This window comes from Sturnira hondurensis, unplaced genomic scaffold (genome assembly GCF_014824575.4).
Source record: "Sturnira hondurensis isolate 20B ecotype Veracruz unplaced genomic scaffold, ASM1482457v3 Scaffold0017436, whole genome shotgun sequence".
NCBI lineage: Eukaryota > Metazoa > Chordata > Mammalia > Chiroptera > Phyllostomidae > Sturnira > Sturnira hondurensis.
In genome coordinates this window covers 8,854,376-8,984,022 of record NW_028090067.1, presented here as the reverse complement: position 1 = coordinate 8,984,022, position 129,647 = coordinate 8,854,376, and the positions used below count along the sequence as shown (strand labels likewise).

Here is a 129,647-nt window from a genome sequence, read left to right as displayed (position 1 = left end):
GGTATGTCTGGGCATATTTTCTGATTATTCCCTTAAAAGGGACTTCCAGATTAGCAACTCCGTGGTAAAGACACACCTTCCGGTTCAGATCACCTCTCAGAAACGTGGTAGGAGTGTGCACTTAACACCGGCAGCAGGACCGTCCTGTCCGCCCGCATCCCTCACCAACCCCCGCTCTTGTCCTTATTCCAAATCATTGCCAATCCAGCTGGAAAATATAGGAACTTCTGGAGTTGAACTTGCATTGTATCAGTGGGATGGCTTCTCTAAATTTTGTTGTTGCTTCGCCACACACACGTCAGATTTGAATATTTGCAGGGTATAAGTATATTCTCTAATGGTATGCCCTTGGGAGTCTATGTAGGTCTTTTTCTACCGTAAGATTATCTAACCATTTCCTTGTTTTCTTCAAGTCCTTTTATAGTTTGGTTTTTCAGGGTTTAAATATTTACTTAGATCTGGGGTGTATTTTCCTTTAAGAACTAATAGAGTTCTAACCTCACTTTTCCCCAAATGGTCAGCCCATTTTTTCAGCACCATCAATGCAACTTTTCCACATTGATTTGAATGCAGTCTTTAGCTTATACTAAATTCTAATAAATACCTGGGTATATTAAAATATATTTAATATTTTCATTAATTTCATTTATCTATTACTGGTTCTGTATGGACTATATTATTTTAATTATTATAGCTTTAAAAAACATATTTATTATCTGAAGGTAAAGCCCTATTCAGAACACTTTTCCTCAAAATGCATGGGCTATTTTCTCAGGTGACTAAGTTTTTTTGTTTTGTTTTGACTGTGGTTTTAATTAGAACGATATTAAGATTTTTAATTATCCAGGGAGAAGTGACATTTTTATAAGCCCCCTCTCTCCATTTATTCTTCTCTTAAACTTCTGGGTAAATTTTTGGCACTTACGTCCTTTTAAAGTTTATTAGCATTTTCTTTTGAGTCTTTTAAAAGTTTGAAGTATTCTATTGACACAATATATATTCTAGGTATTCCATTTTAGCACTCTGACAAACGCAATCTCATTTTCTATAAAGCTATTCCCAGGATACAGACGTGCCGAGGGTCCCCGACGCCACCCTGAAGCTCAATGATTCACTGACTCGAAGGACTCGGAAGTCATTATACTCAGGTTTAGTTGATTACAGTGAAAGGCTAAACGAAGAGCAGAAGTAACAGAAATGAAAAGCACATGGAGCCCAGCCCAGAGGACAGGATCTACCTTTCGGACGCCCCCGCCCAGTGGAGTAACCTGGGACACAATTTCTTCAGTAACAATGAGTGAAAACATACGCAGCTTGAGTGTCCATGGGTTTTTTAATTGGGGTTTTTCAGGTAGGCACACAGCACTTGCATAACACACCTCAGCTATTCAAGCTCCAGAGTCCAGAAAGAAAGCAGGTATTTAGCTAAATCACACTGTTAGCAAAAACTATCTGGACAAACTGGTACAGCACAAGGCCTGAGGCGTGAAAAAACATTCTGAGAAATTATTAGAGAAAACATTCCAAGAAGTCAGCTCCCAGGAGCTAGGCAAGGCCAATCCTGAAAATGGGCTTTTCTTAGGAATAGGCAAGGCTTGAGCAACTCAGACCTTGCTGAGTTAACTCTTTCCTGCGTAACATAAGAGCTAATGATTTTGTATATTGACACTGGCCTTATCATAATGAACATATTGGTTTTCAATTCTTTTGTGTCGACTTTTGTACTTTCTAGCTAGACAGTCATATCATCGGTGAACAATGGCAATTTTGTTTCCTCCATTTTGGTAAACACAAGAATGCATTGTTTCTTGTTATTAATGCATTTCTTCAAATTTCCAGAACAATGATGAATAATAGTGATGACAATGGGCATCAAGCCTTGTTCTTCATAACAGTGCACCCGTTTCAGGGTTAATTATTTTATTGGTGGTGGTTTATGACATAGGTCCTTTTTCACGTTATTGCTAATTTATTGAGAATATTTTTCACGAACAGCTGTGGAATTCAATCAAATACTTTGATTAAATAAGCTACTTGATAAAATGAAGTGTGAGCTAAGAATTTTATACCCAGCAAAATTTCTCGTCAATGATAAAGAGAACAAGTGAGGAATAACATGCAAAAACTCCTGGAGTATTCTTCCAGGGAGTCTTTACTAAGGAATCTATCAGAGAGTTACCCTTATACAATCAAAACGACTAGACAGACATCAACACAAGTCTAGTAACGAGAGGTAGATAATAGTTACTTATAAAACATAATAAATGAGTTGTAAAGTGGCAGAATACAGTAAGTATTATATGCTCAGCTGATGATCTACTCTTGTAAAACACCAAAATAGGAAGTTGGGCATATGCAAAAAATAGCATCTTCTTTAACTCTCCTCAGTAATTGTATCAGTAGTAAAAGTATTAGCAGTAGATTAATATTTTAAGAGTGTTATATATGTAATTTAGGGTAAAATACATGAGCAAGTATTATATTCTAACATCCTCTCTGTTTTGGGGAATTAGGATTTTTGGTGGGAGAGAAGAGGAAGATATGACTATAATACAGAAGAGACTAAGTTAAAGATCCCTACAGTTGAATATGAACTGGAAGTATCAGTATGAATTCATCAGATATATTATTTAATGCATCATTTTTTTTTGCTCTATCCAAGTGAAGAGGCTTGGAAAAAATGACCAGCCCAGTAGTAATGAGCACTCTTCCACACATATTGTGTCACTGAAATTCTATTTCTCACTGCAAGACTTCTTGAAAAAGTAACACATTCCAAGTTTAGGGAAATTAATGTACATGAACCTGGAACACCGTGTCATACCTGATAGCAAGGAAGCCATCAAAGATTCAGAAGCCCAGGCAGAGTAGCTTCCACTGGCCAAAGATGAGACAATCTGAGCTCACAGCTGGATGAAGATCTCAATTAACTGAAAATTAGCAGAAGTGTTTAAATCTGTGAGTTCATAATGAAACTCAGAGAAAAGTAGATGATCATCTTTTGAGAATGAGAGGTAACCAATTCGTTATTTTGAACACTGTAAATAAAGTAAAAGAATCAAGCATTTATGTTACATTTCTTATACATACTGTACCTCTAGTTAACAAAATATTAGATAAAGGATGCATCTCCTATAAAAGTATTCTAAATAATAAATAAAAAATATAAAATTTGAATATCACCTTTCTTGAACCCCCAATTGAACATTATCACCTGATACCAATGCAAATAATTGTGTTTCTTGATTTAAAAAATAAAATTAAATTAAAAAATACTTTACACTCTTGTCAAAGGGATCAAACATGAGTCTTATTAAGTCTCTGGATCTTACTATTAATTTTCATGAAATAAGAAGGGCAAATAAATATGATGAACTTCAATATGACTACATCATCAGCAGAATTCTGACTGCGGGAAGCTCTACAGGTCAAAAATCTTGGGCTAATCAACAGATAAACTGTAAGAAAAAAAGAAGATGGAGGGGAATCCTATTATTTTAAGAGACTTAAAGGACATCAATTTTTTTAAGAGCAAGAGTGAATTACAGTGCCTACTCATGTATACTTGACTATTCAAAGTATATAGAAATTCAATAAACTAGTTACTATAAAAATGATAATAGCTACCTTTGTGTGGTAACAGAGGGAATTGAGATTGAGACCGAGCACACAGGGACTCATGGAGTGTATGGAAAAGTTCTATTTCTTTAACTAGATGGTGGTCATTTTATCTAATAATAACTCATAAAGCTATATATTTGTGTGTTTTTTCTGTATTTGCATTAGTTTACAATAAAATGGCAAAACATTTCACTAAATGTTTATGTGCATGCATTTCATTGATCAAATATGAATTGCCTTATTAAAATAGGTATATAGGAAATGTTGCTGTTTTCTTTTAAAATGAGGAAACTGAACTACATGAAGAAACAAGTCCAGTTTGCATGATGATACCCCGCATCCAATAGCATTAATCACCCACACTACTGTAACATTATCCTACATCAGCATGGAATCCACATGAAAGACTTCTGCCAATGAAAGATGGGTAGGTATGATTCATTTTCATAAGATTTATTGGGTGCCTACTATGTGCTTGATTTTTCTTTCTCAAATTAACACTTTGGGTCACAGGAAATATTTAACTACCTACAGCAAAAAAAATTTTTTTAATGAATAAATTTTTTTCCTTTTTTAAAAATTTAATTATTTTTCAAGTACAGTTTTCTATTACTCCCATCCCATCCCACCCCCCACCCTCCCCCCTCCCTCCCATTTCCACCCTTCTCAGTTGTTGTCCATGTATCCTTTATATATGTTCCTCTAAATCCCTCCCTATTTCCCCTGAAATTCCCTCCCCTCTCCCCTCTGGTCACTGTCAGCCTGTTCTCTATTTCAGTGTCTTTGGTTATATTTTGCTTGCTTGTTTGTTTTCTTGCTTAGCTTCCTGTTAAAGGTGAGATCATATGGTATTTGTTCTTCAACACCTGGCTTATTTCACTCAGCATAATGCTTTCCAGTTCCATCCATGATGTTGCAAAAGATGGGAGCTCCTTCTTTCTTTCTGCAGCATAAAAGTCCATTGTGTATATGTACCATAGTTATTTGATCTATTCACTTACTGACGGGCATCTAGGTTGCTTCCAACTCTTGGCTATTGTAAATTGTGCTGCTATGAACATTGGGGTGCATATGTTCTTTGGGATTGGTGTTTTAGGGTTCTTAGGAAATATTTTATTATATTAACTAGTGTTTTCCTTCATAAAAGTAGAAAGTGTGTGTTCTTAGCTTTCCATTTAGCCACATTTGAAGTCACATTCATAAAGAGCTGGCTCAGCAGCAATATCACACTCTTAAAACAGCGGTTCTTCCGCTTGCCCACCATCCACCAATAATAATCACTGCTAGGCTGTGGGCAAGGGTGTAAACTTCCAACACGTATCCATACTCCTGAGTTTCCTTACTAATAGATTTTCAATACTATTTGTGGTGCCAGCTGGATCTAACTAAAAATTACTTCCTAGCTTCCCTCTAATAAGGAGTGACTATGTGAGAGTAAACAGACACACTTTGTTGGGCTTTCAATTTTCAAATCACATGTGCCATTGCTTATCCCCCTCCACCTCCTTCCACCCAAGAACAAAGATGTGAAGGCTGAAGTTGCAGCAAGTACCATGATGACCTTGGGGATGAAATCCAATACTAAGTATGGCCGAGGCGAAAGAAAGAACCTACTTTCTAGTGACACTGTGGAGCCACCACACTGGCCCTATCCTAATTGTTCCCAACTCTTCTTGGCAAAGAAAAAGTAAATCCTCTGATTTATTTAAGTGCCTGTGTTGTGATGTTACTCAGCTAATTATTCGCTAATACAACAATCCTTCTAATTATTAGTATGCATCAATGCATAATGCACAGTGCATCAATGGTGTCAGTGTCCAACAATAAAAGGCACACACAGATATATCGCTTTAGAGAAGTCTAAATGAAGCAAAAATCAATAAAAAGAAAATAATTCTCAGAGGTAGAAATTACACTTCATACCATCTTCTGTATTTTAAAAAAATAGTTGCTAGGACTTAACAGCATGAAAAAGACTTGAAGATTTGAGGGGGAAAATGAAATTAAAATGCTAAGCAATGGTTAAGTGCCAATCTTCATGGCTTATCCTCTAGAACTTTCTATGGAATGTCACTGGCAACATAAGCAGCATCACCACCAAATGTGTTTATTGGGTAGGCAACTATATAACTGCAAATCATACAGAGGTAAGTAAGTACTGTTGAGATGAATTAGCACAATTCCGGCTTCCTAGGGAAGATTCATGTATGCACATCTCACAGCATATGAAGAGCTTCACATGTTGCCATCAACACAGTGATTGCCATCAACAAGAAAAAATATACTTTTTGGCAACTGCCAAGACACATCGTTTCTTTCCATCACTGGCAAGACCTTGGCTGGAATTCTTCTGGATCAGCTACTGTTCAATAACAGCCACTGTGTACTCCCAGAATAACTGTGGCTTTCAACCACAGGGCAACTGACATAATCTTGGCTCCACAGCAGAAATAAGAAAAATAGAGAAAACAGCCTGAATATTACTAAATGTATTGATTGCAATGAAACATTTTGATGTTGTCTGTAAACCTGGACTATAAAGTACTACGTAGCTATTTGTGCGTCCACTTTGTCAGGATCTAAAGAGCTGGTGGGACAGCACTTTAGTTAATCAATGGTCATTTAAACAGCTACTGTGAACCCAGCACTATGAAGACTATAGTTATTTACGTGATGGTCTATTTAATGGTTATCTTCCCCATTAGAATATAAGCTTCCTCTGGGACTACTGAATCCCAGTGCCTAGCAGTTCCTGGCACGTATTATTAGATGCACAACGACCATTTGCTGAATGAATAAAGGTACAAGAGAGTGACAGGACATAATACTTACATTTCCCCACAGGGTGACAAATCATAAAATAATTATATCTTATTACCTAGACTAACCCTCCCAGTTCCCACCGTCTAGGGCAATGCTCTCCCACAGAACTCTCCTGATGAAAATGGTCTGTAACGGCCCTGTCCGATATGATAGCCGGCAGCTCTCCACGGCGACCGAAACTGCAGCCAGTGCAACTGCAGTATATGGCTCTGTCCTCATCTCATGCTGCATAGCCTCATTTGGTTCTTATTAAAAGTTCAGTTAAGAATTTCTTGGACTTTGAAGTAGGGAATGGGGAATCCTAACTTAAGATTTTCCATTAAAGTGTTGTTTTCCCCCCTTCCATTGCCCAAAAAAATAATACACAACTAAAAGAAATCCAAGAAAGATGGTTAATAGGTTGTTTGCCTAGGAATTCCACTTTCTCAAGTTATAGTTGGAAAAAAAAGGTAGAGGAAAGTTACCTATCCTTAACTATTATAAATAATAGCATTTCAAGGACACAATATTAAAAGTTAAGATTATAAAAATCAAACATTTATAATACAAATAAGTCCACAGAAATAATATCTCCATAACAGTGTTAGGAAGGCAAACCCTACCCCAGCCCAAGCAGTGCTGGATGGCTATATTCGAGCAGTGCCATACTCAGAACATTCGTTCACTGTTCAACATGCATTTACTGAGTGCTTACTGTATGCCAAATAAAGCACTAAGGAAACAGCAATGAACAGACTGATAAAATCCCTGTCCTCGTGGAGTCTACATTTCGGTAGAGAGAGACAGTCAACAAAGAACTAAGTACAAGTACAGCACGTCAGGTGGCAGGACAGACTGGGAGGGAAAGGGCCGGCTAGGGAAGAGCTTACCAAGAGGATGACATTTAAGATGAGACTTGGAGAAAAAGGAGCAAGCTGGCAGTTACCTAAGGAAAGACAGTTTCAGGCAAAGAAACAGCAGGTTCAAGAAACAGCAAACAGGCCAATGTGCCTGGGGCTGAGAGCTAGTTTAGGAGTGTACAAGAAACCAGGAAAGTCAAGACGAACCTTGGAGACCACTATAAGGACCTTAACTGTGATTCCAGGAATAACAGGAAATCTCCATGGCATTTTGAATCAACACGTGAAATGATGAGACTTTCACTTTCAAAGGTCTACTTTGGATGCTATGTCGAAGAGAGACTGTTGGGGAAGGGGGAGAAGTGTGGGGCGGTCAGGAACAAAACAGACAAAACACCCTGCAGTCGGCTTGCATTCTAACAACTAGGAGCAGGTGCTTCTTAATCTCACAAAGGACTTTCTAAAAAATGTATTTATGTAATTGTATAATTAAATAACTTGTCATAAATATACAGCTTGTTAAAAGCCGATCTTAGGGATACCTGCCACAACAGAGAAGCAGCACCTCCAGGGGACATAGGTCAAGTACACTCTGCAATGACCAAGAGAGAAACAGGAAGAGGCTAGCAACTGATTCTCACATACTTGCATGATGTAACATCTCATTCATTAAAGCAAGTCACCCGCCTGAGGTCAGAGTCAAGGAATGAGCAGGTCACCCTGCCCACAGTGGGAAGGCAAGTTAGATGGATGGCATGGATCCGGGGAGCAATGAACAGGTGAAGGCAACAGGGCAGACTTCTGCAGGTCTATACGACCTTGATAAACTGACAAACACAAGAAAAATCATTTTATCAATAGGATGATAATATATTAGACATATTATAGTTTAGAAAAGGGGATTTGACTATAATACTCAGAGGAAGCTGCAAAGGGAAGGTTCTTAAAAGATATCCTAGACTGAGATGGGTGGAGGGACAGATGAGGGAATTTTAAGAGAAGAAAGTAGCATGAACAAAGTTATGATGGCAGAAAAGAGCACTGTATAGAGACGGAGTGAAACATGAAAAAACTGGCCTGTATACCAATAGCAAGGTGTTTCCATCTGAGCCAGTCTCTATCAGAAAACGAAGTAGAACAAGTGTATCTCATCTTTATCCTGGATGGTAAAAACCACCGCATTTCAAAGGTTCCGAGCCTGGAGTTCTCAGTGTGATAAGGAGGAATGCCTGGGGGCTGAGAACAGCCACGAGAGCACAAACACAAGATTCCAAACATGTGCAACAGTGGAGACTCGGTGCAGCACTTAACATAACGGTGACGAAACCTAAATTACAAATCCATGTATAAAATATAACAATCTTCTTCTGTAACCCAGTGCTGAAAACTGTCATCAGATTGTTATTCGGGAAGCAAGCTATCAGATAAGTCCAAAATTGCTAGAAATCAAAACAAAATCCAAGAATCATCTTTGCAAGACAATGGAAAGTTCTGGTCCCAGATACAATCTCAAGGATATCCAAGCCCCTCTTTGATGTTAGTATAACCTGATTTGTGGCATCAAGATTTTAAGGCAATTCCCCAGATATTAGTCTAACCTCTAAAACTCAGTGATTCACACTGGAACTGTCTCTTCATTTGGCTCTTGAAATAACTTTATTAATTCTGCTTATATAATACAAATGGCAATATATTGTCCAGTAATGAGACTCAGGAAAATAACCAATCCACTAGCGTTCATGGAAGTGAATTCAAATCTTTATGCAATTAACTAAAAAGAGGAAACCATATACAAGGCAGACCCATTGATTCCAATACATAGTGTAACAATATAAATATTTAAATCCAAAAGTAGAACAAAGCTTGAGAATAACAATATTCTTACTCATCTGGTTTCATATTCACTGGACTGATTCCAGCGCAGCATCACCCAACTTTCCCCAAATCTCCCACCCACTGTCTCAAAACCCCCTGAAGATACCATCCCCATCCCCATTGTGGGAGCAAAACTGAAAAGCTTGTATGGCCTCCATGGCTCTCAGATGGGCCCCATATCCCTGAAGAATCTCTAAGCATTCCCTACAAGCTGGGTACTGGAAACCTTGACCCTCATCTAGGCCCTCGAATTGAAGATAATACCAGCTGATTTTCCCCCACACAGACTACAGTCAATTCCTCAACCAGATTGAAATTATCTCAGAAGTCTAACCTCGTAACTCCACTGCTGAAGTCTGATTGGCCTAAATACCCACCAAAAGCTCCCCATCCCTGCCATCCACACAAACAGCTCACACACAAACACTGCTTCTTCCAAGGGAGTTCCAGGACTAATTCTCTTCCCAGCCAAACCCACCTCACCGTGCACCATCAAAACCTGAGCACTCTAGTCACGTCTCCCCCACAGGCTCATCTCCAAACAGCTCTGTGCTTTGCCTCTCCTCCTTTTTCAGTCTTTGTCCTATGCCTTCTGGGCACACCCTCAGAGCATTCCCCATTTCACTGACCTTTATACCACTGCACGTACTGAAGAATTTAGAAGGGGAATGAATGTCGTTTTTATTCCATACTGTCACAGCATGCAAAACCTTGTGATCTGACCCCACAAATTGAGCAACGCTATTTCTTTCCCTTCATTATTACCCTGCTGTGATATCTTCCATCTTCAAATAGGAATCTTCCCTCGGTCCCACACCCTCTTCTGTTTTTGCACTCCTCGGCAGAAACTGTTGGCATGTTTGTATTTGCCACCTCCCCATTCTTTCCCGTTCCCTCTTAAATACTCTCCTACAGGGAGGGGATCCGTCTCCTCAATGTCACTGAAACTTCAGCGGGGTCACCAATGACTACCACACTGCCAGATCAAGGATAACCTGTCACTTCTTCCCTTGCTCGCCCAGTTGCATTTGACACTGCTGATCATACAGCATCTCTGCATTTGCTGAGATGATCGTGTTTTTCCCCCTTTAGTCGTTTCATATGGTGAATTTCATTAATTTTTTGAAAGTTAAACTATCTTACATTCCTGAACCAATCTTCACCTGGTCATGAAATATGATTCTTTCCATATAACTGGATTCTGTTTGATATATTTTGTTTACAGTTTTTCCACCTGTGTTCATGAAGAAGATGGCCCTACAATTTTCCCTTCCTTTAATATTCTTGTCAGGTTTTGATACCAAGTTTATACTCCATTCATTAAAGAAAGAGTTGGGAAATGTATCGAAATGCAATCAAAGAAGTAGAAGCATTCACATATATACAGACATAAACACATACGTGATCTGTTACAGGGATTTGATCACTGGCAGTTGTGGAAGCCAATTAAAGAGCCTCCCTAAGATTGTTCCATCTGACGCTGGAGTCCCTGGAGTCAGGGAGCTGGGAAGTAGATGTGGATGTAAAGTACGAAGCGTGAGGACAGCTGGAATGCACAAGCACCAGTTGAAACCAATGAGGACAAACTCATCACCCATCTGCTGCACCTGACGACACTGATGGTGTGGGTGTCCTGCAGGACAGTGAATTCCCTTTGTCAGAGAACTACACACGCTCATGCCCTTGGAGTGCGAGAACCTGAAAGTGGATCCAGGAGAAAGTAGGGCAGGTGCAGGCCTGACTGCTGCCCTGAAGCAAGCAGGGAAGCCAGCCAATAAGCCATATCACGTGTGAGCTACAAAATGGAGGCGCTGTGGTTCCACACATCTGTCCTCTAATCTCAGCCGAGAATGTTTCCCAGGAGAGCATTCCAACTAGAAACACACAGATACAGAGAAGGAGATTTCAGGAAATGTAATTCAGCCTAGGCACGTTGATATATTTTATTACAAAGGTATTGTCGAAACGGTTTCCTCTTTTTCTATTTTCTGATAAGAGTTTTTGTAAGATTGGCATCAGTGCCTGGAAGAAATTACCAATGAAGCCAGTTGGGCCTTGAGGTTTTTTGTGTGTGTGTGACAAAGGGTTTTAACTTACAGATTCAATTTCTTCGATAGACATAAAAATGTTTAGATCTCCTATGACTTCCTGTGCTAGTCTTCCTGTGGTTTTTCTTCTATAGCATTTGTCTGTCTCAGGGGTCAACAAACTATGGATCTCAGGCTGTCCATATTTGTAAGTAGTTTTATTGGGATAGAACCATACCCAATCAATATACAGAGCTCAGCACGGATAATGCCCCTTCTTATTACAAAATATTTTATTACAGAATCATAAGCACGTAACTCTGTAACATAAAATTATTACACTCAAATATACCTTATGACATTTTAGGTGAAAGGCTCAAATTGAAACTATAAATTATTACACGCATATTATTACCCCACCAACCGCACACGAGCAGGCCTTAATCCCGCCGGACCCTGTACATGGTGCGTGGCTGCCATTGTGCTGCGAAGGCAGAGCTGAATAGCTGAGACTGAGTGATCCACGAGCCTAAGTCATTTATTCTCTGGCCCTTTACAGAAAAGGTTTGCCAATTCCTGATCCATCTCATCTGAATTGTCAGATGTACTGACAAAAAGTTATTCGAAATACTCATTATATTCTAACGTCTGTATCTACAGCAATGACCCCTTTTTATATTCCTGGTATTAGTAACTTCTGTTTTTTGGCCTTTGTTTCTTGATCAGTCTTACTATAAGTTGCCAATTTATTGATCTTTTGGCTTTGTAAAATTGTTTTTATTGCATGGTTTCTTTCTACTTATTCTAACTCTCCCCTCATATTTAGTAATTCCCCCCTTCTATTTTCTTTGGGTTCACTTTGCTATTCTTATACTACTTCCTTACAATACAAGCAAGAACACTGATTTTTCAATTTTTTTAATTCTAAAATATGCCTTTCACAGCCATATAATTCCCTATGAGCACAACACTAAATCTCATAAGTTATGTCATGTTTTCATTATCTTCACTTCAAAATATCTTCTAATTTCTATTGTGACTGTTTTCTTCAATCACATATTATTCAAAAGTGTGTTGCTTAATTCCTAAACAGTTGTCATAGTCTCACCTATTTTTCTATTAACTTCTAGTTTAATTCTCATGTGGAAGAAAATATACTCTATGATTTCAAACATGAAGTTTGTTGAGATAGAGTACCCAAAGCGGTCATGACAATGAACTAAATTGAGCCATTTACACTCTTAACTACAACATTATTATAAAACGGATCAAGAGAGTGCGGTACTGAGATACGAATCAACAATTGGATTAGCGAACAGATCAGAGAGCACAAAGGTAGGTCACTTAATTTTTGACAGAGGCACCAAAGCTAACACTGAGGGAAAGAGAGTCCTTTCAGGATACATAAAGAATTCTTATGACCTAATAATAAAAAGAAACAACCATTCCCCACACAGAGCAAAGGATTTAAACAGACACTTCACAAAAGAAGATATATGATAGCTAATAAGCACAGGAAAGAGTGTTCAATATCATTAGTTCTCAGAGACATGCGCATTAAAACCACGATGAAATATCACCAGTCATTGATCAAAATGGCTAGAATTAGGAAGACCTGACATGAAATGTGGGTGAGGAGGACACAGAACAGCCGGAGCTCTGACACATTCTTGGTGGAAGCGTAACATGGTATAGTCACTTTGAACAATAACCTGGCAACTTCTTATAGAACTGAAGATACGTCTACCCTATGACTCTGCAATTTCATTCCTAGGGATTTACCGAAGGGCAGTAAAGACACAGGCCCACAAAAAGACTTGTACAAAGATGTTCATAGCAGCCTTATTCATAACAGCAAAAAACTGGATGCAACTCAAGTCCATCAATAGGAGAATTTGATAAACCAGTTGTGATATATTTATAAAATGGCAAAAAAAAAGATAGAAACTACTGATTCACACAACATCCCAGCTGACTGTCAAACATGTTGAGTGGAAGAAGCCTTACACTAAAACACTGCAGACTGCATGACTCCAGAACAGGCAACACTAATTCACAGCGGAAAAAAATCAGAAGAGGGACTACCTCAGAGCAGAGGGTTGGGGTGAGGGCTGGAGGTGGGAAGTGATGAAACTTCACTATGAAGGGGCAAAAGATAACTCTCTAGCCCTGGCTGGTGTAGCTCAGTGGATTGAACGCGGGCCTGCGAACCAGAGTATCGTGGTTCGATTCCTAGTCAGAGCACATGCCTAGGTTGTGGGCCAGTTCCCAGCTGAAGACGCATGAGAGGTAACCATACATTGATACTTCTCTCCTTCTCTTCTTCCCTTCCCCTCTAAAGAAAAATAAATAAAAATTTTTAAAAAGATAACTCTCTAGAGCAATGGCAATGTCTGATCTTAAAAAAAATCTGGGTGACATAGGTGTATATGTTGATCAAAACTTAGCACATGTACACTCAATGATTTGTACATTTTTAAAATAAATTTTACTGTAAAAGTTATAAACAAATATTAAATTCTGGTTAATTACATGTTTGTTGAAGTAGTTAGTGGAAAGTGTACTGATGTACATAATATATTTTTAAATGTATTTAAAGAATATGATTAAGGGAAGGACAGAAAGATGAGTAGATAATAAAAACAAGTGTAGAAAAATAAAAAGTAGAATCTAGGTAAAGGTATATGGGTTAGTCACTATATAAATTAGGGAAGGAGTTCTAAATTCTCCTATATCTTTTGGTAGATAATATAAGTGAACAATCATGGATTTTAGACTCATAAAGTTAGCCATTAAGAAATTTAGGGTTCTCTGGCTGGTATAGCTCAGTGGATTGAGCACGGGCCTATGAACCAGAGGATCGAGGTTCGATTCCCAGTCAGGGCACATGCCTGGGTTGCAGGCCAGTTCCCGGCAGGGGACACACGATACATTGTGTGTCCTCAGGAGAGGCAACCATACATTGATATTTCTCTCCCTCTCTCCTTCCCTTCCCCTCTAAAGATAAATAAATAAAATATTAAAAAAAAACATGTAACAGTACATTTAAAGAAATTTAGGGCTCTCAGTAAAACAATGACCAATCCTATTTGATTTGCACTGAATTTACTGGTATCACACTGCAAAGATACATTATTTGGAGGAAAGAACTTCAATTTAGTTATTTACAAATATGTGGTGTTAGTAGTAGGTCTTCAGAAAATAATGATCGCCTCCATATAAACCTTTGGCCTTTCCAAGGTTTTCTGGACCACCCAAGCCCATCTGGCAACAGTTTTTCTTCTTCAGAGTTCCTTTCTTACACTTGGGGACACAATTTTCAGCATCAATAAAAGAAATCTATGCTCTACTGCACATCAGAGTAACTAGCATTAAAAAAAAGTTATCATTAAGAAAAACTGAAAAATATCTCCAAAATTAAATATTATGGGAAAACCTCCTAATGTTCAGAGTCTCTGACAATTTAAGCAAAATAATAATTTTTTAAAAAATTAGCTAACTTTTCTAAACTGTCAAACTGATTTGGATTTGGTCCAAATTTGGGGTGAAAATCAGCCAAACTAATTCATCCAGTGGAAATTTAAAACAAAATACATAATTATTGATATTTATTACACTTTCAGAACAGCAGCTAAGAAAAAAAGTTACCATTGACAATGACTTTTGTAAATTAGTCTCTGTTTTTGTAAAACAGCCACCTCCAAAGCAGGCTCAAACCCTGGAAACACACCAGTGCACAACTAAAATATTAAAAGGGTTTTTAAAAAGCCCTAAGTAAGAACAAAGAAGTCAGAGAGTTTCAAAGTCTTACAAGTTACATTCTCAGAAAACATAGGCCTAATAAGATTTAAATAGTCCCCAAGAGAATCAACAGCTAACTACGCCCATCTCTAAAAAGAAATCAGAATATTAAACCACCATTTCAGGATTTAAAATATAGCCCTATAATATGAATTAAAAAGGAAATACTGTAATATGCAACACATACACATTTTGTGCAAATGGATTGGAATTCCCTTACAGAGAGAATTTCCCACTAAAGAATGAATTGAGACTTCCGCCAAGACGGAGGCATAGGTGGAAACACTGTGCCTTCTCCCACAACCAAGTTCCAACACAACAAAGGTTTGGAGAAACAAAGACAAAGCCAAAGAATAGAAAATTGAATTATACGGAAGTCCAACTACAACTAACCGTTCAACGGGGACGGTAAGAGGGGCAGAGCCAGAAACGAGCAGGGTCGGCAGGACAGGTCCCCCGACCTAGGCGCACAGGCAGCCCGGAACCAGTCGGGGTGCAGGGCAGACTGACCGTGGTCGCACATTTGCACACAGTGAGACGGACCACGCAGGCCCCAGGGGGCGAGGGCTGACGGCGGTGTCACACTCGCGTGCAGTGGGACTAAACGCGTGGGCCCGGTGATGGCAGTAGCTGCGGCACCGGTGAGAGCCGAGGCGGCAGGCGGCAGGCGGCAGACAGCAAACAGGACGCCATAGTCCCTTTTTGACCCCGCCCCCACATACTGCGTCACAACCCAGCGACTGAGTTACCCTGGTCTGGTGAACACCTTAGGGGTCCGATCCTGCTACATAACAGGCACGAACAGCCCAAAAGATGGCGCAAGAAGAACTCAAAGTCCCAGAGCCAATAACTCTAAGTGACCGAGATATTGCCAGCCTCTCAGAAGCACAATTCAAAACACTGTTTATCAGGATGCTCACAGAACTGGTTGATTATAGTCACAAATTAGAGGAACATATGAAGGCTAAACTAATTGAAATGAAGGGAGATGTCCAGGAATCCAATAGCGATGGAAAGGAAACTGGGACTCAAATCAATGGAATGGACCAGAAGGAAGAACGAAACATCCAACCAGAAAGGAATGAAGAAATGAGAATTCAAAAAAATGAGGAGAGGCTTAGGAAACTCCAGGACATCTTTAAACGTTCCAACATCCGGATTATAGCGGTACCAGAAGGGGGAAAGAAACAGCCACCAGTGGAAAACTTATTTGAACAAATAATAAAGGAGAACTTCCCCAGTCTGGCAAAGGAAATAGACTTCCAGGAAATCCAGGAAGCTCAGAGAGTCCCAAAGAAGTTGGACCCAAGAAGGAACACACCAAGGCACATCATAATTACATTAGCCAAGACTAAAATGAAGGAGAGAATCCTAGAAGCAGCAAGAGATAAGGGGACAGTCACCTACAAAGGAGTACCCATCAGACTGTCAGCGGATTTCTCAAAAGAGACCTTACAGGCAAGAAGGGGCTGGAAAGAAGTATTCCAAGTCATGAAATCCAAAGACCTACAGCCAAGATTGCTTTATCCAGCAAAACTTTCATTTAGAATGGAAGGACAGATAAAGTGCTTCTCAGATAAGGTCAAGTTCAAGGAGTTCATCATCACCAAGCCCTTATTATATGAAATGCTAAAGGGACTTATATAAGAAAAAGAAGATGAAAAATATGAACAGTGAAAGGACAGCAAACTCACAGTTATTAACAACCACACCTAAAACAAAAGCAAACCAAGAAGACAGCTAGATCAGGAGTGGAACCATAGAAATGAAGAACACATGGAGGGTTAGCAACAGGGGGGTGGGAGGAGGAGAAGGGGGGAGAAGGTACAGAAAATAGCATAGACAGTAGGTAGAAAATAGATAGGGGGAGGGCAAGAATAGTGGGGGAAATATAGAATCTAAAGAACTTGAGACACGTGGTTATAAACTAAGGGGGGAGAAGGGTGGGGGGGAGTGTGCCGGGGGAGGGGAATGAAGAGGGGGGAATAGAACAACTGTAATGGTATAATCAATAAAATATATTTTTTTTAAAAAAGAATGAATTGAGATGTCCATTTCCAGCAACATGGTCGACTAGGTGTGCAGGGAACGCTTCTCAGTAAAAAACCACTTTAAACGCTAGATGAAAACATCTCTCACAGAGTGTATGGCTGAACTGGTGGTAAAATGAAACCACAGGAGGCCAGAAAAGAGAAAGTAGGATATTTCACAGGGGTTAACTAGGATTAGAAATGGCATGTGCTATTTCTATGAATTCCTGGTGACCTAGTGCCTGGTTTTAAGGACCCACATGTGCTGGGACAAAAGGGAAAGTTTAGGACCTATGTAAAATGAGAAATCAGATTAGAATCTCTTACATAAAGCTAGGAACCCCCATAAGGAAGTAAACTAGAAAACATCCAGGTAGTTGGTTGAAACATGGCTGTGTTGAACTGGCTCAGGGAAAAAGAGGGAGAGAGGGAAGAGAAACATACACTTCACTGAACTGAAAAGTCCTAATGACTAAACCACACTTACATAGTCTGCTTTTTGCACTAATTGTGGCATGAAAGGCCGCAAGTACAAATGTTAGTTTAAAGCAGCCCGGAGTGGTCACGCTCCAGGTGCCTGGCTGAAACAAACACAGGCATTTTAAGACTTCGTTTGGATACACTAATGTACCTCCTGATAGTACATTAGTGAACTGGAACGTAATTCTGAAGAAATAATTTTAAAATACAGCACGGAAAGAGAGAGAGAAAATAGAAAAGAGAGGCTATAAGACAATGGAGACTAGAGTGAGCAGGCAGGCCCACTACATATGTATTGGGAATTCCAGAAGGAGTAGAACAGGAAAGAGGCAATAATCTTATATTAAAAGAAATCCAGACACATCATGTGAAACATCAAAGCAGAAACATCAAAGGCAAAGAAAGATTTTAAAAGCAGCTAGATAGAAGACAGCAACTACCTATGAAGGAATCACTATTAAAACTGACGGCTGAATTCTCAGCAGTAACAATAAAAACCAGAAGAAATCAAAATAATAATAAAGTACTAAAGAGAAAGTAATTGTCAACTGAATAATTGTATAGACACTAAAACAATTTTCCAACAGCAACAAAATACATTTAATTAAAACAAAACAAACCTTAGGTCACCACTAACAGACTTTCACTAAGTTAGCTTCTGACTTAGTATACTTCAGAAAGATGTACCTCAGAAAGTAGATAAATGGCTGTTAAAGAAAGATCTCAAATGTAAAAAAAATGAGAACAAAATAGTAAACCTGTAGGTCAATTTTTAAAAAGGTAACTATCAAAGAAAATAATCTCTAACTTGTTTAATTAAACAACCAAGATAGAACTTAAATCTTAGAAAATAACAGCATGTGAGTTAGAAATTCCAGGTGACTGGAATTAAGGATTCCAAGATCTTCACATTATTTGGGAGGAAGACAAAAATACTGATTAAATGTAAATAACTAAAGATGATATTAAAATGTTTAGGCACCCTTTAAAACAATGAAAAGTAGATTAAATGTAAACCAGAAGGTAAGAAAAGAAGGGAGGAGGGAATATATCAGAACAAATAAAATTCACAAAATAAGACAGTAGTACTGAATCTCAGTAATTCAGTAAAGAGAATAAATATAAATGGACTAAACTCTTCAAGATAGATTATCAGACTAAAAATTCCAAATTTAGCTATATAATATTTATACTAGACACACCTAAAACATAAAGATACAGAAAAGGTGATAGTAATAGATACATTATTAAATAGAAAGAATAAACAAAGTAACAAACAACAAGTGTTAGAGGGGTTGGGGAGAAAAGGGAACCCTAGTGCACTGTTGGTGGGAATGCAGACTGGCACAACCACTATAGAAAGAAAACATATGGAATTTTCTCAGAAAACTAAAAATGGATCTGCCTTTTGACCTGGCAATTCCACTGCTGGGATTATACCCTAAGAACCCTGAAACACCAATCCAAAAGAAACTATGCATCCCAATGTTCATAGCAGCACAATTTACAATAAATAGCCAAGTGTTGGGAGCAACCTAAGTGCCCATCAATAAATGAATGGATCAAAAAACTATGGTACATTTACACAATGAAATTCTATGCAGCAGAAAGAAAGGAGGAACTCCTATCCTTTGCAACAACATGGATGGAACTGGAGAGCACTATGTTAAGTGAAATAAGCCAGGCGGTAAAAGAAAAATATCATTATGATTTCATCTTTAACTGGAACCTAATCAACAAAACAAACAAGGAAGCAAAATATAAACAAAGACATGGAAATTAAGAACAAACTAACAGTAACAGGAGGGGAGAGGGGAGGGGATAATGGGAGGAATGGGGTGAAGGGTTTACAGGAAGAACTATAAAGGACACATAGACAAAAACAAGAGCGGGTGGAAACAGGGGAAGGAGGTGGGGATGACTGGGGTGGTGGGGAGGGGTTGAGAGGAAAAGGCAGAAAACGGTACTTGAATGAAATTCAAAAGTATTTAATAAAAAAAAGGGAAGTCTGGCCTGGCTGGTGTAGCTCAGTGAACTGAGCGCGGGACTGCGAACCACATGATCACAGTTCAATTCCCAGTCAGGACACATGCCTGGGTTGCAGGACAGTTCCCAGCAGGGGACTCACGAGAGGCAACCATACATTGATATTTCTCTCCTTCTCTCGTTCCCTTCCCCTCTAAAGATAAAAAAATAAATATTTTTTTAAAAAAAAGATAACTTTAAAAAAAAGAAAAAGAGAAGTCATGATAGACAGTTTGGTTTATGTGGAATCTAAAATAATTTCCGATATGAATATCCTAATAACATAAGCTCAAAATAAATAATGCAAAAATTGCAAATTATACAAAGGTTTTAAACCATGATCATAGTGAAAGATATGCAAATATCTCTCTCAGTAATTGATAGTTCACAAGATAAGAAATCAATGACATAATACTTGAATAACATATTAGTATGTTTCATTAAGTACACATACAGAACCCTGCTCTCAACAATAATGTATTCATATTTTTTCAAAAATACATAGAACTTTTTATGAAAAGTTAAGTTATTATAGGCTTCAAGGTAAGTTTCTATATGCTGAAGCATAGAAAATTGCTATTTATAAATCAAAAACAGTGAAAACCACCAATTACATACTATTCAATCTAATACAGATTTCAAATACTTTATAGATTAAGATTTCTCACAACAATCCAATTTAATGGGAACTCAGTACCCTCTCCCACAAAATTTCAATCCCTATATATTTGAAATGTTAAAAATACCTCTCTAAGTAACTGAAAGGTCAAAGAAATTACAGTGAAAACTGTAAAACTTAGAAATAAAAGTTGACTATTCTACCTATCAAAACTGTGGGATCTAGCAAAATTGATGTGTAAAAGAAAGAAAACATACAGCCTTAAATGCTAATTTGTAAAAAAGTCTAAATACTAACGACTTACCTCTCCAATTTGAGTAGTTAGAAAGATAGCAAAATTAGCCTCAAAAAGTAAAGAAATAATGAAAAAGCAGAAAGTGGTGAAATAGAAAAATTATACAGTGAAGAATAGCAAAGCCGAAAGTTACTAGTTTTTGACAAACCTGATAAACCAGTAGGCAAACCTGATCAAAAGACAGATGCAGTGCCCTGGCTGGGTGGTTCAGTAGGTTGCAGCATCGTCTGATACACCGAGATTGCAGGTTTGATCCCTGGTCAGGCAATCCATCGATATTTGTCTCCCACTGATGTGTGTGTCTCTCTCTCTCCCTGCTTCCTTTCTCTCCAAACACAATAAACATATCCTTGGGTGAGGATTAAAAAAATAAAGACAGAAGTAGAACGAGAGAGAAAGAGAGAGATGAAGAGGTCGCAGATACATATAATTAGAATGAAATACAACTACAGATACAGTAAGGCCTAAAAGATTTAGAAGACAATATTATTAATAACTTTACACAGACAAATTGGAAAGCAAGTGAAATGAACAAATTCTAGAAAATTTAAATTCTTTAAACAAACTAAAATAAACAAACAAGCCCAAGAACAACAACAATCCCCCAGAAGCTGAACATTTCTACAGCTACTGAAGAAAATGAATTAACCATTTGGGAAAAAAATCTCACCGAGAAAACACCCAGCCCAAATAGTTGTACAGGAGAGAAAAGGAACGAACCTTGATCCCCAGTTCATTCTGTGAAGCTAGTACAACCTTAATGCCAAAGCCGACAAAGGCAATACAAGAAAGGGAAATTACAGATCAATGTCACTCACGATCATAAATACAAAATGTACCATATCACATAATACCATACGGAATCCAGTAACATTTTTAAAGGTTTCTGTCGTAAACACATGGTTAGTTTAACATGAGAGAAATCTGTTCATTTGATTTACTAAATTAAAGTGTAAAAGAGAAAAATGGTACAATCCTCTCAATAGATGGAGAAAAAGTATTCAATAACACTCAACAACTCATGAGAAAAACCAGTAATACGCCAGAAATAGAAGAGAACATCCTGTAAAATATAAAGAGTGCCTACAAAAACCCTAGAGCCAGCATCACGCTCAATGGTGACACAGTAAAAGCACTCTCTATGAAATCAGGAAGTCTGCAAAGCTGTTGCCTCCGTTTCCAACGCTCATTGGAAGTTTGGTCAGTTTGTTATGAGCACAGGGACAGACACACAGAAACACACACATGGGTATGTAGGACTTGCAGGAAGGAAGTAAAATTCCATTACTCTATTATTTATATCAATTGTCTTCATGGAAAACCTCAAAGAATCAATACATTTATAAACTACTTGGAATTAAAAAGAGTTTAGAAAGGTTTTTTTTAATATTTGCTAACACAAAAGCCAACTACATTTGTGCAAACCAGCAATAATGTTAGAAAAAGTACATTTTTTAAAAAGATACCATTTACAACCCTGGCTGGTGTGGCTCAGTTTGTTCAAACACTGTCCCATAAACTGAAAAGTAGGGGGTTCGATCCCCAGTCAGGGCACAATACCAGGGTTGTGGGTTCAGTCTCAGGTTGAGTGTTCAGCGGAGGCAACCAATCAACGCTTCTCTCTCACACTGAAGTTTCTCTTTCCCCTCCCCTCCCCCTAAAATCAGTAAGTTTGTCCTCGGGTGAGGATAAAAACAAGATACCACTTAAGGTAACTAAAAATAAGTTTAATTATAATTAAATAATAAAAAATTATAATACTTGCAACAAAAGATATATAAGACCTTTATGAAAAATAGTATTTCATTAAAAGATTCAAGACCTAAATAAATATGGAAAAGTTCCATGTTTACGGTTGAGAAAATTATCTTAAGGGCATCAGTTCCCCTCCAGATTCAATCTATTGAACCGATATAATTCCCTTCACAATCCCATCAAGGTTTCTCAAAGAACTCGAAAAGCTGATACTAATATTTATATGGAAAAGAAATGGACAATGGCCAAGTTACTGCTGTAGAAGAAAAACGATGGATGAGTAGGGGGCTGAGAAACTCGTCCTACCAGATATCAAAATTATTCTAAAGTTATAATTATTAAGACCACAGATTCGGCATTGGAATAGTTTGGAAAGAAATCCACACATGTACAGAAAACTGATATAGAAACGGCATTATAGAGACTAGTGGGGATGGGATAAATTGTTCAAGAAATGTAAGGACTTTTAGAGAATATAAAATTGTATATTGTGTGTCATATACAAAATTCCAGATAAATTAATATTTTAAATGTGAAAGTAAAAAAAATGTAAACTTCTAGAATATGTTGAAATATATTAATGATCTCAGGATATATATAACTAACAAAGAATTAATATCCAGGATATATATATAAGGAACTCCCATGAATCAATAAGAAAAATACAAACCACCCAATAGAAAATGGACAAGTATTTTTTTAAAGGCATCTTACATAAGAGAAAAGAAATGGCTCATAAGACACTCACCCCCTTTGGTAATTAGGAAAATACAAATTAAAAGGAAAATAAGATACCCATGTGTTGGCTAGCACATGGAGCAATGGGAACTCCCATAGCCTGCTGGTGGAAGCTTATTGGTTGCTACTATTCTGTAAACATGGTGCCGTCAGTAAAGCTGAACATGCCCACGCTCCATGACCTGGCAACTCAATACCTAGAAATAGACCCTAGAGAAACTCTTGCACATATGTACCAGAAGACATGTACAAGAATGTATTCCCTTACTTGGTCAAAATTAGAAGTTAACTATGAAATGTTTAATTAAGAATCACACAATATATTCATCACCCCAAATTAATATCTAAGGGGCACATAAACATTCTTTTCATGAACTTCTTATTCATAAATTGCTAAGTTCATTAATTAATACCAGTAATATCCTTTTGTAAATGCAGAGATGAAACATTCCCGGCAGGCCAATTTTAGGTATAGCATGAACGACTTTGTTCACACTGACAGGTCTATGCACTTGAATCACCAAAGACTGTAGCAAGCATCTATGAGAGAAAATCCATTTGGAAGATTATTTCAATTTAACCAGGATTAAAAGTAAGCAAAACTTCTATCCTTGTAATTACTGAGTGAAGTACCTTTGATTTTAACACCTTACTCAATCAGAAAATATAGGAAGGGAGATAATGAGTGTGGGGGAGCCTGATGTCCTGTGGTCGTCCTTAATAACCACCCACTTTCAAGAGCCTATAATCTGCTCCGTGGGAAGCATTCTACCAAGGACCTTAATCAGATTCTGAGAAAATTCACAGTCAAAATAAACAATATGCCATAAAGCCAAAACAATGGAGGTATTAGCAGCCATACAAAATGTTAGCTCTACCTGATGAGTCACTTCTAAAGTGATTAAAGTCTGTCTTTGAAGTGGTTTCTATTCAAGCTGAAAATATATAAAGGTAGGAATCATTTACAAAGCAGCTTGAGAAATTTTCTTCCTTTTATACATCCTGGTTTGACTCTATGCAAACATCGGACTAATGGCAAAAATGAGTCTCTCTTCCTACATGTTAATACTAACTTTTTCTTTGCTTTCTCAAGGCATTAAACTTTCAGCATCCAAGTCCATAAGAAATTTAGAAGATGACATGGTATTTAATACACTGAGGCTGGAGAAAGCCTTTCAGAAGGAAGATACTGCAGAAAAATCAGTCGTTGCTCCTTCCCTGGAACAATACAAAAATGAGGAGAGCAGTTTCATGAACGACGAGGAAAACAAAAATTCAAAGGTAAGTGGCAATAGGATTTGTCTTTTATTTCAATGGATATTCGAATGATTTTTATGAATATTTTGAAAGTTGATACTTTATTATACAAACAGAAGCACATGCAAATAGTCACAATATGCATTCGGACAACTGATGAAATTTTATACATACCAGACTGTTCTTTCATCCTGAACAACTCTTATCCAAAAGGTTTATTTCCATAAAACCTTGCATCTAAGATACTTCGTCTTTGAATTAACCAATAAGAATAGTATGTAATATGTATCACATTACCACTCCCAATAAGACAGCTAAAAACACAAATCAACCTTCTCTTTACAGAACTCAGGCTCCAAACATAATTTCTTAAATCGTGGTCTGCCACTGAATCTGGCTATAAAACCTTATCTTGCACTAAAAGGATCTGCAGCTTTTCCCCCTGAGCATGGGGTTCAGAGTGCTGAGTCAACGCCAGAAAAGAGAGAGATTGGGGATGAAGAAAACGCAGCTAAATTTCCTATAGGAAGGAGAGATTTTGACAGTGAGTAGTCCTTTAAAATTCGATTACTATATCTTACTACCATTAAATAGAACTCTAAGTTTAACTAAACTTAGATCCAATCATACCAAAATTAAATAAGACCATGGTTCAATTACATATGACATTAAGTGACCCCTGCAAAATACATGGGATTAAAAAGCACTTAATTAGTTATTACAGTTTTGAATTACATGGAATTAGCTATACTAGAGCCAATGTTTTCATTTCTAATAAATTGTGTGTGATGATAGTAGTCCTGCAAATAATTTAAACTTTTTTTTCTTTCAGTGCTCAGGTGCATGCTGGGAAGAGTCTATCGACCATGTTGGCAAGTCTAATACCTGTTGGGCCACATCATCTTCTCAGAAGAAAACAGAACCATTTAATTGCCTGTGGACGAAAAGCCCTTAATGTCACTGTGACTTATATTATTTTAAATGTCTGCTTTAAAAGAAAGTAGTATTAAGAGATATATGTGGCCTACATGATATGCTTTAACTGTGCATTAAACTTTGTGAATATTCTGCATTATTAAGACTTAGTAGTATTTTTTAAACAATGTTTCACATACTAACCTCACATACACTCCACACCAAAATAAATAAAGCATCATAATGTACACCCTTAAAAACGAAGTAAGTGTCTTTGAATGGTTTTATGTATACATAAATCTAAAGCACATAAAAGACGGATTCATAGTCTAAAAAACTGAGTTAACTTTGTCTGGCCAGTGATCAATTTGTCTTTGGCAGTACACTTGTTGCGTTTTGCTACTCTGGCTAGTTTGCCATCCAATTTATTCTGCAAATCGTTTGATGTCTTAGGTATCTTAACATTTTTATGTGGGGGTGATTCATTTCCATTATCACAGAGAATGTTTTCATCATCTAAATCCACCTGTTTCCTTTTTGAGCTTTTATTTCCCATCTGACTATTTGCTTTTCTCTCTACTTTTGCATTTTTACTTCTGTCCAGATGAACATTTCCAGAACTTGTTCCAATTGTTGGTCTTCCAACAGATGAATTTACACTTTCTGTTATTCAAGATGAAAAAAGAAAAAGAATTATATAATACTTAGTATTATTAGATATGAGAATTTTATAATAAACTTTAAAAATGGCTAAAGAATATTCAAAAATTTATGATTTGCAATGACATACTGCTATAAATTACACAATTAACAAATACAATTATAGTCCTGGCTGGTGTGGCTCAGTAGATTGAGTGCCGGCCTGTGAACCAAAGGATCACAGGTTCGATTCCCAGTCAGGGTGCATGCCTGGGTTGCGGGCCAGGTCCCCAGTAGGGGGTGCATGAGAGGCAACCACAAACTGATGGGTCTCTCCCTCTGTCTCTTTCTCCCTCCCTGCCCCCACTCTTTAAAAATAAACAAACAAACAAACAAATAAATACATATTTTTTAAAAACAAACACAACTATATTATCATATCACTTTTCATTTTACCATTTCATTTTTCATCCCTACAAATATCCGCTTTGCTTTAATGCATGACACATAATCCTGAAATGCTAAAGTTACTCTTTAAATACATTTAGTCAAATCAAACTGTCCTATTCCTATCTATAAATTTGTACTTAGATTTCATTTCTTAAACAAATCTGTCTTTAAAAATATACACCATTGTGTTTCACATTTTACACTTTGCAAAACAAAAATCTAGTTTTACTTAAGTTAAAACCAATTCATACACTGGGATTAAAGTGTTATTTAATTGCTCAAATGAAGTCACCTACCAGAAAGGTCACTTTCCATGTGAAGGACAGGGGATGGCTTTGATGCTGAGGTTACATTAGTCCATGCATTCCTGCTTATCAGGCCGTCGTCTTTGTAAGTGCAAGAAAACTGGGATCTAATTAAGGTTTGCTTCATCTGGTAATGGAAAGAAGAAAATAAGCGATTTATTCTTTATTTTTATTAGTTTTTTCACCTAGATTGAAATATACTTAATAGTAATCATAATCAAGGATCATAAATTTTCCCTTAAAAATTCTATGACTCACAGAACTTTTAACACTTGATGTTTCATAGTTTGCAAATTCATTCATTGTTACAACTAGCATTTTTACACATTTTAGTAATACCAGTTTTACATATATTTTTCATAGTTTTGTAACAGGTTAGAAAGATTAATTTTAGACTCTTCTGAGGCTTTTCTTAGAAATTCCTGTGTCCAAACTGCTTTGGAAAGTAAGTTTTATGATCAGTGTAATAACAATATACATGATAAACATATTCCTAGAAAAATAAAAGTTCTTGATCCTAAGAATTACTGAGTACAACTCCTTTAGGAAAAAAACAGCATATGTAATTCAATAAATTGAGAAACTGAGGAAGGGAGAAATGGTCAGTAAAAAAGCAAACTAAGAAAGTGAAAGATACATAGAAAACTAAAAAAGAAATGAACTGAAAACAAGAAGGTGACTGAAAGACATTATTTCTTGATTAAAAACTTGAATATTTAAGAAAGTAAGAAAGATGACTCAAATACATTATTCTAGGAAAATCTGACCAAGTCATTTAAATGGCTGAATATTCAAAATACACTCTTGCATTTATCTTCAAACATCATAAATGAGAAAATTAGAAAGCTAAATTTAATTCTTAGTCACAAAAAAAGGATGCCAGGAAACTAATTTTGGAAATGTATTCTGCAAACATAAAACCAGTGGCTTTGTTAGGCATAGAAATTAATTACAGTACAAAGTCATCTATACAGATAATGCAAATTTCAACAATTACATCTGATGTATAATGCCATTCAGTTATGATGAGATTTCTCCAAACCTGAAATCATCCCCACTCCTTTTCAGAAATAAACAAAGTTTAAATTTCAAATAAATGATTAAATAAAGAAGACTGCACTTTGAAGCGTAACTACATTATGCTGCAGATTACTTACAGAACATTTATTGATACAGTTCTTAAAGTCTAAAACAGTACAACTTTATTTTATATATTCAGTAGTCACATAGCTTGTTATATATTCAGAGAGATCACTGAACTAACCCACTCAGATCTTTGTGAAGACAATGGCGGTGAAATCCACGGACTGCGGTTTCAGAGAAGTCAGAACGGTGTCCAGTCCAGCTGCTTTACAAGATCACATTTTCTCACGGCGACAAATGTTATATCTTTCTAACTAATGGCATCTTTGAGAGCCTACAGCTTCCAGATTACTAAAAATTATATTTAATTAAGATTTAGACCATTGGAATCTATCTTCCACTTAAGCACAAAAACATATAAAATTTTGAAAAATGTGAAAATGTAAAAGGTCAAAACTATTTTTTAAAGTTACATAGAAATAATAGAACTACAAACCATATTTCATGAATCCACATGAATGCAACTACCATTATATAGTTTCCCCCATGAGATGCCCTAAAATAGTAGTAAAGGTTTTAACTAGCCCTTTCTGGACTTCATTAATTCCATAATACAGAATTAAAGCAATTGACAACACTATTAAATGAATTTTGTTAATAAAATAAACTATATTATATTACATCACATCATTATTACAGCACCGTTATCTAAAAACTTAATTCTATCTGCAAAATTAGTACCGTTGACATTATCTTTGTACGCAACTTTCCTTTCCTCTTACCAGCTATTGCTTATAAAGAATTATAAACTTACTGCTTATAGAGAGTGACAGAATACCGTAAGCCCCTGAAGGGGAATGAGTGCTAACTAAGTGGCCGCCTAGGCCGCCCCACAGCACCCAGATAGCGCAGGCGGCTCAGGGGCTGGAGCCTCACACCCCAAAGCTTCATCAGCACCATCCATGGCACATTCCTAACAAAAACACAAGGATATTATTTACTACCACTGATATTATTTACTACCACTACTACCAATCTCACATTTAGCACAAATAAAAATACCTTTAGAATGCTATGTTGTTTTACTTCTAACATACATCAAAGTAAAGAACCTATCTTTGTTATGTAAACACAGTCACAAAAGAAGTGTCATGTCCCCCCCACCCCCCCTTATTATAACTAGATTTCCTCTCACCAGGCCCCCTCCTGAGAGATTCTTGAGCCCATAGTGACATCAGGGAAATTTCGGAAAACTAGACTTGCAAGGCGATAGATTTTTAAAATCCTGAGAATGGGTTCAAGTATGAAAGGAAAACAGTTAACCCCTCTTTCTGCAATGAAAAATATTTTTTATAAATGTAACATAAGAGAGAACCACTTATGGAACTTCTTATGGAACCATAGAACCAATAATTCTATGGTAATCCTGGAATACTCATGTTCAAAAGAAATAACCCAGAGAAAAATCTTGAGGGCCATATTTTCTTTTTATAAAAGATTACATATAGGTTTTCTTTTCCCAATCCTATACAAAAAAATCTCTTTTATTTAATTACCATTTATTAAGTTCCAACTATAGGCACATTGTATATTAAAAGAATACTGGGATGGCTTCTATAATCACAGACATTCTACTTACAAAACTTGCTGTTGACACACAGCTGGAAGGAATAACAAATAAATTGGATAACAAAATCAAGATTGAAAAGATCTCAAACGACTAGAACCATAAGTAGAAAATAATAAGATGAAAATGAATGAGGATAAACAAAGTTCTGTATTTAAGTTCAAAATATCAATTGCAGATGTACGGGATGAGGAGAGCTTAACTTAAAAACAACATATGAAAAAGATCTAGAAATTTTAATTGATCATGAACTTGATTGGAGCCAACAATGTTAAGGTCCAGCTAAGAAATCAGCACGAAAAGCAATGATGTGATGGGAAAGGCACCAGCTTTGCAGTCAAAACACCTGGCTTTTAATACTGGCTCCATCACTTATTAACTAGAGGATGTTGGATAAACAAAACTTCTCACTCATCCACATATGTATCTCACAAAACTGTCAGGATTAAATGATGTTAAAAATATGAAAGGGCTATATAAACTCAAGAGGTCTATGTAGATACTATGCAGTTATTGCTATACTATCATACATGAAGACAGTATTTCTACAGAGTGAGAAATCTGTTGAATTCCATTTCTCAAGACCAGGCCAACTCCAAAATGATTCTAGGAATGCAGCTCAAAAAATGAGCTTGCAATCAGCGTCTTCATTTTAGTTATTAAAACAATACAAGCTACATTAGCTTGTATTTATAACTTAAAAGAGAATGCCTTCCCTTTGTTCATAAAAGTTGAGTTTTTCTGCACAAGATTAGTGGCTACATAGAATTGAGATTACTTCCCGTTGCAAATCTTCCAAATCTCCCTGTGTATTTGATTTGGAATCACAAATAAGCAAAACAATTCCCTCTTGGAAGTGCTTTTGAAGTACTAAACAACTAAGAATAATGTCCAGATTCATACATGGCTGTTAAAACCATTTTATGTTCAAGTCACATGAGAGAAAAGGATTGCAAGTTTTCCTTTGTAGAGTGATTTCCCCCCTTTGGAAAGATTTCTATCCACAGTAAAATTGCAATGAACTTCAAACTTGCCAAGAATTGGAGAAGTCCTTTTGCCACAAGCTCTTTTTAAATTGAAATTATTAGTAGGTTCCCAGTTTGAGGAAAATAGTACTTCACATAGGAAAGCCTGACTCCAGTTGAAACGCATGAGTCAAAATATTGAAAAGTTGCAGACACTCTCAGAGTATTATTAAGAAAAGTAAAGTTCTAAGCCATTATACCGATAAGTAGATCAACAAATTTGAAAAAGGAAATTATTCTTAATGTACCCTTTAAATACGTAACTAAAAATAAATACTCTAAATATATCTTTTTGTTCTTACCACATTTTCAAAACAACAAATTTGTTACCCTTATGGCATATGAATTTATAAATACAGAGAATGATCCATTGTTTCTTCAGTGAAATTTCATTTACTTTGCTAAATAGAAGAAAGATAATATTTGCAACCTAAGTAGAAGCATTGTCTTTTCATGACTCCTCATTATAATTACTATACCTTATTTACTCTTCAGGAACAGCATAAACTTTGAAGTCTTATGCCTGAATACAAACCCTTGCTCTGTTACTTACTGGCTGTATGGTCTGGAGAATGATAACTTCCAGAGTTGCGCAAGGATTAATTAGGACGAAGGATACAAAATGTCTAGTATAACACCTGACACTTAGTAGATATTCAAGGAATCCCAAGCTCATTACTCCAGCCAAAACAAATTCAATTTCTAATTGAATTTCTGGTTCAGTCTAATACAAAAATCCATGCTGATGAAAAATGCTCCTCACTCCCTTAAATCTTTGCCTAATGTCGCCGTCTCAAAGGGACCTGTACTGATCATCCCATTTAAAACCAAACCATATACAAAGGAACGTGGTCTCCTTATTCTCTTCCCCAGCTTTATTTGACCCCATAACACTGATAACCTCCTAACATCCTATACAAGTACCGTATTTTTCAGACCATAAGACGCACCTAGGTTTTACAGGAGGAAAATGGGGGGAAAATTTTTGAAGCAAAAAATGTGGTACAATATTTAATAACAATAATATTTCATAAATGTAAATGTAAACAGAACTCAACAGCAGCATTAACAACCATTATTCCTCCCAAATTTGGGAGATGTGGGGGTGTCTTACAGTCTGAAAAATACAGGTAGTTTGCTTCTTTTGTTTATTGCCTGACTCTCCCAACTAAAATGCAAAGCTCCATGAACAAAACCCTTAGTTTGGCAATTAACTGGTGGCCCACTCTGGCCCTCCTGTGGCCCTCCCCTCCGTACAGCCAAAGGAGTCAATGGGGCCTCAGATATGCCCACCAGGGGACCATGACTCCCCTTTTAGATCCTGTTGCAAGTAGCTGGGACCCCAGAATTCCCTGCTCAAGTTGTCCTAGGCACTGGGCTGCAACTGGCCTCCTCCTCTAGGCTCAAGGGCTGCCTGTTTATGGCAAAGGTGATGCGGATTGGGGTGCATGCCCCTCTTGGTGGAGTGTCCCTAAGAATATAGAATAGGACCAAGGTTGAAGGGGTATAGGCATAGCCCAGGGGCTTCCATTTAGATTCTGGCACTCCAGACCCACAGACATCTGTGGAAAACCCATCCATGGGTTGTTTTTTTTTTCCGTTTTTTTTCACTGAAGTATCCTCAGTGTCTAGGACAGAGCCTGGTACCCAGGAAGCATTTAGTACATGCTTGTTAAATGAATTAAATAAAATTATAACAGACTGTAACAGGTGTATGCAAGAAAAAGGTGTGAGGAGACAGAAACATCACTAAACAAATGCTTGGAGGTACAAAAAGATGAACAGAACAGACTCTACTCTTTAAAAGAGAGTAAGGAGACCACATGATAGAGAAATGAGAGAAGCAGACTGGCAAAGAACAGCCAAATCACCCTAAAAACAAAAGCTTTGAGATACAAAAATATGTACTGAGTAAACTCTCCTCTGCTCAGTAAAGTAATGAAACCACTTAGTACAGAAACAAGGGAGAAGTAACATGCAGAGAAAAGCTAACACATTTCAGCACAGAGAACTGTGCAGCTGAAGTCCTTAAGTTCCATTCTATCAACCAGTCCTTCCAAGTTCTTAAAACATTCTACCTTTCTGTGGTTCTCATGCACATATCCTTACAGTAAGCCCTACAAAAAAAATAACTTCCTTAAAGCCACAAAAGCCACACTCTCCTTAACCTTGTCCCGCATTATTTACTCACGTATTTTGTACAACTACACAATACACAGTCACTTGATACCTGAAGGCCATCAAATGCTTTCATCAGGTTGTTTGCTCAGCCTGAAATGCTTTTCTATTCTCTCTGCCTGTTTAAATCCTACTTATTCTAATTTCCCATGGTCAGAGCACCATTTCCTCTACTTACTATGGGCTTCTAGTTACTGCAATTCATAGGCATCTCTAATCTACTAGAACTGCAATTGTTTTAACATGCCAGCAACATGTATTCCATTAATTTACATAAAATTAAAAATCCAGTTCCTCTAGCCCTATTGCAAACGCTTAGTAGGCGAATGTGGCCACCACCTACAGTGTAGCACAAACACAGAACCTTTCCACAGGAAATGGAATGTCTATGGGAAAGCATTGCTCTGGAAAAAAAATTCTGCACTCTACATCCTGTGGCCCTTTCATGTGCTACAAATGAATTCTCAGGGGACTCTGGGACATGTTCGCTTGTGGGTCCATAACATTAGAACCCATCTGTAACTCCGTCTTAGTAAAGGAAACCTTACATGTCTTGTAACTACCACCTGATGTGAAACGAATTATGCTTTGGGAAAAATTACAATAACTATATCTTCAAATATTGTTTCCATTTTCTCTTCTTCTGGAGTTCCACATAGACAAATGTTAGACTTTTTCTCTATGCCCTGCTCTTCTCTTTTGTTTTTTTAATTCTGTATTTTCTCTTCACTTTAGTTTGAAGATTTTTCTAATGACCTCTCTTTAAATCCATTTATGCTACCTAATGGTATGTCCAATCTACTATTAAACTCATCTAATGAGTTCCTCATTTCAGATGTTTTTACAGTTCTGAAATGACTATTTGAATTCTGTTTTATAGATTTTAATTTTCTGCTAGAATTCTCCAACTTTTCAACCATTTTATTTGTTTTACATGTTGAAAATTTTTTCATTCCTTGTCTGTTAATTCTAATATCTGGATCATTTGTTAGTTTTTCCTTTTAACTAATGGACAAACCTTCCTTCCTCTTTTCATGTCCAGCATATTTCATTTCAGCTGGATACATTTATAAAGGAACTGTATGGGCTCCAGGTGAAGTCCTCCTCTACGGAGAAGGGTTTCCCTGGTATCTGCTGGTGGACACACTGAAGGACTGACAACCTCCGTGCAGTCAGGGCTGAGCTGCGTTCCAGCTCTGGCGCTCATGTCTTCCTCAGGAATGTCCCTCCCAGGCTTTCATCTGAGAGCCTGTGTGTCTCTGTGACCTCTGACCTGAAAGTTTGGAGGATTCAGTCTGTCCTTCAGAGGTATTTTACATGTGTTCTTTGGCCCTCCACCTCACTCCATGTCTAAATATCTTGAGGACACAGCCGCGTGTTTCAGACAGGCTCCGCTCTTCCGGCAGAGCGTTGTGTTCTGGCCACCCGAAGGCCACAGCTGAGGGCAGGAACTGGACTGAGGCTCCTCAGCCTCACTCTCAGCTCCAAAAATTTGGTGTATGTGTGTTAGGTAAAAATAAGTATGCACCTAGGGCCCCTGAAGTTCCCAAACTGTTGCCGACCTCTTTTGTTTTGTTGCTTCCTCTTTTCCACTAGAGTTCCTTCGAAGGGGCCAACACCAACCCTCAGGCCACCCCCAAACCTGGCAAAGAATCCCAGGGAAGAAATAGCTGATAACAGCCAGCTCACCTCGGAAGACCTTTACTCTCCCCAGATTTTTAGTTTATTTAAACCGCTTTGATTACATAGCTTTCCTATGTCTTTAAACCCTATTTCCCCATTTTCTGCCATTTATTTCGTTATTGCAGCAGAAATGGCATCCTGCTATGGCCTGCTATATCCGCACTAGAAACAGAAGCCTTCCAGTCTGTGAGTGATGTCTTGATTCTGTTCCCTCCTTCTTTGAGAGCATTTTATTTTCTCCTCTGTTATATTTTGATGCCACATAACTTGTTATCCCTCATTTTTCTGTAGCCTGAGGAATGATGGAGGCACGAGTAGGGTTCAGCTAAGAAGATTACACAATTGAAGACAATTTCTGGGTTCTGCACTCTCTTCTAAGGGTTTATTACCCATTACGTGTATTCTAAGGTCTGCTCTCCCCGCTCAGGGAAGAGAATACATTACGTGTATTCCTCTTTCAGATGAAAGGGGAACCTTTGGATATCCTCCCCAACTCTGTATGTCACACTGGGGGGTAAGTGTGGGAGTCCCAGGGTTCATTTTCCACATTTTATCCACTTTACTATTCCATGGTTACCACTTCTACCACTTCTCTGACAGAAAAGGAAACCAAAACAAGGCAAGAGCACACAAACGCAGGTGGCCCCTCAGATGTGGACATATTCGTGACAATTCTCAGGATTCTGCCAACTCACGTGAACGATATTTGGGTACTGAAGCCAGATGGAGTCACTAAGTCACGCCACGCTTCTTCACTCTGAAGTCTTCAGTTTCTTTCCTTGGCCATAGCTTTTGAAGTTTATTATATCTAATTACATTATTCTTTGTTGTTTGCTGTTGGTGAACATTTTCGCTAGGTTTTACTATTCTTTTACTCATTTTAAGTGTCGTTGTAAGGGGAGGGAAATTCTATGAGTTGACCTAAGTTCACCATTTTAATTTGGACATGCTCAGACTTTTCTAACACCCTAAAGATTAAACTCGGATATGTAATTAAGGATTTCCTAACATCATGAGCATTGGCTTGCCTGGCAGCTTGAGAGTACCAGTTGCAGCGGTCAAATTTTTCACACTACCTAAGTCCAAATTTTCACTCCTGTGATCACTCCATGGTATGTAAAGATCCAGTATTTCCCTGACCAGCTCACTTAAGTTATTAAGCCAGCTAACACTGATGATTATTTTGACGTACATATACTATAGGGGGATAAGGAAAAGACCTTTCAATTGTGCCTGATGTGCAAAAACTTCCAAACTCAGCTGGAAGGAATGAAATGAATTTCTTGGAGACATAAGGGGGTAAGTATCTCCCCGAAAAGTCTTTTAATAAAAAGGTATAAAGGTTCTTGTATAAATTGCTTGGAAATTGGGGGTAAAAATAGGGAGAAAACACTTTCTAACAATTTCTATCAAAACCATGAAGATTCTGGAAGAACCTTCTGATTCCCTTCACAGGAAAACTTACTTGACCATAATAGACAAATTTTCTAATAAGCTACAGTAAGACATAAAACTTGAGAACTTAAAGTGAGTAGTTTAATAAATACTTTCCATGATGGTTTCATAGGATTTTGTGTTCAGGAGTATCCATTTCTATTTATGAATAAGGAAACAAAAATCTAAAAAAAGTTAATTTGCCCCCTATAATGACATGAATATTTCATAATCAAGTATTCACTACAACATCATCATTCTAAGTTCCTTAATACTTTCTACGTTCACAGTGCTCTTTCCAAGACCCTATTTCAAGTATAGATCATATATTCTTGCCATGACTAAAAAAAAAAAAAAATTGTATGCCAAAAGAGCAAAAGTAACAGGATAACAGGGTAATTAGCTGTTAAACTACTTTTCCATAGTTACTTAGTTGCAATTATTAGCAATAATTTTTTATTATTCCAACAAGTACTCTACCTGGCTATGGTTCAGCTATATACCTGGCTGGATCAAGCATTTTCACACTTTCCTTTTATAAAGAATACTGTACTATAAAAATATAATCATAAACACCAATTCTTTCAGGTCTTTATTGCCATTTAGAGCTATGTAGACTAAGCCAGCTCCACTGTTAAGTAACAAAAGCAATGTAGCCATATATTCTCATTGATAGCGAACCATGGCTTTGCACGCTGGCATAAAATATTTCATGACAGTTATAAGATCTTGGATATGTGATTTCTCAGAATTTTGGTCTCCTATCTATAAATGATACTGGATTAGACAATCTCTCTTCTGCTTTCCAAAACTTTCTAAATTTCTCTACATATTAAATTTGTCTACACTATACGTTTTGTAGTGATTAGTTGACTCATAAATTTCTGAAAAAAATCCCTTCTCATTCTTCAGATAGGTATTTTCACTTTCATGTACTTAGTTCTAATATAATACCTCAGTAATCTTTAAATGAAAATATTGAAGTCTATCAGTATCAATAGCAAGAAAAAAATTTAAAAATTTACATGTTACATTTCTGTCTCTAATCAAGTCTAAAGAATAGATGTTTTCTTAAAAAATTGCATGCCTTAACTACAAGTACTAACAGTTAATAGCAAAGTGTTGACATTTTATCCTCAGAAAAATTGTATAAAACCCAATGAGGTATTCCACAGCTATCAGTTATTAGCAACTACTAATAATCAATAGAAAGATAAGACTTACTAATACACATAAAAAAACTAAACGGGGTTAGGAAATGTAGGTGACATAGATGATAACTAAAAGGTTTGTTACTTGTAACTACTTTCCAAATGGGAACATAAAGAACATACAAATTAAAGTTCTCAAAGTTGTATCAAGATGAATACAATTACTACATAACTTAACAGACAATTTTAGAATCACTGTGAATTTTACATGAACCTCTTGTTAAACAAATAAACGAATTCCCCACCACAGAAGAGTATCTGGCACAGAGTGGGTAATAAATACATGTTGAATAAATGAATGAGCTAAGATCAAGCTTCATTTTGAAAAATGAAACCCCCAAAATAAACTTAAACATTGAAAACCACATTATTAACTACTATAGGCACACGTGTTTCAAGTGAGAACAGGAAAACTTCGTCTAAACCAAATGAAAATATGAAGAGTAGTTCTAGTCAATGGACAATGTCAAATGTTCTCCTGATCTCAATCTACAAATAATTATATTCTGCCATTATATCTTTAGAAGGAAACAAAACTGAAATTATGCAGTCTCTCGAGATTCGGTTTAAGATATAGAAATGTAAATGAGAAAACATGCTTCTTTATGTTCCCCTTCATTCACTGAACAGATATTTCTTGAACATTTATAGCAGGGGCTTATTCCTTTTCTTTTTAGATCCAGCGCAGTGAATAAGCTAGAGACAGATTAGCCAAGATTATATAAAAGAAAAATTTCTGCATGTCAACTGTCATAATTCATTTTCCATTTAATTCCTATTGTTCCATGCACAATTTATATTTACCATACCCAGCTCTGTTTTATGTATTTCTTCAAAAAATAAATCAATTTCTACCATTTTCATGACAATACATTATACTGCACCTTAATTTTTTTCTCTTCCATTGATTTGTGGATGCGTTCTCTTAGTGGTTTCACCAATGAATTATCCACTTGTATGGGAGATCTATGTCCAAATAAAGCAAAAATTTATAAACCAAAGTAGCTTTTCAAGCCTAGTTTTTACTCTTCCCCAACTCAAAAGCAGTTATAGAATAAAAGACAACTGAATCTAGTTGTTTATAATACCATATAAAAATATCAGTATCCCTATGCTGACAGTTCTCAATATTAATAATTTGCTTAATTAATCCAGTCACTAGATATTTGAGCTTCCACCATATATAAGGAAAGCACTGTATAACATGATGTGGAGAACAAAAAGTTCATGCATTCACTGGCCCTGAATTCGGGCATCATGACGTCTATGTAAAAAAAGTAAGATATCTACTTAACTAAAATTCAAAATAAAAAAGGACAAGTGCCATAGCAGAGGAATTCAAAAGAGAAACACATAGTTTCTAAATAGAAAAGTTAGAGAAGGCGCAATCAAGAAGGCAACTCTGAAGTTGTGGACCCAGACAAATGTGGATTCCTCAGGAAATTCCTTTTTTGGCTCCAGAGCCAGAGTCATAACCCCTTGGATTCAAAAGACCCTTATGTAAGAATAAAGGAAAGTCTATTCTAAGAAATACTATCTTATAACCTTATATTGACTTATATTCACATATCACAGTGTCCTTAATTTTATCATTTCAATGAAGACCATTAAGAATTTACTTTATCATGGACAAGTACCTGTCTGCACAATGGCGATTGGAAGTGCCAAGGTAACTATAAACAATTAAAATGTGTTTTGTCATGTGATTCAACACAGAAAAATATCTCTCTAAAATGGATGTGGGGATTAATTTTGGCTTAAAAATATTCTATTAACACAAAGTAATTTTCTCTAAGAAAACGGGAGAATTAAATGAGAGAATATTGAAACCATTCATATTTCTACCTAAAAAGTAAACTTCGTTAAACAGAAGGTAATAGAAGAAAATAACAAAGATTTATTTTCTTTATGCTCATTTCTGGGATTCTAGCACAAGGTGTAAGTAAATCATTGATAAAATAAATTTCCACTGTTAGGAAATCGGGGCATTTTTAAGGTAGAATGTGAAAGAATTATATTATGCCCAGACATAAAAGAATAAACATGGGAAGCTGGTTAAGAAAATAAGATTTAAAGAAACTACAGGATAAAACTGAATTATAGATCATTAACGTTTCTCTTTAAAGAGAAAAGACAGCGAAGCATAGGAGAGAGACTATGTGAAGCAATCACACCTGGCTGTGTCTGAACAATTTTAGACTAAAATTAGATTTCTAAAAAGTAGCTCGAGCAGAAAATAAAAAAGATCAAATGGTAGGAAGACTTTGTAAAAATTCTCCACAATGTACTAAATACAATTTAAATGTTCTAAAATTTTTGATGTTTCTATAAATGAATGCTCATTAATTAAAAATATCACCACACTATCCAATTTTGACCCAACCGTTGTTAAAACTGGAAAATATCAATGTTCTGCATGGAATACCAATGTTAATTTAGTATTTTTGTTCATAATGTGAGGAAGAAGCAGCAAATGTCAATTCCAATGGAAGCTCAGTGTTACGCTCTCTCCTTTTCTCAGGCACTGTCCTTGGAATAGAGACCTCAGGCTTTAGAGGAAGACACATCTGCTGCTTGCAAACTTAGCTCTCTTAGACACACTACCAAATACCTCTCTAAAACCACTGATTCTTCACCTAAGAAGTGAGGATACTATCGCTCTGGCCAGTGCGGCTCAGTTGGTTGCAGCATGGGCCTGTAACCAAAGGGTTGCTGGTCCGACTTCTGGTTGGGGCACATATCTAGGTTAAGGGTTCAAGTCCTGGTCTGGGGTGCATACAGAAGGCAACCAATTGATGTTTCTCTCTTTCCTTTCCTGTCTGTCTAAAACCAATGGAAAAAATGTCCTTGGGTGAGGATAAAAACAAATAAACAAAGTGAGGATACTACTAAAATAGGTTGCTATGTGGGCTGAGACAATACTAGTAAAAGTACTTAGCAAAGTTCTTGACACACATAGCAAAGCAAACACAGTAAATATTTCCAAAGTGAAAATAAAAACAAGAACAAAAAAAAAACCAAAATAAAGAAACCTGTTTCTCACACTCTCACAAAACACTACCTTTTTATACATAACTCCCTCACACCGAAGTGTTCAATCTCCTTTTAACTAATTTTTGTTTTCTCTCTTCCTACTTTGCTATAGTCTCCAGGTTTCCTTACTGCAGTAGACCACAGTAGGAGTTTAGTGGTTACTATAATAGGAGACTATAAAAAACAACACGTTTTTGTTTTATAATCAATGAAGTGCTTTTTCCCTTTATAGACTAGAGCTAACATTCACACACATACAACTTCCGCATGACTTACCTAAAAAGTGTAAGAATTGAATTTCCACTCTGATGAATGGTGTTTTCATCGTCATATAAAAGCTCTGCTTTGTTTCTGGTAGGAGCACTGGCTGCTTCTTCATCCAAAAGAGCTAGTAGAACTTTCACAGTATCTCTGCCGCAGTAGGCAGTGCCATGATTTATGGCATAAGATTTTGGCTAGAATATAAAACAATTCTAAGTAAATGTTACAGTCACCCCAGCTGGGCCAATCAGCCACTCTTTTCCATTCCATGCGCCACTGTTCTCCTTCTTCCTCTGTTGTCTGAAACAAGACCAGCCATGAGTAGTGGCTTTCAGGCCTGTGAGTATTTCTCACTCCAGCCATACTAAAATCAATCTTATCAAAACTTCCAGAAGCACAAAAGAATACAAAACATAGTATCATAAAACAGGAAGACATTGGGTTCTGGTCAAAATAAGCGGAGGCTTTAAGTCAGAAAATTTCACTACTTCCTAGCTTATGTGACCTCAGCCTCGTGACTTAACTCTCTGAGTATTTTTTCTCTCACACCAAAGAGAGATGGGATTCTGGTGATCTAACTACCAACCCCACAGATGTCTGTAAAGATCTACTCAAAAGCAAAAATGAAAAACTAGTTGACATTTATTCATTCAGTAATCATTGATAACTACGTACTAAGACCACCCAGGTAAAAACCACTGCCCCAAGGAACCCACAGTCTCCTTGATAAAACAAGTAAGTGAGCAATAATTGCATCGCACAGACTCAGTGCTATTTCTAACATAATGTATACACGGTGCAGTGGGAGCTCACAAAAGGTAGTGATCAATTTACCCTGGAATCAAGGATGGCTTCATGGAGGAGGAGACACACAAGAATAGGAGACAGCAAGGCACTTTCAGGGACCAGGTAGTATGATATGGGCAAAGAACAGGTTGACAGATAGGGAGTTATGTGAGATGAGCCTGGGAAAGCTTTTGTATATCAGGCAGAGGTTATAAGTCAGTCTGTTAGAAAGTTTAAAAATCTCTTGGTTTATTAAGCAAAGAGATAATACTATTTCAACTTTAGAAAAATGATAGCAATGTGTAAAATATATTCCATGGTAAGAGTGTTATAAATCCGAAGACAGAATGACAAATTTAGAGACTGTAATGGTCCAGATTAGAACTGAAGAAGATGGTAGCAGTGAAGATTAGGAAAAAGCAGATTAAAAGAGGAGGCCAGGAAAAATTTAGTGACTAGATAGACAAATAAGCAATATATAATGATAAAAATATATACAGATACATGTAAGCACAAACTCTGAAGACATTTTGGCCTAACTTTGATACCAAGTTACCAGTTATATGTGCTGTAGAAATCTGGGAAAGTTGTTTAACCTCAATGTGCTTCAATTAAATCCTGGTAAAATACTGCCTAACCAATAGGGTAATTATAATGCCTAACCAATAGGGTTGTTGGACATTGTGCCTAGGAATCAAAGTTGCCCTATCTGGGACATTCCTCAGCTTTCACCTACATGGTCTTGGACTCCTTTCCCTACTTGGCTAACTGAGGCTCAGGCCACCAGCAAACTATAATGTATGCCTACAATGGAATTTTAGCCAATTAACTATCACAATCCAGTGCTTAACCTATATATTTTTCATTAGAACCAGGTAAGTCCCTATTGTTTAATATTAACTTTACTGAGAATTATTGAATTACTACATAGCAGAAAGAAAGAAGGAACCCCTATACTTCTAGACAGCATGGATGGAAGTGGAGAGCATTTATGCTAAGTGAAATAAGCCAGATGGTGAAAGACAAATACCATATGATCTCGTCTATAAGTGGAACCCAATCAACAAAACAAACAAATGAGCAAAACAGAACAAGAGACATGGAATAAAGAACAAACTGACAGTGACCAGAAGGGGAGGGGGAGGGGGATAACAGGGAAAGAAAGGGAAGGGCAAAAAAGGAACATGAATAGAGGACTCATAGGCATGGACAACAGAGGGGATGGACGGTGGGAGCGGGGGCGATGGGGCAGGGGAGAGCAATGGGGAAAAAGGCAGGACAACTGTAACTGAAAAACAATAAAAAAGAAAAGAGCCAGGTTGTCTGCACTTTTATTTCTTGTGACTGCAAATGGAAGTGACTGATGCTCTTAGTTATCTGAGCTGTGAAATTCCTTATTTGTACTGACAGTAATAACCTGGCTGTCACTTGAGCCAAGTTAGCCACAGAAAGTGTTTATACATATGGGATACATGGGGAACAACCCAGAATCTCCCCCATTAATCTAAAAACACGCATTGTTCTTGAAAAATATCTAAAAAGAGTCCCCAAGCAGTGTGAATAAATAAGTGATAAAAATTAAGCAAATCTTTCTTCATACACTGGCTGTCACCATCATATCTAATGAAAAAGGGCTTTTGTTACCCGCAACAAGTGGATATTAACACATACTTCAAAACTGTGTTTTAGAGGTAAAAACATGGTATTCAACTTTTCCTATAATAGTAATAATGTTCAAAAATCTACGTAAAAATAAAAGAGAGGTAAATGTTCAGGAAATACATAGTTAAAAGATTTATAAATATAGAAGAACTCCCTATGTTCACAGTAGGCTGACAATAAAGGCAGAAAATAAGAAATCATGAAGATGGAAAAATTCTACAGAAGAAAAATAAACTGCTGAAGAAAAACCATTCCCGTTGCTGTTATAGTGTGCCTAGCACTGAGGTCAAACCAGAGGAAACAAGTTCTTATTTTACATCTGAGTAAATGGGAAAATGTTTCATAAAAATAACTATTGAAAAATATGACAAAACACCTTAGTACCCATCAAAAATTATAAATTTCTAGTGATCCAAGGGATACCAAAGATTATCCTATGCCTTTACTTTAGCAAATACAGATAATTTTGTCCAAAGATGTTATGATTTACTCAAATTGAACATAATCCTACATAATCCTATTGAGAAACTTGAATTTTCAATAACATGACACAGGAAACACATTCTTCTGACTTAAATAGCAACAGCAAACCATTTCTACAACAAAGAGAAGAGAAAACATTTTATATAAAAAGATAATAAGAAATAAGGAGGTCATTACCCGTGCAGGACTGATGTCAGTGGTGCCGACAGCTCCATCTCCTTGTTGAGAATTGATAATATTTTTAATCCTCAACTCCAAACCCCGAGCAACTTCCTCTACTGCTTGATGAAAAGGGTCCCTGCCGCTCTGGCCTTTGGTCAGCTGCGTCTTTATCACTGAAAGTATCCGACCCCCTGCAATGCTGAAAATAGAAATAAGATTGCCTTTATAATAGTATCAGAAATGACAATATGCTCATGAGCTGGAAAATACAATCCTCAGAGTTAAACACTTTTCAGAGAATATGGCTTTGATCTTGAAAATCAGATAGTAACACATTTAAGAAAAGTATGAAAACTGTTAGAAGCAAAATTAAAAAGTTTTTCTAAAAGCCAGTCATTTCAACCAGGTAAGTTACTTCTTCCTTGACTTGAAAGCTCAAGGGAAACAATTCAGTTATACATGAAAACAGACTCAGGTGCAGTTATATGCATACAATATACTTAAAACATGTACCTTTAGAGACAACTAAGGTAACAAAAGCTACAGCTTATTGAACACCTAGAATCCCACATGGTTTTAATCTTAAAACCAATTCTGTATTATTACCCTTAAATCACGATGAGAAAATTGGGTCTCAAATAGCTTATCTAAGAACACATACTGCTCTGGCTGGGAAGAAGGTGGTGAGGAAGGAGACTGCTCTGAAACACATGGTATTGCACTATAATATGAGAAGAGTTATTATATGAAAGAGGAAAGTAAGCTGGTTGATACTGATCTAAAGCAAACCAGAGACTAGACCAACTATGACCCATAGACATGTGTTTTTAAAAACCTAGACTCAACTGTTTCTTTATACTAAGCCTGAACCTGAGTGAATTGGGGATATAGTTCCTACTCTAGAAAGCACACCTGAAACCAATATAAGAACATATAGAGGGAAGGACTTTGGTCCTTTACAAGAAATTAGAGGTGTGCAACAATACGAGCGGGCCTTTCTGAGCTCAGATCTCCATCCCTGGTGGAAAGGCTGCACTGTGCCAAATGAGAAGGAGCGTGGTCTGAGTGCAGAGTCAGCTGCCTGGGCAAAAATCACCGCTCAAATCACAGCCCTCCAACCTTCTACACTGGGTGTGCAAGTTAACCTCTCTGTGAATTTCACAGCGCCAGAAAGGAAGTGATGAATTGAAGTTTTATCCTCGCGGCCCCACTGCCAGACTTTATGTTTTAGGGAACAAGCCAGATTTCCTAACGATGACTGGAAATAGAATTGTTCACATTTAAATAGCTGGTCCAAATAGAGAGGGAAAGTTAAAAGGAAAAATGCAGAGAGACTTAACGTATAACAGTGCACTAGACAGTGTCTCTCAAATTCACCTGATCATCAGAATCATACTCGGCATTAGCTCAAAAGATCAACATGAGATCCCACCCTATTGAATCACAATCTCCAAAGAAGGACATTAAATAGCTGCATTGTTTTTGAACTGCCACAGGTAATTCTTAGGATTAGACAAGCTTGGGAAACATTTCAGGAAAAAAATTAGCTCCTTGAGAAAGGATTATATTTAACTAGTCTTCACATTACCAGTTTACACTTGGCACACAGAAATACTTGATATGTTTGTTGAGTAAATTGACCACCAGCACACACAATAATCTTAAGTTTTTAATACTTAAGACAAAAGATATATATTTTACTATGATCCATATTATTTATTATTATTTGCAATGCAAAAGCATTTAAGGGGTATCCTCTGGATACTAGGTACTCTAGGGGAACATATTACTGAGCTTGGCAGGTAATCCTACAGGGAGAAATCTCAAAGTATAACCCAATCTCTCCCCCAAAAAGGAATAAACAAGAGCTGGAGTGGAAGGTTGGAAGCCATGAGCGGGAAGCAGGATGAATGGGGTTTTCACGAGGACGAAAATCTCTAGTAGCGCCACCATCAGGACACAAAGCCCTGGCTGACTTTCAAATCGCATCTGAACCTTCCAAGGGGAAGAAAGCACATGTGGCTTTTATTAGATTTACTCTATGTACTTTATAGCTTTGATGCTTTTTAACATTTTCTAATTGTTTTTTGTTTATTGACCTTGTGCCCAGCAACACCGATAAACTCTACTATTAATTTCTATACTTCTTCTTTTGATTCTCAGAGTTTCCTATATATACATAATCATACCATCATCAATTAGGGTTGTACTTTCTCCTTTTCAATTGTTTTATCTCCTATTTCTTTTTCTTGCCCTACTACAGTGAATTGGACATCTAACACTATGCTGAAAAGAAATGATGAGAGCAAGAACTCTTGTTCTAAATCTCAAATAGAATGCTAAGCACTTTACCATTTAAGTAGGTTTTCAGAGAAATCCCTATTCAAGTTAAAACTCTTATTCTTGATTCATTTTATAGCAAGGGGGTGGCCTTGCAAGGTAGGTATATCTTAACAGGCTCCTCACCTCAGGCAGCCCTTGGGCTTTGTCATCCGTCCCCTCCAACTTTGCTGTCTATAAGAAGAGACTCTCAAAATTACCAAATCCAGCAAATACTCTCAAAATAAAAGCTCGTTTCCCTTCTTAACTTCCCTTTCTGGCTTTCTTCCTTCCCCTAATTTCTGTTGGTATTTTCATTGCTTTTGCCTGTTCATCAATATAGTTAAAAAGCTTTTAAAAGATATGTTATCCAGCATTACTAATTATTTTGAAAGGAAGGGTCAATCAGCCAACCTAGTCTGCCATGCATCCATACTCAGTAGATGCTAAGAATTCGTTTATGTATACAGGCACTTTCTTTTTCAGCTAACTTTTTAATTTGTAATTAAAAGCATATTAAGTAATTGGATAAAATAGAGCCAAAATGAGAACACAATTAGCATTATGTGTTATTTCTGGGAATTCATCTCTAATGGAAAATTTTTGGAAAAGATCCAAAAGGATAATAAAATATGAAAGAGTATCTTAGGCAATTACAAGAACCCCCCCTACAAAGTCACCTTTGCCTCCCTCTTCTCAAATCTTATAGATAATATAATTCACTGACTATATTTTATTGTTTATAAAATAATTTATAAGACTTTTACAATATCTAAGAGATTTTTCAACGTCAATATTTCGACCCCTGGCGAGATACTCCAAGCACCGGTATTATGACTAGTCTGCTGCTACACATTCACTATGGACTAGCCAACCATTAACTCTTCAACTATCTGCTTAGCAACACAGTGGTTTGATCCAAACACTTGCTAATAAGGCCTAGAAATTCCTGAAGTTTTAACTCAAATGACACCAAGACATTTGTGCTAAGTGCTGGAAATACAAAGTGAATAAACCTTTCTCTTTAAAAGGTCACAATTCATCACATGATACAGTGAGATCCTGAGGGTACAGAGTTTGAGTGGGGAGGGAAGAGAACAAGAAGGTATTCAGCAAGACCTCCCAGAAGATATAATATGACTATGCTGGATACACATTAATAGAAGAATTTAGGTGAGAAAGGTACATTGCAATTGCTGACTACTAAATGGCTACATGAGAGCCCTGTAGCAGAAAGAGAAAACTGCCGCTAGTGAGGAAAACACAATTAATCGCCAAGCTTGTATCAAATACACTGACTGAAAGAGAAGAGTAAGCAACAATAAAGACAAATGGTTGGTAATACTTTAATGTAATTGCCAATGATCTTTACCATACAGAACAACTGGCATTTCCTCACCATCTTTCATGAAGTTGATAACTACTTGTTAAAATAAGTTATATCTCACCCTGGCTAGTGCAGCTCAGTGGACTGAATGCCAGCCTGTGAACCAAAGGGCTGCCGGTTCAATTCCCAGTCAGGGCACATGCCTGGGGTGTGGGCCAGGTCCCCAGTAGGAGGCACATGAGAAACAACCACACATCGATGTTTCTCTCCCTCTCATTCACCTTCCCTTTCCCTCTGTCTAAAAATAAATAAACTTTTTGAAAAATAAAATAAGTTATATCTCTAATAATTAACTATAATTAAAGGTGCTACATAAAATGTATCAATGCTTCTGACATATTTTTAAATGAGAAAAATGTAACATTACAATTCCGGACTGGATAATTTCAACCAGATTCAATATTTTATAAATGCATAATATTTAGTCCAATATATACAATTCAGGTATGCCCTTAAAGAGTTGTTGTGTAATAAACTTGAAATACAGAATTGTAAACATCTGAACAACAGAGAATTATGTAACCTGTGACCCCCACCCCAAACCAAAAGTACAGTATGCATTTTACGATGGCACCTACTGGCAAAGGGTAGAAATGACGCCAGACAATAGCTAGGAGGGCCAACTGAAAATCTGGCAGCGGGGAGTTAAGTGTGAGAATGGATTCTTTGATTTCTTCCCTGTCAGTCTATTTTCCATCTTTCTTTGGACTCAGAGATTATTGTGATTCCCTATCACCATCATCCTACCATAAGACAAGAAATACAAACATCCTCAGTTACAAGAGTTAAATACTCTTAACTCCATTAAGAGTAAATATTTTTAACTGTTTTTTTTAAGATTGTATTTATTTATTTTTAGAGAGGAGAAGGGAGGGAGAAAGAGGGATTGAAACATCAATGTATGGTTGCCTCTTGCATGCCCCCTACTGGGGACATGGCCCACAACCCAGGCATGTGCCCTGACTGGGAATTGAACCAGTGACCCTTTGGTTTCCAGGCCAGCACTCAGTCCACTGAGCCTCTCCAACCAGAGATAACTCTAAGTTTTAACACTGACAGACAGGAGTTAGTGCTTAGAATTTGTATACCATACTGAAATATCTGGAGTTTTATCCTTCACCTTACATGGACTCTTTCAAGGGTGTTACTCATGGGAGTAAGCTTTGCTGTTTCAGAAAGATCACCGGAGGCAGTGAGGGCAACGGGGTAGAGCAATGAGGTAGAGCAACTCAAGAATGGAGGCAGAATGAACAACTCAGAAATGCGTGAAGAAAAAAAAAACAGGCAAGAAAGAATGAAGATCAAGGCAGTGTAAAGAATGGAAATAAGATAGTGGTTATGGGAACTGAGGGAAGAAAGAATATAAAAAACGTTGAGTAAGAAGGATTGATGGCTCTTGCTGACTGAAGGGATAAAGAAAGAAGGAAAAGGAGTTTAAACGAGGCTCCAGGTTCTGCTTGGCTGACTAGAGAGAGAGAAGCTGCATCGAACCAGACGGAGAAGCAGGTTTTCAAGAAAAAATGAAGATTTAACACGGGACACGTTAAGTTTGAGCTGTCTTTGAAGTAACAGCATATAGGTAAAGATCGTTTTGAAATTCAAGAAAGAGGTTTGAATTTCACTGAAATATAGGTGTAGAATTGGCATATATGAAGTCAGAGAGGTAGGTGGAAAATAAAAGAATGGAATCTAAGAAGTTATGGGGGAAAGAGAGAAAATGAACAGATTTGAGGACTCAAAAGAGACCTAAGACTCTAACAACTTGAAGATCAAAAGTGATCTTTGCACAATTAACTTCAACAGAGTGGAAAAGTGTGAAACTGCTAAGTACAGACACATTAATAAGTATGGAATGTCTGCTCTTTGCCAGAAACTGTGCTAGGGCTTGGGAATGTTAGTGAAGGAAACCGATAAAGCTCCCAGAGTTTACAGTTTAGTGACAAATGTACAATAAACAATGAGGGGTTGGGAAGTAGAATAAAGGGTGTTTTTTTCCCAAGAATTTTAGCTATAGAAGGAAGGAGAAGGAACTGAGGAAGTTGATGGTTTGAGAAGATGGTTTGGTTTTTTTTCCTCAAAATCTTTATAGCCTCTGGCTAAAGTATGAGTAAAAGAGGAAGTTGAAACTATAAGACAAAATGAATGAGCAACGAAACAATGTCCTAACTGGTTACCCTGATGGTGCCCACTTCTTCACTGTCTTCCTAGAACATAAAGTAGTTACCGATTATGACCAGAGGGAATATTCAAAATAACTGGCTGCTAAGTTACTGAAGAATTTAAGAATTTATAAGAAGACCTTAAGTCTCTCTCTCACCCTATATGCCTCTAAAATGTACTTCCAGCCTTTCACACAAATGTACATTACAAATGAACGTCTACCTTGTTGATAACTTACCCCAGACAGAAATTCCTCCTTTCAGAATTACAGGAAAATACATTAATGAATTGAATTCATGCAGTTATATCTGCTTCCTCTCAAAACCCACTAAAGTGACAAAAAGGCAAGAAAGTTGTTAAATACATAAGAAAAAGAAAACAGGAGAGGAGACAATACTCAATGATAGCAGAGACATATCGTGAAAGCACGGAGAAATCAAAAGCACATGGACAAGTGGTAACTGACTCCACAGAACAGAGAATGTTGAAAACTAAGTAACCGCTGAAAGAAACACCCATAAGAAGCAAGCTCAGAAATCCTCAGAAACTGAAGGCAATATTGAAGACTGTGGTAAAGGCAAAGTTGCAAATAAGAAAGTTGGTTCAAAGTTTACATAACATTCAGACCCCAAATCTGCTCCCTTCTGACAAATCAGGCCAGTGCACTCCTCCCTCCTCGGCATGAAAAGCAGGGGCGCTCTGCAGAAACCACGCCGGAGAGGCTCTAGACCCAGAGGCACCAGAAACCGAAAACAGAGGGACTGAGTAAAAGTCGACATGCCAAACTGGAAGACTCAGCATCAACCTACCTCAAACACCAGAATGTTACTAGCCAGACTTACAACTTTCAGAAAGAGACCCAAGAATACCTCCTCCACAGAAAGTTTTGGGAAAGTCCCAAAGAAAATACGTATAGTTACCGACTTTTGGAGAATCCCAAACAAAAAAGCCAAATGGTTACCAAGCTATAATGAAGTCCACTGCGGAACTGCTAAGCAGCTTTATAAGACCTCATTAAATATGAAAGGACAGTCCAGAATTACCATACATTTCAGGGACTCCTTTAACATGAAAGAGGGCAAAAACAAACAAAAACATTCAACTTAGATAAAAACAATGATCATCCAGGAAGCAAATTAAAATAATATTAAAAATTAAAGATAATAATCTTAGAGAGATAAATGAAACATTATAAGATCAACTACAATGAAATGTGAGAACAGAATAAAAATATTTGTCATAAATGAACAAGTAAAAGTGAAAGAGACTCAGAGATACACAGACTGACAGTTGCCAGAGGGGAGGGGAGTTGGGAGCCTAGGAGAAAAAGATAAAGGGACTGAGAACTACAGACTGGAAGTTACAAAACAATCTTGGGAAAGCAAAAGGAATACAGTTGATGATATTGCAATAACTATGTACAGTGCCAGGTGGGGACTTAACACATCAGGAAAACCACTTTGTAAAGTATATGATTGTCTAAACACTATGCTGTACATCTGAGACTAAAATATTGAATGGAAACTGTAATTAAATTTAAAAAAATTATAAAATAAATATATTTGTCTTCCATTTACTTTTTCTTACAAAGCTATTTGAGCAAATAGTTTACCAATTAAAGTCATGAGATCCAGAAAGCAAGGCAGAGGCAAAGAAAACTCACAAGGTGTTGAAGAACCTTCATGGCCACCACTCTGAAACAGGCCTTCCAAGCAAAGCACAGGTTGAATAACTATGACTGAGGACTGTCCAGAAAAATGGCTTCAAAGGCAAAAATCAGAACCAACACATGACCTAATGTTAAGAAGAAATTACATAGTTTTGTTGATAAGGTTGATAAAAGAATTGATGATAAAGGAGAGAAAAAAAGTAGATAACTAAAAGTAGATAAAAAACAAAAATTTGGACAAACCAGTAAAAGTGTGGCATATCACAGTTTAGCTATAGACAATATTTATAGAGTCATAATACAATAAACTAATAATTTAACCTGAAGTTGTGGCATAACTAGGTTAGAAATACGAAGAAAGAGAAGTATTGCTGTGTCCAGTGGGAAGGAGTGTTGGGAGGCTGGTTGAGTGGGTTGCAAATTCCCATCTCCCATGGTAGAAAGTTAATAGATAACAGCTACGACTGGAAAAAATCAAAACTAGCTGCATTGAAATTATACTTAAGTGAGGCAAATATAAAACAAACACACAAAAAAAGATTTGGATGTTTTTATTACAAGTCTGTAGTATCATCTGACTTTACCAAAATACATGTATATTGCTTTGCTAAGAATAAAATATTTTTAAAAGTTAATTCTGTGCCCCTTCATAAGAAGTGATCAGCCAATATATTATCTGGGAGTTCAGGAGATGTCACTGATACTTCCTTTCTTATGGTGGATATCCATGGAAAAAAGGGAGAAGGATGCAGTTCAGAATAAAATCCTGAAAAAATTCTTCCTAGAATCTTGGAATGGAAAGAAGTTTCACGGACCAAGATGCAGTGATTAAGGGAATGGTTCCAGAGTCAGAACTAGCTAACTTCAGATCCTAGCACTGCTACGTAATGACCACGTGACTAGGGTAAATGACTTAATCCCAGTGTATCTGATTCTAAATTGGGTATCTGTCATGTAAAGTTGTAAATAATCAAATGATAATCCCCATAAAAAGCTTAGTATAATTTCTGACATAATAAATATGCAGTAAATACTGGCCATTTCTAAACTGACAGTGATATACTACAATACAATTGCTATTATATACAACTCACCTCAGCCCCTGAAATTAATCTAAAAATTACTAACCATCCTATACAGCTATATTATAAATGAACCTGTCAAATTATAAACACAATCTTACTTCCACTAACACATAAACACAAATTTCACATGAAGTAAAGATTTATGCATAAGAAAATGAAAAAAAGTAGCAGAAAATAGAACAGAGAATTCATAATATCTTCAACAATTTTCTTATTCAATCTTTTTTTGAAAAATTTTTTGTATTTTCTTTCATTACCATTTATCCCCCTTATACCCTCTTCTATCTACATGGGATTTCTTTATTGCTAAACTAAAAGCTGAAAGAAATGATCTATTAGTAAGTTCTAGTCCTAAAAATCAATTTATTCCAGATAAAGACAAATGGTAAACCCTTTTCTGTAAACAAATTGAATTTGAACATGTCTTGAGACTTTGACAAAAATTTGGGAATCACAGAGCAGCAGAAATTTTTAGGGAAGAAGTCACATGATTATATTTCATCAATCTAGATATTTTTCTTCTCCCTACTATTTGGTCTGATGATTGGTCATTTCAATAGCTCCTATATTCCTACCTTGATTCTGTGATGTTTTTAACTTGACTCTGATAGAGTAATAACACACATTTGTAATTTATGAAAAGTCATTTACCTTGGATTTGATATTTCTCCAAGAACCTCATCTAATTTGTCGATGAAATGAATGAAATCAGACAATCCTTTTACGTGTGTCCTTAGAGGATCGGAGGGTGGCGGTGCATATCCTTTCCCTCCAAGCTCCATTGTTCTGATAAATGATGTGGCCACCTATGAATTGAAACAAATGATTCAGTTACGTTTAATGACTTAGTAAGTTAAAACTACCATTTACTTTGTGAAGCTGGGTACATTTATATACTTCTGGTTATATACAAGTGAAGTATGTTTGTGACCCAAAACACACTTTGATTGAGAAGAAAATAATCAAAGAAACAGATGCCATGCAGAATTCATGCCAGCAAAGGTTAGGGGACAAATTAAGGGCATAGTATGTTCATAAGAGTGTTCAACATTTTGCTCTTAGAAACATTTATTCAAGAAGCATTTTTCAGGGGCCTTTGCCTTTGGCTAGCACTGTACAGAATACATGTAGGAAGACACTCTTTGCAGAAATTCTCCCTTGCCAAATTTAAAGGATAGGACAAAAAATAAATATACTATGGATTTTCAAATACAGAGGCAGGATATATATAGTAATAATTTAAAACCTATTTTATCATAGTTATAAGAATTCTCCGTTAAGATACCTGGATCCAATGTTCAAAGAGCTTTTATTTTAAAAATCTTAAAAATGTACCACATCCATACCAGAAACATAGACATCTGTTTCTCTCGAGCAGCATGCTTCAAATCGGTGAAGGCTTCTCTTCCCAGTCCTCTGTCAGGAACATTGAGAATATGAGCCAGAGCCAGGTCATTCTTGGAATTCACCAGCAGATTTAAATATGAGTAGATCATTTTCTTTGCTAGTAACTTCACCTGCACAATAAAATACAATTTTTCATTGAAGTTCTAAATCCCTAATTTTTTATATGCAGTAAAAATATTGATGATCATTCAATGACAATAATCTCACTCAGACCTTTGGGAAAAAGACTCACCAAATAAACTGAAAGTTTAGGTTGGATAATTAGCATGGCCTTGCTCATATAGCCAACTTGCTGCCTTAAAAAGCTATTAGTAAATACTAATTACCATAATTATTGGGAAATGGCTCTTAGAAAATGAAATAAAAGATACAGTCCGAAGTCTGCCTGCATTTCTGATGAGGCCTGATCTCGTTCCCCCACATCCATCTGCCACTAAATGACCTCCAATCATGGAGGTCCCTGAAGCATAGGGCGTGGGCCCACGGGCACCACTGGGTCCCCACGTCCCTTACAGGACTAAAGTTACATGGTTAAGCTTTTGGAGAACTCGGAAGACACTGATTTTGACAACACCAAATAACCAACTAAGTAATAAAATTAAACAATTCAACCAAATGCTAAGCAAATAGTAGCAAAGACTTGATGTTGATGTTAATTTGGCCAAACAGAACTATAAACCATTTAAGGACAAGATACATAAGATCTGAGAGCACTTGATACGGGCATCGTTTCTTTCATATACATTGTATGTGTTCTTCACGATCAAATGATAAAATAGGACAGAAAGACAGTGAAACAGCAATAAAAAATTGCAAATCTTTAAGAAGTCTCTTAGATAATTATTAAGGACATCTCAAGTTCATATACATCTTAAAGCACTTTTAAAGAGAATACCTTTTTGAATTATTTAAATTTTACGTGAAAAACAATTCTTGAATTATGAGAGCAAGTCAGATCCAATTTTAAAAAACCTCCTTAGACAGAATAAGGTTACCTTAAATACAGACTTAAAATATAATTTAAGCAAAATTGATTAAAAGAAGTCTAAATATTAACTCAAACTTTTTTCTTAGACATTAAAGATATTAGCATTTACTACCTTTCCAGAGAGACTCCCTAATTTCCTTACATAAAGCAGATACAGCCATTCATTCACCCTGTTACAACTCTGCATACGAGTCAGTTACATAATTCTCTGAATGGATATTGACACTTTCTGATACTTTATTTATTTTCTTAATACTTCTATGACTATATGAATTCCTCGAGAGCAAATGATGTATCCTTAGGGCATAAAAGAATGATTGGCATGATATTAGAAAATCTATCCATTTTGTAAATAGGTTCTCAATCAGTCTCTATTCAATGATGAATGAAAGAAAAATTAATACATGTATTTGGTCCTTTTAGATATTTCAAAATTGAAGCTATGGACAAAAACACTTATGTGGGATCAAATAAGTGGTAATGTATTTTTATTACATTGTCTTAAAAAGAAAAGTACTCTACGGCACAATTAAATTAAAATCATCTTTAAGATGTCTTAAACTTTTATAAACTAAATATATAACATAGTTTTCTACTTCTATTTCAAATGTCCTTTTACCTTTCACAATAAATCACAATACTTCATGTGACTCTATAGTACAAAAAATTCCATTTAACTTCAGAGTGCAATAGCGTATCTTAGCCATACCTTCTCTATCCCTTTGACAGTGAAAAAAGTAACACAATTTCCCAAAAATCGAGACAGAAAAACAGGGATATTCACACCGTACTCAGAAACTTTTTTACTTTTTCTACATTTAATTTATTAAGACTACATTTAGTTTCACTGTCACCAAATAATTAGGATTTACCAGTACACGTATATCTGGATCCTGAGCAAGTACAAAACCAGGTCTTAAACTCCCACATCTACAACATGCTCTTTCAGGCTAGCAAATGCTGTCCTTCTGACACTGGGCAAGCTTGAGGGAAAAACAGCTTGGAGTCCTCACAGTCAGAGTGCTCTTTCAACTCACGGCTGTAATTAGAAATCCGTCCCTATCATTATGGTCAGATAACATGGCAGTTACGGTTTCGCTGCTCTTATATCTGCAAGAGGGTTTTAAAGAGGTTCTCTGGAAAAGCATTCCACATAAATACAGTTACGATGTCCAGAAGCAAGGGCCTAAATTGAAAAAATCCACAAGATTGAAGTTCTCACCAAGATACCGAAAATAAAGATACTGTTCTGTTTATTTGTTTAATAACCTGATTCTATCCATACCACAAAGTATTTGCAGTGTTTGTTTAGAAGGTGAACAATTTCAAGCTTTCTGAAAATTCCAAGTTTCTCTCGCTATCCCGTAATTGTTACTGAAGTACAGATATTCAATCTCATGTTGACAGTTTTTCTCAATTAAGATTAACAATTTATACAGGTATTTTTTACTTTCATTGCTAACACATAAATTATTACATCTAATGACCAGGAAAAAAGTGGGACTAGAGCTAATATACTGGTCAATTTTTTTATTTAACTGATGATTTCTTTGGGGGCCTTTATTGTATGTTTCCCTTCATTACTTCAGAATTTCTAAAACAATAGTTTAGTACCTTAAGAAAAATAAAATGAAGTAAAATAAAAGAAAGAAACAAAAACATTGTTTCTCCAATTCATGCCATTCATCTACTTCAGGACCGTTGTGCGGCATTAGTAAGCCCATTTGGTGATAAAAATAAATCGTTGCAAGACTGCAGCCCAAAAAGTTACTTTGGAATTTTAAAAGAAATATATTGCCTTCCAAAAATACTCTGTAAAAGGAAAAATTAGAAGTCTGCAAGTACAGGAAAATGGCTTAGAGGATGGCTGCTACTTTAATAGTCCTCATAAAATCTAATCCATCAGCTAACCAGTAGATAAAATACTCCTAGAAAATAAACCCAAGTAAGCAAAAGATAAAAGCAGAGGAATTAACACGATGAAACTATCATTGCTTTCTAAATGAGAAAACTATATACTTATAACAAGTATATTATAGAAACAATCAGTTTCTCTAAACGATAACCCCTTTTCACAGATGTATCTGTGAAATAACGTTTTACATCTGTAAGCCGAAACACTACAAGTTTAGGTCATTTTACATGTACAAATGAGCTCATTACTCTTAATTAAAAGTCACAATAACAATCACTGTTTCCTCCCTGCAGAGCTTGTAAGATAGATCAAAAAGAACAGATTTGTAAACTATCTGCCCTCTCGATGTATGAATGTACTCCATTACAGCTACTGAGAAGAAACCAGGCAAAATAGCACTGTGTTGTCAATATGTAGGGCAAGAGAAAAAAACAAACAGAATTTAAATGAAAAATTAATTTCAAATTATTTTCAAGCAAGAGAAAACAGGATTTGGGATATTTTATTGTACCAAAAAGGGGGGTGTGCTCGACATGTAACAGGGCGTGTAAAAAAGATACAGAAGGCAGCCTGAAGGGGATCCTTCTATTTTAGCAACAAAGATTAATGACTGTAATTAATTTTAAAACTCTAAGTAAATAAAACTCCATGAGTCCTCAGCAATATATACGCACATTAAAAAAAGGAAAAAGATACATAGAAAAAATATCTAATTTGCTTCCTGTAACTGGTAATTAAAGAGAAAGAATTAAGGAGTGATCCTGCCATTTTTAGGGAACTGTACTTCATCCCAGTTGATAAAAGCTCTTCTCTACTGAGAAGTGGGAGCTAATTAACACAAAGACAAGACATAGTTAGAAACTCGCCGTTCTGCAAACTCTAAAGAAATGACTGGTTCAGACCAGCATGATCAATGAATACAGGCTTAAAACCATTTGATGAAAGGTGGTTGGGACACAGGGCATTCCACAGTGTCACAGTATCACCCCACAGACCTTTGCTGACAGCAAAGGGAGAACCACTTCTCCATATTGGAAAGACCAGACAATTCAAGGCAACTTGAGTTTGTATCTCCTGATACGGTACAAAATGAGATACTCGGCATCAGTTATGAAGTATCTGTTAAGAAATGTTAAGCCTTAATCTAAACAAGCTTTCACATGTAACTCCGGGTTTATTGGAAATAGAGAAACAAGTTAAATAATACCAGTAGGAATTAATCAGATGAATAAAACATGAAAAACAGGCTGAGGGGAATTCTTCTAGAGGAAGAATCTAAAAAAATATAAAACGCACTTGGGGAACAAATGGAGAAATGTGAATAGGGAAGCAAGCCAATGACATCAGGGAATACTTAAGTTTTCTTATATATGATAATGATATTGTGGTTATGCCTGCATTTTTAGGAAATGATATGCTGAAGAGATTTTTAGCACAGCATCTGTTAGCACAGATTAAGTGTCATGATATCAGCAACTTAACTTTCATACAGAACAGACAAAATATCAGATGCAGATATAAAGTGAATTTCTAAGTCTAGGATGTAGGTATACAGGTATCTATTTGAGAGCAGTGATAAAATATATTTTTAAAAGTGTTATCTGTGTAGCATGGGACTTACGAGAAAAATCTGTTTAACAGTGTTTCTTGAAAAATAAAGAAGGTGATTCATCAAATGTGTTAACTTACTAGAGCAATTGCATTTGGAAATAGGCATATTCTAAGCCTTTCATATACTGTATTTTTAGAAATACTGAATGTCAGTTTACGCTTTTTCCAATAATTGTGAAATCTCATCTTGTCAATGATTTTATTAACCATAGAACATTTCATAAACATAACTCTCATGGTTAGTGAGGGGTTATTGTATTTAATTTGGCACCTACCTTTCCCAGCTGAAGGTAAATTGTATTAGACCAAACCTATACTCAGCACTAGTTTTCTGTGGTATGATTTCACACCAAACCCTGTTGTTAGAACTCATGATTCCTCAGCATTCTACTGCAAAGGCTACGGAACAGACTTTCCAGTTGTACACATCTTCTTTAGAGGCAACCATATAAAGCAGGAACTGTGAAGTTTCCCAAATAGAGTCAGCCCTCTGAATCTATGGGTTCTGCAACTGTGGGTTCAACCAACCACAGATTGAAAATATTGGAAACAACAAAAAAAGTTATGCCGTTGCTGATGTGTACTATGTAGTTAGGCCTATGATGACTGTATCTGAACTGAATATATATATATGAATATATATATATGAATATATATATATATATAAGGGAACAACATATATATATATATATGAATATATATATATTCCCTTATCGTTCTCTTATCGTTGTTCCCTTATCGTTGTTCCCTTATCGTTGTTCCCTAAGCAACAGAGTACAACAAATATTTACATAGTATTTACATTGTATGAGGGGTTGCAAGTAATCTAGAGATATTTAAAATATACAGGAGGATGTCTATAGGTTATTTGCAAATACTATGTACATTATTTTATATAACGGACTTAAGTATCTGTGGATTTTTGTATCAAAGGGGGGTCCTGGACCCAATCTTCCAGTTACCAAGGGACATTATATAAAGATTCAAAGAACTCTAGACTTTCAACCACTTTTCTGATACTTAGGGTGATACCTCTTCTCGCACAGCACAGGTTAACTTGGCCCAAAACCATGAAGTCACTGATTGATATGCTTTTACCAACCAGTCTTCAACATATTACTCTTTGCAAATGGTTTTATTTAACCAAATAAAAAACTTCAAAAAATTTTGAAAATAGTAACTGCGTGTACAATCAAATTCATAGTCATTTGAAGGGGATCACATCGGGCTTTAATTCACTCACAACTCACCTTTTCATTATCCTGACTGTGTTCACTCATTGGTGATGGTGGTGCACAAAGCTCCATTTCATCATCTACTGCAGACTCTCTGCCAGACAGAAAATCCCGTAGTTGACTCTGTAGGAAATATAGGATATTTTACTAATAAAATGCTATGCCAACTCTAGAAAATATTTCACATCTAGTTCTACTCAATATCACTGATATTCCAGTACACGGTGCATTGCCTGACCTTTGTTGGCAGTCAATAACATGGCCGTAAACTTCCCAACAAAATGCTTCAATTAATTCCTACTGGCACCTATACTCATAAAGTTTTATAAGTTTACAGTTATAAGATAGCCTTGGAAATTTAATTTTAGCCTTTTGTTTTTTATGGAAGAAGAAAAAGAGAAAAGAAAGTCTTGCCTGAGGCCCACAAGAAATGTTTCATTTGGAATATATAAGTAAATCTAGTGGCCTAAGCAGTACACTAAGAAATAGTTTCCGAGAAAACATTTATAGAGATATTTGCCTTCACCCTCCCATCCTACTCCACATCTCCAGTTGATTTCATTTATTCTAAAGTATCTTGCACACACATACATCCTTCCTGAAGAATAAGCCAGGAACAAAGGTACAAACCAAATTAACAAAGCTCAGTGAGATCGCAAACCACTTTCCCTCTCACATATTGCAAAGTTATGACTAAAATAACTCACCAATACATACTTATTAAAAATAGCATTTGCCACAATGATATTGATATGACCAACTCATGAAGAGTTTATCATAAAAAAGACTAGAAAGGTTGTTTTTCATAATATACACAATGCTTAATCTCAAAATTCAAGATCACAAAAATATTAATTTCTAATTTAACAAATTTTTGACTAGAGGTAACCCTCATACTTGTGGTTCTGATGTTTTAAAAAGAGATGTTGAAAGCAAAGATTTATTTTTCTATAGACAACATATTATGTTTCTAAATAGGAGACTATTACCTTTTGTGAAAAACTGTTTTCATATTTAATAACATGTAAAGTCCATTATTCCAGATGAGTTCTGTAGGCCCCAAATGGTCCAGACTGAGGTCCCTAAGATCACCCAGGAAGCCCTCCTTTCCCCAGCTATGTATACATGTTAATCTCAATTTTCTCAATACACTTGAGTCGAAATGATATATCAAACAGAACTCGATATGAGAATCCAGCTATTTCTATCATACATGACATTAAAGATATTTGTAAAAATGTAAAATATGTCACTATTCTCATCATTTTTTCTTATTTTTGAAAAATACAGTTATTCTTCACACAATGTTATTACATTAACATTAATAGGTTTATTATCAGCATTTTAAATAACTTGGTGATGAATATTTTAAACACATCTCAATTTTAATTTTTAATATGGCAAACACCAATAGGTATAACCTATATAAACAAAACCTCCTTATAGTTCTAAATAAGTTTTTAAGATTGTAAAAAGTTTCCTAGACTTAAAGATTTGACAAGGACTCAATAATACACCATAAAGCTTTCTGAGGTAAGCATTAAAATTGCAATATATGTGCTTGCTGTAATACACTATTAATTTGACTGATTTTGTACTTTTGCTGATTTGTTAAGTTACTACTCATTCTATTTTTATCCTATTAACTTAGAAAATGTACTATATAAATGAGCGGATCAAAAACCTGTGGTACATTTACACAGTGGAATACTACACAGCAGAAAGAAAGAGCTCCTGCCCTTCAAGACAGCATGGATAGAACTGGCGAGGACTATGCTATGTGAAATAAGTCAGGGGATGAAGGACAAATACCATACGATCTTACCTGTAAGTGGAACCTAATCAAGAAAACAAACGAGCAAGCAAAATAGAGCCAGTCATGGAAATAAAAAACAAACTGACAGTAACCAGAGGAAAGTGGGAGGGAGATAATAGGGGAATGTAGGGGGAAGAGTCTATTCAAGGAACATACATATAGGACCCATGGACAAGAACAATGGGGGTGGGGGGAAGATTGAATGTGGGAGGCAGCAGGTGGGTAGGACAGGGGAGAGTAATGGGAAAAGAATGGGGACAACTGTAATTGAACAAAAATTTTTTAAAAATATTTTAAAGAAAACATACTATATTTTTCTATCTCATTAATGGTTACCTCCACTTTCTCTGTATTCAGCTCAGACCCATATTTCTCTATTACTATTTTAAAGGAATAATGCCTGCTACTTAACCCCAACTACGATGTTTAATAGTTTTTCTTCTCAACCAGTATCAGAATCTCATTTACTGTAAGGCTTCCACTTTAGCACACACAAGCCCAGTCAGCCCACATAATTTTAACTACACACACCCATGCTCCAAGTTTTACTGTTCAACTACCATCTTCCCCTAAATATCTATCTGTCCCAGTTCATCTGCTTAGTCACCATAATCTTTGGAAAGATAAATTCTTCATGAGGTATGAAGATGACATTCTTTCCACTTCTGCACATCCTCACAAATCCCTTCTTTAGCTTGACTAATAAATGATATATTGACTGAGGATAAGTTGCTTAGGTCACTGTCCTCTTCTTTCAGTACAGGCCATTTAATTGTTTGGTCTTTATTAAGTAGCTTGTTCTGTCAAGAAACTTATATTTCTCTTTAGCCTTAAAAGTTCCGAAGTTTTACTAAATTATACCTAGGTACGTGTCTTTTCACCGCCTGTAATTTTGTAAGCACTCAATCAGCAGACTCAGGGAAATATTACAACAAATGTAGTTATAATAAAATATTATGTATTTAATCACGGCCTCTTGTACATCTGTCCCTTTTTCTGCTTCTGGGACACCTATCATTCGTACACTAAATCCTCTAGATCTAACTCCAAGTATCTTAACTTCTTCCTCATGATTTCTTTATCTTCAGACTTTTTCCCCCTTGCTTTAAATATTTACTGTATTTTGCCATGTGTAATGTGTACTTTTGACCCAGATTTTTGAGGGAAAAATAAGGACAGGCATTATACATGGGTAGTACCTGAAATACCTTGTATCTGTCCTTGTGTTTTGTAATTATTTGTTACATAAAATTTCTTGTAACACAATATGTTTAAAAATAAATACTAAGACCCCTTTAGAATATAAAAAACAAGTATCTAAATACAAATAAATAAATGAATGAATTAAAAAATCAAAATTATTTTTCCCCTGAAAGTTTGAGCCAAAACTGTGGGTGTGCATTATACACAAGGGTGCATTATACATGGCGAAATATGGTGTATTGTATTTGATGCTCAGGACACTAATTTGGGTCTGAACTTATCTGTTGCTTTGGGAAATTTTTTCTCTTTCTTCTTCCTTTCTAACATATAGAATGCCTTACACTTAGGTGTATCCTTGAACTCCTTAGAATATTAATTATTTGTTGCCATTCTCCTCTAGCAGCACCATTTTGCCGGGCATGTGTGTCCCCAGCTGACTCATCCTTTCTGGCTGCTGAAACTCCTGAAGCAGCTGTTGCCTTTTTTCACTGGCTCTTTGGGACTCAGCTCTGACTGTTGAAGTACCTTAAGTGTATGACAGTCTACAAGTAAAGCAAGTGGAAGCAGTCTCCACTCCTTACCCAGCAGCAGTAGAGAAACAAACAGGCTGTCACTCATCTGCTTAGGCCAAGAAAAAGCCCTCCTGTGGTCTCTGACGCCTCAGCAACAGTAAGCCCATCCACTCAGCTACCTGCGGGCTTCTTCGGAGGCAGTGAGTCCTGGTACTTGCACAGAGAGTATTTGCTGACCTTCCCCAGGAAGTCCCCAGACCTCTTATGGCTGCCAAACTCTTCTTACCATCTACCATATGTGCCCAGGTCTCTGATGTTGTCCTCCAGTTAACTGCTCAGTTCATGAAAAAGGAAGCTCTTGCCTAGGCTTGATATGGGCCCTGCATCCACGTCCCTCAGGAGAGGAATTATCAAGTAAGGAAGTCTTTTAAAAGAGAAAGTGCATTGTTCAAAGTATCATAGTCTCAGAGCTTCCTTATTTTACCTTTATCTTACTTCATTAACTCCTGATTTATTGAGGTTGCAATAAATAAGAAACAAAGAAATTTTACCAGGATTATGAAACTTCAGGACTCAAATTCAGCCTTGCTTGGAATTTTGATACATATCTTTAAACTCTTTCAACATAAATTGGGATTATATTTAGTGCGTTTTTGAGAATTCAATATAGGGATTTTTTTTCTGCTCATTTCTCCAAAACTGAAACTTTTTCTAGAGCAAATGTGAGTATCAGAGATCAAGTTATTAGTCTTACCAAGTTTAAATACAGAAAATTTTCTACTTCATATACTACCATCTTAGAGGTTTCCACTTCATTCCTGATGTTCTACAGAGAAGACATGCTGATGTTTGGAGACACAGAACTCCCTCAAATGTAGACCCTTATGTATCTCATACTATCAATTGTTTCACTTAAATGAAGACTTTGTAGAGGACTTAGACCAGGGCAAAGGATAAGGTGAAAACAATGTGCCCAGAGACCTCAAGCAGATTATACTCTCACAGCCTATCAAATCTTTGTTGGTCCTGCAACCCCATACTTATGTTTGATTAGGCTCTCTAAATAAACTATATAAAAAAGCAGTCAAAAATCATCTTTACAGGCAAGCAAATAAAATATAGTCAGGGAGGAATAAAAACAACTATCTTCACTCACAAGTTCCCTCCTGTACTGTGGGTGTGCATGTGTGAGTATGTTTGTACAAGGACGCATGTGTATTTTGAGAGTTACAACAGGGCAAAGGCTTCCATCATAGCTCAGTGAGGCAAAGACAGCCAATTACCCACCAGTATCCATTCTCCATTTTTCCTTAGTAAAACAGCTTCTGTTTTTATTCCGGTATGTGATTATTCAGAATAACGACTACATCCTCCATGCCCCCTAGCATCTTTATGTGGCCATAGATTAAGCTCTGAGCAACGTGATGGAACAAAAAAGCTCTGCTCGTTAAAAGGAGAGTGCTGTGCTCCCTGACTACTTCCTGCTACAGGGAATGCTGATCTGATGCCTGGAGCTATAACAGCTCCCTTGGACCACAGACAACCTTGAGAGTAGAGGTTGAGAAAGAAGATGGGAGAACAGAATGAGAAAACTCCTAGGTTTCCAATAACCATGGAGCTATCACACCAGTCCTGGGTGTTTACCTTTAGCATCTTTTATAAAAAGGTGAAATAAACTTCCATTTTCTTAAACCATTGTTATTGTGGAGATTTCTATTATACACAGCCAAAATACTATTCCCAAGTATCACAAATACTTAGAAAATATTTACTATCTTAGAAAATACAGTAAACATTCTCTTCTAATTATAGCTAAAATTATTTAGTGATTACCACTATTTAATTACTACTTGATTGACACCCAGTAAATGGTAAGATATAGAAAAATATTTTTGAAACTTTAAAACAAACTAAATATGTCCAAATATATTCTAAAACAGCTTAGTAATTCTAATGTAGACAAAGGCAAATGTCAAGGATTGCTACTGCATTAATTTTAAAATTTATACTCCATAAAAATATAAGATAATGAGGATGTGTGTGCAAAAAAAAGGGAATGGTTATATTATCTCATTCTTATAAAATGATAGCCCACCTCAGTAAAATAATATTATGAATCCTAAAAAGTCATAGCAATCATTTATACAACATATGCTAAATAAAGAGATGCACATTAAACCAAGAAAATAAGATAGAAAAGCTATCATTAACATAATTCAAAAAGAAATCACACGTGGCACTGATTTCTTTGTTAAAAATTTTCTTATCTCATAAAAACCTAGTCTTATATTTCAACCAAATAACAATACAAGTTCAACAAAATTCAACACCAAAACATTTCTTTCAAGTAATTACTAGCTTTCAGATAGCTAAGTTTTCCATTCTTAACATGATCCGAAAAGCAAAAGCATTATCAAGTTACTGTAAACACTAATACCAGAGTTAAAAATAAATCATCACATTTTAATTTGATTACAATAGAATTGCTTTAAAAAATACTTACGGCAGATATGTCGGCATTATTTTCACAATCAGAAGTCAAATCGCTACACTTTCTATAAACATCGATCAGATCTAACATATTACTATTCTTTAAGAAACTATCATAAGTCCTCCTAATGTCCTCGTAATGGTCAATTGCTTCCGTACTTTCAACTGGTAAGCTCAATTTCTCATGTAGTAAGTGTTTCCAGGTCAACAAGACATCGCTGAGAGAGACTGTAAATTCTCCACTGTGCTGAAAGAGATAATGCCAAAAACAAAAAGATAAAGTTGGATGCCAGGATACTGATGAACTTATATTTGATATGTGAAGTACAAATTGAATTTTGTACTAAATTCTTGAGAATTTGAAGAGAACATCCAAGTTGAGCTATGGAATAATTTTAAAACCAGATATAAAAAAAGACTTTGATGACTTTATAAAACTTGAACAACTATGGCAAGTTCACACATGACAAAATTGGCAAACACACAGACATTGTCTATTACCTGAACTTCACTAAATTTCTCCTAGCCAAATTGGGAAGATAGATGGACAGAGAACTGTACATAAATACTATTGGTTGGAGAAACATTAGATTCTGTTCATCTTTAGCTCCTATTAGTTCTTTTAGCTAATGTATTTTAAATGTTATTCAAAAACTATCAGTGCCATAGTGAATTCCTTCATACTACACACACTGTTCCGAGTGTTAGTTTTCAAATATGATCATAAAATTTAAATCTTTTAAAAATTGTGTTCATTTCATTACTGTTCCAGGGAAAGCAAAATGCCAGTGCTAAAAACCTTCAGTCAAAGAGGAATTTTTATTCTTTCTCAGGGACACACTAAACTATAGGCAAACAAGAGCTAGAAAGCCATAGTCAGGTTTCTTTCTACTAATATAAGTTGCCAGATGTTACCAAGCAAAATTGTTCTTTTTTTCTCTTCTTCAGTATCTACTTAGATCTGTAGTGGGGGGCGAGGCGGGGCGGGTGTTGTAGAGATTGAACAAGAAAGAAAAAATCAGGAAAAACTCATGGATATGCACAACAGTGTGGTGACTCCTGGGAGGCTGGTGTGGAGGGGACAGGGTAGATAGAGAGTGGGCAGAGGTAGAGGATGGCAATGGGGAGGGTAAATTATGATAAAAAATATATATCTACATGTAAATTATTTTGAAGGTATTTTTCATTGATTATATTCTGATCCCACTTTATATTCCAAATATTAATAATGGTGTCCTCCACAAAATGTCAACCCCAATTCAGTAAAAAATTCTAACTGCTCCTCTCCCATGCTTCATGAATAACAAATATTTTTAAGTATCCCTATGTAATATAGTGAAATGTATCATTGTTACTCTCTTCAACAGTTAAGCTCCATTAATACACTAGTAGTTTCTGTTAACACCTAGATCTTTCCATTAATTGCATTTAAAGATGGGTGTATATTTAAATAGAACTACAATTCACTGGAACTAAATTGTAATATCACATCTAGCCAATGAAGAATAACAAAAAGAAATCAAATGGAACCACGTAATGTAGTACTATTTCTACATATCTAACTCTTTCAAATGTAAATCTTTATCTCTTACAAAGATCAGTCACATTTCCCAGTTACTATCCAAATTTAAGACAATGTGTACAAACCGCCTTAAAATAACTGATTCTTTCTATTGTCCTCATTATCCTTAGAGCAGGGACCTGTTACATCATAGTTATAAAAATTAATTATATTTCACAAAACTAGTTCAGTGAACAACCAAAAAAATCATTAACTCTCAAACCTTACATCCATAATCCAAACACAAGACAATTCATAATTTCTCAGCATTGAATAAAAAATTGTATACTTTACTTCCTAGTCCCGCAAAGGTTACGTACTATAGAATCTCCAAATGGCATTTAAGTTAAATACATCCAGCTATTTAACATTTCAAAACTAAATTGTTTTATCTGAAAAATTCTTAAAACTATTTTGGCATAACACCAATCACAGTAAAAATAAATGAAGATTTTGGTTAATGTAAATGTATACTTTATTTCTAATATGTTGACTGTAACTAGTTAAACTACACAAGTTCTTGTTCTTGTGAGAAAAGTCATCTGACAAGATGAACAGTGTTTATACTTGGATTGTAAAGACATTTCAAATCCAAATAAAAATGTACTCCAGATATCAGCTTACGTGATCAGGGGCCTATCACGACGGTATATTCTATTATTTAAACCAGTGACAACTGACTGAGAAAGAGTCTGTGGTCAAACCAGAAAATGTTTTGCTAGGAAAACATGCCAGCTGGCTAATATTTGAAGGAAGTTCAAAATGTTCAATGATTTCATTCTTTGATGGACAGAAAAAGGATTCTGTTTCACAAGAATAAAATGAAAAAAAAAGCAAGAGTTACATTTTGTCAGAGATGGGAACTTTTATATTTTTATCAATGTTATTTTTATCCTGATCCAAAATTTTAAATAAACTTTACATTTTTAACTAACTGGCATTTTTATTACTAAAAGGGAAAAGATAGCAGATCTTAAGAGCATTAATTGCCTGTTTGAACTTGAGTAAGATACTGAAATCCCTGAGTCAGCTTCCTTGGTTATAAACACACCACCTATAAATGGTAGATAAAAATGTCAGTTGCCTTTCCCTTCTTATTCAAAGTAAAGTAACTGTTAGCTTGTTTGCTGAGGGAGGAGTGGTGTATAAATGTAACTTAATTTTAAAACCTGTTTCATCCTGTGGGTCTCTTATTAGGTCATTTTCAAAGCTGTGAGCCAACCACAGGTGCTGCGATTGCTTTCTATAAAGTTATAAAAATTACTATCTTTGTCTATTTTCTCTAATGGAACATTTATAATGTTCTTAAGGCTTTTTAAGGTGAAAAATGGCCTTTATAATGAAATTGCCAGACAGAGTCAAACTATGAAGCCAATTCCAAAGGAAGGAAAAGGCTAAAATATTATTTGCAACCTAATGAAGTCATATATATTTGCCGTTATAATGAAACTAAGAGAATTAAAACCCTAGCTAAACTGCAAACATGGTGAAAAGTATAGGTAGAGGATACAAACAACCAACTCCACCCTTTTATTTCTGCAGCCTACTGATGAATGCACCTGCAGGCGTGTACGCATGTTGTTTCATACTGCTGAGTGACACAGAAGTCTGAGCACAGCTTGGAATGCCTAAGCTAAGTATGTACACAGAGAGTTAAAATAAAACTAAACTGCAACTCCCATCTCCACTGCATACGTACACACACCTCTACAAACTGTGAAAAACTCACTTGCAATTCACCACTCACCCTTTCCCACCCAGAGTCTGAAGTTTCACAATGAATAAAGTGAATTAACAAGTAGAAAATTAACAAGCAGAAAGAAATCCTGAGTGAGTGCTACATAGACAAGTCCTGAAGAAAAACTGACTTGGATTGAATATCTTAATATGTCCAAACTTTTGCAGTTGAGAACTAAAATTTTTTTCAGGCTACATTCTACTCAGCTTGTTGATCTATTTATTTTTAATTGTTTATATACAAGTTAACAAACAATAGGAAGTGATCTGAACATGCTCTGTTTGCTTCCAGAACAACAGCCCTAAATCACTAAACAATAGTGATTCTTAATAATTGCCTCAATCTCTCTCTCTCCTTATTTCCCAGTGTATAGTCACCAAGGCTTAAGCTTCAGCTAGCCCATTCCATGTATACAATATTCTCAGAATCTATTATCTACCTGAATACCATTTCTGCAGGTTATTGAAGGAGGACAGATTTTTTCCCAATGCTCAAGCAGTAATCCCGACAAGACTTACCCGGATTGCACTGGGGGACAAAGGAAAGAGACCCTGTGATGACTGACCCCTAGGTGTATAGCTTTAGTGACTGAGTGAACAATGATACATACCACTGAGACTAAGAGTATGAGGAGAAAGGTAAGCTGAGGGAGCAAGCAATGTGCTCTGCTTTCAAAAGCGATGAGACAGTAACGGAACATCGGGGTAAAATGTCCAGCGATACTTGACCATACCAAAGCAAGACCCCGCAGAGAGATCTGGTGTGTGAATACTGATGAAACAACCTAAGGGGTGCATATCCCATGAAAGTGGGTAAAATGGAGCACACTGGAAGACGCCAACAAAGTATAAAAGAAAGAGTACGTAGAGTATAGGTAGACCTCTTCCAAAGAGTAAGAAAGAGACAAAAGCAACTCAAGAGCAAAATAAGCCAAGGATATGAACAGAGAGTTTAAGATGAAGACACCGAAATGGTCAAATAAGCATTTTAAATGATGTTCAAATGCTCTAGCTCTCAGAAAAATTAAAATGAAGTACCACTTTTTCTCTTTTCTAACGCAGTTTGACAACACCTAATACGGAGACAGAGATTAAAGGAATAGTACTCACACTGTTAACATAAATGTAAACTCGAGCAGCCAAGTGGAAGAGCGGTATATTACAGTTCACATCTATCACGGGACCTGCTGGGCATGGGGCCTGGAGAGCCTCTGGCTCAGTGCACAAACATCGAATTTCAGTGCAGAAATGCTTGTAATACCAAAAACTTCAAACAGCCCAAAGGTCCAAACATGAATAAATGTATCAGTCACACAAAGGATGACTAATAAAATGAATGAATTAGATAAACTGTTCTGTCAGTACCTGAAGAGGTCTTCTAAACAATGTTGGGTGATAGAAACAAGCTGCAGAAAGAATGCATACCATCTGTTATCATTTTACAACAGACACATTACGTGTGCGTCTGTATTTGCAGAGAAACCCCTCCTGGTATAAAACGCCAGAACTATAGGCGAAAACAGGAAAGCATTTTTTAAGCATGACTGAGTTGTCCATCAACGAAATGACAAAAGGTCAAGAGTGATAAGAAAGTGTCAGTGTAGGGGGGACGAGCAAATGGGGGGGCCTGCATTTCCCTGTAATCTACCACTGCCTGACACTCAAGGAAACCTTGTTTCTATGAACCCTGAGCACAAAGACTAGGAGACAAGCTGAGCATGAGAAAGGTGGGAGGCTGGATCAGAGGCCCTCTGGGCCCACCCTGCGGTACATACAAAGCCTAAGTCCCCAAAAGGCCAACTCTCCCAGTATGTCCACTGGGAAAAAATATCTGCCCAGCAGAAGGGGATGTTGGAAACACTTGCTTGTGAAGAGATTTTTTTTGGAGTAGCTTCAGTAGTGTGCTTATCTCTCGGGGTAACTTCACTTCGACTTTTGCCCAACAGCTCATTTCTGCTGAGACAGCGGAAAGTAGCCGTCTATCTCGGCAGAAAATTGGAGGTCTGTTTCCTGGAGGGCGGACAGAGGTCTCTGGACTGATGAGTGCACCCAAACGAAAACCCCAGGAGTGACAGGACCTTTCACACTCTAAATTGTAACACGCCCTTCAGGCTCCCAGCACATTGGCAGCTCGACTTTACACCGTTTACGCAGTCTTTTTCCTCAGAAAAAGACTCTTTTCTAGGAAACTGTTCCAGAAGGGGTATCCTAAAGATACTGACATGAAAGCCCACTAACCCAATTGCCCAGTCAGATCAGGGGGCAAGCCCTACCCCTGTACCCAACACTTCCAATAAGCCTTTAGTGCTTCACTTAAACACGAGGGGACAGCCAAGGATCATCGTGAAGAAAGTCTCTAATAGGAGGAAAGGAAATCTTTCCCAAATAAAACTATCAAAATGGGAATTTAGAGGAAACATTATACAAAAAAAGCTTATAAGACAGAAAACTGTACTTGAACAAGAAAAAGCAAAATATTACTAATAATTTCAAAGAAGAAAAATATTATATCCTTGAAGTGAGAGAAAGAACAAAAAAATGTCCTTGGAAATAAAGAGAATGATGGCAGAAAAAGGAAGGAACAAAGAAACCTGTGGAAGACAGGAAGAGAGGGAAGAAGTTAATATTGATATAAGCGGCTGTGATGGGCCTCCTTGCTGCTCCTTGATCCTGCGAGGCATCTGACCCTTGCACCTCAAGGCTCTCGCGCCTGCTGTTCCCTTTGCCTGGTAGCCCTTTCCCACCGAAATCCCCGTGGCCAGCTCCTCCTTCCACTCACTGAAATCTTTGCTCAAATGGTAAGTTCTAGATGAGGCCTTCATTGACCACCCTATTTCAAACCGCAAGAATTCCTCCATCGCAAACTCCATATATTCTTTACTTGGATCTCTGTTTTGCTCTTCTGCGTAGCATTTATTATAACTTAAAGCATTAAATACCTTATTTATTAGAGTATCATCTATCACTCTTGACTAGAAGATTAATTCCATGAGAGCGGGGATTTCCTTCAGTACCAAATTCCTAATGCTTAGAATAATGTCATCTGGCTCATAGTAAAAACTCAGTATTTGTCCAAAGAATGACTACATAAGATACAATTTTCTACAAATTTTTTATGTTCAAAACTTATCTTAATGTACAGTTTTAAATATGCAAAACTGCCAACTACCCATGCATAGGAAAGATTATCTCTTATTTTAAGATCATACAATTCCTAATTTTTAGGTGTCAAAATAGTCTTCCTTTTTCAAAATGATGGTTCTAGTAATTAGTTTTTCTCAATAGCCCTATCTGCCAACATGAGAAATGTTCAAATCTGTCAATGTCTAATTCTTTCGGAAATTTTACTGGCAGATAAAATCTAAAATTCTGGGAACTACTGACATAGAGGATTAAAATAATTTATCAGAGTGTCATTCCGTCTAGCCCAAGAGACCTACAAAAACCAACCCAACCCTTCAAAAATCTTCTCTAGTCAAAACAGTCTCCCTACCATCTTCAAACCATCGTTGTTTTCATGCCCCCTGGATGCTTCCCCTGCACTTTCCTCTTCCTTCAACCCCTCTTTAAACCCTTTCCATGCAAAGGTTGCCATTGCTCCCAGGGCGCTGTCTAAAATTCCTGATGACACCAGCCTCCGTTCATCCATCTCTTGCGTGAACACCTCTAGCTCCTCTAGGTAGAGCTCATTCTAAACAGTAGTTTAGAACAAGCCAACTAGGTAAGAATCACTTTGGGGAAATTGAAAAAAGACAATTTCCAGGGTCTCAGTGCAGATAAGACAATCAGAATTGTCAAGATTGGGGCACACAGGAGCCAATACTTTTAAAAAGCCCAAATGATTCTGCTTTCATAGCCTGGCTTAGGAACAATTAATTTATACTATAGTATCTTGTTATTCATAAAATACTTCAATTATATTTAAATAAACATTATCTATGTGCCTCCCAGATCTTTTTAGAGAAGTCTTATAAAATAAAAACAATTTTTAGCCATAATAGTTGCATGTTTATATTAAGACTTCAAATTAAACATGGAATGGGATGTTCTATGTGAAATTACACATGTGAAGGCCTTAACTGTGGAACGAATTATCTCAAATCCAATAGTAATTATTGACACAGACGTACAGAAGCATTTGTGAAGATAATATATTCATATTATCATAAGAGGGCATCTATTGCAAAGAAATTAATATAATAAAGTTTATTCAAAGAGGGAGCAACCACAATCCACTTTTAAGAAAAAGTTAACCACAATGTAGTCTACTAACCTGTTTGCTGGTCTCGGCCATGCAGAGCTGCAATGCCAAGAGCATGGCGTCTACGCCACACACAGTAGTTCTCTCCGAGTCGCACAGAGTATGCCAGTTCCTCCTGAATTTCTTAATCATGGCCGAAACAGACCCCTGATGAAGCACAGCCATTGTCTTGGAGTAGAACAGTATGCAATGTTAGAAAGCCTCATTTTACTTTTTTAAAAAAGCCTCATTTTAATTGAAAATTAATATTTAACCTGTGTAAGCAAGCAAGAGTTAGAGAAAACTAAGTAATGAATGAGAAGTCATTTCATATTTATTAAGATTGCTTTTTAATTAAGTATAGGAAAACAGACTAAAACAAATTTCTACCCAAATTATATTTTCCTTTCCTTTAGTTTCCTTAAGCCAAATCTACTGAAATAACAAAATCCAATCTTCAATTTGAAAACTGAAGACAGATACACCAATTCTGTAAACTTATAATTACAGACACATAGTTAATTAAAACTGTGTTTAAAAATATTTGTGTTGAGATAGATGGTAATATCTAGGGCAGATTTGGCTGGGCAGGGCAGGGGGAAGGCCAGTTTCCTTCCATTGTTACATTGTCCCAGAAGAGATGGTCTACTTTCCCATTGTTCGAATCTAGGTCAGACTTATGACTTGATTTGACCAATAGAATGTAGTAAGAATGGCATTGTGGGAGTTCTGAGCCTACATCTCAAAAGGCCTAGGCAGAAAACAGTTAATACAGCAGGCCTGGCTGCTATCCTTTGAAAGACCCTTCCTTGGCTGGCATCTGGGAACTCAGATTTCAGGAGGGTTTCCAATAAGGGCGGCTCACTGTGCCTACACTGAACAAACAGTATAGTTTATATTGAACACATGCGTTCCTTCCGAGTTTGGAATTTCGGAACAAAGACAGAATGCCTACATGTTCAGCCTCAGTACAAACCCTGGGCACTAAGTCAGTAGAGAATTTCCCTGATGGACATTTTACATGTGTTGTCACAACTTATTGCTGGAGGAACTAAGCTTGTGCTGTGTGACTTCACTAAGATCACTTCTGGAAGCATGTTCCTGGTCTCCCCTGGACTTTGCACCATGCACATTCTACCTTTGCTTATATTCCTTAGTATCTTTTTGCTATTATAAATTATAACCATGAGTATGAGTATATGTCNACTTTCCCACTGTTCGAATCTAGGTCAGACTTATGACTTGATTTGACCAATAGAATGTAGTAAGAATGGCATTGTGGGAGTTCTGAGCCTACAACTCAAAAGGCCAAGGCAGAAAACAGTTAATACAGCAGGCCTGGCTGCTATCCTTTGAAAGACCCTTCCTTGGCTGGCATCTGGGAACTCAGATTTCAGGAGGGTTTCCAGTAAGGGCGGCTCACTGTGCCTACACTGAACAAACAGTATAGTTTATATTGAACACATGCGTTCCTTCTGAGTTTGGAATTTCGGAACAAAGACAGAATGCCTACATGTTCAGCCTCAGTACAAACCCTGGGCACTAAGTCAGTAGAGAATTTCCCTGATGGACATTTTACATGTGTTGTCACAACTTATTGCTGGAGGAACTAAGCTTGTGCTGTGTGACTTCACTAAGATCACTTCTGGAAGCATGTTCCTGGTCTCCCCTGGACTTTGCACCATGCACATTCTACCTTTGCTTATATTCCTTAGTATCTTTTTGCTATTATAAATTATAACCATGAGTATGAGTATATGTCGAGTCCTCTGAGTTCTCCTAGTAAATCATCCAACCAGAAGGTGGTCTTGAGGGCTGTCGGACATAAAACCTTGAAGCTTCAGCTCTTATTCTCTCGCTACTCTCAGGCTGCCATATAAAGAAGTCCAAGCTAGCTTTCCGGAGAGGCCTTATGAAGGAGAACCAAGGTGCTCCACTGACAACTGGTACCAACTCACAGACATGTCAGAGAGGCTGTCTTAAGACTGTCTAGTCCCAATCAACCTGCCAGACTAACTGTAGCCACGAGTGATCCTGGCAACACAGCAGAACTACATAGCTGAGTCCAGCCCAAACTGCTGATCCACAGAATCATAAGCAAGTATGTTGTTTTAATGCCACTAAATTCTGGGGTGGCTTGGTACACAGCAATAGATAATCAACACAAGAGCTAATGTACAGGAGCTTCTTGGTGCCAAATACTTTTTAAAAGCTTAACATTTATAACCTCATTCAATCTTCACAAGAAACCTATGAAGAAAGTCTATAGCTATCCTCACTTTACATCTGAAGAAAGATACCCATGTCACATATATCACATACCTTCTTCTGATAAACAAAAGCCTCCCAAAATAATTAGATACAGCTCCAATGCTTTACATATCCAAGCCTCTATAAAGCAGCCAATTCATTTCTCCAAGATTACGGACATGCCTGCTAAAAGTTTGTGGGGTTCCCCCCCCACTTTAAGTACCCCAGTCTGCAACATACAGGCCATTATCTTATTTTGAGTATTTTACTGTACTCATCCTACTTATTTACTCCTTTGGTGATCTTCTTTTTTGTTTAATGTGGCATAAACAATAATCCCAGATGTTACATATGTATCTTGGATTTCTGTGATCAAGAAGATGGGTATATGTCATTTACAAAATAACAACTGATAGACACAATCAGTGATGCGACTGAAATTTACAGGTATAAGACTAAATTAAAATATCTACATAAATACAAATCCTAGTAAATAGCTAAGAATTATATTCCTCTTAAAAATATCACCCTCATCTCCTATAAGAAATAAAAAAGAAAGTGAAGAAGTAACACACTGGGGATACAATCAGTTTGCCTGAAATAAATCTTTCATAGTAAATTACTATCGCTAGTGTTACTTAAAGCTACTGAGTTCAGATTGCTCTGAATTAAGGCAAATCTGGTTTTAGACTGTCCTGAATCCTGCCTTTACCACTTACTACCTGTGAGATCTTTGCCAAGTCACACCACCTCTCCGCGCCTCAGGTTCCTTGTGCTGATATGTTAAAATAATAACGGTTACTATCTCACGGGGTTTTGTAAAAAGTAAATGACATAAATATAAGGTAAGCTTTTATAACAGTGCCTGGCACATATAAGAACCAACAGTCCCATCCAGGGGTCAGCATGCTTTTTGGAAAGGGCCAAATAGTAAATATTTGAGGAGTACAGGCCACACAGTCTCGGTCACCATTACTCAACCTGACCTTCCAGTGTAAAAATAGCCATTAACAGCACTTAAACAAATGATCTCCATCAAAACTTAAAAACATTTGAATTTCATATAATTTTCACACATCACAAAATACCACCCTTCTTCTGATTTTTTTTCAATCATTTAAACATGTAAAATCCATTCTTAACTTGGGAACTGACTGCACAAAAACAGGCACAGCCATGCATTTGCTAACCCTAATCTAGTCTCACCTCTGCCAGTAGCTACCTGGCTGTGTAATCGGAGGCGATAAGCTTTACACCGGAATGTCTAGATAGGGGCATCATCATCAAATAGAAAACAGGAGTAATACCTTTCAGCCAGGTAGGAGGAGTCAATGAGACAACGAATACGCAAGCCCTCTTTATGTCAGGATGCACTATGCAAAAACAGTAGAAGGCGGCAGCGATAATTATCACTTGTTTTAAAAGACTGGATTCCAAGCTGCACTGGAGCAAACATTTGTAAGACAGGAAACTGTTACTGGGGAGGCAGTGTGAGATGATCAAAAGGACTACACTTTGTAGTCAGACAGACTAGGATCGGCGTCCACGCTCTCCCACTTATTAAATGTCCTCCTGTATTTAAAATCTCTGAGAAGCATGTATTTGTTCACCTGTAAAATGGGAAGAATATCTCCTACCCATAAAATCGAGGCGGTGGGGAGACAAGTAAATAATTCACCTTGTGCCGGGCACTTAGTAGGTGCTCAATAATAAAAGAAAGTTGGCAGTCGTTGCTGCTATCATTGTCACAATGCAGGTTCAAAATGTCCCTTAGAAGGATGTAACAGAGAGAGGGTGAAAGTAGCAGAACTGGTGTCTGCGTAGATTTTGGGACTAGAACCCCGGTTTCTCGCCTAAGGAACCTAAGTAGTCCTCTATGGACCTCAGCCTCCCAGCTCCACCCATGACTGGACACGGTCAACTCTGCTGAAAAGACCCAGACCCAGCCGGCTCCAGGGGAAAGCCACTGCACAAATACTTTAATTGGTCACAAGGCACTTTTCTGTCATCGAAAAACCCACTGCTTGAATCACCACTTACCAGGTGGGTGAGGAAGTGTCAATAGTCACCTGTCTCGGGAGATTGGGGTGGTGGGGTGACCCGGGAGATGCAGACCCAACAACGGAAGGGAGGTCCTCGCTTAGCAGCAATCTCTCTGCTGTTTGAGTAGTTGCGGGTTACATTTTAAATCTCGCGGGAGGGCTTGAGAGCCAATCACTGCTCCTGCCCTCTGTCCCGGAAGCAGTATCCAAGTGAGTCGCAGCAGTTCCCAACTGAGACCGGTTCCTCTCTGGCAGAATCCCGGCGCCCTCCGGTGCGTATCAGGGAGCCCAAGGGCCTGTGCCGCTTCGCTCTTCACCCTACTTGCCCCGAACCTCGGGCTCGGGGAGGTGGTAGCGGGTCTCCCCGGACCTGCGTTGGGTCTCTTAGCAGGAACTTCTCTTATTCTCTCCTTCCCGTACCCTTCCAGCCCGCCGTATACTGTGAGACCCTGATAATGTAGTGAGACTGGGCACGACTTAAAGAGCCCTAAGGGAACGAGTGTCCTAACCGCGAATTTTTTGCACTTCCGACACCGTTGTGCCTCTGAGGGCATCTCAACTTGCTGGTCACCTTAGGATAAATGTCCAGTCCCGGATGCACACCGTAAGGTTACTAGTTTATTGGCGGGTGGGAGTCTTCTGATTCTCAGTAAATCCTCATCGGGTGTTTGATGTGTTTGTTACCGAGCCCAACTGTTTTCAGGACAACTCCTGCGTCCACTTAAAAAGAGAGAGAGGCACCTCTAGAATCCCTAAGTCTCATCTGGGAATGCTACTTTCAGAGTGCACACCAGGCTACTAAGGGTTAGTTGAAGTTTTGTACCTGGTTTTATGAATATTATTTTATATCACATTTTGGCACTTCTTCCAGATTCTATATTTTGTGTCTGCATAGCACTTTGCACACTGAACCATAAGTACCCCTGGACTGTGAGCTCCTTCAAAGCCAAGAACTGTGTTTTTCTCTGGCACTGGTGTCCAACACATAGTAATGTTTTCATATTCTGGCTTGTCTTATGACCTTGGCAAGCTAATTAACATCCTCATCAGTAAAAATGGGAACTATGGATAACACCTCCCTCTTAGGTTTATGCAAAAATTTCATGTGATGATATCAGTAAAGTGCTTAACATGGCCCCTGCAAAAAGTGCTCTGTATGTTATGTATTATTAATTTTTTACTAAATACACTACAGTGATTTCCTTTTCAAGTACTCACTATATCTTTGAAATAATCTAAACAAAATTATGCTGCAGATGTCATTCACAAAGTGTTTAGTTAAATACTTTAATTTTTTGAGCCATTTGTGGCATTTGCAATACCGTGTTTTTATTCTGATCATTTGCTGCAAGTGAGTGACATTTCTCTCTGTGTCTGTGCTGTAATTCACAGTTTTGTGACCCTGTCCAGCGGAAGGCTATTCTTTACAACTCCTCAAGCTTTGACATACAAGATGAAGCAAGATGCCACAAGAAATGCAGCCTACACTGTGGATTGTGAAGATTATGTGCATGTAGTAGAATTTAATCCCTTTGACAGTGGGGATTCTGGAAACCTAATTGCATATGGTGGCAATAATTATGTGGTCATTGGGACGTGTACTTTTCAGGTTAGTGTACAAAACTGCAGTGAATGACAGTAAAGGTATTTCACTGGTAAGAAAGCTTATGCAAACTTTGGTAAACTTTTGTTAAACTTTGAAAATATGCTAAATTTGAAATTTTTAAAAAAATGATGTGAAAAACTACAGAGACCTTCCCAGCAATTTATGTCTGGGACTTGTGGGAAAATTAAATGGTGAAAAAGGAGAATATAAGGCTTCCCTTTTGCCTTATGATTAGAAATGGAATATGTCATTATCAAAGACTATGATTTAATCCCTTTGACAGTGGGGATTCTGGAAACCTAATTGCACATGGTGGCAGTAATTATGTGGTCATTGGAACATGTACTTTTTAAGTTAGAGTAATAATTTTAGGACTGTATAAATGTAATTACTCCTTAACTATTAAGGAGTTAAAATGACATTCAGCCCTCTGAAGGCAACCTCGAAGCTGATGTGGCCCCTGTTGAGAATGAGTTTGACACCCCTGCTCTACAGTATGCAATGCATGGGATCGTATTAGATGAACGGTCAGTTTAGCATATAATTAATAGGATTTTCTGAGACTTTAGTGAGTTAGTACACATAAAGTTCCTGGAAGGCATTTGGCACGTTTAATACCTAACATGTTTTAGCTGTCATTGATTGGGTCACTGGTGACATTCAGGCACGGCCCCTTATTTAATCACCAAATTTAAAAGTGCTTTGTGGTGATTAAATTTGAAAGTGCATGTTTTCTCACAAGAAAGCTAGTTCTATATGAAAAGAGACTTTAAGGTTCACCCATCAGGAATATCTGGTTACTCTATTGTTTACCAGACTATTATTCATAATAGTATTTCTCAAATTAAGGTTTATCAGTGAAGTAATTTGACAGTGATTAATTTTCAAAGGCTTGAAATGGCTTTATTATATACACACACACATCGTAAATAGTATTTCCTTTTTTACTCAGGAGGCAGTTTAGTATCTTACAGTGTTTAGACATCATTAATGTAATTTAGCACTTTACAGTGCAATAAATGTATATATCTATAAAAAACTATACTACATGCATATTTATCCTGAGGGGAAAGTATGAATTAAAGGCTTCGGTTTCTTAGTTTCTGAACAGAATATAAGAACTCTTACATTATTCTACATTTTCTTTGAGGGTTTGTGTAGGAATTTCTAGCTTTTGAGCTAAATGTGACCCTCAGGCTGGCTTCAGCTGGACTACCAGGTTAGAGTCATAAAAAGTCACATGATTAAGGGAAATCGTATAACATACTCTTGGCAAAGACTGAGGTAAAACCATTTTTCTAATGCAAACTACTAATTTACAAGAGAATAAATCAGCCCCTACAGTTGAAACTAACTGTTTATTTTAAAATTAATACATGGAATAGTACTCAAAATACTGAAAAAAGATTACCTTTATTTCCAGGGTTATGTTCAGCTAGAAATACTGAGGGAGAAAAAAGAGAAAAGAAGGAAAGGCAGAGGTGATGGATGGCAGAGTGAGAAATGGAGCCAAAGAGGGAAATTGATAAAATGAGAAAAAAGAAACAGCAAAAACATTTGTATTGGTCTGTTACAGTTCGTGATCATATGCGTTTTCTCTGTTTAGCCTGTGAGATTGGCAATGTAGGTCTTATCCCCAAATTACCTAAAGAAAGAATTAGATTTGTATTAATTTGGCAAGTAGTGAACACAAGGTATACTTTGTGCCAAGTACTGGAAATATGGTTAAATCCGTTTTCTGCCCTCAGAGAGTCTCCAGTCCACTTTAGAGAAGCTCAGCAGTTTGTATGACTAGTAAACGTAAAAACAAGCTGGAGACCCCACTTCTGAGCCCCTGGGCTTGTCCCTGTGCTGCTGTTCAGATTGGTTGAAGCCGTGGTGCAGGCAGGGGCACAGAATTGCATTCCGATCGTTTGCCTTTGAGGATTCAGAGTAAATGATTGCTTCCCTTTGAAGTTGTTTTTTTTAAATCATATTAAACACCGTGTAAGCCTTGTTCTTCATCTTTCACACTAGAACCTTCAAGGTCTGTAACACCCAATTTCATGCCCCCTTGTCTTGAGAGAAAAGTAAGTGAAGGCAAATTGAATTGAAAGATTTCCAAATTCCTGTCAGAAAGGCAATCCACAGTCCAAGACTGGTAGAAAAACACTGTCAATATAGTGAATTTGAACTTAAACAAAGCATTTTTCAGACTCATATTGGTCTTTTGAATAAGATGGAAATTGAACCCGGGTAACAGTAGTATTGATTGGTGTCGTGTATTTGTCCAATATTCATGAAGTGCAGATCTGGTGCGGGAATTGATGATACATATGTTAAAAAAACAAGGATCCTACCCTCAAGGAGAGGTTTAAACATAAACCAATGCAATAAGAAAACTTCTGTAAAAGTCCTGTGTGAAGAGGGGAGCAATGAAAGTTTCCAAGTGTAGCCGAAGGGTCATCAGTAATGAATTAAGGCCTCTGCTGTGACTTGGATGAGAATGCTTGACTTAGGCAAGCACATTCATTTTATACAGAACACGAAGCTGAGGATACCTCATGTTTTGGATGGCAGGCTTCATTTAACAAATACTTTTTGTGCACATATTATATGTCAGACTCCACTCAGATTCCAAATATTGTATAATAAATTGAATTAATGGGTCAAGTTGAACAAGCTAAAATTTAATAAAGATGAATATGAAGTCTTAAAATATTGTGACTTCCGGCTTTTAATCACCTGGATGTTCGCCATGAATCCGAGCAAGGACCAAACTGCCAAAGGCAGCTAATTCATTGCCGTCCAATAGAAATACAATGTGAGCCACGGATATAAATTTAAATGTTGTAGTAACCACATTATGAAAAGTGAAAAGCAGATGAAATTATTTTTTACTTGGCATATCCAAAACACTTTATGTATAACCAATATAAAAATTATTAATGAGAATTTTTTTATCCTTTTATACTGTCTTTGAAATGTGGTGTGAATTTTGCACTTTATAAAGTGTACACGTCCCAGCTTGAACTAGCCGTATATCAAGTACTTAAAAGCCCCATGTGGCTAGTAGCTACCATATTGGACAGCACAGCTTTGTATTCTTTGTTAATTGACAGTGACGTTTAATGTTTACCTCAGTTCTCAGCGGTGTATTCTGATTCAAAGGAGATAATGTACTTGAAGACACTTCAGAGTGGTAGTAAAATGTTCAAAACTGTCACATAAAAGGGGGATTAGACTCAGAATGGTAAATGTATTTTGTGTTGTCAGTTCTGTTTGAATGAAGTTGTTGCTTAGAGTCCTTTAAGACTGGGGCTAAAGCTCCTTTGAGTCTGTGGCCCTGAAGGGGAATTAGCTATGGCCAGGCAGACTTACTCTGTTCCCAGAGAGCAGAATTTGCAGTCATGAGTAGAATTTACATGAAAAAGGATTTTGGTGTAATATTAAAGAGAACTCTTCTAATAATTAGATCTACCTCAAATTTAATAAGCTCCCCCAAAGAGTAGCTAGTTCCTTCTCACTGAAACTGTTCAGAGAAAGGATGTGCAAGCTCTCTTTTCAGATGTACTTAGAGATTCAAGAATTCAAAGAAAGAAGTGGACTAGATAATCTTCTCGGTCTCCTCTGACTAAAATGCTGTATTTGGCCTTAAGTGGGTGTAGTGGAAAGGCCTGCCCGTTTCAAATCCTTAGAATAGCCCTTTCATCAACCTGGCTTTGCCCCGACCTCAAATATGCTGGAGCCCTGTATAATCATTTGTATTATATCAAGTTTTCCAAAGTATCTTAATTTCCTGCCTATACAATACTGCCTACACTGAAAATAGCATTTGTCTCTGCCTATACCACACACACACCCTGGCCTTTTAGTTGGCTCAGTGGCAGACAGTGCTGCCAGGAAAAAAGGTTTCACTGGCCATACATAAAGCTCAGGCTATACCGTTGCTGGGATCTCTTAACCCCCACGACCACCCAATAACTCCATGTATACTTTGGATAACAAATTTCGGGACCTAATCGTCAACACTATTACCATAGCAAAATACTCTGTGTTTTGATGGTAAAAACTTCATTTTTAGAAGATTAATTTGTCGGTTGTAGAAAAATAGATGTAACCCAAACTATGAAGTCAGCTGTGATTAGGCTCCTAACCTTTTTTAAAGATCGTTTAGTGGTTGCTGACTTAGTGTACCTGGCTATTAGCCAAACAGTTATACACACAAATTAGGAAGTGATAAAATTTGACAGTGGTTTTCTTTCCTTGATAAATACATTTTTATCCTTTTTTAATTTATGGAAAAACTTTTTACGGTTAACTCTAAGTGCACCTGAAATTTAAATTTATTTTCAAGGAGTATCTGAATTATGTAGAGAAAGATATTTGTGAAATGACTTTGTTAAGATCACAGAGGCTGTCCTGGAAAAATCAACACATCCACTAGGATTCGATTAAAGTGCATGTTATAAAACTTAGCATTTAGATTCAAGATAAATGGAATTCTTAGAACAAGCCTTCAGATAACATTACTTCATATAGACACATGTATTCCATTAAGTACAAGTTTTACCTGCTCTAGATTTTTCTCTGGTATTTATAATCCTATAAACGTTTATAAAAGGTAACTGTAGTCATTTAATACAGAAGATTCCCTGGGCAATTTTGTCATGAAAAATTTTGCTTTAGTCTCTAGACCCAGTTAGGGTATTGATTTAAATAACAAAACCATGGTTTATTTATTTTAAAGATCACAATATTTTAAGTTTATAAAATGTATTTTAAAATACATGTTATCAATATAAGGTATAAAGAATAATAATAAAATAGGTCCCTGTAGAACTGTGCACCTGAAACCTGTATAATTTTGTTAACCAGTGTCACCACAATAAATTCAACTTAAAAAATTAAAAGGAAATAAATCACTTATTTGAAATAATGAAAGTATTTTTAAACTTTCCAAGATTTAAAAAAATAAAGAAGAAAGGGAACGTTAGCAACTCTGTTGAAGCCCCCTGGGTATCCTTCCCTTACTGCCGTGCCTTCTCACTCCCTCGAAGTAGCCGTGTCTGAATGTTTAATGGTTCCATTTTTCTTTATAGAGTTACCTTATATGTAGGTGTTGCAAATCAGTATATGAATTTTTATTTTTTAAACTTTATATCAATGATATTAATAATGTATAATGTTCTCAAGTTCATTACTATTGACCTTATACATGCTGGATTCCTCCATGTCCAGTTTCATTTATTTTTCACTGTTGTATGGTGTTTTATAATATGAATATACTACAATTATCTATACCGCTATTGGATATTTGGGTTACTTACAGTTTTTTTACTATTGAAAACATTGCAGTATGCGTATTTTTTGTCTTTTTTGTTGTTGTTGTTATCCCCTCTTTTCACTTTTTCCCCCCTGATAGTTTGGAAGATTTACATGCTATTTTTCTTCTTTTAATGGTTACCAAAGACACTTTAACATACATACTTAATTAAAGTCAAAGTGAATATCATGAATAAAACAAGAACTTTGATATGTAAACAGTTATCACTCCCTCCAGACTTCCATTATTGTCATATTTTAGTTCCCTATCATTTTAACCCACAAATTTGATGTTTTATGTGGCTAACTTTTGTATAATTTACCCACCTGTTTGCCTTTAGAGTTTTTTTTACTCACTGCTCCATACATCTGAGGCCCTTCTCCTGGGGTCATTTTTCTTCACTCAAAAGTACATTCTGCCCTGTCTGGTGTGGCTCAGTGGATTGAGCACAAACTGAAAGATCACCGGTTCAATTCCCAGTCAGGGCATATGCCCGGATTGCAGGCCAGATCCCCAGTTGGGGGTGTGTGGGAGGCAGCCAATTGATGTTTCTCTCACACATCCATGTTTCTGTTCCTCTCTTTCTCCTTCCCTTCCTCTCTCTAAAGATAAATAAATAGAATCTTTAAAAAAAAAAAAAACTGCCCTGGCTGGTGTAGCTCAGTGGATTGAGCGCGGGCCTGTGAACCAGAGGATCGCGGCTCAATTCCCAGTCAGGGCACATGCCTGGGTTGCAGGCCAGTACCTGGCAGGGGCCAGTTCCCAGCAGGGGATGCATGAGAAGCAATCATACATTGATGTTTCTCTTCCTCTCTCCTTCCCTTCCCCTCTAAAGATAAATAAATACATTTTTTTTTAAAAAGCACACCCTTTACTATGGAAAAGTGTTGACTAATAAACTTCTTTTGTAAAGGGCCAGATAGTAAATAATTTAGATTCTGCCAGTGACATAAGGTATCTCCTGCAAATTATTTTTTTTACAACTCACTAAAAATATATAAATGATTCTTATCTCATCGGCCATGTGAGATTAGACCATAGGCCAGGTCTGGCCTGTGACCCATGGTTTGTCAGGCTGCTTAAGGAGACTAGTGATAATTTATTGATGGTAATTCATGGTTTTGTTTTTCTGAAAACATCTCTAATACGGTTTCATTCTTGAAAAAAAAACTTTTGTTGTGTCTACAATTTTAAAGTTTTTTCTCTCACTTTGAAATCCTATTCCACCTTCCTGCATTTGTTGTTTCTGCTGAGAAGTTGATGATTATTCTGATTATTATTTTGTTATAGGAAACCTGTCTTTTCTTTCTGACTTATTTTGCTGAGATAGCGCCTTCTCTTCTCCCCTCTCCCGTCTCCTTTTCCCACCTTCCCCTTCCTCCCTGTCTCCCTCTCCTCCCTGTCTCCCTCTCCCTCAGTCTCCTTCCAGTCCCCACCCCCTTTTCTCTCTTCCCCTACTTCTCCCCTCCCTTCGCCCTGCCATCCCCTCTTATATGTCATGAGAGTTCCTGTGTGTTCTAAAGTTTCACTATGTTGTATCTAACTGCAATTTTTTTTTCATTTAAGCTGCCTGGGATTTATTGTTCTTCCTAAATATGCATAAAGGTGCCTGTCATCAAGTATGGAGAATCCTTTGCCATTATCCTTTCAAATATTTCCTCTTCCCCTATTTCCTCTGTTTGCTCCCACAACCCAAATGAGATATATGGAGGAACTTTCCATTGAATCCCTCCTAACATCTTTTTTTGTTTGCAACATTTGAGTAATTTTTTCAAATCTGTCTTCTAGCTATTTTAAGCATTGATTTTTTCCCCTATTATAAAAGTTTCACTTAGTTCTTTTTAAAATTCGCTTGGTTGTTTTTGATAATCTCACGATAACTCATACTTTTGATTACCTCTTCTGTTTCCTTAAATATATCTTATTATCCACTTCTTTAATCTAATGTCTTTGCACGCTTGATTCTTCTCTTTGTGTTTGTGTAGGAGTATATGCAATGATTGACCTATATCTATGGGAACTTTTTGAGACTTGGATAGAGTTAGTTCAACCAAAGAGAATATGCCTTTGTCAAGTGCTTAGGACTATTGCTGGACATATGGCCATTTATAGAATTCAATTGTCATTTTCTGGAACACATAGTTAATGGGAATTCAAGCCCCAAAGGGCCATCCAGTGGTTGATATTTCTCACAAGTAGCTTTTTCTATCATTTGGGTTTCGCCACAGTAGATATTTTACATGGCAGTTTTAGTTTTGGATTTTTTCCCCTACTTCCTTACTAAATGTCCTAGACCTATGTGGAGGTCTCAGATCACCAACCAGTCACTGGGGAAACTGAAGCCGTTATTGGATGTGGGCAGTTGCCTCAATGCTCAGCTGCTTCTCTGGTTTTCAATTTTTGCATTAGTATTATTTTTGTAATGAGAAAGCTTTTTCAGTCATTGTCCTAATTGCCAGCGACAACAGATTACTTGACTTTTGAAAATTCTTGTTTTCCCTCATCTTCCCATGAGGATAAGCTGACATCTTTTCAGTAATACTGATATAGGTAAATAAACTCATTTCATTAAACATCTTACCCAGAATCAAATGTCCAATAGACTAAATTAATGCATTATTTGCATATTCACTATTCATAAAGTAATAGTATAATGAGCAATTTGTAACATCTTACACATGTATTGCCATATATAATACTATGTAAAAATCATTCATACTTATTATAATGACTTCATCATAAGGTTTCAAAGTATCTGGTACATAATCAAAACTATGTTTAGTGTACTAATACATGTACGTTAATTCATTTACTTAGAATATTCTGATTTGTAGAGCATTCCATTTTCGTGGTTTGCTGTGAATTGTGTTTATTAGGTGTAAAATGTCTCCTAAGTAAGGTAAAGTATAACATGTTTACTATTTGTTTTTAGTTGCCTTCAAGAGTTATTTTGTGCAGCTTAGGCAGTTTGGGGCATTTTTGGTTTTGTTCAGTGAACCTGTAAAATCTCATCCAGTCTGCTCTTAAACTTCTCAGAAGAATAGACAGCAGGCCCTTGAGTAATGTTTTTTTAGTTCAGTGTCATTTTATTACAACATTGGTGAGAGAAAAAAATTGATTCTGTGTGTGGTCTGCACATTCTCCCCAAGTCTGTGTGCATTTTTTCGGGGTACTCCAGTTTCCTCCCACGTCCCAAAGCTGTGCGTGTGAGGCGAACTGGCGTGTCTCCAGTGTCCCAGTCAGAGTGAGTGTGGTGTGTGTTGAGTGTGCCCTGTGACAGAAGGGTGTCCTGTCCAGGGCGGGCTCCTGCCATGTACCCTGTGTTGCTAGGAGAGGCTTTAGCCATGCACAACCCTGAACTGGAATAAGCAAATTGGAAAATCCTCATCTTACTTTTTTTGTTAATCTTCCTTACATGTAGGTGTAGCTCACATTTCAGTGTTTAATATTACAAGGGTTTTTTTGGTCTTTATTTAAAAGTTTGGTAATGTTTATGTGACCAGAAATATGCCATAGGAACTCAACTCTGGTTTATATCAATTAGCCGCTAATAAAATCATTTTCGTTATCTTGCTTAAAGATGCCATTTTCAAAGAGTTAACACATTTTCAAGAACCTCTCAAAGACATTAAGTGAAGATTTAACTGTCCATGGCCTCCTAGTACATTCTTTATTATAATGCTATAGAGTATTACATCGCTTGTTCCCATAACTTACTATAACATTTGCTGTGTATTCTTAGGAGGAGGAAGCAGACATTGAAGGGCTTCAGTATAAAACACTACAAACAATTCACCATGGAGTCAGGGTCGATGGCATAGCTTGGAGCCCAGAGACTAGACTTGATTCATTGCCTCCAGTAATCAGGTAAGTTTAAAACTATTAAGTGAAATATTTATTAATGCCACTTGTGTTAAGTGGTCTGAAGCCTTTGATCATTAAGGGCTTTTTTTCTCTGTTTCCATTTTCTCCAAATCTAAATTGTAGATATTTTAACATTTGCTGTATTATTTCATAATTTAGCCTTCTTGTCTGAATTTGTGGTTTAAATACACAGCCATGGCAACAGTGCCTTGAGCACATGTCTGGGCCTAACAACGAAGCCCTCAACCTGGGGTTCATCGGGATATTTGGTCTTCACTGAGTTTATCACTTATTGAAAGTGTGTATGACTCTGTTAAAAGAACCAAATTTGATGGAGTCTTCGATCAACCCCTCTGCCCTGTGCATAGGCCAACATCACATTTTTATGTTTAACAGTACATAAAACAATCTAATCTTCGGACTTTAGGTTTTGTGGAAGTATTTGAAAACTATTGCTTTTTGAGAAAAAGCACAACACTGCCTGCTATGACCTTCACAAAGAACATACTATGTCAGATTATTTAAGGTTCGTTACAAAACACTAACGTTGCTTGTTCGGTTCCCAGTCAAAGCATATGCCTAGCTTGCCTGTTCGGTCCCAGTCAGGGGGTGTATGAGAGGCATCCAATCGGTGTTGCTCACCTGTATGTTTCTCTACTTCTTTCTCCCTCCTTTCCACTCTCCCTAAAATCAATAAGCATGTCTTCAGGTGAGGATTAAAAAAAAAAAAGAAAAAAACACTAACTTTGTTTCCACAAATACCATATCTATAGTAGATATGTCTTCTTTTAACAAACAGTATTTAGTCAACCCAGAAGTTAGCTGTTACTGAGCTGTCCTAATTTTTTTTAATTAAGGGATAATATGCATACAGTGAAATTCTCACCTCTTAAGGGTACAGTTTCATCCTTGTTAACAAATGCACACCCCACTCACTGGTAATACTTAGCATTTCTGTCATCCCAAAAGAGTCTGGTGCTCCTTCCCAGTCAATTTCCGCACCCCATCCCCTGCCAAAACAACCACTGATCCACTTTCTATTACCAGAAATTAATTTTGCCTATTCTAGAACTTCATATATATGGAGTCATATAAATTGAGAATACATTTTTTTGTGTCTGACTTAAAGTTTTTGAGATTCATCCACAGTGTGTATACCAGTGATTCATTTCTTTTTATTTTTGAGGAATATTCCGTTACATTGTATACATATCCTACAATTTACATCCATTCTCCTACAAATGGTCGTTGGGAAATTTGCGGGTTTTTTTAGCTATTAGGACTAATGCTGCTTTGAGCATCTCTGTATATAGCTTTTAGTGAATATATGGTTTCATTTCTCTTAGGAATATAATTATTGAATCAGAGGGTATATGTGTATTTAACATTTTAAGGAAGTCCCAGTTTCCCAAATTGGTTCTACCATTTCATATTCCCACCAACAGCTTAATGATGTCTAACTCGCTTTACCTACGCTCCAGCATTTATTGTTGGCAGTCTTTAATTTTAGCCATGCTGGTTCGTACCACAGTGACCCTTCCTGACAACCAGTGATGGTTAGCACTTTTTTGTGTGCATTCTATTTCCCACCTACAACAGGATTGGGAAGATGTTCCATGATTTGTTCTAGAAACTTTTACAGATGTTAGCTAACTGGATTTTGAATAATCTGTACAATAGCTCTTGTCAACGTACATATGTTATCATTAATAGCCAGTGTGCTGTTCATTTCCTTTTATATTAAAAGGAAGTGTTCAGAGTCTTTGGAGCCAAAGAAAGGTCAGTCAGCAGTTTGAATTCCTAGCAGATTTTGAAAGCTATAGAAACTGTCCTCTTCCCATGGTTTTGCTTGGCTCCTGTTTTCCTGTCCTCTTTCTGATGGATTTGCTGTAGAGGTTCGTGTTTTTTTGTAGTTGTAGCTTTTTGATTAGCTGTCTCAAATCCTTTTTGGAACTGTACCAATATAAATTAGAAATTCAAAACACTAACCAGCCATTAAGTTTAAAAACAATATTTTTAGAGCAAGCTGACAGCACAGTTTTGTTGTTTTCAAATAAATTATATATTTTATTATAAAAAAATCACACTATATCAAGTTTAGGATATACAGAAATTTTTAAGATGCCATCTACACACCTAATATCTTTCCATTGTTTTCATAATTTATATAATTTTGATTAAACTATATTTAAGTTTTTATACTTCTTATTTTACTTTACATTTTTTAGTAATATTTCATGTAAATAGTATTTTTTCATGACTGAATAGTGGTCTATCAAGATGACTTAGGTATTATTTTGTATCTCTTTTACTATCATGAACTTTTATGTTATAGTTAGAAACTCTTCCTAATACTGAATATTTTATATTTTATCTTCAGAATTTATTTACCTTAAGTTCTGTTCTCTCCTCTCTCCCTTCCCCTTTTTCTATTCCCACTTGATAGAGAATAAACCATTCACCTTACTTCTGTTCTCTGAGGTTTTGTGGTTTAATTAAAGAACAACTTAAATGCTCTTAACATGCTTAAACTAAAGTAGCAAAGATTTAGAGAAGAGAGGAACAATACAAGGTTGGCCATAAAGTTTTATGATTTATTTTTTATAATCCTAATGAAATTCTTCCATTAATTATTTTTAAGTAAAAAATTTTGACTCATCACTTCTTTGTCCTCATGCTTTTATGAATTTGGCCTCCTTTTCTAGTAATACTTTCTTTACAAACACTTTTGTTTGAAATTTTCTTTTAAAAAACTTTTTAAAATAGACTTTATTGTTTAAAAATTTTTATTCTATTTTCTCATTACCATTTAGACCCCTTATATCCCGTTCCTCCTGCCCCCCGTAATCACCACACTGCTGCCCATGTCAATGAGTCCCTTTTTCTTTTTGCTCAGTCCCTCCCCCTACCCACCCACTGTCATTCTGCTCTCCCTGTAGGAGCCTGTCTCTATTTTGCTTCAGTTTGTTCATTAGATGCCACACAAGTGAAATCATATGGTGACTGGCTTATTTCACATAGCATAATGTTCTCCAGGTCCATCCATACTGTCACAAAGAGTAAAATTTTTTTTAGAGCAAGTAGTATGCCATCATGTAAATGTCCCATAGTTGTTTTATCCACTCATCTTCTTATGGACACTTGGGCTGCTCATATCTTGGCGATTGTAAATAACACTGCAATGAACATAGGGGTTCTTATGTTCTTTCAAATTAGTGTTTTGGGTTCCTTTGGATATATTCCCAGAGGTGGGATTACTGGGTCAAAAGGCAGATCCATTTTTAATTTTTTGAGCTATCTCCATACCGCTCCATGCAGAAGCTGCACCAGACTGCATGTCCACCAATAGGGCAAAAGAGTTCCTCTTTTTCCACATCATCACCGGCACCTCTATCATAGAGATGAGGTTCTTGAACAGATTTTTCAGTGATTTCTTCGAGACATAACTATGAGGAAATCTGCATAATACTGTAGCAGATTTGTGCTAGAGTTTCCTCTAAGTGCGGAAATAATATATGGCGACAATAATCATGGGACAGATTCAAAGGAGGACAATTAAAAGAATAAGTTTTGTTTTTTAGTTTTTCTTACCTCATTATTTGTACATATGAAATACAGCACACATGCCCAAAAGAGATTATATACTGGGGGGGGGAAAGTAGGTTTACAGTTGTTCGTATGGAAAATACTACAATAATTAATAAATAATGATGCAGGAATAAACCGTTTCACATCCTCACAACTTTAAGTCTACTTCTGTCTCACCCTGTGTACCTGAGGCCCTCCGTGTCCCTTGCCCAGTCGCTATGAAGAGGTGTCCCCGGCCTGGCTGGTGTAGCTCAGTGGATTGAGCACGGGCCTGTGAGGCAAAGGGTCACCAGTTCAGTTCCCAGTCAGGGCACATGCCTGGGTTGCAGGCCCCGTCCCCAGTGGGGGACACATGAGAGGCAACCACACATTGATGTTTCTCTCCCACTCTTTCTCCTTCCCTTCCCCTCTCTCTAAAAATAAATAAATAAAATATTTTTAAAAAAGAGGTGTCCCAGAGGTCTGCCGGCACATGGGGACTGTTGATTAGGAGCCTTGCCTTTATTTAATTTAAATGTTGTTACATAAATTCATTGGTTGAGGGGAAAATGGTTAACTTTAATGTCGTCAGAACTAAAGAAATTTAGTTTTTTTTTTGAAATTTACCTAAAACAATTAGAAATACACTTTGTTTTCAATATATAAATATAATTTTTATTCCTTTCTCAGCCATAATGTCACATGCTGAGAATCTAAAAATTTTAGGATTCACAGCAAACTAGTTAAAAAATAGTTATTGCTCAGATTTTTTTTTAAGTGTAGTGTACTTTGACAAACTTCTAAAAAATGCCTTCGAGTCTAGGGTCAGTGCAAATCATACTCCAGCTGATAGATATAAATACACCCAATTTCGTAGTTGTAAAAATATTATCTTATTTTATCTAATTTATTTAAAGGAGTAGAAAACAAGTAAGAAGCATATGGGTAGCTGCAGATGCCAAAGACTAAGGTCAATGTGTAATGGTAATTTTATATCTAATATTGACCTAACTAAAATAAAGATACTTTCTAAGTCACAGCTTTTTAAACTTTGAAGTAAAAGTTAAAAGTTAAATTCATATGGTAATTTATAATAAAACTGTACACTTGCTGTGGAAGAGACAAATGCAGAATATAGTAATTTTTGTGGTTTTCTTTAAATTTTTAAGTACCTTCTACTTTCAGTGTTTACTGTATAACATTTTTTTACAGCAGGGTCACAGCGTACCTGCTGCCTGAAGAAAAGGGTGATTATGAAATAGCTTTGGTGGCTGGAGAGGGGGATTGGAAGGGACAGGGCGGAACTTCCATTTATAGAGGCTAAAAGTGGGTTTGTTTCTGTTTCTTTTGCTTCCAGATTTTGTACTTCAGCTGCTGATATGAAAATTCGATTGTTTACCTCAGATCTTAAAGATAAAACTGAATATAAGGTATGCCTAACAAGTATAATTTTTAAATTTTTAGCTGATTTTAAAACACTTTCTTGCATTTAAAAATTGGATTTATCCTAATTTAAGATAACTTCATGCTCATTTTTGAAGTATGTTATTTAGGGTGTCATTAACTCTGTTTTAGACTATAGTATCTAAGTTCTTAGTAAGGACTGGAGATTATAAATCTGATATCACTCATTACATTACAATATTAGGTTGGCACAGCAAAGGAGGGAGAATTAGGAAGTCACAGTTGGCACAGTAGGAGCATAATAGATACGAACACACACAGAGGACAAGACAGTCTTTGGGGGAGCAGTGATCAGCACAACACAGTGCAAGGCAGGAAGACAGGTCAGTTAAGAGCGCAGACACAGGAGTCAAAACACCTGGGTTCGAACCCAACTCCATCACTTTAGTAATAGTATGACTTCGGTCGCCTTTCCAGGCTCTTTGTGCTCATTTCCTTCTCCGTAAAATGGGTAAAATCATAGCATCTGCCTCAAAGAATTATGGGCATTACCTGATCTAATTTGTATGAAACACTTAAGATCAGTGCTTTGTACGCAATAAGCCCTATGTATGTGTTTTCTATTGGTATAAGTAGTTCTGTAAAATAACTTCAAAAGAGAAAGACAAATATAGTTGACCTTTGAACAATACAGGTTTGAATTGCATGGGCCCACTTATACATAAATATTTTTCAATAAATACCTGTACTATTTTTCATCCACAGTTGGGAGAGCACTGATGTGGAGGGCTAACTCTATGCATTTTGTTAGCCGCAGGGGATCCTGGAACCAATACCCAGCAGATACTGAGGGTAGTTAAGTTTGGGGGGAGTCAAAAGTTATACACAGATTTTTGACTGCACAGGGGTCAGCACCCCTAACCTCCACATTGTTCAAGGGTCAGCTGTACTGTCTGTGGAATTTTGAAAAGCTAGAACTCAGAAACAGAATAGAGTGGTGGTTATCAGGGGCTAGTGGACAGGAGAAACAGGGAGATTGGTCAGAGGAGACACATTTCAACTCATAAATTGAGTAAGTTCTGGGGACCAGTATGTAGCATGGTGAGTGTAGTTAACAGTGCTGCATTATATACTTGAAAGTTGCTAAGAGCGTAGACCTTACACATTCTCACCACAAAACAAAAATGGTAATTAAGTGAGGTGATGGAGGAATTAACTAACCATATAGTGATTACCATTTTGTAATATATGTGTATCAAATCATCTGTGGTTATATGTTAATTAAAGCTGGAAAAAATTGAGTAAATAGCTCTCAGTTTGGGTTGAAATTACATCGTGTTTTTTGTAAGAACAGTATTGCCTTCTTGACTTTTCTAGTAAATCAAAAACATGAATAATGTTGTAAAACAAAGGTAAACTATAAACCTTTTCAATCATTTAGAAAATAGTAAAAAAAAAAAGCCCTAAGCTGTATACAATGAACTATACACAGTTGTAAAGTGTACTGTATATATTCGTTAATGTAAAGCTGTACCAGTGATAGCCAAGTACAAATGACATAAAAATTTTGACCCATTCAAAACTAATGGGCTAGTGTTGATAGACATTAAATATTTAATATTAATTTAGTTTACCTTATAGACTGTGGTACGAGCTTTGAAAGAATGATTTGGAGGAACTGGGTTTGTTCAAGTTACACAGGAATGTTTAAATCAAATTTTTTTTCTCATGATATATTTCTAAATAGTACCAGTTCCAAATAGAAGCACTATTAATCTAAAACTGAGATAAAATGTGAGTCTTTGGAATGAACAGAGGAAGCAAAAACAATATTCATTAAATATTTAAATATCGGATATTTGACAAGCCTCTTGAGGATTTCCATTTGGAAGACCTAAACTCATTGAACCTTGCCTGCTCACATAGTCCTCCCTCTTACGCCTTCCCTTTGTTCTTCCTGTGGCCGGAAGTGTATTTGTGGGTTGTGATTGTAGACTTACAACACTAGCTGTCTCCAGTACTGGCAGTCACATTGAACAAGTGAATAAAGACCTTAGAAGGTGAAGTTTATGCTATGTGTGTATTAGGCAGCAGCGAGTATGCAAGCAGAAGGTATGAGGTAAAAAGTTGAGGGAGACTCCATCTCAGTGCCCCTAGAAAGTTCTAGCTTTAATTTTTATTTAAGCTTTATGTAATAAGTGAAAAAGGAGGTGATATGAGGACAGGTACATTAAAAAAATGTGTGTGTTTTTGTAAGAAATGCATACTAGAAAAGAAAGATCAAGCTAATAGCAGAGTGTTGAATAATCAGCTTCTTTCCAAGATAAACCTTCCAGAAAAGTGGGTGTATAAATCATGCTTTAAAAATAGCAGATTGCTTAAGAAATATTTATGGAAAAGAAAAGCATGCAGTGAAAGCTTTTAAGGCAGTGAAGTAAAAATACTAAGTATGAATATTATAGATTTTTTCCCTGTGTTCTTATTAATTTTTCCACTTATGTCAGGTTTTAGAGGGCCATACAGATTTCATTAATGGTTTGGTGTTTGATCCCAAAGAAGGCCAAGGAATTGCAAGTGTGAGTGACGATCATACCTGCAGGTATGTTGCTTATGATATAAGCACATTTTTAATTTTCATTTTCTTTTACTAAGAATTACATTTTAAAAATTACAGAAAATGTAGCTTCTATAAATATTCCACACACTGATACTTCATACAAATTGAATGACATAAATATGAATTTCAAAATGGGTGAGTTAAGTTCTTTTCCCAGTTTTGGAAATTTCCTTCACTGACTCATGGGTACCTCTCTGTCTCTTATTTTATACTTGCACATGTATGAAATTTAAGTATATGTTGGGTCAAATTCTTCAATATTGGGCAAGATCGGTAGGCCACTTAAAGGCAGTTGCCATATTACGAAGTTATTTCACAGATCCTATCTGGTAAGTTAGTGTTTAATAATGAATTGCAAATCTCATTTGCTGAAGTAAAACTCACAGCAAAGTTAGTGTTTTGACAAATTTGAAAGTCTCAATATAAGGTTTTCTGTATATAAAATACATTTTAGTATCACATTCTTTCACCCCATGCCCAATTTGCAACAGATGAGGTAGCTATAACATTTTAATAGTGCCTGAAGCTAGAGAATGTCACAAGTGAAAAACAAGATGAAGAGCCAAAGTGGGAGGTGGAAATAAGCTGTGGAGTCAGGAGTGAGATGAGTGAATCAGTCATTACAGAAGTGCCAATTGCTTCATTTGTTCTAACAGTACTGTGAGAAAAAGGAAAAAAGAAACGCTGCTATGCTGTTTTGCATAACTTTAATGTTTGATAAGGCTATACAAAATCGTTAGTATTTATAAACTCTTGTACACATATAAAACTATTAAGTGTGTGTCTTTTCACTTTGGAAGTAAAGCCACTAGCGACTTTTTAAATTTTAATCTCTGTAAGAGCCCATCTTTTTAAAATTACAGAGTCATAGGCCGTTACTCTTTTTGTGCTGTCTGTTAAGTTTTCATGTCAGGGACAGGAAAGATTTACATGACAGTAAGATTCTGGAGCCCCCAGTATGACAAAACCAAGTTTATATAGAGACCTGAAGAGCAGATGGCATGATTTTATGAAAGTGAGGTGAGATCACTAGACATAAATTAATGGCATTTCAGTTCTCTAAAACATGGACTTTCCTACTCACACGCATTGAGAATAATGAAACCTGAGAAGGGGGAAAATGATGTCTCTTTGAGCCAAAGAATAGCCTCTGAGTAGTGAATGGGAGCCAGAGAGACCTGGAATTACATTTAGCGGTCTGTGATTATTTTTATTTTCTTGTAGTAGACTTTGGGATTTTTGTAGACCAGTAAAATTGTCCTAAAAATCTGGGGGACTGACAGAGGGTTTTCAGCTTTTTATTTTGTTGAGTAATCAGAATTCTTAAATGTCTGCTGCCTTCAATTGTCACCATAATTTTGTAAAAGAAAGAACATTATTACTTTAAAAAGGACAAAAGGCTTAACTTCAAAATAAAATTAAGCTAATAAATTTAACTTTTTCAAAACTCACTATGTTGCTTCTAATTGTCTTATTTGCTAGAATGTGGTTGATAGTGTTATTGTTCAGCAAATAATTGCTTTCCCTCTTCCCCACTGCTACAGTGGAAGAAGGAGATTTCCCCACTCTGTTGGGCTTACCCATGTGACTTGTTTAGGCCAATGTAATATTAATGTAATATTAGCAGGTCAACACACATGGACCCTTTAAATGTTTTACTTGGTTTGTCTTGAACTACTGTCCTCTGTCTTTGCTATGAGTTGAACATGTCCTAAATGGCTACTGGCTGCAGAATGAGGAACACATGAAACAGATATAGTCCTTGGTATTATGAAATAAAGCTTCCCACAGAGCCATGAGCAAAAAAATTGTGCTTATTTTTGTAAGCCATTAAGATTTGGGGGGTTATACCATTATTGTAGCAATAGCTGGGGAGCTAAATTTAGAATTCATCAGCTTAGTTTGCCAGTGAGAAGCAAAGGACAGTCTGATTGGCTATTAAAGTCAAACTTCTTGGGCCAGAAGGTAAGTAATATAGATAAGATTTTTAAAAGAAACAGAAGATATAAGTAAGTCAGGAAGTCTAAAGAAAGGAAGAGAAGTAAATATACACTCTCACAGTAACAAAGGAAAGAGGGAATTCTGAGGAACAGACTACAATAGAAAAATGTTTCAGTACAGCTATCCTCATTAACTCAAGTACAAAATTGTCAAGTTACAAGTAAAGACAGCAGTTAAATGACAGCTGTGCAATTTGGGCAGAGGAAATAGCCTTTTGTATCCCAGGAATCGTTCCTGTCACTGTGCTGAAGTAATGGCCCCTGCAGTCTCAGTCTGCAAGTTGGTGGTGGTGAACTCCTTGTCCAAGCATAGTCAAAGCTCATGTCATCTTGGAAGTAGTTTTACATGCGAGTCATACCTTGCATTAAAGAAGACGTGCTTAACAGAATAACTAAACTGAAGGTCGGTAAGGAAGTAGGTGATTTGAACAACAGTGTAAGCCCACTAGACCTAGCAGACATATAGAAAACATTCATTCCAGAATAAACCATATGTGAAGCCTCAAAATAGATCTAAATAAATTTTAAAAGATTGAAATTACAGGAAATATCTTCTTTGACCACAGTGGAATGAACTAGAAATCAGTAACTGAAGAAAACAAGAAACAATATGAAAATTAAACATCACACTCTTAAGTGGCCAGTGGTCAAAGAAGAAACCACAAGGGAAATTATAAAATACTTCGAGATGATTGAAAATGAGAACACAATATGCAAAATAACAGATGCTACAAATCAGTGCTCAAATCAATAACATAGGATTTTACACATTGAGGAGCCAGGAAAAGAACAAAGGAAACCCAAAGCTAACCGAAAAAAAGGAAAAATAATGATTAGAACAGAGATAACAAAAATAGAGAATAGAAAACAATAGAGACTCAATGATGTTAAAAACGGTTCTTTGAAAAAATATAACAAAATCAACAAACCTTTAGCTTACACAAACAGAAAGAGAACACTCCAAGTAGTAAAATCAGAAGTGAGGACATTACTGCCAACTTTACAGAAATAAAAAGGCTAATAAGAGAATACTGTGAGCAGTTATATGCCAATAAATTAGATAACCTGGATGAAATGGGCAAATTCCCAGAAACACAAAACTGCCAAAACACAAGAAAGAAATAGAAAATGTGAATAGACCCATAACAAATAAAGAGATTCTTCATGACAAAGAGGACCCAGGACGAGACACTTCACTGGTGAGTTCTATCAAACATTTAGAGAAAAATCAACACCTATCTCTTAAAAGCTTCCAGAAAGAATAGAGGAGGGAATACTTTCTAACTGATACTGTAAGGCTAGCATTACCTTGATGCTAAGGACAGACCGAGACATCACAAGAAAAAATCGCAGACTGATATCCCTTACAATTATAGATGCAAAAATTTTCAACAACACCTAGCTAGAAAACTCTTAGAAGAAAAGATAGGGGAGAATCTTCCTGACCTTGAATTTAGCAATGGCTTCTTAGAAGTAACACCAAAAGCATACATAATAACAAAATAACAACAAAAAAGATAAATTGAACTTCATCAAAATGTATAAAGAACTCTTATAATTCAATAATAAAATGATAAACAACCCAGTTTGAAAAAATGGGCAAAGGACTTGAATTGACAATTCTACAAAGGAGATTTAAAAACAAACAAGCATGTGAAAAAATAGTGACTGTCATTAGGGAAATGCAAATCAAAAGCACAGTGAAATACCACTTCCCACTCACAAGGATAGTTAAATAAATATATAAATAAATAAAGGATTTTTTAGAAAGCACGAAATAACAAGTGTTGGCAATAATGTGAAGAAATTGGAACCCTTGCACTTGGCTGGTGGGATTATAAAATAATGAAGCATCTGTGGTAAACAATTGGGCGGTTCCTCAAAAAGTTAAGCATGTGACCCTGCAATTCCACTGTTAGTTACAGGTATATACCCAAAAGAATTGAAAACAGGTATTCAAACAAAAACTTGTGAAGGAGTGTTCCAAGCAGTACTGTTCACAATAGCCAAAACGTAGAAACAGTCCAAATGCCCATCAATTAATAAATGGATAAACAAAATGTGGTGTCATTGAAATATTTTTCAGCTAGAAAAAGGATTGAAGAGTACAGATACTTATTACAACACGGATAAAATTTGAAAACATGTTAAGTGAAAGAAGCTAGACATGAAATTTTCTGTGATTCCACTTATAGTAATAGGAAATCTGCAGAATAAGCAAATGCACAGAGACAAAACGGTGATGCCAGGAGCAGTGGGCAGGAGAGAATAGGAGGGACTGCTAAGTAGGTACAGTGTTTCCTCTGGGGATAATAAAAACTTCTGCAACTACGTAGTGGTGATGGTTGCATAGCATTGTGAATGGACTAAGTGCCTCTGAAATACACTTTAAAATGGTTTAAATGGTGAGTAAGGTAAATGAGTAAAGTAAGTAAATAAAATGTTTTAAATAGTAAGCTATATTATGTAAAGTATTATAGCCTATGCAAGGAATATTACATGATCACGTACATGTGATATATGAGCGTTCCTGCCACATAGATTCTTAATATTTTGTACTATACAGAGCAGAAGGAGTAGTTCTCTCTCTGAATCAGTACCAGTTTTTTAAAAATAATTTTTTAACTACAGTACTTTGATCTATACATATTTTCTGATTGCTGACTTTGACATTTCCAAGAGAAACACAGTATTACAATCAGCCAGGAGATTTATGGCCTTAGAGACAGCATTTCAAAACAATCTGTCCCCTGAACAAGTTTGTACAGTTTATGTGTTTTATTGAAAATTGCCAAATTCTGAATCAAACAGAATGAAAATCAGTCTCATTTGCACTAGTATGTCACTCTATGCATTAAAAACTTGTCACTTGTTTACCTTTTGTTATAGAGAACAAGTGAATGTATAGAAAATAATGTACAGATGAGTCCATTCAGTTAAAATGTCGAGTCCAGTTGCTGTGCTAGGTACTCAATCATCACTATTTTATTGAATAATGGTTTCAGGACCATTTTAGACTTTTCTAAGACTGTCAGAGGTATTTATTGTCTATGTATAAATTGCACATATTACTAAGCAAATATTACTAAATATTTTATTGAGTGTTTTACTATATGCTCACCACTCTTAGTGCCTTTATCTGTGTAAATTTATTTTTTACAGCTCTGAGATAGGTACTATTTTTATCCTTATTTTACAGAGGAGGATACAAGGGATAGAGAGGCTAAGTTACTTTTGGAAAATGACATAGCTGCCAAGTAGAGGAACAAGACTATCAGGCCGTCTGGCTCACCTGCACTCTTAAATCACTCACTGCTCTGCCCAGATGACAGTTTTCAACTTTACCTTGAGAAGATGGTATTTTTGTATAAGAATGCTTTAGATCTTTCTTACTTTTCTACATTCTATAATATAGCTATTAAAACTATGAACTAGGGTGCTAGTTATCATTGAAATGTAATTATAGAAGATGATAGATTAAATTTTGTGCAAGATTTTATCTAGTTTTAGTATTCCATAATCTTCGAGTTCTTAACTGAGTTCTTACTTAGGTCAGTGGTTCTTTATCAGTATCAATACCTCCATTTTTAATGAAAACTGTATAATTCCCACTCTTAAATGAAACTCAGAAAATGTGACCTATCAAAATATATTATAAAAATTATAGTACTTTAATTGAGTTAAACATTTCTATGAAATGAAAACAAAACAGTTCGTTTGTGTGTGTATGTCTGTGTGTCTTGTAGAGAGACACACTCAAATATCTCTGCATAAGAATACATAGCGAGGTAGTCTTTGTCCTGTTTTATAATGGACAAATTTGAATATCAATAAAATAAGATCACAGAAAAATGTAAGGCTTGAAAAGCCTGCCAGGTCGAACAATTCTAGGGCTATAATGGAAGACAATGTAAATAGTGCCATCTGGAGTTCTGCAATGTCATAGCCATGAGTGAAACTTACTAGGATAAAAACTCTTGTCCGTGGTAACAGAAAAAGATTAAATACAGTAAGTGAAAGAGGGAAATGTTCATCAAAATAGAGATAACGTGACAAAACAAATTTCAGGATGTCAGGTTGAGACAGTAAGGAAGGATAACACTGTTACAAATCAGCCAGTTTTTATATGACACTATCAAAAAGATTCACTGTTATGCCATAGGATGGAATACTAACAAGGACTGCAGAAAACAAAAAAAGATCTCCTATCTTGAAATGTGGCTACCTTTTAAGGTATTTCTAAATTTCACTGGAACAGTCTAAAGTCTACCACCCCTGCTTCTCATCCAGTTATTCCCTGTAGTACCCCAATTATTAGAACAATGAAAACTGCCTCCCAGGCATGAGAACCACCACCTGTTGAGAACCATTGATTTAGATAATAAGGTGACCAGGCACTCTCCTAAGTGCTTTATGTCAATTAATTTAGTCCTCAGAAACCTCATGTGGTGGATTCTCTTACAATTCCCTTTTTACAGGTGAGGATCCCAGGCAGTCTGGCTCTGAAGCGCTACACTGTACTGTTTCTACTTGAGGATTCTTTAAGAAGTTTTAGTCTATTTCTATTATTGAAAAAGCAGATGTTCATATTACCTATGTGTTCTAATCAAAATCAAGCATCGTGTAGGGCTTAATAAGGTTGGTAGAATTGTAGAGTCATGTGAGCAGAAGTGTTATATTCTAATTTCAAAGAGTCTATAATTCTTGCAAGACACCTTTGCTAAAACACTCTAGTCCCAGTCCTTAAAAATGAAGCCATCATGTTCCTTCTTTACATTTCATTAACTCAGTTTTCAGATGAAAAAGAAGAATAGAGAGAAACAGACATTTCCTGAGGATGAGGAAAATTATTCTAGAGTTCGCTGCACTGGCCTTTTCACTAATACGGTGTTTTGCAGTCGGCCATGCATTCCTACCTGAAAGTCATCACAGCACCCAGAAGAGTGCTCTGTGGTAGGTGCTCAGTGAGTGGGCGGAGGAATGAATACAGCTGTGTCTCTCACCACATCTTTAGAAAAAAGATGCTGTTGCCAAAGTATCTGACCAGAGATGTGTTTAAGAAAGAAACTCCAATAAGTCACAGGATGGGATTGCTAGGCTTTCAGCCTCGTGTTCTACACCATTTCCTTTATGGTCCCTTACGGTGTGTACCACGTGTAAATACACACACATACATGTACACATATCTACGTAAATACCTGTTTGTGTGTGTGCATTTGCACAGGAAAATGTAAATATTACATTTACATAAAAGTGCTGATGATTTGACCCAGCATCATCAAAAGAAAAAGTTGTTACAATATTTGAAAAGCAAGTAAGTGCATTTTCATTTAGAAAGATTTATTATCCCCTACTACAAAGAAGGTAAAAATGGTGTTTAAGTGTTTAATGGGTTAAGCTTATTATTTTAAAAACTCACTAATACAGAACATCTCATTCCCAGTCATTGCCAAATAACAGATGTTCTTGTATATTAAAAACAGTGCCGTTCTGTAAGAGCAAGTCAGATCAACAAGTAATTATTAAACATGTTTAGTATAGCCAACATTTAGTGCTTTGGGGGATACAAAAGAAGTAGAAGACCCAGTACACACTGTAACTACAAAGGATGTCAGAAGTAGATTCCTTTCCTCCTCCTCCCCACCAATAATCTTTTAAAATATTACATAAATTTATGGTGAAAGAAAATTGGCTTCTAGAAACTAAGGAATTTCTAGTTCAAGACAAAAATAATAGAGGCAAGTAATGTGCCATTCACTTTGACTATAAAACATGAGATATTAGTAGTTGTCATGTTCTAGCTGTCATCGTTTTTAAAAAGAATGGGAGAAGGAGTGGGATATAAAAAATAAAGAGTAAGATTATTTTTTAGGAATATAACCAAACCACTAGATAAGAGAATACTAAATTACCTAACTAATCACTAAGCCAATAGTATTGTTTCTGAAACATTTTATAACAGGAAAAATAATGCTTATCAAGTATCTTTTGTGTACCCCGTGATGTCTGAGTTCTTTCTCCATTACCTGTGTTTATGTAAATTGCAGGGTCTTCAAGATCCATAGTTGAGATGTAGTGTTCCTTCCCCACACTCGCCCCAGTTGAGATCACAAAATATGTGACCTATTTACAGATGGTCCTTGTGGGAAACAGGAGAAAGGGGACAGAGGGCCTCTTAAGGATGGGCGGTGAATCCCCACTCAGATGTGAATCAACCCTGCCTGAACAATTCCAGGAACAAAGTGAAATCAGGAGAATTTACATTATTCATTATAATGTTATGGTTAAACAATGCCAGAGATAAAGTTCTCTGCTTGTCTTGGAAAATTCCCTCTGGTTTTTGTAAGAATTAGGTAAAGCAGTCTGTGTTGAGTTGGGTAACGGCCTACTTCTAGCAAATGGAATGTAAGGGTTGTGTGCCTTTATAAGAGCTATCCAAGACTTATATAAAACCTGTTGATCACATTTGCAGACATTTTAGTTCAATGAAATGAAATCATAGGCTAAGACAGATTTTACTAGAGTCAAAGTAATAAAATGATAAAAGAATTTTCTGAAATTTTGTGTGACCATGCAGTGGTAACACCACTGTAGTATTCAACTCTTTGTTCTCTCCGTGTGCCCATGTAGGTGAAGTGTGAAATCAGCACTTCGTAAAGGGTAGTACCATAGCAGAGAGGGCAGTAATTAAACCTGCTTGATGGGGCCCTCATGGGGCCCTCATAATCACATTTTCAGTTGTAAAGTATATCAAACTTTTTCATCAAAATAAAATGCTATTTCCTGAGTAGTATTATTGGTATTTGTATTAAGGTTTATGTTAGTTAAAGAAAAAGTCCTTTTACTCTGAATTCCTTAAAGATGAAATTATTACATATGGTCTGTTTGGAAACTACCATATGGTATTTTTTTGCAGTTGAGAGTTTAATTTTGAAGTTTATTTTTAAATGTGACAAAATCTCCCACAATTCCTATCCTTCAGAAATTTATCTGTTCAACTCATAGATGCAGAGGACTGGTGGTTACCAGAGGGGAGGGGGTTGGGAGGGTGGGTGAAAAAGGTGAAGGGGTTAAGAAGTGCAAATGGGTGGTTACGAAATAGTCATAGGGATGTAAAGTACAGCATAGGGAATACAGTCAATAATATTGTATTGTGTATGGAGCTGGGTGGGTACTGGAAATATTGGGGGAGGACACTTTATAAAGTATGTGACTGTCTAACCATTGTTATACATGTGAAATTAATATAATAATTTTGATTGTAAACTAATGAAAAATAAAAATTTAAAAAATCTGTTTATCCATGTAAGTTAAGTAAGGTGTTAATTCTCCTCTGGAGTGGCCTCAGGTAGTTTGTCTCCTCTGTGATGATAAACTTTTAATTGCTGATGAATTTGTTTATAACTTCAAGAAAACAAATGAAGCAACAACATGTAAGCTGTAAGATTTTTTAAGCTCTCCAGGCCTTCATGAATATGTACAGTGGTAGATTATTTTTTATATGGTATAGTTGGTTTATTTGTGTTACGTTTTAAACAGGGCACTCCTCTCCCCTGCAAAACATGCATAGCCTTTGACTATCAACTGTATTTTTTACTTATTATTTTTAATTATTGAAGGGTAATATAAATTTATGCAATTATCTTTTTCACTCTTATAATTCATCTTAATCTTAAATCAGTAAAATTTTTTCAGTAGTGTGGAATATTAAAAGAAGCAGAAGTAGTCTAATCTCATTTCTGAATATATTTTAAACACTGACACATACTGAAAACACTCTTTACAAAATCTTATTTTATACTATCGCACCATTTTGCTGCCTCCACTGGTCAGGCTCTTTGCCTGGCCACCAGAGTGCTCTGTGGTCTGAGCCACAGGCTGACACGCTTTATTCACTCACCACTCTAGCTTGCCACGTCCACTGTCAGGATCCGTCCATCTAAAGCCTAGATTTATGCTTCCCATTATAGGGTTCCCCACCTCTGAACTCCTTTCACGCTAAAAACTTAACAATAAATTATTTTGTAATTTTTTTTCATTTTCTAATTGTTCACTTTCTAAGGAAATACACCATACCTGTTGCTTTCTGAATCATTGATAGCATGATGAGTAGCTTAGTGATTAATTATTTGGAAATGGGAGAGCAAAAACTTCATTTTGCTATCACAAATTTAGTGAAAAATGTTTGCTGGCTCTAAATGTCACATCCCTTTCCTACACCCAGTAACGTTGTAAAGTGCCTTTTCATCCTTGTGACTACATCTCAGTGTTACTTGTGTTCTTCCTTTCATATTTAATTAATACAGTGATTCATAGGAACCAGTCGTGTCTTTTAGATTCTGGTTTATATTTTTTGCTTTACTAGTTATGGAGGGCCAAATGGATACAGAATGTGTTGTTTAATGTCATCCATCCCTCCTTCATGTTGTCAAAAACATTTGGTAGCAGAAATTTTCTTATGCAATGAACTCCCAAACAGCCGATGGGCTGCCAATTAAAAGTAGAGGACAAATAAAAGAACAGAGTATTTCCTGGGAAGTTTCCTTTTGAATTCTCAGAGGGAACATCTTTCTCTACTAATTTTCAATTTAAAAGACCCTTGAGAATATCTACGATATCCTTAATATGCCAGCGCCCAACTTATGGGATTTTTAATTAATTAAATGGGGCAACTACATTTAAATAATATATGGTAGCAATGCTTAACGTTCTGCTAAAATGCATTCAGCCTGAAATAATTTAACAATAAGCTACCAAAAGTAAAGTAATTGTTATCTTAATCTTACATCAGGATAGCTCTTCTCCCACATTTTACAGCTAAATTTAAGAGCTCTATTTAGGACCACAAAGTTGGGAGGGGTTAGAGATGTGTTTATAATTATAGTCAAATTGGGTCAAAACTGTAGTTTTGCTTGAAGAATTCAGTTAATATTAAGTGACTTCTTAATATGTCAGCAGATTAACCTAACCTCAAAAGCTTTTTACTTTGAAATTTACCTTTCAAACATTTAAGTAGGGGTGTGTGGGTGTATCTTTCATATAGCTCTGGATTTTTGGTCAAGGTAATTTAACTTGATAATGTTATATTTTTATTCTTTTGTAAGTGGTCCGTTATCTTTTCCATGTTTGAGTATGTATATTAAAAAGGCTATGAACACTGATGGCTTTTCTGTTTCTGTGATGTACCACTTTTCTGAAAATTATGTTTCTGTGGTTACAATTAACTTTTAGGTAATTTTATTATAAACAAATATATTAACAAATTTGGAAATATTACATATGAGTTTCCAAATCTATGGATTTTTCTGCATTACAATAGAAACTCTCTTATATGACATGTCTAAATCTGTAGTTCCTTAGACAAGCAGAAAGTTGGTAGACTCATGAAATCACTTTAAAGGAATGTCTACCTACTTTACTTTCAGATACAACGTACATGTAAAAATTTGTCAACTCGCCATTTGCAAACCTTTTTACCTGATGCTAAGGCTTTCTTTTTTCTGAAGTTGTGACTTCATTGATTCACACTGGGGACCTTTTTTGCCTGAACCACACACACCCATAATACAGTGTGTACAATGAAAAATCCTGCTAGGCAGTCTTACTTCAAATATATCTAGATATTTGTGATATTTATTGCTTAACCTTTTGTAATTGTCACTCATGCCTAATTTAGAAATGTCTTTTAAATTTGTATACTTCCTTTTAATTAGTTGCCATTAACTTAGTTTCATTAAACAGCTTTTTCAGCCCTGGCCAGGTAGCTCTGTTGGTTGAAATATCATCCCATACACCAAAAGTCTGTGGGTTGGAAATGTGCTCAGGGCACATACCGAGGTTGCAGGCTTGATCCCAGGTTGGAGCACATACTGGAGGCACCGATCCATGCTTCTCTCTCACATCCATGTTTCTGTCTCTCTCCCTTTCTCTTCCTTTTCCTCTCTCTCCCTGGCCCCCACTCTCCCTTCCTTCCTTCCTCTCTAAAATCAATAAACATATCCTTGGGTGAGGATTTAAAAAAATTAAACAGGTCTTTCACATTCATATTCTGTCAGATTATGTAATATTTAATTGCATTAATAAGCATGGGTTTACATCACTTACAGTGGTTTCCCAGCAAAGAACCCACATTCCTTCTCGGTAAACGTACAAAGTACACATGTAATAATATTAGAAAATGGCCACCTTTCCTCATCAATTCTACAGAGGGTCAAAGGGAGGATGCCAGGAGTTAAATTAAGAGAGCTACTATATAAATTGTCTTCACTACGCTTTAAAACTGATGCAAATTTATCCATACAGAGATACATTAAAATAACATAAAATGCAGGCAAAAAAGGGATGAGTTGAGAAATGTACCTTATAAACAAGACCAACTAAAAAGCTATACCTTTTACCAGTCAGACGAATGATTGTTTTAAGATTGGTTTTGTCAGAGAATGTGTTAATTTTTAAGCTTTTTTAGTTGGTAACTTAAAAGAAATATGAGAGAAAAAGGAAAAATGAGGTACAATCCATTAGAAACCTATTTGACAATACCAGCTAAAGATGAACATATTGGAAAACTACTATCCAGCAATTCCACACCTAAGTATATACCCAGCAGGTGGGTGGGTGTCTGTGTGTGTGTGAGAGTGGATATGGTTGTTTGTATTCACTGAAAGATGTACAAGGAGGTTCATAGCAGCACCGTAGGTAATGACCAAAAATTGGAAACAGCTTAAATGTTTATCAACAGTAGTGTGGATAAATACATTACAGTTTACTTAACTAATGGAGTACTACATACAGCAGTGAGAATGAACATAATACAACAGCATGGAGCAATGTTGTTAAATCTCACAAAACCTAACGATTAGTGAAAGATACCAGACCAAGCAAATATGTACCATAGGATTCTACTTTTACGATCTTGTAGTGTGAGAAGTCGGAATAGTGGGTGCCTTTTGTGAGAGGGCAAGGCAGTGTGACCGGAAGGAAGCACAAGACGACGTTTGGAGTTATGGCAATACTCTTGTTTCTTAAACTGCGTACTGTTTTCTTTAAATGTGTTCTCTTTGAGCTTTATGTTGAACATTTATGTATTTTTGTTATGTACGTTGTACTTTAAAAGATGTTTTAAAAAAGAAATGTGACTTTTCCTGGTGGAACTAATATTGACTAGATGAGCTGTGTAGGAAAGACAGAGAAATGAGTTGAGCTCCGTGAGAAGACTTGAGAAGAGCTTAATTATGGAATCTATCAAAAAGGGAAATGAGGCTTAACAACTTAAAATGTACCACCTGTAGCTAATTTAGTTGTGATAACTCATTTCAGACCAATTTGTTGTAATTTGCATTCTTGGTAGTTGGATTATGCAACCACTGAGAATTATTTAATAAGCTTATAATTATAAACCATAAATCATTGTATCGTAGGCCTATAAAGTAATTTGGATCACCCTCCCCATTTTAAGTTGGTTTTTATTTTTAAAGTATCTGGTTCTATTCAGGATAAAACACTGTGAAAAAAATTGGTTCATTGGACAGGAGTATACTTCATTAATTGACCTGTTTTTATACAATATCTGTATCCATATTTTCTACCTTTTGGTTTTCTTCATTTGAAAGAGAAAAATTGTGAAAGTATTCTGGTATGTATTTATTCAGTTTATATAATTACAACCAAAAATCAAATACATATTAGAACAAGATCAAAAGAATAGAGCATTTAAACCATACCCTCATGGGGCTCTCTAAATGTGCAAGACAAATTCCTACTATTTAAGTCATAGTAAACACATACTAGCCCAGCACTTTATTATACAAAAGGCAGTGGAGAAGAAAGAAATATTCAGTTGCCATAATTAATTACCTTTTCATTGGGGGGAGTGAAACACAATTGCATAAACCCTTGGTAAGTGTGATTTACCTCTTCAGTTAAATTGTAATTCTCTCCCTTATATAGTACATACAGATGAAAAGCGTTGATTTAGCAAGAGAAAAGAGTATGCTTCTAAATCATCTCATCAAGTAAATAATCATTTTGAAAACAATTTATGTTACTTTGTATGTTACTATAATATTTCAAGATTGGAACCTCTAATTTCTCCAAGGATGGAAAAATATTTTGATTAAGGTGGCTTGGTACAGAATAGTAGCATTGTTCAATAATTATATCTACTTTCATTGAAATAAATTTTTGCCTAGACTTTAAAGATACACAAGGTCTGTCTGGAAAGTATCCAGCCACATACTCTGATCAATAGAGACATTTACTGAAGAAGACACAAGATACAAGAAATATTATACATAGGACAATGATGCCTCAGTCCCTTTCAAAGTAGACACCTTGTAACCTCACACAGTTCTCCCAATTGCCATCAGCTGCCCCTGTCGTATTTTCCTGAATCTCATTGAAGGTCAGAAGTCACAAAGCGCCAAATCTGAGGTTTGGGAGNGGTGGGGGGGGGCAGTCACCTGGGTGACTTGATGTTTTGCCAAAAAATTTTGCATGAGGTGTGATACATGAACAGGTACATTGTCCTGATGAAGCTGCCAATCACCAGTTGCCATAGCTGCAGCCTTCTGAATGATCCATATAGTTTCTGTGGAGTAATGCTCAAGCTTACACGCAAAATTGGATGCAGTTTCATTGTTCTACTCAATTATTTTGAATGTGATGGCCACACAGTACACATATTCAATGGCATCTAGTGCCCCCACAGACTAGTGCAGTGAAGTCATCATTATTCATCACGTACCTTCCAGTCCACTCTCCTTGGCTGCCAGGTTACATCGATGCTGTTCAAACTGTTCTCATTATATTAACAATGGCTGGACTTTTTCCAGACAGACCTTGTATTCTTTAAGTTTGCTGAATTTTTTTTATACTTCCTAATTAGATATGAACTATAAAACCTAGAAGGAAAATGTCTAAGGAATGAACGCAGTTCTTAAGTCCAGAGTTCTGGGGCACTTTGCCAACCACCTACCAGCTTCTGTCCCCTGCCATGCCAACTCTATGCCACACTCTATGCAAGTGAGATATAATAGTGGTTAAGTGTGAGGAATGAGCTAGAAACCTAACCAGCTCAGTGGGAGATAGCACTTCTCACAACAAAGTGAGATTTCTGAGTCTTGGTCTCCACTCAGGATGCGAAAGAAATTGAGATAGAAAGCCATGTCAGTGATGAGCTTGGTCATTTTACTATGGATTTGTAAGTATAGGGAGATAGTGGGAGGACCAGGTGTTTTTTCCCTTCAGCTCACCTTTAACGTGGTAGCCATCGATCAAAGCCACCTTTGATAAAGAGAATTGGGGAAGTAAGCCAGATCAAAAACCATATAGGAATCAGTCCCTGACATGAAAAGGCAAAGGGAAGAAGCAACCGTGGGGAACTATTTGTCTCCCTACATTCACATCACCTCACGCTAGTTTCTTTATACGTTATTTTGAAAATGGGAGCCCCAGTTGTGCGTGTGTGCACACGTGCACGTGTGTGTGCATAAGTAAAACACTCTTGGTGGAAACTTGTTCATTGAAATGGATACTGATGTAGGAATACAACCTGATTTTAAGCTTCTGCACACAAAATAAGGAATACATGAATAATTTAATTTGGTTACACGTGTTGCTGTATTAAATTAATTAAAGAGAGCCCAGACTGGATGGATCAGTTGGTTGGAACATCGTCCCATGCACCAAAATGTTTCGAGTTTGATCCCTGGTCAGGGCCTATATCTAGGTCTTGGGTTCTTTTCTCAGTCGGGGCATGTAAGGGAGACAACCAATCAAAATTTCTCTCACACCAATATTTCTCTTTCCTTTTCTTTCTAAAAATCAATAAAAGTGTCCTGGGGTGAGGATTAATTGAGAAAATAAAAAGTGATTTAAAAAATTAATTAAAGAGAGAGTGTATGTGACTCTTTTTCTGTGATTCAGTGTGGTGGAAGTTAAATTCATCCTACTTTCACAATTTCTAAAATAATTATCATTTTCAATGCTATCCTTTAAATATAAATGTCTACTTTATAATCTTTAGTTATAGCTTTGCATAAATTCATGGAAATTTTATTGTTTTAGTAGTGATACATCAAAAATATTTAAATTATGCTTCTTCTCTTAGGATTTGGAACTTGGAAGGAATGCAGACATCGCATTTTGTTCTTAACTCCCCTGGGATGAGTGTGTGCTGGCATCCAGAGGAAACTTTTAAGGTTGTTGTTTATAACTTAGCTTCTTTTATCAAGCTGAAAAGGCATGCACGTGTGTAATGCATGTACATGCGGAGGAGAAAAGTCAATGACTTTTTCCACCTCAGGGATTCTAATTGTCCCAAATCCCAAATGCATTTACTCTAGAAAACCGTACCTTAAAAGTTCTATATGTTTAACAACCATCATCTGTCAATGGCATTTATTCAGAGTATACTTCTCTCACTCTTTGGTAAATCATGGTCTAAAAACTGATGCCCAGACTATCTAGTAGCAATATTTCTTTTTAAAAAAAGTTAAATCCTTGCTTGTGAGGATGTATAAACAGAAAGTATCAATGGTATAAGAGCAAATTGGACCTAACTGTAGTGATATTCAATTCCTGTTCAAAGTAGGGCTTTCTAAATTCTAAAAATAGCACTTGGCTTTAACCTTTGTTTCGTTGAGAATATGGGAGCCATTCAATAAGAGTTCCCTCCTTCACCAGTATCTTCTCTTGGGCATCACTGTATTTTATCTTTTACTAGAATCGTTCATCTTCTGAAAGTTGTAAATGTTCTGCATTCTTAGCTCTCTCATGCATTCCTACTTCTCCGTTGACTCTTTCCTCATACTTGCACACAATGATAAGCTTGGTTCATCATAACAAATACATAATACTTACATATATTTGGCCCATTGTAGCATTTCATCTATGTTAGCAGCTCATTTAATCCTGATGGCAACCTTAGGAGACAGGTAAGAGCCTTATATTACAGATAAGGAAACCAAAGCTTAGAGACATTAGGTAGCTTGGCCAAGGTCACACAGCTACTAACTGGAAGAATTGGCCTTCGAACCTAAGCAGCCTGCTCCATGGTTCTTCCTCTTAACCATCACAGTTTTCCATCTCCCCATTTAATTTCAGTCTGTCTTCTTCACACCTTATATTTCTAATGTCTGAGCCCTTAACCTCAGTTCCTCTTTCCCCATTTCTTGGTCTAGCTCTATAATCTTCAGTCTCCATGACTCTCTCAGAAGCCATCGGTGATGTTTTTAACAAATCCATTCGGAAAGGAAAGTCAGAATTTCCTGAATCTCAAGGCAGCTTTTCACACTGACTTCTGTCTTGAAACATGGCTCACTTATCTTTAAACTGCATTATTCCAGTCCTCTTGAGCATCTTCCCGTGCATCTTCCTTTTTTCTCCTCTGCCAATTCTTCTTTCACCCAGTATTTGTGAATTATTACAATGGCTAATTCTCACCTACACTGTATCCTTTACTGTAAGAGAAGCTGAAGGAATGAATAAAGCCCTAGTCATTAAGTTACACACCGCCTTAGAGGAAGAAAAATACGTAAATATAGCAACACAGATTTTAAGTGTTGGAATCCAAAAAACTTAGTAAATGGAATGATGATGGAGAGATGGATTAATCAGGTCTGCTCACAGCCTTCACAGAGGAGGCAGTCCTCGGTGGGGATGCCCCAGGCTATAGAAATGTACTCTCTGAGCCCTGGGGTTCTGTGAACACTTACTTCAGGCTTGTTGGATCTTTTGTCAGTTGAATTGTACTCTGTATGTGCATGAGTGGTATTTTTTAATTTATTCACTTTACATTTGCAGGGGTTATGTCCATGTATAATTTCTGAATCCAGGTCCTAGATTTTATTTCCACATATTTAATTTATTCACTTTACATATTGCAGGGTTTATTTCCATGTGTAATTTCTCAATCTAGGTCCTAGATTTCTTCCTTGTAGGAATGAGTCTCCTTGAAGCATAATCAGTGATTCTACCAAAATTCTACATATCTCCATTTAAAAATAAAATAAGCTAATTTTAAAAACAGTGACCTAGATGACAAATGAGAATATTTATTACAATTTATATTCCAAAACATTTTAATGCTTAATTATGACTATTTCAGATTTGTTTTTTCTATATGCTTTAAGTTAATTTTTGTTTTTCTTCCGTAGGGGTGGGCAAAAGTAGGTTTACAGTTGTTCATATGGAAAATAATACAATAATAAATAATAATACAATAATGAACTCTGTGCTTTGTGTACTCAGAACTGTAAGCCTACTTTCCCCCATTTTTGTATATCATTAAAATTCCACCCCACCCCATCTTTTTCATTGTTTCCGTGACTTTAGAATGTTTTGAAGCCCCTGCTCTAAGTTGGTACTAACTCTCCTAAAATTACTTTTGATGTCTTTTTTCTCTATAATGCAAACATTTTTAGGTCTTTAATTTTCCCTTCACTGTAACCAGAATCCGTTCCTCTCTCTCATTAAGGTGTATTCTTCATCTTTCTGTTCGTACAAGCACCTCTTGCTAAGCCTTAGCCTGTTTCTCAAGTCTTCAGCTGTTGGTTCTTCTGGCCTACTGTAGTTGGACTAATCTTAAAATACCCATGTCACACATCACCACTAAACTCGGAAACCTAACATGGAACGATGATACAGAAGTGGTTAAGAGTATGGACTCCTGAGTTCACTGCCTGGAGTCAGATCCCAGTTCACCGCTTACTAGCTGTGTGATGTCTGGCAAGTTACGAAACTTCTCTCAATCATGCTTTCACTTTCTCATCTCGTAAAATGGAAGCTCATGAAGATGAAATGAGTGAACACTTCTAAAATCCTTAAAAGAGAACCTGTCCCATAATAAGCACTCAGTCAATTTTAGCTCCTTGTCATTGTTGATGTTATTACTACTAATACAATCTAGTGGTTCTTAGTGGTCTACCACAGCAGATCAAACCCAAAATTTTTGTTCTGTTGTGCTTGGTCTTGATGAAAATAAGGCTGCCAAAGAAGAAAGAAAAAGAAGGTTCGTGGTTACGTATCTCATAGAATTCTTTTTTTTTTAGATTTCATTTATTTATCTTTAGAGGGGAAGGGAAGGAGAGAGGGAGAGAAATATCAATGTATGGTTGCCTCTCATTCGTCCCCTGCTGGGAACTGGCCTGCAACCCAGGCATGTGCCCTGACTGGGAATCGAACCGTGATCCTCTGGTTCACAGGCCTGCGCTCAATCCACTGAGCTACACCAGCCAGGACTCATAGAATTCTTATGAAAATCATATGAGATACGAAAGAGTCATATAATCTGGAAAGCACAAAGCAAATGCAAGTATTTAATAGTAAAAAATATAAAAGTCACAAGGTATCCAGAAACTAAGCTTTTAAATTCAATAAACTAGAGTTGGAGCTTGGATTTCAGGAGGAAGTTATAACAGAACCAACAGTTTAGGATGTCATGGGATTAGAGAATTGGAGTTGAGGATATTTTAGTCTCTGACCCTAAGAGAAAAGAGGTTAGAGAGCCACTAAATGAAATGAGGTGGAACGATCAACAATTGTTTAATGCTTTCTCAGTGCCAGGAACTGTGCTGTGTACTTTTACATGTGTTCTTTCATGTAATTATCACAAAACATTCTGAAGCTGGTAATATTATCCTATTCATTCTGTAGATAAGAAAACTGAAACACCAGAAGGTTTTTCAGTAATTTTCACAAGATCACACAGTCACAGATTTGACCTCAATCTAGTTCACCCATGAAATTTAGTGCATATTACTGTTTATGGTTCTGAGAAGCCCTAAAAGAAAAAACTCCCCTGCAACATTTTTAAATCTACCAGTTTCCAAACTTAACTTTTCAAATCTATTTGTTCTAACAACAACAAAAAAAATCTGTTACCACAATTGAGCACAGTTTTAGAAATAGTAAATAACAAAAAAATTATTTTTTGCTAGAACTGTTTTCAGTCTGACTTCAACCTGTAATAATAGCTCATGTTCTCTGAGTGCCTATTCTGTGCCAAAGCAATTCTGAATGACATGCATTAACTCATACCATCTTATAATCATTTTGTGCATTTGATCAAGTATTTCTTAGGGAGGAGTAAAAAATTGATTAATTTATTGAACATCTTAAATCAGTAGCACTTTAGAATGAAAGGAACATGGAAGTAATGGGAACTGCTGTGGACCGAGTGATTGGCTGCTATGTGTCAAGCATTGTACTGGGTGCTTTACGTGCATTACTCATTGAATCACCGCAGTGATGCCATAGCTATTCTTGTCCTCACGTCCCCATTTTAGAAACGAAGAAGCCTCCAATCAAAGCCTCGTAACTTGGCCAGGTCATTCACCTTTTAAGTGGAGAATATAGTCTTGCACAGTTGGCCTGTCTGTGCTCTTTAACTGCACCATGCTGCCTTCCATTCTGGAAACAGACTTACATTGCATAAGGATGTGTAACCCATAAATATATCTGTTTTGCTAGACACACATTCATCTATTCTTTCTAGGCAATAAAACCTAAGGGTAACTTTTCCCAGAATGAGTGCTTACGCTGATTTATTTCTGAGGACCATACATCATTTAAAATTGTGCCAAATTTTCTTGAGTCTTTCTTTTGCCAATTTTATGTAAGGTTCTTTTTATATATTTGATTTTAAAATTTTTACATGATTTTTTTACTTCCTTTGCATTTGATCTTCCATTTATAATATATGCAAATGTTTAAGTTTTACTATATAAATTGAATCTCTGCTACTTCTCAAATTTGGTGAATTAGGTGGTTGAATTTTCTTTATTTTTCTCTTACAGTTGATGGTTGCAGAGAAGAATGGAACAATTCGATTTTATGATCTTACAGCCCAACAGGCTATTTTATCTCTTGAATCAGAACAAATGCCATTAATGTCAGCACACTGGTGCTTAAAAAATACCTTCAAAGTTGGAGCTGTTGCAGGAAATGACTGGTTAATTTGGGATATTACTCGATCCAGGTACCTTCTTAGTACGTTTATGCTTACCAAAATTCAGCCACTATCGAATGACTCATTGAGCCATTTTTGTGTATTTGGCCCTCACTGTAGAGCACAGGTAGCAAACATGAGGCCCACGGGCCAAATCCAGCCCTCCACCTTGTTTTATCCGGCCTAGCACCTTGTCTCTACCTGGCAGCAGCACCAAGCTCTCGCTTAACTGTTACAGTGTAGTTACATCTATACAGTCCTAAAATTACATTCATCCCTTTGAAGTCAACTTGCAAGACTGATGTGGCCCCCAGTGAAAGTGAGTTTCACACCCCTGCTGTAGAGCAAAGCAAGTCTCTCCTGCAGGAGGGCCAGAGCTGTGGCTTTTAGATAACAGAGGTGGGCATCTGTACTTTGCAGGTTTACTTTGAGTATAACCCAGAAATAGCAGTACAGAGGAGGAAATCTTTGATCTGAGTGTTTACTAACATTAAATAAAGAAGAAAAACACTGACCCTGTAAAATGATCATGTTTTCTAATGGTTCTACATCATCCTTATATCTTTATCATATTTCATCTATTTTAATCCAGTGCTTATTTGGAGTTTTGCCATAGTTTAAATATATTGCATATTATGTCCTTTAAAAAGAATATACCTTTTAAACTGTAATTTAAGTTCTTCTACTTGAGATTACCACATACTTCATAAAATCTAAAATACTATCTTTTAGTTACCCTCAAGTTAAAAGACCTGTCCACATGGATCGAGCCTGCATATTTAGGTAATGTTGGAGTAAAATTTGATGTTTTGATATTACTTTGTTCATGCTGTAACACCACCGGGAATACTTTCCCAAACCTCTCCTTTGTTCTGGGTTTTTGTTTGTTTGGATGTTTGGGGGTTGTCCTTTTTTCTTGATAATTTTATAAATGGCTATTTTGTTTACCTAAGTTTTTGCTTTTGTCTTTTGGCTTAAGCAACAGAGTGATTTGTTTTCCAGTGTTTATTAAAAACTTTTTAAAAACAAAATATGTTGCCACTGTATGAATACCACCCCCACAATCTGGAGCATATGCTTTCTTATTTTTGTAATGATCAAGATCTCAAATGTAGGTGGACTGATATTTATACATACAAACTATTCTGTGCTAAATGAGAACATGCTAGACATTATATTTCTGCCACTTGCTCTTTTCACGTAAATTAACGTACACATCTACCTTGTTGTTTTCCATTGATGTTGGCACAATATTCCATGGCACAGTGCAGTCTTTAGGGTGCTTTCAGCTTCAAATAACAGGAAAACTTACTAATAGAGTCTAAAGCCAATAGGACATTTATTATATGCTGTATTACATCAAATCTAATATTATAGTCACTTAAGTATAAGAATGGAATAGACTGTAAGATGCACCCTGATCTCACAGATGTGAGCAAATATACATTTTAAAATCAATGAACTATGGCGCTTAACAAGAAGTCTGGAGGGGGCAGTCTCAGATGGTGTAGTGGTTCACCAATGTCATCAAGAGTCAGACCTTGCCCTCTGCCATCTTCAGTGACAAGGCTTTGAGCTGGTTGCTTCACGGTGATAAGACAACCTCCAGAGTTCCAGGCATCATAGCTTCATCCCACATTAAATGTGTTTTCTTAGTGTATTGTACTTTGTAATATTGTATATCTGTCTGATGCCTTGTTTGTGTGTCCTACCGCACAGCCCTTTGGCTATAAAAAAGGAACTGCTAACCTTGTATAACTTTGGAACTTAACTGAGTGGCACACAAGAAGCATTTAATAAACATTCACAGAATGAGAAAATACAGTTAACTTCCCTGGAATTCCCAGTCCAGTTTTAAAGCCATATTAACAAATTTAGAGTTATAAAATTACGTCGTGCAAAAAAGAAATAACCTGTTTCAGAAAAGTTTGCAGTTATCTATAAGATACTATACTTATTTTCACCCTTTTTTTTCTAGGTGGTCCACAATTAACGAATACTTGTTCGCAACCACAGGTTATCCTGGCAAAATGGCAAGCCAGTTCCAAATTCATCACTTAGGACACCCTCAGGTAATGTGGAGATGTTTTGTGGCATATGTTTTTAAATTTGTGCTTTTTACTTTTCCACTTATAGCCCCCAAATTTGTAATGTGTAACTAAAGATATTCATGAACATCTGTTATCTGATTAAATTGGAAGGAGAAGGCATTTCTGATGTTTAAATCACCAGTGGTAATGGACTTTTGGTCAGTACTCATGTAAGAAGTATTTTATTTCTTCTGTTGTATTTTCTTCTTCACTTAGTTTTGCTTGCTTGCTTGCTTGGTTTTGGCTGCAAAAATATTTGACTCTGGTCTGCATCAGTTAATCATAGATTACTTGTATCCTTCATTCCAGCCAGCTGCAAGCAAAGAATGCATATTTCACCTATGAGGGAGCATATTTTTTAATTCTGCTATGAAGACAGTGTATTAATGCATTTTTATTTTTGAAAGGTTGATTCTGTTTGTTAACTTTGGTGAGTTATTGGCTGATTTAATTTTTTCCTTATTCTACAGCCCATCCTCGTTGGTTCTGTTGCCGTTGGATCTGGCCTTTCCTGGCATAGAGCTCTCCCACTGTGTGTAGTGGGAGGAGACCATAAGCTGTTGTTCTGGGTAACTGAAATGTAAAATAAACTTTCTGTCTAGTTTAGATCCATAAGCTTTGTATTTTTAGTATGTATTCTGGAGAATTCCTTATTTTTATATCAAATGCTCTATAAGCTCTAGAAATGTCCCAGTTGCTTTTGTTAAATAAAATGTCAATGGTTTGAAATGTTATTTTTCTACTCTGTTTAGTGTGTACATATGTGTCTGTATGTTTTTTAATCATCTCTTAATATTATAATTGACTCAGCAGCTCCAGAAGAGAGATGACCAAGGAAACATAATGCTTTTGAATTTATCACAGGATTATCCAAAGTATATCCTATCCTCCATACCAGGGGCGTCAAACTCGTTTTCACCGGGGGGCACATCAGCCTCATGGTTGCCTACAAAGGGCCAAATATAATTTTAGGACTCTATAAATGTAACTACTCCTTAACTAGGGGCAAGGAGCTCTTCAGCCCTTTGAAGGCAACCACAAGGCTGATGTGGCCCCCAGTGAAAATGAGTTTGACACCCCTGCTCTATACTTTAAAAATACGCTGTTTTCTTAATTCTTGGGGACAAGTATTTACAAAAGGATGAAAGGGTCTTTCTTTCAGTGTTACTCTGAAAGTGATTGAATGAATGTGTGTACATGCATTTTTTAAGCCACCTGTTACGTGTAGGAATTTTAGAACTTTTTCGGGAATTATTAAAGATTATTGTTCAACTTAATGTAAAAAATTTTAATTTTTTAAAAAATGTGACTGATTATGTTGCTCAACCCTGTTTACTTACTACGTGCAAATCACTTTCGACTGTACATCTCCACATTCTTAACACACCTGCTATGTGGGACAAAGCTGAACTTGAAAACAACTTACCACTTAATGCCTTTTAACAGCCTTTGCCTTTTATGAATTTTCACCATTCTTATCAAGAAATTTAAATGTTTTTGAGATTACATCTAGTGGCAAAAGAACTGTATTCACCCTCTCAAAGCTCATTGAAATTGATACTGCATAAGGCAGTCACCATGTGTTGGTGACACATCCCGATGTGATCAGAGTGGAAGCCTAGGCTTCTGCTTGTCCATCCGATGTGGCATCAGATAAAGTCCTACACACTCTGCTGACTTGGGAGTTAAAGCCTCACCAAAGCCACATGCCCTCCTCCAAGACAGAGGTAGCAATCAGTGTTTCATGGGGTTACTTTGAGGGTTAAGTAAAAGTGAATAAAAATACCTAACACGTGTCTGCCACACAGTTCGGGGATCTTTAGGTGTTACTTTCTATCAGAGATGTGTGTAGTTCTCATGTTTGAGGAACTGGGATTTTATTCTAATTAATAATGCAAATAAATAATTCTACTCAAGTTCTATATTCATAAGATGTCTTAGAATAAGTATCTTATAGAATCAAGAAAATTATCTTTAAGAGATAAGGAAATGTTACAGGTATTTTTTAAATTTTAGTAAAGTTTCATAATCATGCGTATGTTTGGTATAAACTGTTATATGCCTTAAAGTGCAAATGAAAAATTACATGGCATAGCAATTTCCATGTCAATTATTTGGTACAGTAAAATATTAGTACCAAATAATAAGGAATAGTTTTATTTACCCCTTCCTAAGCAGACTTTGAATTAAAAGGGCAAGAGGCAGAGAATTTTGGCCTGATTCCCATTAACAGTCTCTGTGGTGGGGCAGAGAACCCTAACCTCAGGATAAGCCAAAGAATCTGTAAAAATTTGTCATTTCAGGATATATTCCAAAAATAAGGGATACATCCCGAAGTGACAGATTAGACCAGTGTACTTGAAAACTGCGTTGTACTTACTTAGAAAAGTTGACTTAGGAATTAAGTGTGTTGTGTTTAGGGCTGGAGCTTAGAGAGATGAGTATATTGGGCTTAGTTATGTAACGCATGGATTCTCCGGAATAAGGGCTTACCCAAATATAACAGTTTTCTGATGAAATTACCCAGTCAGACTACTATCTGCTAGAAAATAACCCATGGTGTTCATGCAAACGCAGTATGCTGAAGAGAGGCAGGCAGTTTCCATTTGTAAACTAATACGGTGACTCTGAGATAAGACATTCTTAAGAAATGAGAGAAAGACCTTTACTCCTAGTTTCAGAAATGGTACACATTTTATCCTAGTAAGCATTGACAACTGTAGGATTTTTTTTTTAGATTCTGCATACAAGCTGTGCAACAGTTTTCCAATTTCTACTTTGTTTAAACTTAGTGTGTACAGTTTCTTTAGATGGTGTAATGGTATTCTTTTTCCTTAGTAAACTTGGTTCTCAGTGAACTGCGTTTAAATTAGACTAAGGAGGAAATGTTTGATTGGGATTTAGTTATTGGTCATCACATCTCCCTGACAAATAACATGAGATCTGTGTGTGTGTGTCCCAGTAAGTTTTAGTTTCTCAGTGTTTATAAATATGTCTAAGATGGTTTTTCTTTTGTTGAAATTAAGTTTTCCTCAGGATTGCTTCACTTACAAACATTGTGAAAAGAAAAAAGAAGTTGTGCTTATGTTCTAAAACTTGTATTATTTAGGACTCTTGAAGCAAAAGTCAGGATATCACAAATCTGCAAGATGTCAGAACTAAATCCGACTTTTTCAAAATGATGGGATCATAAGTCCCATTTTATTTTTATGATTTGGCTTGTACATTGTGAATATTTCAATGTCTCTCCCATGCCAAAACACAAAATTGCACACCATGCACTCCAATTGGTTTCTTACTTTGGTAATTTGCGACTACATATTGACACTGACTTAGAAATGTTCCTGTTGCTGTTTTAAATCTCATGTCAGTGGAGAAGAAATTGAAATCTGGTTTGCACATTTGTGTCTGGTTTTTTGTAATTGTCCAAAATCTGACATTATCCCAGAAATGCTGATTGGGGAGTTATGAGACAGTACTGTGCCCAAGACATTTCTGAGGAGAGAAAAAGTATTTGCTCCAGATTATTCCCCATGTTTTTCTATAGCTCAAAAAGTTAAACTCGATTTAATCCAACTTTATGCCATACTAGTAATAGCCTTAGTTCTGAACCCAAATAAAATTTTCAAAGTAAAAGTTCCCATTAAGATGGTCCATTTCCACATACTCCTCATGAGAGGCTTGTCACGTCCTCAGAAGCAGCATTTTGTTCCGGTGTGTTGTTAGCAAGTTGTTGGTGCGCTCAGTAACAGGGACAGGAGAGAACACTGTTCTTTAATTTAACACCTTGCTGATTCAAAAACATTTATTTTAACAGGCATTGGAGAGAGTTTTCAAAACAGCTAACATGCATTTCTAATTATACATTTAAAGAAATAGGCCCTTTAAAACATAAGTCCTTTTGTTGTTATAATTAACATGACTTTAAAATGTTTAGCAACCACCCTGGTTGGTGAGGCTCAGTAGATTGAGTGCCTCCCTGTGAACCAAGAGGTCACTGGTTCGCATGTGCCTGAGCTGCAGGCTAGGGCCTCAGTTGGGGGTGTGTGAGAGGCAACTGATCTATGTATCTCTTACACATAGATGTTTCTCTCCCTCTCTTTCTCCCTTCCTTTCCTTCTCTCTAAAATAAAGAAATAAAATCTAAAAAATGTATAACAACCATTTAACTAATCACAGTAACACAACAAAATAATTAGGGTACCAGCTTTGAGGATCTCACTTCATAAAAGGAAAAATGAACCCACATTGCATGACATATCCATTACTCAAACTCAGTGTAACCCTTTTTTTTTTTTGCATGCATGGACACAGAATTCATGGGAAATACAAAAGCATTCAATCTGCTTTCTGCCTTTTTCAGTGTTCTTTGAACTGCCTTGGCCCTTATGTAGGATCAAGTTACATTTGCCTGGAAATTTCCCTGGATCAGCCTATTTCTGTTTAACTTATAGAGCTAAGTCTTTGTTATAGAGCTATTTACCTTCTCAACTAATTTTTAACACAATATGCTACCTAAGAGCTTATAACACTTACATAAACCTATAAAATTCACGGCAATGTGGCGGTGCACATTACCTATAAACTATGGTAAGTTAAAGAGGATGACACCAGGCTTCTCAGCCTTTGCAAGCAACTTGAGTAACCAGATAGATTTAAAGGTATATGAAATAAGCATTTCCACCAACTGCATTTTTAGTGCTGTATTGAGAAGAGTACCTGTTTCCTTCCTCTAATACAATGCAATAAGTGATGCTGATATCTTTGCTTCTAAAGGTAGTTAAACATAACACTTTGATCCTTTTGATAAACACAACTGTTGTCCTATCATTGAGCCAAATTCAGACAAGATTAGACTCTGGCTGAAATTAAGGTTCATCTCTGTAGCCATCTTGAGTAACAGCTTTCTAATAATGTTTTAGGAAATCTCTGTTTTTGAGACAGTGTATAAAGGAAATGAGCCCCAGACAACTAACCCCTAAGGTAAGCCAGAGACAACTAGGGATACCACAGTGATAAGAAAGACTGTCTAAACAAATTAGTTCATTTTGGTTCATTTTTACTTAGACTGTAACTATAAAAAAATGACTTTCTTAGCTAATATTAAGTTTACACCATACCAACGTGTTATTTTTTAAAGAACTTTCTTGGCTAATTGCTAGTTTCTTCTTATACTAATGAAAGCTAGGTGTTTGTTTATCACAATTAAAATCACTCAGGTATATTTTATTGTAGTTATCACATAATAGCTCACTTTGGTTTCCAGCCTACAGCATTTTTTTAAATTAAGATTTATATTATCTGGAATTTTAAATGCTTTGCCAAATGTTCTGTAGGGCTGGTTCTCCTGAGAGTTGGACAATGGAGCCTCAAGCTGTGCTGTAAACAACTAATGATGCTTCGCTCTCCAAAACCCTGTACCAAGGAGAACATCTGTGTGTGCATCCCCCATTGAAGGCCGTGGTGCTCCAGTAAGATTTCCCTGGCACTTGACTTTGAGCAAGTAGAGGACCTGGTCATGTGTACAGATGTATCACAGGTCTCACCCTACAAATACTTTAACCCTCAAGCCCATGGAGCTGTTCTGGAATTCTTTCATTGATTTTGGCCTGTTCTTTTCCCCAGCATTCCACTCACTTGCCACAATAACTAAAGTGTGTTCACTTGTGTATATAATTTTTATAAAACCCTGGATCGTGGCTCTCTACCTATTTATGGCGAATAAGTGGGAGAATGTGGAATTACTGCAAGGGGTTCTTAATATTACATACATCTTACCGCTACCAAAGTCCTTTTTTTCCTTTGAAACTGTGACTTCCTGGAGTCACAGACAGCTTCAGTATCAAACTTACCCATGTAAACCCTAGCAGACGCTGTTGTCTGGTGCCCTAATGTCCGCCTCTTCCTCACCACCCACCCAAACACCATTAGCAGGTAGGAAGAATGCATCTTGCCAAAGAGCCCATCCCTCCACCTCAGAGAGAGTGGATTTTGAAGATCCCGTTCGTAAATCTTGAGACGGTTAGAAAGTTCCCAAATACATCAAGGTGTGCCTGTCCTCTTGATACCTATTATGTGACCCCAGGTTTGGCTCTGGAGTTCAGGTGAAAGCCAGAATACTTGAGCCATCCCGGCCTGTGTGATGTATAAGAGGCAAGATTTTCTACGGCAGAATCTATTGTAGGAAAACTAGTAGACCCTAGCCTGGAAAATAAAAGGGTGTGAAATACTAACTTTGAATTAAAAATTGGGGATTCTAAGTTAGTTTCCCAATATAGTTCACCGTTTCCATTTAATATTCCCATTTGAAATCCTCAACAGTGCGTATGTGCTCATTCAATGAATATTCAATATCCAGCCACGATCATCTGGGGACCCTCGGCATTTTTCTCTATTAAGGGCTCTCATACTGGAAAGTGTTGTGAATCACTTTCCTAGACTGACTGGCTCACACCTCCTGGCCCATTTTTTAAAAGGGTAATAGCAAAGCTTCTAACATGATCATTTTGGACTCTAGAAACAAGGCTACAGGACCAAAAGTTGATGTTGAACTTTCAGAGCAGTGTTAAGTGATTTTATGTGGTTGTGATTCAAAAAAACCTGACCGCTTTAAGAAGTCCAGGTGCTGAGTCATTTACTGAAACAGCCAGGGGAGGTTAATTAGAAGCAGCTGATAGTGGCATCATTTACTGCAATTTTTTAATAAAGGAGAAGATTATTCTGTGAAGAGGACAGAGTGCTATAGAATATACAAAGCTAAGCAGACTTTAGACTGAGACCTACCTCATTTATACCCCGCCCCCCTCCCAGGGGTTAGAAATCTCACTTTGTGGATTTAAAATAAAGTGGCATGTCTCTGTAAAGATGGTAATGGTTACTTCTAAGAAGAGCGATTGAGTGACATTTTTTTCCTCTTTGCTCTGTTTTCCATGATAAACATTTCACTGTTATAATAAATTCTTAACTTAAAAATATGTGACTTTTAATTGTCTATAATGTGCACAGCTCTACAATGTTGTAAAGGAATTTAAAGAAATGGACCCTGGCCTCTGACCACAAAGAAATTACAAAGAGTTTGGTAATACCACATGGTCACAAAAAGGTAAAGATACACATGTGCGAGATACTAAAGGAGTGATGAAAGCAAGGAGCGGTATAAGGATTAAAAGAAGAGAATGGCTTCATCTTCTAAGGCAGGAAAGAAGATACGTGGCTTTCTTGGGGCATCAGTTCCTCTGAAGAGAGAGAGCGAGTGTTTCAGAGGTTACCAAAACAGATTTGGTGGAGACCCTGGCTGAAGAACTGTTAGATTACCCCACGAATCCTCCCCATCTCTTGCATGGCCAGGCAGCTACCCCTTCCCTTGAAATCACTTCTTCAGAAATTGAATGAGACCCTAGACTCAGGACAGAGGTGCCTTACTGAACACATTACCTGAAAGTTCACCTATGCAAGGCGAGTGTGTTTTCTTAGATTTTGTATTTGTCTTTTAGGCATCCATTCATTACAGGACCCATTAGATTAAACATACTTTTTTTTTCTGTATTGAATATCTGGCACTTGTGGCCTGGTAGACCCTGGGAGAGACTACCTCTCCCAGGACTAGCTAATTCCTAAAGATAATAAAACAACTTACTTCTAAGCACATTTTGTATATGCAAACCAACCAGCTCCTAACCCATTATAGGTTTCCTCTATCTGAAAGTAGGGTGTTCCTATGAAACCTTTTATATACGAAATGGTGTGAAATAAAGAAGCAATTACCATTAATTCATATAGAAAAATTTTTGAGCATTCTCAGACCCAAAGCTCAATGCGCAGACAATGCCTTTATTTTGTTCACAGTGACCCAAATGCTTAGTTCTGTCCAGTTCTATGCCAAGTGTGACACCCTTTTGAGCTCTCTTAAGTGTTGTTTGGGCTTATTTTGTTGGTTTGGTTTGGTTTTTGATACCTTAGGACAGCTCATGCTAGGGGATGCACAGAATACTTGAGAGAAGCACAAATGGGCACAGACAGCTCCAAGCTATGGCGTGTTGATGTTGAGGTACTGAGTGTAGTTCCCCAGAAACGGAGCTTGGTGGAGCTACTCGTGGAGGCTGATGGTGCACATTGCCTGATTGGTTCCCTGCAAAACCAACGACACTATTTTCCTTTGTTGCCCTTTTCCACCAAAGCTACGATCCTCTTTGGATTTCTTTCAGTTAGCCAAGTGGCATAACAAGAACTTTTAAAAGCAGGGGTACCTGTACCCCCAACTACCTCACATAACTTTTCAGACACCAAGCTAGTATTTCCCCCGCCCCAAATCAACCCAGAGCAAGGCACAGAGAGCTAGGGACAGCCCCTGTGCTCCAAAGACCTCCAGAGTCATTCACACTAGCCAGTCTTCAACTGTTTGCCCTGTCCTGCCTTGCCTTGCCTTTCCCACAAAAAAAAAAAAAAAAATACAAAATACAAAAAGAAAGAAATCCCAATAAGGACTCTGCCCTAGGCTTTCCTGGCTCCTGCTTCTGCCTGCCTCCAAACCAAAATCTAGTGTTTCCCCTATGGCCCTGTGTGGCATGGTTTGCCCCATTCTCTTGGGAAACCTAAGCAATATATTCTTTCAATGTCATTAGCCTCCCTGTCTTTTCATCTAGTCGCCTGCATATTTTAAAACCAAAGGACACATACACAAAACCAAGGGAGGGGGGTTTGGATGGGGTTTGGGGGAGTGGTGGGGAGAAAATGCAGACAACTGTAACTGAACAACAATAAAGTAATATATGAAATTAAAAATAAAATAAATAAAGCCCATGGATACATTGGTTACCCAATGGGAGCAGGGTCAGGAAAGGGGTGGGAAAGGTGAAGGGGTTAATAAGTACAGATTGGGCCCTTGCTGGTGTGGCTAAGTGAATTGAGTGCCTGCCTTTGAAGCACAGGGTCCCCAGTTCAACTCCCAGTCAGGGCATATGCCTGGGTTGCAGGTCCCCAGTAAGGGACATGCAAGAAGCAGCCACACATTGATGTTTCTCTTCCTCTCTTCCTCCCTTCCCCTCTCTTAAAAATAAATAAATAAAATCTTTTTTTTAAGTACAAATTCAGTTACAGAATAGTCATGGGGATGTAAAGGACAGCATAGGGAATACAGTAACCAAAGAACATATCTACATACATGACCCTTGGGCATGTACAATGGTGTGAGGATTGCCTGGGGGACAGGGGTCTGAGTGGAGAGTGGCAAAGGGGAAAAATTGGGGAACTGTAATAGCACAAACAATAAAATATAATTTAAATTAAATAAAACTCATGGGTATAAATACAACTGAGGCCTTTTCCTAACGCTCTCATTAGGCTACCTGCTGTTCTGTCGGGGCTCTCCAAACTGTAAGTATCTTTGAATCTCTTAAAGTAGCTTTCTAGAGAGGGGTCCAGTTTCCAGCCTAGAGGATACAAGCCTGCAATCCAACTTTCTGAGGGAAGTTCCAAAAGTCAGAACAATTAAAAAGTTCCTTGAAACAATGATTAGGGGACAAGATCACCAGAGGAGAGTTGGAGGAATCGAGAGATCAGGATGCCAGAAAGTTGATCTTTGTAGATTCTCAAACCCCAAGAATTATCACAGGAGTAGTGTTAGAAACTGGCAGTGAGCCAAAAGCTAAGAACTTCGAGGAATGAGTAGTAGTAACTCAGGAGACTGAAGATGACTACCACAAGATACTATCTTGTATCTGATAGCATAAACTCAGACTCCTGGAGTGTTTTTATGGGAAAAGGAGAGACAATGATCTGGAAGCAAGGAGAAGCAAAGGAAACACCTGCCCCTCCTCCTGGCCTACTAATGTAGGAGTGTGGGTGAGAAAAGAACCGCAGGCTGAACAGGGTGCTATATCCTCAGCAGTCACAATTCAGTTGGAAGAGGAAAATGATCAAAGAGGTTGAGAAATGAGGATTTCACTAATGACCCAAATCTCAAGCCCTAGAGGAAGGGCCTAGGAGTTGGGGAGTGGTTAGAAAAGGTGATATAGAAAGTCATAGGAGGTTTAGAGTCTAAAGGACAAGAGGGGACTTGGGAGTTGGGGACTGATCAGAAAGGTCTGAAGGCACAGGGGTAGTAGAGACTACCAAAGGTGGTGTGAAGGCCAGAGAAAGGGTGCTCTTGCCTGCAGCATGTAGATCTCTGGGGTGCAAATCCTAGGACCTCTGTGCATGCTGTTCCTTTTTGTGAAGTGCTCCTCCCTCTTCACCTTGCTAAGTTTTATGTCTTCCAAATTCAGTTAAGACATCAGCTCCTCCAAGAAGCTATGCCTGATTCCATCAGTCTGAGCTAGGTGCTCCTATTCGAGGCATCCTGTAGCCTAGCCTTTATCTCTTTATCCCTTAGCTGTTAATGTCTTTTCATTCTTCTCCCTCCCTACCCTGCCCATGAGCTACTGAATGCCTGTTTGCTCACTTATTTATTATCTGTTTACCTTAATGAAGGCAGAATTTTTGTCTGTTCTATTTACTGCTGTGTCCCAGATTCATAGAACAGTGTTTGTCATGCAGTAGGAAATATTTATGGATGAATAGCTCTTCAATGCCTGGTACAATCTTAGATCATAGTAAACACTCAAAACTGTGTATCAAAATATTAATGATTATTCATTGGAAAGCAGAGTGGCTGGTACTAACTGAGGAATCATAAGAAGATAACCCTTGCCCTAAGTAATTTATAGCCTATTGGAAAATTTCTTCCTCATGTGGACTTTATCCAGGTGAAAAGAAACATAAAAAAGTTGTCTAGGATTGTCACAATGTTTATCTTTTTATAGCTGTGGCACTAGTACAGTATTTAAAACATGGAAGGTGCTCAATACATAATGAAGAGTAAAAGTGAAATATTCAATTATAGATATGAGGGGATTATATAGACATAATTATAGACATGAAGAGATGTGTGTTTAAATGGATTCCTATTCTTCCTCACTTCTACTTTCCATTTCTACATGTACAAATACTCTCAACTTTTCTGTTTCCACCTTGATTACACATCTACATGCTAGGCATTGTGTAGCCTTTCTACAAATGTGAATCATGTCACTCTCCTGTTCAGAATTTTTAAATGGCTCCCATCATCTATTGAAGTAACTTTTTAACCTTTTGGTTCAGAACAATTGGGGGTGGGAAGGAAAATTGGTTAAAATGCAGATTTCTAGACTCATTCCATAGGTCCTGATGGTGTATCTAAAGGGTGATTCCTGGAATGTGCATAGTAAGAAGTACCACCTACTCCCAAATAATTTCTCACACTTTAAAGAAATATGGACTTACAGTATCAAATCAGGCACAAAAGGGCTTTAATGAGCTATTTTGTCTACTTCTGCCTCCTTTGAAACCATTCTCCATTTCTGGGATTTTTTTTCTTCAACAGAACCTAACAGTTAACCAATTCCCTCCTCTACATGCCATACTCCCCCACACCTCAATGCCTTTGTACCAAGTTCCACCGAAATTGCCTGCCTGGCTAATTGC

General features: G+C 36.7%; 3 protein-coding genes across 3 annotated transcripts; 2 read left to right on the top strand and 1 right to left on the bottom strand.

Moving 5' to 3' along the window:
• The first annotated feature begins 23,920 nt into the window (after positions 1 to 23,920).
• PMCH (pro-melanin concentrating hormone) lies at positions 23,921 to 25,113 on the top strand. The gene is made up of 3 exons (XM_037068416.1): positions 23,921 to 24,209; positions 24,531 to 24,729; positions 25,018 to 25,113. The coding sequence occupies exons 1-3, from the start codon at positions 23,961 to 23,963 to the stop codon at positions 25,065 to 25,067; spliced, it is 498 nt and encodes a 165-aa protein (XP_036924311.1). The 5' UTR covers positions 23,921 to 23,960; the 3' UTR covers positions 25,068 to 25,113.
• Positions 25,023 to 76,876, bottom strand: PARPBP (PARP1 binding protein). The gene is made up of 12 exons (XM_037068415.1): positions 76,748 to 76,876; positions 74,999 to 75,073; positions 72,491 to 72,646; positions 64,933 to 65,166; positions 58,914 to 59,021; positions 53,089 to 53,259; positions 52,394 to 52,548; positions 43,138 to 43,321; positions 40,045 to 40,223; positions 37,620 to 37,701; positions 26,486 to 26,621; positions 25,023 to 25,763 (listed from the first exon to the last, which is right to left on the bottom strand). Exons 3-12 carry the CDS (start codon positions 72,641 to 72,643, stop codon positions 25,423 to 25,425), a joined length of 1,743 nt encoding a protein of 580 aa, XP_036924310.1. The 5' UTR covers positions 72,644 to 72,646; positions 74,999 to 75,073; positions 76,748 to 76,876; the 3' UTR covers positions 25,023 to 25,422.
• A 79-nt stretch (positions 76,877 to 76,955) lies between these two features.
• NUP37 (nucleoporin 37) lies at positions 76,956 to 119,061 on the top strand. The gene is made up of 10 exons (XM_037068287.1): positions 76,956 to 77,021; positions 78,142 to 78,358; positions 87,403 to 87,527; positions 92,449 to 92,521; positions 95,000 to 95,094; positions 111,220 to 111,310; positions 115,907 to 116,088; positions 116,791 to 116,841; positions 118,037 to 118,130; positions 118,619 to 119,061. Exons 2-10 carry the CDS (start codon positions 78,203 to 78,205, stop codon positions 118,730 to 118,732), a joined length of 981 nt encoding a protein of 326 aa, XP_036924182.1. The 5' UTR covers positions 76,956 to 77,021; positions 78,142 to 78,202; the 3' UTR covers positions 118,733 to 119,061.
• The last annotated feature ends 10,586 nt before the right edge of the window (positions 119,062 to 129,647 follow it).

What these genes read in the sequence shown, in the direction of transcription:
- PMCH (XM_037068416.1), top strand. Translation starts at nt 23,961, where the DNA reads ATGGCAAAAATGAGTCTCTCTTCCTACATGTTAATACTAACTTTTTCT. An exon ending in AGGAAAACAAAAATTCAAAG is followed by an intron (nt 24,210 to 24,530) that starts GTAAGTGGCAAT and finishes TTCTCTTTACAG; the next exon opens with AACTCAGGCTCCAAACATAA. An exon ending in AGGAAGGAGAGATTTTGACA is followed by an intron (nt 24,730 to 25,017) that starts GTGAGTAGTCCT and finishes TTTTTCTTTCAG; the next exon opens with TGCTCAGGTGCATGCTGGGA.
- PARPBP (XM_037068415.1), bottom strand. Translation starts at nt 72,643, where the DNA reads ATGGCTGTGCTTCATCAGGGGTCTGTTTCGGCCATGATTAAGAAATTC. An exon ending in TGGCCGAGACCAGCAAACAG is followed by an intron (nt 65,167 to 72,490) that starts GTTAGTAGACTA and finishes TATCTCTTTCAG; the next exon opens with CACAGTGGAGAATTTACAGT. An exon ending in TGGAAGAGAAAAAAATTAAG is followed by an intron (nt 26,622 to 37,619) that starts GTGCAGTATAAT and finishes TTCCATTACCAG; the next exon opens with ATGAAGCAAACCTTAATTAG.
- NUP37 (XM_037068287.1), top strand. Translation starts at nt 78,203, where the DNA reads ATGAAGCAAGATGCCACAAGAAATGCAGCCTACACTGTGGATTGTGAA. An exon ending in TTGGGACGTGTACTTTTCAG is followed by an intron (nt 78,359 to 87,402) that starts GTTAGTGTACAA and finishes GTGTATTCTTAG; the next exon opens with GAGGAGGAAGCAGACATTGA. An exon ending in ATCACTTAGGACACCCTCAG is followed by an intron (nt 118,131 to 118,618) that starts GTAATGTGGAGA and finishes CTTATTCTACAG; the next exon opens with CCCATCCTCGTTGGTTCTGT.